This window comes from Poecilia formosa, unplaced genomic scaffold, assembly GCF_000485575.1.
Source record: "Poecilia formosa unplaced genomic scaffold, Poecilia_formosa-5.1.2 Scaffold99, whole genome shotgun sequence".
NCBI classification, from domain to species: Eukaryota; Metazoa; Chordata; class Actinopteri; order Cyprinodontiformes; family Poeciliidae; genus Poecilia; species Poecilia formosa.
Window position 1 is genome coordinate 483417 of NW_006800038.1, and position 117316 is coordinate 600732.

Sequence of the window (117316 nt, forward strand, 5' to 3'; positions counted from 1 at the left end):
CTCTGGTAGAGGACCCGAGCTCAGAGGATGAAAGAGACCACCCACGGAGGGTGAGAGGGGAATTTTTTTTTTTATATATCCAAAAATCACCATCATGATAGTAAGAAATTGTTTGCCAAACAAAATCAAGCCTGTCATCTCAGTTCCTCTAAAAAACCATATTTCCAGTTTTATGGAGAGAGAAAACAATGGCACATTAAAAATTATGTACAGTTTATCCTTCTCAGTAATCAGTGGAAGATTCTTCGTTGACTTTACAGTTAAAGAAGTCCACTTGTAATTGCTGGCAAGTTTTCTGCATGTTTCTGCTGGTATTTTGATGGTTTATCTTTGATGAGTCTTTGAGGCTGTAAGGTCTCCTTGTTGTCACCATAATCATTACTTTACTTAAGTTGGCTTGATGTAGCACTAAAATGTAAATTGGAATAATCAATAATCATGATGTTTTATTTAATAAAGAAATTTTAAAAACGTACTTTTTGCTGCAGTGACACAGCAGGGAAAGCGTGTGGTATCATAGGGGGAGAAAACAATGAAGCAAGAGAACCGAAAATACATTTAAGGATGAAGAGGAGATGATGGATTAATCAGAACCAGCTGAGGAGTCAGGAGATGAGTAACAGCTGTGAAGAAAAATAAAGAGATAAACAAAACCAAACAGAGCTGAGAAACTGAGAAGTTACAGATAAAAGGAGAAAGAATAGCACCGATATGAGAATACAATGCAAAGACCAACTTAAGTGAATAAATAAAAATAACACAAAGGAGTAAACTAAAATGGCAAGATGTAAGTAAATACACAGAAAAGGACTGATCAAAACAGAAGCACAACTGAAATCCAAAACAAAAATCACAACGTCAAATTCTGGACTTAACTCAGCCGCTGCATTTGATGAAAAAAAAACACAATTTCATGATTGTGTTGTTTCCATTAAATAAGAAACACAATTAAAATCCAACACAAATAAGTTTTTTTACACCATAAGCTGTTAAAAAAAACATGCAGCGCCATCATCTTCCAACTACTTCCTGTCGTCGTCGTCTTCACGGTTTCTCCAGTAGCAACAACCAGTTGATCGTGTGACTCGTGTGAAAAAAGTGTTTTTGTTGCAGTTCTGTGAAATAAACCAATTTTTGATATAGTACCTTAAACTTTTTTAATCAAAAGAAAGCATTTCCTCAAAAATGACATTTTTGTATTTAGCAAATTTAGTTTTTAAAATGTCAAATTTCACAGTTTTATTACAAAAGGAAACACGACTGTTGCTAAACCATTACAATAGCTATAATATAAAAAGTGGAGACTTGTACAATGGCTCGAACAGTGAATGCCAGGATGAGCACATCTGCGCCGTCTGCTCTTGTTCCTAAAGAAGATTTAACGTCCTGTTGTCAGCAGAGCAGGTGCAGAGTGTTCAAAAGCTGGACTACAAATGGATATTTTGTCTTCAATAGTTGGATCTATTGCAAACATATTTTTAGACATCCGGATTGCTCTGTGTTCTTTATGTCACATTAAATAGCTCACAGGTGTGATAAAAGCAGGGATTTTAAAAGTATATTTTTGACTGTTGAAGTCATCTTTCCAGGTCACGTTATTCTCAACAAAACCTGCGACTATCCAGTATTATGCATTTGTGTCTTTGCAGCAATCCGTCTGTGCGATTCTTAATATCCAAAGGTGTCATATTGAAGGATCGTGTCAGTAATTTCAAATTCATCTCAGTAATTTCATCACAAGGTCCCCACTTTGGTTGAACTGGGGATGTTATTGCTGAGTCCTATTGTCGAGGCGACCACAGAAGCAACGGAGAGAGCCGACAGGTTGTCATCGCGGAGACGCGGCGGTGGCAGGCACAAACACCCGGCATATGAGATCAACATTTTAGCAGGGTAGTAGAAAATGGGAAAATCTGTGGCTTTTCATGTAGCAGGCAATTTCCTCCCCCACTTTGTGCCACTGCTGTCAGGGTGAGAAGAAAAACTCATGCCAGTCTCAGCCGCACAAATAGAGCGGGTAATTTACCATGGGAAAACACAGAAGCAAATTCATATTGGTAATAATGGGGAATTACAACTGTGCGTATTTATTCTGTGTCATGTATTCTTCCACAGACGGACAGGTATTATAAACTTTCCAACCCTTTTAATATTTGAACAATTCTGTTTTCTCTGCAAAAATGGCCATTAAATATTGTTTAATATGAAGAGTGAGGGGTGAGTTTACCAATTACACAACAGAAAAGAAAAGTGGAAAAAAAGATTTCTCTACATTTGGGGCATTAAACTCATTTTCATTTTGGGCCAAATCAAAAATGTTCCTAAGGGGCCATTTGTTCCAGAATCTATTGATAAAACCCATTAAACTGTTCAAATATCAGTGAATAGCTGTTTGTTTCAGCATTCAGTAAGTGTTTCTTAAATGAAATGATACTCAACACCTTTTCAGTCCATCTAGGATTTTTTGATTGTTTTTGTGGTTCTTTGCAATCAAAATCACAGATTTTGTGGTGCTAATTTAGAAATATTTGCAAGGAATTTTTACGATATTTGCGCTAATCTATGACGATAAATGTGACTTTTTATTAATCGCTGCATCGATCACAGACTAAAACTTGAAATCAAGTAAGGCTGAGGCAGCAGTCACTTAAACCCAAAGCTTTTGGCCAATTTTGAGAAAAATCTGTAGTAAAATCATTAAAAAATTTAATTTTGCAAAAATGTAGCAGATTTGTGGAAAAATGGAGGGACTTATTGATCCTCAGGCCTTGAGTTTGACATATTTGCTCTCTAGGAAAGAAAATATTCACAAATGTTTTCAAATGCTGAGCGGTCGAATAACCAAGCTGTCCTAAAATGAGTTATTTGCTGGCAAAAGTATCAATGTGTTGTTACATTTCACCTACACAAACACGATTTATTTGCTGTTTTGTTTTGTTTTTCTATCACGATTAAACTATTTTTGATATCAGAGAAATAGCTTAAATATATCCAAACTGTCAAATTAAGACAAAAAATACATTATTTCAAAATGAATAAAGGAAGTCAATTTTTTTTTTTACATGAAGACAGTTTTTAACAAAATTCTCACCTATCTTTCTCTTATCGTGATTTTGTAAACTATTTTTCCTTCTTTGAGTCGGTTTTTTAGGCACATTGTTTTGTTTATAGTGATGAATTTCAATGAAAGCTGAGCTTTGTGTCAGCAAGCTGAGGGCCACAAAACCTTTAACAGATACGATGAAAAAAAATGGAAAGACCTTTAGGTGGTGAGCAGGAATCACAGGATTGATCAGAACGACAAATGTCTGTGAGTCAGTACCTGCAAAAAAAAACCAAAGTGTCCTGGAACATCAGCAACACTTTTTTACTAACTTCAGACAGCTTTGAAGTGTAACACATCTATTTGAAAAGAGCAGGGCTGTGCTGGTAATACAGATGGAAACGTTTGCTCACAAAGGCTTGAAAATGAATAATGGCAGCTGAGGTTGACCATAGGATATTTCAGATCACCTGATGACAATTCAAACAGGAAACCAAGTGATGATCAGTACAACGCCATATTACGGCCATTGTAGATAAAAATAAAGGAGTACATTTCAGCAAAAAATGCTAATATTAATCTCAGAACTTCTAGAAAAATAACTTGCAAATTTCTGAGTTTGAAAAGTCAAAAATTTGAAAGAAAAAAAATGAGATTTTGAGATTATGAAATTTTCTAGAAGAAACTTAGGAAATGTATGAGCTTCAAAGTTTTAGACTTTTGAAACTTAGAAATGTTTGTGTTTTTTCTTAAAAAAATTCTGAGATTAATCTCCAAATTTCTGTTTTTTCTATTAAATTTTCAACTTTTCAAGCTCAGAAATTTTCAACTTTTATTGGAAAATTTCTGAAATTAATCTTCTTTTTTTTTCTTTTGGCGGAAATGTACAATTTCCTAACTCAGAAATTTACAAGTTTATTTTGTTTTGTTTTTTTACAAAATTTCTGAAATTAACCTCAGAATTTTACTCCTGCTTTTTTTTAACTACAATTGCCCTAATATGCTGTCATAGATCAGTGACCTCCAGAAAAACTTAAAATCCCATCTGTTGGATGTGACATAAACACAAAAGTTTTACTGCAGACCTTTTCAGTACGGCTGGAGAACAACAACATGGGCATTAATTTATGAATCTGAAGTTATTTCACTGATAACGGTATGGACCTTGTTGAATAGCAACACCGGGGTCTTAAAAACGGCCCAGCAGAAACAAACATCTTTCTCTACCATCACAACATTCTCCAGAGTGTTGATGACCCACATCTCAGCGTGGGACTCCAGCTGCAACATGGCAGACAAGACGGCTTAGCAGAGAAAACCGAGGGATGCTGAGAGGGTTATTGGTGTGTGTCTCTGTCTCAGTGCCTCTGCAGGACCAGGGTCCAAAACAAAACAACACAGCCAAAGACCCCTCACTCCCTCCTTGGTGCCATAACATTGAAAGCAGAAACACCACACTCTTTTTTTTTGCCATATTAACTGCTTTAAAGATTACTCCTGATATCGTTGTACTTATTTTAGTTAGGAGGAGTTGTCGGTTACTGGTTGCTATGGTAACCACCAACCGTCAAAAGGAACACAACAGAACAAGTGTTGTGGTCATTTTTGAAACTGTAAAACAAAATGGGCTCTTTGACAGATTGAGAGACAGGAAGTGAGCGTGAGCTGCATTAAATGGCCGTAAGTCGGACCTCATCATGTCGCCACAAAGCTTTGAGCTTCTTATGGGAGGAGGAATCGTTTTTATTTTATCCTAGAATTGATTTATCTTGCATTTTAAAGTCTCTTCACTGCTTGGTGCTCAGTCTTTCTGCCAATATTAGTGGCAGCCAGATTTAAATACACTGTCAACTAGTGGAACTTTTAAACATTGTTTTAAACTTTGGTTTGACTTAAAGCTGCAGTATGTAACTTTTCTAAGACAAATATTTGTTTTACATATTTATTGAAATTATCACTATGTTGTGACAGTAATATGAGACAGAAACCTGCGAAAAATATTTAACTCCTGATTTCTCTCAGTGCTAACTAGAAACAACCAATCAGAGCCAGGAGACGGTCTTTATGCTATCAATCACCCTCTGTGTGGCCCTTCCTCTCTGCTACGCTACCATAGCCTGTTATGAGTGCTAATGCTAGTTAGCATGGCCATTGATGATAGCGGATAAACAGCTTTCCTAATAAGTTGTTTCCAGATGTGGGGAAAGTACCCAAAAACTGTAATCAAGTAAAAGAAGCACTAATTCAACATATTTTTACTCAAAAATTACGTCGTCAGACGGACAAATATATAAAGTTAGGTGGAAATTTTGGTATTTTAAGGACAAAAATGACAATAATTCTCATAAGTACCAAATAATAAAATCAGGCATTTTTCTTTTCCAAATCAGCTTCTTTCATTAAAACTTCATAATAAAATTACTCAAGTAAAAAGTACAGTGAAGTAAAAATACAAAAAAAGTTACTCAAGTAATTGTAACTAGTTACTACCCAACTCTGATTGTTTCTCCACCATTAGCATATTTAGCAGTGAGTACATGAAGTTGATTGACAACGCTAAGACCCTCCTGCTGGCTCTGATTGGTTGTTTTTGGTCGGGAGCGGTGCGTTTTTTCAGACGACAGCAGCAGCAACACAGGGAGTAGTTGGAGGAGATTGAGCTTTTCACAGATTGTTTCTATAATTTAACAAAAACATTGTTTCTACAAAAGTTACATACTGCAGCTTCAAATTAATCAAGTTTCTTGTGCAGCAATTTTCACTATAAGTCTCTGTGGCTTTCGCCAAGGGACTCTTCCACGCCCGCCTAAAACAGAGCGGTAATCAATGAACTGCTCCAAAGTGAAATTCAGTTGCAAATGAGAGCTGTTTGAAACATGCCAGCCTGTCTGCTGCAGTGAGCAGAGCGGCGCATCACATGTTCCAACAAACAACGCGCCTGCAGGAGTGTTCAAATCCTCTCTTTCTTCCTACTCGCATCTTCTTTGATCATAATGTTCCAGTAAACAATGAACAGTGTGTGTCGTCTTCAAGCAGCACACCGAGGAGACGCCTTCAGTTACGCAGCAGCTGAATGTGGAAGTTGAGTGGCAGGTTGAATCACAAAGGGGACTTTATCGCTGTAACCTAATTTTCACGTCAGTGTTGTTTTAGGCTTCGCGAATGCAAAAGAAGTCAGTGACAACAACAACAAAGCAAAACAATAACATTTATTTATTGATTCATACGTTATACATTTCATGATTTATTAGCGATATATTATTATTGGTAAAGATACTATAATCCAATTGCATTTCTATACATAAATACAAAATATGAGGTAGGGCCTCAATAATTGATGATGAAAATAAATAGATGCATTTTTCACATTTATGATATATATCTTCTATTTTTTTTTACACATAACACACATTTTAAAACATACTTTTATAATATATATATTCTCAATTTTTAAATAAAATGAATGTCATGGGATGTTGGAGGCACATATCTATATCCATAGGCAGCAGTGCCTCACATAGGACACACAGAAATATATGACATTACTCAAGTAATTAGAAATTTAACCTATGCACTCATAGGTCACACAATAAAGTGCCAAAAAGACACAACAGACATAACAATAGGAACACTGGTACCATATGAGACAGACAGCTATGCTGCGGTGTTAATTTTGAAATACATTTAATAATAATAATTCTACTTTTTCGAGAACATCTATAAGGCCAATGGTTACCTGAAGATGTGTTGTAACATATTGGCAAACATCAAAGAACAACTACATGTTAAATGGATGGCAGTATCTGGACTTCCTATACGCACACGACACATTCCTTTTTAAACTTTTTACGTTTCAACTACGACCCCACATAAAGTACTCATTCTTTGGTTACTTACACTGCCCAGTGGTGACTTGTAGGCCAAGAGATTTATTCATATTTATATGTGTGTTTTTTTTCTTATCTCTAAACTGACGCCATCCCTCGATTTTGTATCTTTATGTTCAACTAAAGGTTCCCTAAAGTAAACATGCAGAGGCTTATACTTCGAGAAGGAAACAGATAATTACACATGGACATTGAGTTATAGCAACACAAACTGCAACATGCAAGCTCTTCATTTGATATATTTTACAAATATATGTGGTTCAAACAAAACCCTAAGCTGATTTTTTTTCTTCTCAAACCAAAGGCAAAGAATCCCTACACAAATGGTAACACAGGGACATAAAATAGGTCTCACCTCAGTAAAGTCATAAAGGGTTTCATCTTTAAAGTCTTGCAGGAATAAACTAAATGCCCTCATCATACAACATTTGCTTTTTAATCTCTGATTAGAAGAGAAGCCATCCATTGGAGTATTTTTATTTTTTTGGGAGCAAATCTGTATTTAAAGTTAGCATTACAAAGCTAGCTTAGCATCATACTAGGAACTGCTTGTAAATCCTCCTCGCTTATTTCTACAGTCAGCTCAGACCAGTCATGCAAACATTTGATTGACAGCTACGTGGAGATTGATTAAACATACAGAGACAAACACACACGCGCACACACAAGCCAGAAACAGACATACATTTTTTAAAATCACAGCTAGAGCTAAATGCACGACGTACTAAAAGGAACACAGTGCAGCGAGCAAGCTATTTAACATCTGTATATTTGTGCTCATTAATTGATTATGTTTTGCTTTCAAATAACCTCTTAGTATCTGTGCTATTTTCATATCAAGGTCATGAAAAGACATGGCTTAGAGAAGTAGGAATCAATATCCTTAAACTTTTAGCAATTGCTTTTTCAACCGGCTAAAAAAAGACACTCCACCATTGAAAGCCTGCAGTGATAAAAGCATCTATTACGCCAATCAGGAACTCTGCTTAAGCTCAAAAAACATGAATGCAGTTGGTCCAAAGCAAAAATGACTAATTGCTTATAAGTAGGTGCATGGTGTTTCTTTTAAGTTAATAGGTTGGCAGCCCTCATTAGTGGCCTGCCGTGACATTTCAAGTCCGATCACCTGCAGAGCTGCACTCTTTTAATTTTTTTAAACCCACAGAAATCCACTTATGGCAGCTCAATTATGCGGATGATGTCAGAGCATAATAATTCAAAGGAAACAAGTGCTAAATTTCACTAATGCATCTGATTCTGACGGACCACGGTGGGACTATGATGGGTCCAGAAAAGCTGCTAAAAGCCTTTTGCCGTTTACAAATATATGCACCGCAGCAAACTATTGCACAGGCCCATTTTCTCTGCGGTTCATTACAATCAGTGAAAAAGTTACTTTTAAATATGTTTTACAGCTTTCCGTGAAGCGCATAATGACACCCTGCAACACAGCTGCTCGAAACAGAGTGACTCACTTTGCATTTAAGCAAAGGTGAGTGAAAAAAAAAAAATCAGGCTTCATGGAGGTTCTCCAGTAAAACAATCTTTCCCAGCTGGGTGTTCATTGTGATTAAACACAAAGAAGGCTCTAATTTTCCTTATGCTATTATTCCTGCAGCTACCACAGTAGTCTGACGAGTTTACCTGAGACCCTGTTTCAACGAGGACACACGGAGAGAGAGGCAACATGTTCCGAAATGACAGCGAGGTCTCCAATAATCTACCACGAACAACAAGAGACGACGTGAACTTCCTCGGGGGAGCGAGGCCTTTTTCTACTCTAAATCTTAATTTGTTTGCACATAGCAGTAGCTCCTATAGAGAGGATGTGACAAAACACACTTATTACTTGAGGATAGTTGGGATCATTTTTTTTCCAGGACTGCACTTTGTACAAAACATTACATGTTAGCAAGAGTAACATTAAGGGACATTTACACACACAAACACTCTCACTCTCTGCCTTCCTCCTCTGGAGGTTTATAGATATATTTATATATATAACTCTAATAATGTGTATGCTTATATATTTGATATAGTTACTCTACTTATGTAACGTACATTGCAAAGAAGATTTATATATTTATATATATGGCTTGACAAAGTCACAACACATACATACAGCATTTAATAGACATTTATGCACATAGAGGTCATCTTCGTCAACCTGAAAGGGTTAATTAATTGGCCAAGTAATCGCCAACGAAAATGATGGCCAGACTATTCGGATAGCTTTCTACTTTGCACCGCTTTAAATTCACAGACAAAGCAACTTAACAAAACACAACTTAATAAAATAAGGCATCACATTCTACCTCTCAGGTTCAGAGACAAAGAGAGTCCAAGCTTCTGCTCCAATGCTGAGTTGTTAAAGGCCAAAGTGAAACACGCAGAACTGGTAATCAGGATGCATTCGCCACTCTACTGGGACATAGGAGGCACAAATTACAGATATCATAAACTATTTCTGACAAAGCAAGAGCGACTGAGCTGTAGTTGATGTGACTATTAATACATACTGCAGGAAACGTGATAACAAAGCATACTAGGTCTATTTTTTTCAGATAATATCTATAATTCAGGTGAAATTTTGTACACAGATGGACCCAAAACCAAGATCCCCAACCAAGCTTACTGAACTTAGTTTTTTTCTCTTTTTTCTGGAGTTTCATTTTCTTTTCGTTTTTTTTCTGGCTGCTTGCTTGCACCGACATGATTCGTTATCTTTACACAGAAATGAAATGCCACTCACACACTCACACACACATAGAAACAAACAAACACAACTCCATGGAGAACAGCTATTGTGAGTCTAATATTGCAAGTGCAATCTGAGTTGTGTCATTTTATGACACAATTTTTCTCTTGGAATGAGTTCCCTGGGAGGGGGGCTGTGGAGTAATCAGTGGTCATGTGTGGGAGGCAATGATAGCCCATTAACCGAGTACCAAGTAGCAGCAGGAAGAGCAGACTCCACTTGGACAGCCGTCCCTCCCTAAGACAAGACGGGAAGAGGTGAAGAAGTAAAAGAAGAGGAAAAGCCTGTTTCCACTTCCGTGATAAAGAGGGGAAGCAGACAGAGTGAAGTACAGAGCGGGAGAAAAATCAGAGGAGGAGGAGGAAGAAGAGGTGGAGGACAAAACAGCCTGGAAGCAGGCGTCCACCCCACTCCAAGCGCCCCCTGCAAAACTTGGAAGGTGTTGCTTCCAGAGCAGCTGCTACTGATAGGAACCAAGCTGGAAGTCCTTTGGGGGCAGTTTGAGACCCAGGGAGCTGGTTCCTAATGGGTCGATCATGTTCTTGTAGCGATTTCCACGGTGCTTCATCAGGAAAGGCCCCCAGTCAGGCTGAGGGGAGCAGACCAACTTCAGACGCTGCAAGAGAAAACAGAGCCCGGTTAAAGCTTTCAGCCAATAAATCAGGCCTATGTTAGCATTCTGCTGGCAGATGTTTTGTTAACTGTGTCCAATCTCATGGTATTACTTTAAATATTACAAATTAGGGCTTATATGATATTAGAAAACCATACAGAGTCAGGCTCTGGTAAATCATAATGATAATACGAGTTGCAATAAATTCACATACTCCTATATTTCTCGTGTGTTTTATAAAAACACAGTTTGTGACCTTTAAGTGTCTTGGAAACTGAAGTTTCTGCTGCAGTTAGACTTTATCCAGCAGGCTGAATATCTTATTAATGTGTAAAGTGTGAATTCATGAAACTTGAAATATATTCATCATCAGAATTTTCTTTCCAAGCAAATAAAGTTCCAGATATCAACTTGATACACACTTACATAAAGAAGTTCCATTGCACAAAATTTTGACAATATTTCACTAATGACGAAAAAACACAGCTTCGTAATCGCTGTGTTTTCATTAAATAAGAAACGCAATTAAAATCACACGTAGATAAGTCATTAAAAAACATGCTATACCATCATCCTCCCACCACTTCCTGTCGTCTTCTTCGTCATTTCAGACAGTAGCAACATCTAGTTGACCACATGATTCGTGTAATGCAAAAAAATATGTTCCCATTGCAACTTTGTGATATAAACTAAAAAATGGGACCTTTTGCTCAATTTTCCTTTAAAGCAAATTTATTTTCATAATTTCAATTTGTGTTATTCTATGGTTAATGGAAATGCAGCTAGTGATTTATCTTTTCTGGCTATTTGCCCACTTTTCCTCTCACATTTCAGTTAAAACACGTCACATCTAAATGCTTTTAGCACAGACATGAAGCTGCATTTCTATTACAAACGTGCAAAAACATTGTCAATATTCCACTAATGTCAAAAAAACACAATTTCACAATTGTGGTGTTTCCACTACATAAGAAACACAATTAAAATCATACATGAATATGTTTGCTAATGTAATAAGTCATTCAAAATTAATTATATCAAAACTAATTTTGATACAACTGAAAAACCACCTAGAGCAAAAACTTCTGATCAAAAAACTTTAGTTCTTTTTTTTCCAAAATTGGAAAATTTATTTCCATAATTCCAATTTGCGCAATTCTATGGCAAAAAGAAACACACTCAGAGATAATATACTGTATTGTGAAGTCCTATTACATATGGTGGCTTTCAAAATTATTAATACCACTTGAACATGTTTCATGTATTTTATGGGATTTCATGTGATATACTAAAACAAAGTAGGATATAATTGTCAAGAGGAAGAAAAATGAGAAATTTTCTGATTTTCTTTCTTTTTCTAAGTGTTCATTGGACTTGTCTCAATCCTCTGACTCAATACTTTGTAGAAGCAACACTTTCTGAAATTACTTTTGCAAATCTTGTGGAGAAGGTCTCTCCAAGCTTTGCACATCTAAAAGTTGAAATTTAGAAATTTTTCTTTGCAAAATAGCTCAGGCTCAGTCAGTGGAAACAGTCTTTTAAAATAAACTTCAAGGACACGGACTCTCACATGGACACAGGTCTGATTTGCCCAGACTCCACAGAAACAGGAATATGCTTTTATCAAAGCCACTCCATTGTAGGTCTGACTTTATGTCTGCAACAGAGAAATTTGTTCTCTCTCACAGAGGACTAAAAAAATGCCATAACTCTGTTCTTGCAGCTCTGGTTTGGGATTTCCTGTAGATTATTCTTGACACATTATCTAGGTTTAACCTTTATCCTTTTCTCCTGTGGTACATTTGCAGCTGGTGGGATGTATGTGGACATCAACAGAGTTCTGCTTTTAAGTTATTGTGAAGAATGAAATGTTTGGATAGAAGGAAATTTGTTATGAAAACCTCAAGTAAAATAAAAAAATATATCTGTTCTTTGAGAGTACATATTTGCCGTTAGCCTATTAGACCCTGTGGAAGCTGCATTTCTACTATAGTATCAAGACTTTTTCAGCCTCTAACAGGTTTTACTTCATTATTTCCACATAATTTGCTCAATATTTTATGTAAATTATCCATGCTTTGAACTTCTCCATAACTGCCTCGCTGATCTGTCTGCTGAGTTTGTCTTCATATTGTTTATTATTGTCATCCAACAAACGTCCAGTCTTTATAGAACGTCTGAAAATAAATCACACCCAGGTGGATTGTAGGTCTATCACATAAAGATGGAATAAAGTTCAATAGGGATCAATGAACTGCATATGCAGCAATAAAAAGTGGCATGTAATCACAATAAATTGGTTCAAACCTCAACTGAATGCTTGTGCAGATTCTGCATTCTTCCTACAGTGAGTTTTCTCTGGATGTTTTTTCCAATGTTCAAGTCATTTATTGCACATTTTCAAACAGAATTAGATGTGTCACACTGATGAGTCTAAGCTGGCAAAAATAGGTAGAATGTAGAAAGGTGGAAAACATGACAATCTAATAGTTGGTTTTGGATTAAACAGAAGGATGTTGGAGACACAAACGTGCAGGAATAATTTGAGGCTGATGGCTAATACTAGAATGCCAGCTTTGTTGTAAAACAGCAATTGAAGTCTGAAATCGGTTGGTTGGAGGAATGTATAGAGCATAAGACGACAATCAAGAGAGAAAATATAAGAAGGACTTAATTAATTAACTTTATATCAGATGAGCGCTTGCATTCATGGTTATTTTCCAGATAACAAAAGTAATCTTGATGAAAAATCTGTAATTGATGCTTCTGTCAGCGATACTGAGAAAACAAAGCTGTTTGGACAAAAAGCCGCAATCATCATCATCCATTAATCAAAGTGTTTAAAAGAGACTCGGAAGACTCCCAGAAATATGAACGAATTAATCCTCAGCCTGCAGCTTGCCTCTCCATGCTAATGAGGGAAGGATGAGACTATTGATTTCCCAGTGTGTATATGTTTGTGTGTGCATGTGTGTCAAAAACAATAGACAATATCCTGCCGCAGTTTCATCTTAATTATTACCTCCACTACGGTGCCAGGGGCCAGGTGCATCTTAATGACAAACATGATGGGGATCCAGATTACCGAGCAAATAACCATGAGCCAGCCCAGAACCATGGACCAGGTGGGGTAGGTGTAGTCCTCGTACGTCATCACTTTCCACTGGTACAGACTCAGTCCCAGGATGCCCTGCACAAATAATAAACTTCTGATTACATTTAACAACTTGTTGGTTGTGTAAAAATGTATGGACCTCCTGCATGTTATTGTTTATAACCGGAAATTTCGCGCATGCGCTCAACACCGGAGTGCAAAAAGACGATTCTTTTGCCATTCATAGCCGCGCTGCTGCGGAAGAATAATTAACTAAATGAAACCTGGAGATGTAGGTATGATTAATGTAGTGCAGTGCGCCACAGCAAAGGGAAAAATAACGCAGAGAAACCGTTAAAGAACAACTCAAATACCATTTTTCCCCCTTTCTATGTCGGCTATGCTACGTGTAGACTCGTTGCCATAGCAACTGACAACAACGCCACCAAACGTATCAGGATTCAACACCAAAAACATTCAAACACTTTCCACACAAAGAACAGAACATTCAGCCCGTTAAAATGTAACGTTTTCATGCTTGATGTTTATTTTGTGATTATTAATAAGTGATCGCTGTGGTAAATTTGCTATTAGCTAATCTAAGATTAGCCATCGCTACTATTAGCTAATCTAACACAGCTGTGGTTAATTAAACACCTGATCTACTGATAATCTGTCAGAGTTGTCACATCTACATGCTAAGGTTGTCAAAGTCCAGCTAGCATAACTGAACTACTTCCCAAGCTATTTTTTTTTTCTTAATTAAAACTTTTTTACTGACCTTGTTATCTAGTTGTCATAGTGTAGAAAGGCACTGGGTCCCTTTTTCCTTTATATATCAGGCGTGCATTTAAGATTTAGCGTGTTATATTGACAACTTAACAGCTAAAACCAATGCTAGCCATCGTTAGCCAGCAGCTTGTTGCTGGGAGATGGAGGCGGGGCCTTGTGTGTGTGTGACGTCATGCTGCAAGGGCGCAAAAATATTCAAATACTCAATCATTAAACGGATCTTGTTTGCTCATAAGATTTTATTCAAATGATTGCAGGATTTTTTTTATTTTTTTTTTTTTATTTTGGAGTTGAACATTTTCTGGATGATATTTAACTTTCCTTTGAATAGAAATCCCTTCATGTTCACAAAAAAGTCAGATCATGCTGAGCAATGTCAAAGAATAAAATAATCCAAGCATGGTAGCGAATCTACAAAGAAATAGCTGGGAAAAAAATCAAGCTCAAAAGAACAGACTTCAACTTGATTGAAAGGTAGTGTTGAAACCTTAAAAAAATCAAATGAATATCTTCAAACCTCAGTGAACTGAGCCAACAGTTAAAAAAAAAAAGAGAGAGTTCTTACTTAGCGACCTGAAAGGTCAAAGCAAAGCTCGGTTCAAGTTGCAGCAGCTGAAGTTGGTTTTACAGGGTAATGAATTTTGTAGTGGACTTGTTTTTTTCATTTTAGTTTTAAAAAATGATCATGATTTAAGGAGTTGTTTTTTGCCCACATATTTACCAAATTCATGGTAGGTGTCAAGGCTGTTACAGCAAATAAAGGACAATTTCTCGCCAAATGAGCCAAGATTTTAGCACAAGAAATGGTTTTCAGTTATGTAACCTAACCTTTGAAATCTATATGATCTAAACAACTAGATTCTTGAAAAATAGATCTGGATATATTTAATAGAAAAGTTGGCATGTAGGAATGAGTTCACTTCCATGTTTTAGTGTTGCTGACCAAAAATAAAAGTCTGATCAGTTAACTTTTGCCTTATGCAATGTCATCAGCGCTTTAAATCTTGTTTTTGGGAAGCTAGATTAAAACTGGATTGATTATTGATTTACAACAAAGCAGAAAAAGAAATAGAAAATGGACTAATTGAATGTTCTTCTATATGTCACTAATTATTTCTAAACCTGATTTATTTTACAGTGAAGTTTGGCTACTAGCTGAATTTAATCACTCAACAAAACATGATTAATGGGTTTTCCAAAATTAAGCTCGTTCACATTTTCAATGCATATGTTTTAAATTAAAATTTTTATGTAAACATTGGATGAAAAATGAATGAATAAATCACAAAATGTTCAACACCAATGAGTAATTTCTTGCAAGTTTCTTCTGCTGGGGGTAAAAACTGTTTCCTCAGCTCCATTTGCTTCAAACAAAAAGATGGAAGACAATAAAAAAAGTATTTCACATGTAATTAGTGTGTGAAAGAAAATGCACACCAATCTAGCTTAAAATATAAAAAAAATAGTAGAGATAAAACACAGAAATGGATCAGTTGCAGAAAATGAATCAACCCTCCAATGAGAGCAGCAGGATAAACATGCAGCTCCATTAGTCAGCATCACCTCTGCAGTGTTTTTTATTATGTTTATGTAAATTAAACATATTTATGCAGGCCAGGGTCCTGCTCAGACACACTAGTAAAATCTGTGCAAGGGAATTTACATCTTCAGCTGGACAGCTCAGCGAAACGGAGGCTGATTTCAGAGAAAGTCTGCATATTTTATACAGTTCAAGCAATTTTCCACCTAGTTCACGATGCTTAAGTAGAACTAAATTGTAAACTGTGGTGACAGACTTCAAAATAGGTATGTGTAGGTAGTTACAGAAATAAACATTTGAAGTGTTGGCTCGGCAGGAAAAAGAGCGAGGAAACAATTTTCAGCTCCAGTGTTTGGGGAGTAACTTCTCATCTGTTACAGAATGCAAATTATTGCATTTTTAAGGTGACGGATACAATGGGTGGAACTGAAAATAAAAATGTCCACTAGTGGCTCTGTGCGTGTAGCAAAATGAGATGATCAAAAACAAACATACTGTCAGGATGGTTGGAGTCACAAAGGCCCAGCACACTCTCCAAAATCGGTTTGGCTGGAAACCAATCATCATTTCGATGTCCTCGCAAAACCTCTGCAGACCTGCGGAGGAGAGGAAAAAACGGAAAGAGAGATAAAATCAAAGACGAGAAATGATGGGAAGAGGAAACACAGACAGTGACCTGGGTTTGATAAGGTCCCTTCAAAAGGAGATCAGCAAATTTTGCGTATGTGTGTGTGTGTGTGTGTGTGTGTGTGTGTGTGTGTGTGTGTGTGTTGGTATACGTGGTTTAGCCTGCCTTTTGACCTGAATACGCACTTACGTTACGCGGACCTAAGGGTAATACAAGGACNGAGAAACTGAGGGAGCAGATGGCTTCATTCCTTCGTCTTAACTGTGAGTGACATGAAGAGGCAGAGTCACACAATCATTTCAATATGTCACCTGTGCTGATGCTCCGACAAACTGAGCCAAGCCTCTCGCTTGGTAACAGCCACCTGACACACACCTGAGTCCTGGGCACGTCGGCGGCTCAGACTTGGACATTACAACAGAGACCCCTTGTGGCCGCGTAGGGGATATCAGGAGACCAGCATGAAGGACAATGTGGTAATTCCCAATTTCCTCTGGAAGGCCAGCAGTAATCACAAAAGTCTCCCAGATGTAATTGGTGTCCCTGCTGAGGTGTTGGACTGTGCGTGTGTTCATGATGCCTCAGGCTGGACTAAAAACAAATAATAGGACCAAACACTGTAACACCACATGTGAGTGTGAGGCGTTCACATCTACTGGCACCTCTGGTAAAGATGTGTAAAAAACACCAAAAACAGAGTCATGTTGTTTTCTTGAACACTGAAGACTTTTTGTTTTTTATTCAACCTTGAGAACATTTATTCCGTGGGAAAATAACCGATGTCACAAATGTTTGTATCGCCAGTAATAAAGGTACAGAGAATGTAACTTTTATAAATAAAAGAAAAAGTTTTTTACATAATTTGTTGTTGCTATGAGACAGATAATTTGTGAAAAGATTGAACTCTCCTACCTCATTCCTGAGGTAGGAGAGGCTGTGTATTCAAGAAATACACAGCCTGACCAACAACAACCAATCTGAGCAAGGAGGCGGGTGTTAGTGGCGTTGATCAACCTTCTGATTGGTTGTTTGTAGTTTGCGCTGGAGAATACAAAGGAGTTGAATTTTTTCAGATTATTTGTCTAACATATTGTCACACCATGGTGACAGTTTCAACAAAAATGTAAATAAATATTTTTTATATATAAATTACATACTCCTGCTTTAAATTAAACTTAACTTTAAGTTTGTCTTGCCATCGTCCACGGTGATGACATTAGAGTTCATAACCATCAAATATCTATGTCCTAATAGCTGATTGGAGGTGTTGATAAGAAACAACAACTTTTCTGTTTTACCATCACAAACAAAAACATCTAAACTTTTATTTAATTTTGAAGTATGAGCTTACTAATGTACTTTACTGTAGCAACAAATGCCCATTATATTATAGCAGGAAAATGAGGACAACTAAAAATGCAACTCTACTGCATTGAGTTTTCTCAGTTTGTCTGTTTTGGAAAGAAATTCTTAAACATAATGATCAACTGTAAATATCATAAATGAACCACAAGAAACAGTAGCGGTTGGTGCTGAGTATCCATTACAAATGTGCATAATGTTTTGTCAATATTCTGAAAATATAATTTTGCAAATGCTGTGTTTCCATTAAATGATAAACGCAACTGAAATCACTTGTTTGTTCATGCAATAAGTCATTAAAAACCATGCAGCACAATCATCTACCTACCACTTCCTGTGGTCTTCTTTGTCTTTTCTGCCAGTAGTAACATCTGGTTGTTGATCACATGACTCATGTGATGTGAAAAAAGTGTTTCCTTTGTAATTTTGCAAAATATCAACAAAAAAAAAAGTACTTAAAAGAATCGTGAATTATTTTGGAAGTGGTGTGTTTCCAGTAAGCACATTTATTTTTGTGATTCCAATTTGTGAAAACATTCAAATTCACAATGTTTCATTCTACCAACACTGGAGCTTCCTGCTGACCTCTGACCTTTCAGAGTGGTTCCTTGGAGTGCAAAACCAAGCGGAGTAAGTAAAGGTCATGTTGCAGGTCATTTACTCACCATAGAGGTAGGAAATCCCAACCAGCTCAAAGATGGCAATGATAACCAAAGAATAGGAGGCTGCGAATGTGTCCACCAGCTGCAGCATGTACATCCCACTCTTTAAAAATCCAATAAAACAAAATATATATTAGTAAGACAGTTGGGAAAATGTATTGCTTCAAGTAAAATAATAATTTACTTAAAACAAGTTCCTATTTTTAGCTGAATAGCAGCAGCGGTGGAAGTTCATGTTGTCTTATTTCATTTGAATTCAGATACTTACACTAAAAAGTAAGTCAAAATTACTTGGTAAGTTTTTGTGTTTTTGCAGTGTAACCTATCATCAGTAGGAACTCGTACCTCTGTTATCATGGGAAAGCCCAGGATGAAGAAGGAGAGGCAGCAGACCAGGGTGAAGAGCGGTTTATGTTTCCTCAGGTACTTGGGGTACTCATCCGACACGGACGTCACGATGGTTTCGATGGTGGCAAACTGGAAAAAGTTGGAGGAAGAGGGGAGTAAGAGAATGAGGAAGAAGAGCGGCTCATCACGAATCTTCCCTGATCGTCTCTTTCTTCTGCAGAATCACCGGCCTGCAGCCAGCAAGTTTAACTAATTTAAATTCTAACAGCTGCAGCTGTTAGAATTTCAGCATCTAGTGTTGTGAAGCATTTGTCTTCATTTAGCCAATAAACTCTTTTTAAAGTAATTCAATTTACTTCCAAAACAGTTAAAAAGAACATTTATATAACTCTGAGAAGGAGAAGAAAACAAAAAAAACGAAGACTTTGGATCACAGGGAAGAGACCCAACATCAAGTAGGAGTCAGCCTGGAGAAAAGCAAATATGACATAATGGTGAAAGCGCCTCTGAGCCCAGAGGAGAGCAGCAGCGGATGAATACATAAACAGGGAAATTTAAAGAGGCTGGTGTTGTGAGGACATATGCATGAGAACACAGCGAAAACGCACCGACGCAGAGCTGGATCTGCCACTTCCCCGTTCCTCTCCATCCTCCTGAGCTCCCAAAACTAATTTCCTGTCAACATCCCAAGCCTATTACTGCTGAGCTACTTCCTACAACAAAGCCCGCAGCCCTCTCCTCTGAGCTGCCACTGCCAAGGCAAAATAACATCATCATTTACTGTTTCCTTTGACTCGTGTCCTAATGTGCCACTGTGCCCTCTGCTCCTCTGCTCGGCTCAGGAGCATCACTGAGCACTTAAAGGGGCTGGTGCTGTACGTGTTTGCTCAGGATCACACTTGGAAATGCTCTGAACATTAAAAAAAAAGAAAAACAACATGCCAGAGACTGAAGTGTTTATTTAACAAAGTAAATCCAGTAAATTAGCAAAGTGACTTGAATTTTAGTCAAACAAACAGAATAAAAAACAGTTTCTATCCAAGAGCTGCTGTTGCCATGAACACAGGGAATTATTCCAACACCTATCCATTTATTCATTCATTCATTCATTTACTTATTTTAACTTACTAACTTATTTATTTATGGTTTTCTTATTTATTTACTTATTTATTTTTTCTCAACATCCCAGTTGTTTCTGTGTTTTTCTACTTTATTTTTTACATTTGAGATATACTTATTTGTCATAATTTTATTCAGTTATCAAGAGTCGATATTTTTAAGTTTCGCTGTGCTTTCTTCATCAAGGTTCAATCCTCTGGTTCCTCTTGTTCTGGTTCTGGTCTGCATCCCCAGAACCAGAACCAAACATTCAGCTTCTACGTGCCACATATCTGGAACAGACTTCCAGAAAATTGCAAAACTGCTGGAACATTCAAATCAAGACTAAAAACTATTTGTTTAGAGCTGCCTTAAATTTTTATTAATTCTCATTATTTTACCACAGTAATATAATGATTATTGTCTCATTGTTTCCCCTTTTGTTACGTTTTTGTCTCATAAAGTACCATATTTTCTGCACTATAAGGCGCACCGGATAATAAGGCGCATAGAAAAGACGCTACAGTAGAGGCTGGAGTTACGTTATGCATCCACCAGATCAGTGTTTCCCAACCCTGGTCCTCAAGGCACACTGCCCTGCATGTTTTAGGTGTTTCCTTGTTTCAGCACAGGTTTTTGCTGAACTGCAATCAGCAGAATGACGTGCGTTGAAGCAGGGAAATTTCTAAAATATGCAGGGCAGTGTGCCTCGAGGACCAGGGTTGGGAAACACTGCACTAGATGGAGCTGCACTAAAGTGAATACCAACAAAACAGTCCGACTCCAGTCAGCGAGGAGAGCCTTCCTCTACTGGGCCGGGGCGTGGCCAGACAATGGTCACCCCTCTCCTATCGCGCACAGCATGTTCGTGGAGAACGTGGTGCTAAATGACCTGCAGATGACCTGATTTTAAACCAGGGGTGGGCAACTCCAGGCCTGGAGGGTCTCCTGCAACTTTTAGATGTGTCTCAACTTCAACACACCTGAGTCAAATAATGAGGTCGTTAGCAGGACTCTGGAGAGCCTGACTGCACTGAGGAGGTGATTCAGCTGTTGGATTCAAGTGTGTTGGACCAGGGAGACATCCAAGAGTTGCAGGACACCGGCCCTCCAGGACCAGGATTGCCCACCCCTGGTCTAGACGGTCGGTCGGTAGGTAGATAGGTCAGTCAAACTTTATTAACAAACCAGCGTTCTGACAACTATCCCAGCATGCACCGCGCTCTTCTTCTTCTACGGGCGAAAATGAAGTCGGGGGCTGCTTACCGTAGTTTCTAGACCTGTTGTGGCTCAATATTGGTCCATATACAAGGCGCACCGGATTATAAGGCGCACTGTCAGCTTTTGAGGAAATTGAAGCTTTTTAGGTGCGCCTTATAGTGCAGAAAATACGGTACTTTAAACTGCCTGAAATTAACTGACCAATAAACTAAACTTGACTTGATTTTTGTAACATCATCAAAAAATCAATAACAATCAGCCAAAGTCCAAGTCTGGTTCATCCCTGGGTGAAAGATAAACCTTTCACGTTTATCTTTTCAAATAATTACAATAACAAAGATGATTCCTGCATTTGAGATTAACAATTTTTATTTTTTATTTTTATGACACGTCACGCGAATGATTAAAAAATAAAGGACATAAAGTTGATGTTTGCTAATGAACATAAATGATTTTAATGGTGACATGTACTTTAATGCTTTTTAAAAACTTTTAGATCTAATTAGTTTGACTCGTTCTAATCACAGACAGACAGCCTTTGTTCAGCTTCCTGGAGAGTTTGAACTGTCGAGCAGACAGCCGCAGCGGGACGCGTACATGGGTAATTATGTTAATTGGGTCAATGCCTGCAGTGTTTACACATCACTGGATGTTACCTGCAAAGTTGAAGGTTTATTCTGGAGCAAACAAGTCAGGAGATTCATGTGACTGACAGGAATGTTGGTTACTTCGAAATTAATTCAAATTCAAACAAAAAAAAAGACAATTCATAAACTTTTCTTCTAAATTCTGTTATATTTAATGCATTTTTGCATATTGATAAATTTTCTGGAAATCAAAAGTTGAATGAGTCATTATAATATTACTTTTAATTTTTTTTAATACAGTGTTTTAAACATTGAAAAGAAAAGATGCAAAAGCTTAAAGAAGAAATTGTATTTCAATAGACTTAAAAAGTTTTAAAAATTCTTTCTAACAATTTTCAGTGTATAAACTTCTACATTAAATTATGAGCATTTGTGCCATAAACTTGAATAAAAACTTAAATCTTTCTTTTTTGTTAGAAAAACTAATAATCTGTTTTAATCCATCATCCAATGTTTCACATTTAAAAATCACTAGAACCATAAAGGGAGATATAAATGTCAGAAAATTATATTTAGTGCTAAGAAGAAATGAAGAAATGTTAATAAATGTCTAAACCCGGTTAGGAGCTTTTATTAGGACATCAATTCTTTTTGTATTATTATTTTATTTTAAAGGGAGTTGTAAAGAGTAGTTCATGAAATTCCTATATTTTCTGTATCCTTTAGATGAAAATATTGACATTAGTCTTAACCTTAAAGTTTGTTTGTTGTAGAGCGGGGGAGTCCAAAGTGCGGCGCAGGGGCCATTTGGGGCCTTTAGAGTGAATTTTTGTGGCCACCAACTGCAGTTCAAGAATAATACAAACTTGTCCTTTAATTAAGGTTAAATTATTACCGACATAATTTTCTTACAATAGAAAATGTCAAGTACAACACAAAGTATTTATCTTTTTATGACCAAACTTTTATAATGAGCAGAACCACGTTTATGCCGACTTTTACTGAAAAGTCAACTTTTCTGTTCCTGGATCAGCTTTTGTTTAATTTATCAAACTCGGCTAAATATAACAAGTGTTTTGAAAGAAAATGACTCAAATCTTTTTCTTATAAACAGAATAAATTTGTTCAATCAAGTCCAAAAGAATTAGAAAATTAAATAAAATAAAATTTCTAATACAGAAAATCCGCAAAATCATTTTATCTCCAATGAATAACATTCCTGTTCTACAAAAATCAACAATTAAACAACTTTAATTTGTTGATTTCATCTTGTTATCATAATTTTTTAACTTATTTTGTCCTGATTTGGCCCACGTGACAAAACGTTTGGACATCCCTGCTGTAGAATTATCACTGTAAATTACATAATCTAATCAAAAATACAACTTTTTCACACAAATGTAAAATTTTTCATACATTTATCATAGTAATTTGTCGGTTATATAGGACATATAAACTGTAAGAGTGCACTGTATATAATATCACATAGTATATGTGATAAAGCAGCAGTTACCATGGTATCCAGTCCAAGAGTCAGGAGCATGAGGAAGAAGATAATTGCCCAGAAAGGAGACAGAGGGAGTCTGGTCAGAGCTTCAGGATACACCACAAAGGCTATGCCTGGACCTGAAATTAATGCACAAAATTACATAGATATGCTTGTTTTTTACACATTATGGACACAGATGATTAAAAGATAGATAGATAGATAGATAGCATTTATTGTCATTGAACAGAATTCAACGAAATTTCCATTGCAGAGAATGGCAGAGAAACCTGAGAACACAATCTCAAAGTTCAACAAACTTTAAATTTTAATGAACATTTAACACTGGAACTGGAAGACATTTTAAATATCCAAAACAAATAAACAAAACAACAGAAACAATAAATAAAATTAAGAACCAGACTGAAAATTTTTATCATCCAGTTTTTGGTAGAAAGAGAGAAACTATAAATGATGCAAATTGAAATTATTTATCACGTGATTAATTGATGTATTATTGCTTATTGGGGCAGGCTTAGCTGTCTTACCTTCATCTGCCACTTTCTCTATCGGCACCTTCAGTTCTTGAGCCATGAAACCAATAACAGAGAAGATGACAAATCCAGCAAAAATGCTGGTTGCACTGTTGGTGCACGTCACTATGATGGTGTCCCTGAAAAAACAAAAGCAAAGGAGGGAGGCCAGATGCAGCATAAGCAAAACAAAGCATATGTTGAACTAGTAAAAGTATTTTTATATTCCAAATACATGCTGGTGCATGATATAGGTACAACAGTGACCTCTGGTGACAAGACGAAAAACTGCGTGTGAATCTAAATTATGGTAATACAAAAACTAAGCACTAGATGGCGCACAATTTCAGAAAAAAAAACATTTCTGTTGCTTTTTTTTCTTCTTCTGAGGGCCATCTAGTTGTTTATCATTTACAATCAGTAACATGTAATAAATAGGAATAGATTAAATGACAGAAGCAGTGCGCTGCGGTGGCTAAAAGTGATATTTATTGGGACATTTCTACCACACAGACAGATACAGCATCATGCATCTGAGGTGTCAGGGTTAATAGGTCTGACAGACGCGTAGTTTACCTTTTAAGTGTTTACCTGTAGCAGTTATTGTGAAACTTATTGTAGGAGGAGAGCGTAATGAGGCCTCCCCAGGCAGCCGACAAAGAGAAGAAGATCTGAGTAGCTGCGTCTTTCCACACCTGAGGAGCAGGAGAGGAGTTAAAAGAAAGGAAAATTATTGGTCAAAACTGATTTTATTTTGTTTATATCTGGAAGCTGTAATAAAAAACGGGGCTCTTCGTACCTTTGCATCGTTGAGTTTTTCCCATTTTGGCGTGATAAAGTACAGGATGCCGTCGGCGGCACCGGGGAGCGTCACTCCTCTAATCAGCAGGATGACCAGCACCACATAAGGAAACGTGGCTGTGAAATAAACCACCTGAAACATGTGGGAAAAGTAGTAAAATTAAAGTAATACAGTGAACAGAAGAACTGTCCAAAATCAAACCAAATTTTATTTGTACAGCAGATTTCAGTTCAAAGTGCTTTACATCATAAAATCAACAAGTGAAACGTTTCCAAAGTGCCATTATTACACATTAAAATGTTGGTTAGTGTTTCATTAAATCAAAAACAAATCCAAACAGGTGAAGTTTTAGTCTAGATTTAAAGGAATTCAGTGTTTCAAAGGTTTTATAATTCTACAGAAGTTTGTTCCAGATTTGTGGATTTTAGTTGATATTTAGCAACATTTTTGATGTTTTTAGATATTCTGTCGCATATTTCTGCATGTAAAGGACATTTAACATTGAATAAATAAACACTAGAAGAGAAAAATTAGTGATATTTTTTGGACCAGTTTGAACTTAATTTACATTTGCAGAGGCATTGTTTCAAAAACTTCAAACAATATAAAACAATATAAAAGCACTTATTTCTATTGGAGGTTTGCATAAGTTTTTAAAATTAAATCTTGAAGGTTGGACAAAAATGAAGGTTCAAGTTGCTCAATAATTTTTTTCTAATTACAAAGTACAAGCCGGATTAATTAATTAACTTATTTATTTATTTAGAACATGATAGCAGTATAAAATAACTGACATGAACAAGGAATGCAAAAGACACATATTTTTTTGTACCACAATAATCTTAACATGGTCCAAAAGGAATAAGAAGGATACTTCCAAACAAAAAAAATCTCTTATTTCTATTGTTTGAGTTTCACTGTTGACAATTTTCTATTTGATTTCACCAAATATTAAAGCAGTGGCCATCTGGATAGTTATATTTTCTAGTGAAATTTCACCAGAATCGTTTGTGACCCTATAAGAACAGGGTTAGGGTTAGGGTAGGGTTAACCCTAACCCATCCTGTCAGCCGGGAGATTTGATTCACTGCAGCAGATTTAACGTGTGAGGTTGTTGCTTTTTTCCTTTACAAATCTAATTAAGGATGTTTTTTATTATCAAAGATGAGTTATTAGGATGTCATTTTATTTTTTTAATTGCCTCTTTTACAGTGTAGATTTCACCCGGATCTAGTGTCAATTTTGGCTGTGCTGTACTGAACCGCTTCAACCACTAGGGGGCAACATAACACAATCTATCTATCGTCACATCCTGACTACGGTGTTTGTGTATGTAGTATAAGTCAATAGAGCCTGATTTATAGAGAGTTACATATTTTTAACAGCTAAGATGAGGAATTTACAGCATTTTTGTAAATAAATGCCCTTAAATCACCAAAAGGAAAGAGACCATTTTCCTAGTTGAACTGTCCTCAGCTGTTACAGATTAAATATTTAATAGTATGTTTGCTGTGTGTGTTTTTACTTTGCCTGATGACTTGATCCCTTTGGCTAACGAGGCGTAGACGATGAGCCAGGCCAGGAAGAGGCAGCCTGCCAGAGGCCAGCGGATGTCTCCTGGATATTCAATCCCTTTGGAAATATGCAACACATTGTACCTGCAGGAGGAAGGCGAAGCGTTAAACTCAACTTCAACTCGACTAAGCAATGAAGATACGTTACATTAAAACGTCTATTATATGTTATTTACATGCAGAGTTAAAGGAAGCCACACACTGACTTTCATCAAGTTTCCCATAAATCAGTTCAATCCAGTAATCTGGAAATGATCAGATATCGGTTTTCTTAACTAAAATATGATTGATATGTTTATTGTATTTGAAAATACTGCTGAAGTTCAAACACCTTAAACCTTTTTGCAACTTAAAACCAAAAGTTTAAGTGTACTTTTGGTAGAGTGTCGCTAACCGAACAAAAAAGATACTTTTCCTTTTGTTTGTTTGTTTATTACATTTATAATTCAGAAAAATTATACGTTTCATTCTATACCAGAATAAAAAGTTCAGGCCTTTTTATTGTGATTCAGTGCAACAAATTGTCTTCAATAATGATCAAAGCAAAAGTCCAATAAATTACTCAACTAAGAGTAAAAAAGTATCCGGTAAAATGTCTACTCAAGTACTGAGGAACTGATCAAATGATCAGTCATTTCATATTAAAAAACTGCATGATCAGATGCACCAAAATATAAAGTTAAGTGGAAATTTTGATATAAAATATATGAAGCTTTAACAAAAACTGCAGGTGTGTCTGTGTCTGGTGAATTTTTGGTTAAAACATGTTATGTTTTTCATTTAGTGGGTAAAAAAATTCAGAAACTTTACTTAAGTAAGAATAGGGATACTTTTGATACTTTTTTATTTTACTAAAGTAAAAATACTCCTAAAAGAAAAAAAATCAAAAATAAAATTACCCATGTAAATGTAACTGGGTAAATAGTTCGGCTGAAGATTAATTTGTGGCACAGAAAACAGATTCAAATGACATTTTCTTCTTATTTAGTTTTAAATTTGACAGGATTTATGTCTCAAACTGATTAAAAACAACAATATAAGAGTGAGAATCTTATGATTTAACCCTGGATTTAGTGTTTTCCCTCTCTGATAAGGCCAGGAATGAACCGACAACAGAAACCAGACAAACTTTGCAGAGAAAGTGGAAGCATTTTATTAGAAAACAGACTCACTTGAAGTATTCCTCACTGGGGCTGACGTAGGTCTTGTTGCCATCCGCCGTCATGTTAAGCAGCTTTGTCAGGTTTCCCACGGCGTTGGCGGACAGACAGAAAGTGGAGTTCTTGATGGAAACGGGGTTTCTGTCCCGCAGGATGCAGGAGTCTGTTCCAATCAGAAATCAACACATTTGAACAGGCAGAGATGCACACAAGCCTGGAGTTTGCTTCGTTTTCACACAGCGTAAAATGGGAATGAACAGATAGATGGTGTGATTTGCAGGGAAAAAAGGTTTCTGCAACACGGAGTCGATGTTGTGAAGCACTGAAAGTCAGAAAAAAGTTTGATTTATGTGTTGATCCACTGTAAGAACCTTAATGCTTCCGATTCCCAACTTTTATGCTTAAACTTTAGGTTTTTGCTCTATGAGATCACAGTTCATGACAGCTTTTATATACAAATGGCAACATGTATCCAAGACAAAGTTTCATTTTAGCCTTTACAACTGATGAAAAATATCCCAACCAAAAGAGCGATATCTAAGATTTTAAAGCACTGTGAAAAAGTGTAAGAATAATTTTCATATACATTTTGAAGTTATGTGATGAGCAAATTACACAGCAAAAAAACTTAACAGCAATAATTTGGTTTATTTAGCCTGCCATAAGGAAAAGAAAACTGTCATATTTTCAATGCCAAAGTTCCAAACTAAATATTTAATTCACCAGATAAATACTTTGCTTCCTAACTACATACTTAATTCAGTTTACAAACTAAATATTTAGCTTGTTAGTTAAATATTTAGTTTGGAGCTCTGATATTAATAAACATATGAAGTAAATCTTCAAAATGTGACATTTTTTCACTATTACAGTCCAAATAATCCAGATTATTGCTGCTAACTTTTTACTGTGTAACTTTAAAAAGTCGTGTGCACCGAGCAAACATTGGAGAGACTCTATATATAATTCACTATGAATTATAATTCATAAATACATCGATTTTTGACAAAGAACAGATGCTATATTCTGTTTCGCCAGCAGAGGTCAGTGTCGGGCTCACTGCAGCACTGCAGCACCCAGTCCGTACAGTAAATTTGTCAAGCAAGCAGTTTTAGTGCTGAATTCACAGAATCGCTGAAGGGAAATATTACAGAAAATATAACCAGTTTTCACGATTATTCGACGCAAAACGTTGTTAAACGACTCGATGTTTAATTCTTGGACTTTTCTGTAAAACAAAAACGCAGTTTTACGAATAGTTTCTCTAAGAATCGCGATGTTGCAGTCTGCTACAGCTGTGCACTGCATTTTTAAACCATTCAAGCTTATATTTACTGTAGGATTTAAAGCAAGTTTCGTCGAAATCTTGAACTCCGAATAATTTGATGTGTCACACGGCCTCCTGTACGTGTCCTCATCAGCCGGCATCATTAGAGACGCACCAGACATGAGTGAGCAGCTCTTAATTTGTCACTCACTGCAGAGATCGCAGGTCAGGATTCATTATACTGCAGGACACCTCGGCTGAGGGAGTCATGACGCATTGCGCATTGTGGAGAGAGAACGAGAGGCAGAGGGGGGCTTTTGGTGAACGTGTGTGAGTGTGTGCAGGTGTGTGTCTTACCTAACAGCAGCATGTCTTTGTCCTTACATTCCAGCGTGTTCCACGCATTCCTACAGTTAGCCCATGGCAGTGAGCCCTTCAACGAAGCGAACAGGTAGTACAGTGTCCAGCACATTATAATGTTATAGTATATGGCTATCAAGACAGATATTATCAACATGGCAATCCCGCAACCTAAAATAAATAAATGAGACGAAATATATACATTACTCTTTAGAAAATTTGAGAAATAGTTATTATTGCTTCATTTTTCTGATTTATTATTTTTTATTTTTTTTATTTGCTTTTTATTAGTGGCGCCAGTTTACCTTGGAGAGCGGGAATGCATTTCCAAACTGACACGGGCCCCTGGCTGGCAAACTGGCCCAGAGACACTTCCATCAAAAAGATTGGGATCCCGGCGATGCCCAGCATGGTCAGATAGGGAATCAAAAAAGCACCTGGGGAGAAAATGACACAAATTAGAGAATAAAACCCTCAGCAGGGAGAAAACCCTGCCTCTAAATAGGGTTAGGTTAAAAATGACATTCCTGTCATTAAAACTAAAATCAAGCAAATGTAAATAGAAGTTGGTATTCATTTTTTTTTCAATGTTATTAAAATCATTTCCCAATGTGTCACGCTTTGTGTCGTTTTAAGGCCTTCAAGCATATTTATTAAATTTTATTTTTACAAAGAAATATAAATCTTACCATTTTCCCCGTTTTTTATTTAATGCATAACATAAACCTCAACATAAGCTTTTAAAATCATGATTTTTTTTTCTGTTTCTGAGCTTTTACCTCCACCATTTTGGAAGGCAAGATAAGGGAACCTCCAGACATTTCCCAGTCCCACCGCGTAGCCAACCATGGACAGAATAAAATCCAGTTTATTGGACCAGTTTCCTCTGGCCTTATTCTCATCTCCCCCCTCATCATCATCATCATCATCAACAACGTCCGCCTGAGAGGAGAAATAAACATTAGATCATTCTCTAAATGAAATGAAAAATAAACTAGATTAAACCCAAAGTAACCAGTCGAGTCAATTTATTCATACAATATATTTACAAACAAAAAGAACTGACCAAAGTGTGCAACTTGGAGAAACTGGCAGAAAATACATTGATTTAGATAATATATAAACCAGACAAAAGCAGAAAGAAGACATTTTTTAAAGGGGATTTTAGCTTCTTAAATAATTTTGATAAAATACATGTTCTCGTTTTAAATGGGCACAAAATTATGTTGTGTGTGTTCTGCAAAAACTTAAAATTAGCGTCTTTTCAATCAATTTGATCATGGGAAATTTTAAATATTTTCTATCTTCAGCTGCATTTATTTACAAACATCTTTCTGCCAATAAAGCACAAATTTTCTGTGCAGAGATTTTTAAAAAAATGTCCGACATCACGCAAAAGCAAAAATAATGAAACAGAATCTAAATGTGAATAAAATCTAGTGTGAGCGTGAGAGAGGGATGTCCCCTCGCGACAGGTTGTGATCCGCAGTCTCGTGCTCAGCGCAGCCTGTCTGGCGGGAAACACCTGGGCTGTACCAAGTGCGTCTGCTGGGATCCGGGATCACAGCCAAACACCGCGAGAGTTAGGAGTCAAATCCTGCAGTCCAACCCGCTTCTGGGGCTTTAACCGCGAACAAAATCAATTATAACACCTTAACCGAAACAGAAATTAATTTATAAAGAGGAGACGGTTACTGAAAATGGCGCAGAAGAAGAAGAAGAGACAACAACCTCTGTTTGACGTGTATCCTTTTTGCTGACATAAGCGAGATTTAAAGTTTGGGATGCTTTAATTAGATGCACAAGGAAAGAATAATTAAAAAGAAGCAGTCGGAGCATGCATGATTACAGCATTTACACAAATTGAAGAGTTTGGTTTTGTAATACGAAGTAAATCAAATTTGACTGAAACACGCAAATAAAAACCCCTTTAACTGACTAATCCTTACAAAAACAGCGAATTATAAAATATGAATCTCATAATCAAGTCTTAAAAACCAAAACCTCGACAATCAAGAAGCAGCACGAAGCTCCGCAAACTCTGAATGTTTGTTCTTGCCAGGGGCTTTTGCGCCCTTCACGTCCATTCATCTTTGCGCTTCGTTTTAATCAGAAACATCCGCAGCGCACCTGCCTCCAGCAGCCCAGGAAACGCCTCATTTAGCAGACTTACCCCCGCTAACGTCCCCGGCTGAACAGACGTGTTCCCATCTGTTCCCAGTATGATGGTGGTCTGGCTCATAGTCGTCCAGTTGCCCGGGGTGTTGTTTTGCTGCGCCGTGGCCCGGAGCGGGTCGTCGGCTGAATCCTTCCTGAAGGCCGAGTTGATGGCCACTGATCCGGGGACAGGAGGCGCCGGCGCGCTTTTAAACGTCCCATACTCCTTATTGGAGTCCGGTTCTCCCGGTTTATTCTCCGGGGGACAAAAAGTTTTACTCTCGTTGCACGGAGGCGGCGGCTGAGGCGCCGGGTAGTGGTGAGGGGCGTGTGGTTGGCTTGGCACCGTGTTGTCCGGTTTGTTTGCTGTAAATCCCGCCGCTCCTTCCTGCTGCTGCATTGGGATGTAGCCGGCCGGCTGCTTGGCCATGTCTCTCTGCTCAGACAGATCCTGGAACATAAAAGTGACAAATCAGCGACAGGAACCGCGACGCTACGGTAGAAAGCTTGAAGCCTTGAAGCTGCTGCTGCTGCTGCTGCTGCTCATCTCTGCAGCTACAGAACCTTTTTTTTTTTTTTTTTTTTTTTTTTTTTTTTTTTTTCCACAGTAGCCTTTTGATTTTGGGATATTTCACTTTCAGGAGGTCCGTTTCTGCAGCCTATGAATGCACAGTATTTGTGTGTGCGCGTTGAAGGGGGAGGGGGCGCTTTGCCTTCTCCACTTCTCGCCTTCTGCAAGATTCTTTAATTTTACGCCCCATTTCCCCCTCATGTCATTCAGCCTCACATCCACTGATTTTTATGGCCAATAGACAAGCTGCTGCGGGTCTCTGGGAGGTTCCGCTCTCCCCGCAGGCAGGCGAGATCCCCGGCGTTTCAGGGCTTGAGCTGGACCCGGTGCGGCGGAATTAAAAATGGCTCCCTGGAATTTCAGGGGGCGGGAAAGCAACCGGAAAATCCTCCAAATGGAAAAAGAAATGTTGATTGATTAATGCTTTGTTGCGTTCATGATTAGTAAAGAAGGTAACTAACTTCTTGTAGCAAAGTTTCCCTCCGTATAAAACGAGAAAAAAAGCATAAATAAATAAAAAGAAAAAAAATAACCCGATTTTTTTAGTTATTGTAACCCTAAAAAGCATCTGGATGAATTGAAAAAGCCTAACAGGAGCGATGACTGAAAAATCATGACGAAAAGTTTTCTGCGTTTCAGCACCACGGACAGCGCAACTGCTTCAGCGTCGGAAAACTACTTTCAAAACCCGCAAAATTTACACAGAATACTCTTTAAAAAACTCAATATTGATGCAACTTTACGTGCAAAAGCAAACGGAGGAGTTTCTATCCACTTACCATTTTGTTCAGAGCTCTGCGTTCAGGCTGAAAACAGCTGTAAAAAAAAGAGAGAGAGAGAGAGAAAGAAAGAGATGACTGGGAGCCGAAGTGGTTATTGCCGCGCAAAGCAGCAAGTGCAAAGCTTTTCTACGGCTCCGTGGGAAAGCTTGGAGCAGTTTGCGTCAGTGCAGAGCAAGGTGCCCTTCGCGTGACATTTTCTTGATAATAGGAGTTTGATAAATCATTAGGCTTGGATTCGGGTTTTTTAAAGGGGACTAGCAGAGCCAAAGCGACGGGGGGCGCGTTTGTGCGTGCGTGAATTGTATGTGTTCTGATTACGCACGTTGCATGCGTGAGCGCTGCACGGACATCGCTGAAGCTGATTAATACGCTCGTGACTACGGATGTGCAGCTTCCACGCGTGCATTGACACATCCCACGTGATCACGGGGAACCCGACCGGGTTCATGCTGGAGTTTTAATTCTATGCTGATATACAATCTCGATTATGGCCTTTTATAGTAATAAAGTTTGTTTATTATGCTTTCCGCACCAAATGGGAATTAAAAGAGAAATGATTTAAGGAAGAAAAAGTTAAAACTTTTGCTTTTAAGTATCTAATTCGGGTGAAATCAAAGGTTAAGTTGAGCTAAAAATGACCTGAACTATAAATAGTTTTTCTTTTTTCCACCCAGCTAGTCGGTTTTACGCACAGCGCGACTGAGGCGAGACGCGTCACTGATAGAAGCATTGATCAGGTTTTAAAAAAAAAGTCTATTCAGAGCTACTCATTTGTTTAAAGTCTTGCGCAGGAAGAAGTTTGTTTTATGGACTCACACGCGTCAGGAGGACCCGGAGCCAACCACTGGAGCCTCCACTGGAAGCAGTGACAGCTGATTCCAAAACACTGCATTGCGCATACCATTGTCCTGCTCTTTCTGTTACTGGAGGATGCAAAGAAAAAAATGTCAGGAGGCTGGCTGTAATGTCTTTATGTCTCCTTTGTCTTATCACTTACAAAGAAATCACGAGGCCTAGTCTCTTCTTCCAGTTATGAGGACAGCAGGCCGCCATAAAGTGAAACTGCAGACACTAAAGGAAAATGAGCTCCGTAAAACTAACTCGTTATATTAAGACACAAAGCTAAATTATTTATTTTCAGTTCCGATCACTCATCTCAGGTCAAACTGCTCAGACGTTTCTGTTTAATTTCTTGTAATTGTCTTTGGGTCAGTTCATGTTTCCTCCTTCCCTCCAGATAATCATATTTCACATTTTCGTACAACACTCGATGAACAGATTATGGAAAATTACTTTATGCTCTCAGTCGTCAGAGTTGATGTGACACGTCAATGTTCCAGCTCCAATTTGACGCAGTTGCCGTGACGCAGAGAGCTGTCTGCTATTCCCAGATGGCTCCATTTCGTACTCGAAACGGTTTGGTACGAAATAACTGCACTGGGGAAAAGATAATGCAGCTCCAAATTTAAAAAGAAATTTGATAAATGGTCACAATTAATCAAATCAGGTTTATTCAAGTTAATTTCTTAAGTTGTAAAGGTAAACAAATGTAAATAATTTGATTGCTTGAGACCGATAAACACATTCTCTCTATTTTCAGTGTACAAATAAGAAGGTACGAAAAGGCGAATCCAAGTCGTTAAACCAATCAGCGGAGGCAGTTGCCCAGGGCGGCAATAAAAATGGGGGAGGGGGAATTTCTAGAAAATAAAGATAATCTTATTTTTATTCTTAAGTTTGCGAGTACTCCACTGAAAAAAGAACAGAGCTCCAATAAAAAAAGTCAATTTGCTACAATTGTAACAATTGTAATTGTAACTCATTTCAGTTTGTCAAACCTACTTTGTTTAATATGACAACTTAATACATTTAAAGTATTTATACTTACTTGAATAAATTTAATTTGATAACATAACTTTTAAAGTTGGATCACATCGTTTTCTTTCTTCAGTGATGTATGAATGTGAAGTTCCCCTGGTGAATCCTGGAAACTGGATTATGTGGTTTCTGCAGGAGGGAAAACATCTGATAATTGCTCTCATGTTAATAGTTTGGGGGGCCGTAAAAAGGAGGGGGTTTCCACAACACCGATCCTGCAAGAATCACCTACTAAACCAACAATTTCTGGACAATTTGTCCCAATCTTGCACCAGAATATCACTTTTTTGTCTTTTTCCTACTTCTGTAAACAAACCATTTGCAGCATAAACTATATGTGATTGTTTTTCCAATTTCATATATATTTCAGAAATAATTTCATATTATTTTCTGAAAACATTATCAGTTTTGATTGAAATATGAGGGAATGTGGCCTTTAATCCAACTATAATAAATTAAAGCAACTTCGAAACAGTGAGCTATTATACGACAAAACTGCAAAAGCCTGAAATGAGAAAGGAAAATAGAGCTTCAATTAGATGGCTTTAGTATTATTAAAATCATAATCAGCAATAATTACAACCATTATGTTCCTATTAGACTTTATAATAACTTTATATCTATATTACTATCAGATATTTCAGCAATAATTTGGGCAATTAGGAGTCACTGATTTTATACACAAAAGAATATAAATTTGTGAAATGGTGCCGGAGAACTTTACTCAAGTAAATGTAAAAAGTTACTTTCCAAGAAATGACTCAAGTAAGGGCTAAAAAGTATTCAGTGGGTAGAGAATCCAGAGATTTTACTCAAGTAAGAGTAGTGATACTTTATAATAAAATTACTCACATAAAAGTAAAAAGTACAACGTAGTAAAAATACTCCAAAAAAGTAATTTTTTTTCCACAAAAGTTACTTAATTAAACATAATTGAGTAAGTAGTTGCTTCCAGAGATGGGAAGAGCAGCTAAAAATGATAGTCATGTAAGAAATTACTCAGTTAAGAGTAAAAAAAGTATTTGGGAAAAAAAAAGCCTACTCAAGTACTGAGTAACTGACCAAATTATTAATCATTTAAAAATTACATAACAGATGGATCAAATGTAAAGTGGAAATGTTGATATGTTAAGGACGGAAATGACAATAATTTATTTAAGTAACAATAAATAACATAAAATGTTTCCAAATCAGTTTCTTTCCCTAACAAACTTATAAAACTTTAACAAAACCTGCAGTGCAGGTGTGAGTCTGTCTGGTGATTTTTTAGTAAAACTTTTTCCTTTTTTTTTCTTGAGTGGTTAGAAAATCCAGAAATGTTATTCAATACTTCATCACAAAATTACTCAAGTAAAAGTAAAAAGAACAGAGAAGTAAAAATACTCCTAGAAGTACATTTAAAAAAGTTACTCAAATAATGTAATTGAGTAAATGTAACTAGTTACTACCAGTCTCTGCCTTGCTGAGCTGCGCTGAGCCCATGCGGGGCAGCTGCGGGTTGCGGGGCAGCTGCGGGTTGCGGGCCGACTCGCTCTCCTCCCCGCTGGATTCAGCGCAGAGACTCTGGCTCCTCTTCATTTGCACGCTGCGCTCCTTCCGCTTGTAAATCTCCCTCCGCTCCAGATAAGAAGCAGAAGCGGCTGTATTAGCCGCCGCCAGGAGTTTAATTACATTGTCAACAGAGAATAATTGTAATTGATTTCTGCTTCTCCTGCTCAAGGACTGACGCACACGCAATCAGCGCTTATATGATCCCCAGAAACAGTTCGGATGTTTCATTCATCACGCAAGCAGAGAGTGGTTTGCACATTTCAGCTCCTAAAAATGCGCATAAATGTAATTTAAATGCATTAAGTTGCTGGTTTGTTCAGCTTTTGTGGTCTAATGGGTGATTTGAAGTTATCGTTTGTGAATCTTACATTGACAGAGTACAGAAGTTGATTGAGTAGGCACCATGGAGGAGGAAGAGGAGGAGGAAGAGGAGGAGTGTGGGGTGTTTTCCCGTGTCCCTTTGCGCCTGTTAATTACATGAGGTGGCGCAGTTTAATTGATCAGGCTCGCTGTCGCCTGGGAGATAAGAGGCTGCAATCATTGCCAGCGCGAAGGGAGGTGGTGATTCAGCAGAAGGGGTCAACCAGAGCATCATCATCATCATCATCATCATCATCATCATCATCATCATCATCATCATCATCAACAGAACCTTCCCAGTTTCCGGTTTATATTCCAAGTTGTTCAATTTTGCAGTCGTGAAACTTGATATCAGATGTTTTCTGATGGATGGTTTCCATCTGAATCATGTTAAAACCAAAGATCTTTTAACAAAATAATATATTATTCATTCATTTAAGAAATTAAGAAATTATCAACTTAAATCAAGCTCCCATATCTTGCTGAAAAGTTGCTTGTGAATTATTTCTGTCTTTTTTCAAGAGAACTAAGATATTAGCACTAAAATCTAGACTAAGATTTTGTGTTTTTGCAGTGTATTTGCTTTCAAGCTGCACGCCAGAAAACAGGCTTTTCAGAAGCCAGTGTCACTCATTCTAGCGCCATCATGTGGTCAAAATCAGCAGACTGAAGAATCAACACTTTCAGGAAACAACCTCCATCAAGTGGATAGTTACTGTAAGAGATGGGTAGTAACTAGTTACATTTACTTGAGTAACTTTAAAAAAATTACTCTAGTACTCTGTACTTTTTGCTTTTACTTGAATTATTCTGTGATAACTTGATTGAAAAATGAACAAAAATGTTTATTTTGTTTGATTCTGTTTTGTAATTATGTTTTTTATATGAATATTTTCATCTTGGTCCTTAAAATATCAACATTTCAACATAAGTTTATATTTTAGTCCATTTTATGATGTAGTTTTTACTAGTAATGTAATTTTTTAATATTCAGTTCTTTATAGCTTTTTTATTCTTGAGTAATTTCTTGAACAGCTAATTTTTACTTTTACTTGAGTAAAAAATGTGTTGCAGCATTGCTATTCTTACTACAATCTTTACCCATTTGTGGTTATTTTTTGCAAACTACTTAAATTCCTACAATGTTTATTCTAGTTACTTTCTACCTTTCAAGAGAGATATTAAAACGTCACAATGTAACGTCACAGACAAGCGTCACTCAAATACTAAAAGTAACAAAACTGGGCAAATCAAATCATTAAAAGCAAGATAAAATGACACCAGGTGATGCAAATATGCCAAAAATAGGTATAAATGTTGATTTAAGTCATTCTAATATAACCAGTTTAATAAAAATAACTCAGAAGTAGCAGCAGAAATACATCAGAAAACATGACCACTCTAGACGATTACACGTTTAAGAGCTCAGGATTCATCATCACAGCCAGAAAAAAATATTTAATTGTAAGCAGAGCTGCTCAGTGGAGTATGTAAAGAGGTTTAAGTCAGCCTTTTTAAGCTAAAGTACCTTTTAGTATTGTCCCTGAAACCCGTGGAAGATGGATGATGCTGCCGGCGAAGTCTTGTGCAGCTCAGAGTAAAACAATAAGAGGAAGAAATTCTTGGCAAAAGCACATAATCTTTTCACAAAAGAAGTCAGCTCTGAGGGCTTTTTACATTTTCTACTCATCACTGAATAAAAAAAACAACACATAGCATCTTCTTAGTTTGTAGAGTTTCTGTCTTGTGTGTTTAATTTGAAAAAAATGCTTTAAGAGCTTTTTTCTACAATTGTGTAGGACATTAATCTCAATTTCAGATATCTGGGTTTTTGCACCTTTTGTTTTCTGTTTGTAGGTGAGAAATTGAACAAAGAAGTTTGTTCAAACCAAAAATCCTTCACACAGGAAATGGCAGCGCTCCCAGGAGCGCAGTGGCCCAAATGACTAAAGTTTTAAATCACCGGGGATAAGTTGGCTCCAAGCAAGGGAGAAATTATCAACACTTCCCATCAATCAGCATGAACTCAATGTGGACAGAGGTCACTTTATAAGCCACACACATCTTAACAACAAAGGGAACCATTTTTTGCTTTTCTGCCACCAAAATGAAACTGTAAGTGGGAGTGCAGCAAGGCGAACCCTCTGGAGTTCAGCAGAAGGAAAAACAAATTTGAGAAAAAAAAGTCTGAAACTGGGTCATGTGAGAAGCATGAAAGTTTGCTGAATTATCTCAATTTTTAATATTATGGCAGAAAAAAGCAAAAATAATGTAACTGTCAGAATTTTGAGATTAGGACTTATAAAACTTATAAAAACCCAAACAATAAGTGTTGGATCTTTCTTTTTATGTACTTTTATCAGTAAGTGATAAAATAAAGTTTTCCAACTTTGGGAGGAAAAAATGTATCCAATTATATTTTTAACATAAATGCTTACAATGACGCAAAGAATAAAAAGAGTGTAAATAATTTTAAACAAGTAGACACAATGCGGATGACCAAATTATCAGGACTTTGTCCTTTATTTTGCTCAGTACATGAATTATCAAAAAAGTAAAATGAAATCAGAGCTATAATTGGTTACATAGATACTATGATGGGTGACATCATTGGAGACTGTAAGTCTGCTTCCTGTCTGGAAGGTCAAAGGTGACAAAGAGTGAGCGCGGATCCTTCTTGTTTTTACGAACGGTGATCTTTCCCTTCAGCTCTTCTCCTGAAGCAAACAGGAAGACAAACAACACATTGGTTTAGATTCACATGCAAAATATGGAAGGCCCTGTGGCTCAACAATATGACATTCATAGCTGAAAATGTGCTGATGATGAAGAAGAAAAGAGAAAAAATATTTTTGACTTTAATCTCAGAATCCTACCTCTGTGTCCATCTATGTAAAAATCCAAATATTCTAAGGTGCATGTCGATTATGTAGTTAACATATGAAAAATAATCACATTACTGTTTCGTCCTTGCTATAGGATTTGTAAACCTGCTGTTAATTCACACTGAAAGCTTGATCGAAATTTATTTGGTAGATTTGAGTTTAAGAATGGATTTTCAAACAACTTATCCAATTCTGATTCTGAGATAAAATTCTGAATTCTGCAATTAAAGTCCAACTTTTGAGGAAGAAAGTCTGAATTTTGAAAAAAGTAAGAATCCTGAAAATAGAGTCAGAATTTTGAGTAGAGAGACAGAACTTTGATACTAAAGTCAAGATACTGAGGTAAAAGTCTGAATTCTGAAAGAATAATTAAAAATTCTGAGAAAAAAATCACAATTTTGAGAAAAGCGTCAATTCTGATGGAAAAAAAGCCAAAATTTTGAGAAAAAATAGACTGAATTCTGAGAAAATGTCAGACTTTTGAGAAAAAAAGTTAACATTTCGAGAAAAAATAATCCTGAGAAAAAAGTCAAAATTTTTATAAAAAGTCAGAATTTTGACTCAAACATCTGAGGAAAAATGTCCAAATTTGAGAAAAGATTCCAAATTCTGAGATTAAAGTCCTAATTCTGAGAATAAATCATTCTTTGCCAGTGGTCATGATTCACTGTTAATTTCTTTGTGTGGAAAAATCTGCACGTCTTTCCTGACAAAAGCACAAAAAAAAATCAATTTAAAATATACATGAGAAGTTAATTTAATTTCTGTTGACTCCAAAGTTCACGCCGCTGCAGCTGGTGTTTACTTATGGGACATTCTCTACGTCATTAAGCACAACAGCCTACCAACGCTTCCACACATCAGACATGAAGCGAAATGAAAACGCACCAAAAGACAGAAAACACCAAGTCAGACATCGATCAGAGCGTTCGGAACAAAATGAAAGTCTTCCTGATGCCCTGCAGCAGAACGCTGCTGCTGACTGCGCGAGCTCGGGCCTCTGCAGCATGAGCGCTCTGCTGCTTGCAGAAATGATGATGTGCGTGAAGCCAATATGCTTTAATGTGTCTTAATAAGCAGGACTGTGCATGGCAATGCAGATGCTCTCATATCTCCAGATGGCAGACACGAGGAAACACACCTACAGCGGCGACGCAACGTTATGACGCATAATCGCTCCGATTAACTTCCCGTTTGACTGCTGGAGGTAAATGAATGTTTAGTGAAACGGCAAACCGGCGTCCTGTCGCGCTGCGCTACGCTCGCAGGTTAGAGGACGAGAGCAGGAAAATGCTGACTGCGCCCGTTTCTCCCGCAACACGTCCGTCGTCGCTGCTGCCACGACTCACTCGTTACCGTGGCAACGTCACGGACCCGAGGCGCCACGCTCCAGGTCCGACGCCGCTGCTGCAGGGAGAGCAAACCCCGACAGCGGCGAGCAATGCAAAACACGATTTAGTCCTCAAAATATTTTTAAAAAGCGTCACCATTTTATAAATATTTGTAATTGCAATCTACTAAAAATTCATTTTAAATCAACTACTCTGATTTAGAGGACTTTTTTAGTTGCACCTTCTGCTTTGGAAAATAATTCAAGTTCAGTCAATTTTTAAATTGGATTTACATCTGGACTTTGAATAGGCCATTCTAACATATATACATGTTGGCTGTTCAGGTTGGAAAGTTAACCTGAAAAACACAAAATCTTACCAAGTACTTTTAGTAGCTTCTAGTGCAAATATGTTAGTTCACTTAAAAAAAGAACTAAAGCAACTTAATAAGTAACTGCAGATAGGTGTAAAAAACAAAAAAATAGAAAAAATTTTGATCATCTGGTCAAAGCTTCTTCTTCCACACATTCTGGTAATATTTTGGCTTTCTGCAGCGCCTCCCCCTGGTGCTTCTCTTACAAATTTAAACAAATTTTGACTAAGGATTCACTGATTTACTTTTTTCACTTCTGATTCCGATACAGATATCTGAGGTTTAGTATCGGCCAATACCGATCCCATACAGAAAATCAGTGCAGAATTGACTTAAAACATTTCTATTTTTTAAAAATAGACATAAATGTGCAGAATTATAAATTTATTTAATAACTCTGCACCAGCATGGCACACTTAAATACACAAATGGCTTCACAAAATTGGTCAAATGTGTAAAATCAACTTTAATTTGTTCAATTAGTGCAATTAGAAGTATAACAGAAAATGTGAAATACAGAAACTGAAAAACAAATGGTTGACTACCTGGATCAAACATGTATAAAATAACAGCAACAAACCTTTTAAATGGTTTTGAAATGCAATTAGGAGTTATAAATATATTGTAAAATAAATAATAAAGCTTGACATCTCTCAGAGCACAAAGCATAGAATTAGAACAGATCTGCCATTATGGGTCGGTTTCATTGTCATCGATATCTGATGTAGGATTTAAAAAAAGCTTTACTAGAAAAAGAAAGAAAAAGATGTTTAATGCCACAGAGGCCTGAGCTTTGACAACATTCTGTTACAAGACAGAAAAAAAACGACATTCCCCCTAAAACAACTTTGCAATTAACCGTCCAAGTAATCCTCAGTGTTTCAGATTGAACTGGTGAAGCATACAAACAATCATTGACAGAATTTGTGTTAAGTCAGGGTGCGACTCCAGCGGCCCTGCTGCAATCAGTCAAACTAAACTCCCCATGGAAGAGGGGCCTGGGAGCTCTGGGTAAACTGGCCGCTCAGATCCCAACGAGTTAACCATGTGTGGAAATGAGTCGAGGAACGGAGCCGGGCTTTCGCTGCGGCGTCGTACATCACCATGCCACCGTCATTAAGCACAGGCAGGCCTCTGGAAACAGCTTGTCTCAGCCAAACACTGCTTTCCTCCATGAAATTACAATCAGAATATACAGCTCTGCAGATTGGAGCTATTCATGTTACAACCAGTCTGCACACATGTCTACTGCATCTGCATACACATGCACTGCATGCACTGGATTTTATTTAGGGGGATTAGAAGAAACGAGGTGCACACACACGCATCCACACACACACATCCCCTTAGTAGAGCAGACAAAAATCATATTCAAGTAAGAGCAGCACTACTTCCACATATTTATACTCCAGTTAAAGTAAAAAGTAGAAAATTACTCAAGAGTAAAAACGTATTTGATAAAAAAAAATGCTACTCAAGTACTGAGTAACTGATCAAAATCAATTAATTATCAAATCATTTGATAATTAACAATTACATCATCAGACAAACCAAAATATAAAGTTATGTGGAGATTTTATTACCACAACATCTCCACTAAAGATTAAGAGAATAAAGTCAAAAAAGTAGAATAACGTCAATGTTTTGAGAATAAACTCGTACAAGAATAAGGACAAAATAATACGAGAATAAAGTGAAAATAATAGAATAAAGTCATAATATTTCAAGAATAAAGCTGTATAAGAATAAAGTCGAAATAATATGAGATTAAAATTGCAATAGAATAAATTCATAATATTTAAAAAAAAAAGTTGTACAAGAATGAAGTCAAAATAATACAATAATTAAGTCATAATAATGTGAGGATAAATTCATAATATTTAGAGAATAAAATCATATGAGAATAAAGTTGAAATAATACAATAAAACCATAATAATGTGAGAAAAAAAGTCACATTTTAAGAATAAAATCATTATATTTTAACTTATTTTTTATAATTTCTATTTTCTTAGCATGTCCCTTTGTTCCATCTAAAAATCTAATATTTTTCCACTTCCTACAGCCTCCATCTTTAGTGTAGAGTCAGTAAAAAAAGAAAAGAAGAAGTTGTAGTACTGTACATCACAAACACCAGCTTTCACACAAATCCAGCCCATGTGTTGAATAACAGCCACAATAAACTCTGAGCTCGACTTTGGCAGTTCAAGGACCTTCAGCGTTTAAACAATGGAGGAAGAGGAGGAGGAGGAAGGCCCAAAGCGCATGAACAAAGCGAGGGTGTGTGTGCGTTGGGGGGCGGGTAGATATGGAAGAGGTCCGCCTCCACACAGGACAGAAAAGGTGAGTCATAAAAGCAACAAAGACCACATGACTGACCAATAAAGGGCCGGACAGGAACTCACACGCGTATTTTACAGGATCTGAGCACCGGGAGCACGCCTCATCTTGAGCTTAATGGGACTTTAATTCACAAGAAAAAAAGGAATTAAGCAGGTAAAAATGTAAAAAAAGAAGCCCATCCTTTTCAATAGCGGAGCTACACAAACACACCAGGGCATGACAAATAATTTGCTGTTTAATTTATTACGCTGCCAGCCAGGAGGATTTGCTGGGATGTTTTGTTCCAGGCTGCTGGCTGGCGGTGTTCGCCCCTCTCCCAGCACAAACCTCCCCCAGCAGCACAGTGCAAGAGTTAATTACTGCTCCGCTCGTACCAACGCATCAAATAAGATCCGGCCTCCGTCACAATAAATCATCACAGCCAGAGCAAACATCAAGCAACACCATGCTTTGGCCTGGAAGTCCTGGAGATGTCAACAACCAGGAGAGGAAAGAGTTCAAGCTTCTTCAAGGTCACTCTCCTGCAGGGGAGTTTATGGAAGTTTTGTGACGCAGTTTGTGTGCTGTAAAGAACGCCGTGAGAACCTAGCAGACAGCCGATGGATGCCGTTAAAAACTCTATTTTGGGTTTACGACCACTGAGAGGAGTGGAGGAGCACATCAACACCCAACACTCTTTTTCTCCTTCCATTAAACTGCTCCAGTCAAAAGAAATTAAAACTTCATTTCAGAAAATAAATCCTATTTATAGCTTTAATACACCAGGAATTACATATTTCAAACATTTCTGATGATTTGGACCATTAATACCCAAAATTCTCACTGCAAAAACACAAAATCTTACCACATATTTTTGGCCTAGTTTCTAATGCAAATATATTTGTACACTTGAAATAAGATAAAACTAACAAGAAACTTTTCAGCTTGTTTTAAGTCAATAATTCCTTAATATTGATGAAAAAGTATCAGTTCACCTGGCAAATTATTTCACTTATAACAAGGGAGAAAAGTCCTGTTATAAGAGAAATAATCTGCCAGTGGAACTAAAATACTAAAAGGTTACTTGTAAGTTTGTTTTGTCTTATTTCTAGTATAATAAGACATTTGCACTAGAAACTAGAAAAAAATACTTGGTAATATTTTGTATTTTTGCATTGCTGTTTCTTAGAAACATTTTTAATGTAGAAATGTTGGCCAGCTAAAAGCCTACAGTCATTGAGAAACAGCATTCAGTTTCCAGTTGCCACAAATATGGAACAAACTTCCAGAGAACTGCAAAGATGCTGAAACACTGACTTCCATGAAATGTTTAAAGTTTGATTAGTAGTAAGGCAATATTGCCCAACATATTTGATGATTTTGATATCATTTGACTAGTTAATTGCTTGTTTCATATGTTTTTGTGGTGTAAAGCACTTTAAACTGAAAATGTGCTATAAAAATAAACTTTACTATTTGCCCTTAACACTTGGTTGCAGCTCCTTTTGCTTGAATTATTGCATCAGCATGGCATGGATGCAATAATAAACCTGTGGTTGTGATGTGCAATTGTACATCTTTGAAAAGCAGAAGTGGCACTTCCTGCACAACCAACACAAATGCCTCACTAAGTGGTTTCAAGTTGGCAAGTCAACAACAAAACACTCGTCTTTTCTAGCAGCCATTGTTCAGCACATTCAGTGGTAAAACCAGCTGACCAAACATGCTGGGGTTGCTAGGTAATGAGGCTGGTCTTGGCTGGTGTTGCTAGGCAACAGCATACGAAAAAACAGCTGGATGTTCTTTTAAGAGTTTGTGTTGTTTTAAGAAGCAGCTGAGACTGAAACAGAAGTACAAAAACAGGCAAAATGTGGATTTTCTATAATAGATCCCCTTTAAATTTTTGTGGAAGACACTTCCTTTTGTTTCCAGATGGAAATAGCTCAGGACTGCAAAGAAACTGCTTTGTCAGACGACCTCAGAGGATATCCTGCCGTGTTTGGCACTAGGACGTTGGAAATGGATCCACTGGGTTCTGGAGGTTGCAGGGAAAAACCGCTGAGGTTCAGGCTTACTGAAGCAGAGCCCACTGAGGCTCGAGTGGATTGGGATCTGTGGGGTTTCAAGGGCGGACCAAAGCCAAAGACTCTTTGGTGCATTGTAGCTTTTTTAAACTATCACCTTAAACTCACTAAACCAAGTATTTATACTTTCCTACACAACTTTTTACACAAATTTTATGCTTATCGAGACTCTTGCTTTTCGATTCCGTTAATAGATAAAAAAGGTTCACTATGAATTTATTGCTGATCTTTTTTATAGTGGTCATACAATTAATAAATAAATGGATCAATATCACATTGGATAGAGAATGAAGTGTGAAAAGTTTAATTAATTTTCTTCAAACTACTTTCTTTTTCCCAGTTAATCCTCACCTGGAAAATACAATGCCTCATTATTTCACTTATCCCACCAATGTTCTGACATGAAGTTGTATTATGTTCTCCAAGTCTCTGAGAAGCTTTAGGAAGCATAAACACATCTGTACCAAAGGCACCCTGGCATTTGCGACCAAAGTTGTGTACTGAGTTGATATCAATCTTAAAAACAAACCTGTTTTATCCTTCTCCTTGTAATTCATTGTCCTCTTTTATATCCCCTTAATTGTTTATCTGAGGCAGCAAAGTTTAAAGCGTCCCGCAGCATTTGCGCAGCGTCAGAGTTTTTGACGTTCTTATCAGGTTGGCAGCAGGCGGCGGCGGCTGAGCGCGGCCACAGGCTATCGGACATCAGCCACCTCTGTCGCAGCGCGGGTCATTTATTACCGTAGATTTCATCTGATTCCTGTTCAGGAAGTTGACAGCCAGTCCTGCGTTTCATTCATCGGCACATCAGGGGTAGAGGAGTCGGGAGGCTGTGGGTTTGATTCGCCCCAAGTGGCCTACCAGTTTGTGTATTGGTGTAAAGTGACAGAATCAAATTTTTCATTTATTAATATTATTAATTTCTTTAGCTCAGGGCATGATGCTTTGTTTTTTGAGATACTTAATTCAATTGTTGTGAAGTGATTTATTGATTCAATAAGTCAGCCAGAAGCTCCAAGGGTCACTAGTGAAGGAACATTTTTTTATTTTATTTTATTTTTACATAGGAAACAGATTTCTTTTCCCCTAATTACAGTTGCAGTATATAAATAAAATATTTGTTCAAATTGTCACTGTGTCCTGACAGTATATTATGAGAGATAATCTGTAGTAAAAACAAAAAAAAAATAAAAAATAGAAAATTCAAGTTCCTCCAATCAATCAAACCACCAATCAGAGCCGTAAGGTGGTTCTTAGCGCTGTGAATCATGCCTGTGTGCGTGCCACTTCTCACCCTCTTGTTCTCTACTACGATATAGCTTCTCCTCATTAGCAGAGCCGGTTGTGAATGCTAAAGCTAGTAACATCGCCACCAGTGACAGTGGTTAAAAGTTTTCCTGTAATTGTAAGTTGTTTTTCTGCCATTAGCAGATTTAGCAGCGCGTTCCTGAGGGTGATTGACAGCGGTAAGTCCCCATTTCTGGCTCTGATTGGTTGTTTTTGACCAGGAATGGTTCATTTCTTCAGACAGCTATAGTACCAATCTTTTCTAAGATTATCTGTTTCCTATCACACTATTACAAATTGGTGACAGTACTTTTTTTTTTTTAAATAAAAGTTATATACTGCAGCTATCTTTGATACTGAAATTTATTGGATGATCACTGATTTAAACATTCAGAGTGCGACAAAAAAAAGCAAAGATACTGCATACACAGTTTAAAACTGAATCCTAGAATTTCAAAACGTGATTTATAAAGAGTTATTTGATAGTTTTGTTGATTCTATAGCTGATATTAACATTAAATCCTGCTGGAGCAATCAGTGCTTTTCTTTTCAAACAAAAGATCCTCACACCATATTGATACATTTCCCTCCATTTCAAACTGCGGATAAAGCGATTTTATAAACATTAATCCTGCTATTCTTTTGTGTCATGATTCTGCAGCATCCAAGCTGATATCTGATGAAGTTTTACATGTTTTCTCTGATGTGTGATTTGTTCTGATCCTTCCCTATCACTGTGGGTGACAGATTCAGAGCGTCAACAAGCCTGTCTGAGTCGCTGTCACAGACAGATTACCTGCTGCAACTTGCAAAGATGCAACCTCAATGCCTGAGAGAGCCAGCTAAATAAATCGCAGCTGAAGGATATACAGCAGGCAAGAGAAGTGCTGAAAAGACTGGCAGCTCCATTATTTCTAAAAGTGTAATTGACATGAAATTCTCACCAGACATCCGAGAGAACCATAAATTATGTGTGATAAAATGAAAACAGTACGAGAAAAGAAGGTGTAAAAAGGAGGTGACACCAGTAATTAAGAAAAGAAATCAAGTCATTTAGTGCAAATTAATGTCGGCTGCTTCAGTATCAATTGATTGCCTTTAAATAGCCACAAACAATAAAAATTTTAATTTATATCCTCAAATTGCAGAGCATAACTACGTTTCCCATATTTTTAAGTTCATTGGCGTAAAACGTCATTGGATAAACAGTGGAAAAAAATAGTAAAATTAACAATTCAGACAGTTTTGGAGGGGTGTTTTAAATAATTAATTTTAATTTAACGTGACAGTGATGAATAAAAATGATACTAATAAGTGGTTACTGACCTGCTTTAACAGAAATGGGCTTTTCTAGAAGGAAGACCGTCTGTTTCCAGTGGGTTTTTGTAACTTGAGGGCCTGTGGAGAATGTCACCTAAAGAAGAAACAACAATAAAAATTAATTCAAAACATGAGAAAAATCAATCCCCTGTAAGAATTAGGGATACAAAGTTTACTGAAACATCTAGTAGTAGAATAAAAAATTTTAATCCTGAAGAAGAGATATTATTCTCAAAAACAGTGTATTAAAAATAAGCAATAAAATTCAACTTGCTAGATTTAATATTATAAAATCCTACATAAAATCTGCTTTTAATACTAAAATATAGCAGTAAACCTGCAGTATGTAACTTTTATAAAAAAAAAGTCCCCATTTGTTGAAAAGTATGGTATGAGACAGATAATCTGTGGAAACAAAATGGAGCACCTCTGGTTTCCCACAGTGCTAACTAGAAACAACCAATCAGGGCCAGGAGGCGGGCCTTCGCGCTGTCAATCACCTTCTGTAAACTGCTCGCTCTCTGCTATGTTACAGCTTCTACCTGTCAGCAGAGTGTGTAGCAAATGCTAAAGCTAGTTAGCATGGCCACCGGTAAATAAACGGTTTAGTTTCTTAGCAGTGCCTTTCTGAGGTTGATTGACAGCAGTAAGACCCTCCTCCTGGCTCTGATTGGCTGTCTTTGGTTCAGCAATAGTAGCTCAGGGAGAAGATGGAGGAGACTGAACACTTAGATTATCTGTCTCATACTACACAGTCACGACATAGTGACAGTTTTAACAAACGTATAAAAGCTACGTAAATCATCAATTTCATTCTGTAAAAGTCCATCTGTTTCCACTAGTTGTGCATCGATTGCAGTTTTTTGGCTGATCTCAGATTAACAATCTTTTAAAAGCCAATTCCTTTTATGAGCGATACCACTTTTTTTGTCTGAAATATAGCAAGAAAGTTGCTGACCTGGAAACAGTGGGGTAACTGTTGTTAACTGTAAACATGCAGACGTGACCTGGTAGGCCGGTCTGTCAGTCGAACCTTAACATTTACAGAAGTAGATAAGACCGGTTGATCAGATCGGCTTCACATGCAAAAATTAACCGATCACAATCTAAGGAAATCAACACTGATAAATCGGTGCTCCCCTAGTTTCTACAACTCATTTTAAAATCACTTTGTTCTATTGCTTGGTCCCTGATACCACTATACTCTTGAAGCAAAAAGATATTACTATGTTTTTCACATTGTTCCAGCTTCAGCCCCCAGTGGAAACTGTAATTTACTGGTTCAGCCACTGCATGCGCCTTGGTTCCCAGGTACAATAGGAGGTGCAATCAAAAGGCACGTCCTTGTTGCTCACAGAGCTTGGCATCAGCTGTTCCAACTGGCCAGGCTCTGCTGGGTAAGTGCTTGTATCAGCAGTTGGCTAAGACGCTCGTCGATTGCCAGTGAACGCCTCAGGGAGGAGAAACACGCCAAGGCGTGAACATAATTGAGTTTCTGTTAAATGGTTTGGATGTTGCTGCTGCTGCTGCTCACCTTGTTGCTGCAGCCTTTGTCGAAGAAAATGTCAAAGTAGCCGACAATTGCCTGCAATGAAATATGAGAGTTGTGTTAAATTGTGGCAGTAAAATAAACCCCTGAATTTGTTTGACTACGCGGCGGCTCTGACATGCAGAGCAGAAAAGCCGGGTGTCAATGAGCACAAAAGGACTTAATAGGATGTTTTTGTCCAGGAAAAATATATTAAAAACTGTTTAACATTTTTCTGCCGTGGTTTTCTCCTGGCAGATACCAAACGTTTGCAGTCCAACTACAAACTACAGCATCACACTGCAAAAAAACACAAAATCTTAAATATTTTTGGTCTAGTTTCTAGTGTAAATATCTTAGCACATTTGAAATAAGACAAAACAAGTAGCTTTTCAGCTTGTTTTAAGTAAACAATTCCTTATTATTGATGAAAAGCGAATAGTTTAACTGGTAGATTATTTTACAACATAAGAAAAATGTCCTATAAATGAAATAATCTGCCAGTGGAACAAGTAGTTAAATTATTGACTTAAAACAAACTCCTATATTTTCATGAAGTTATTTGAAATTTATTTCAAGTATACTAAGATATTTACATCAGAAACTAGATGAAAATACATAGTAAGATTGTAGCTAATATTAGAAAAATAACATTAAACACGTTTAATGACAAAGACTGAATACTGTAACTGAATAAAAATGTGTTGCAAACAAATGCAACCAGATTATTGCACCTTTCTTGTTTCATATACACTATTTTTCACATTCTCACCTTTCAGATGCACCAAGCGTATATAATCTGGGGAACTAAAATATCCCAATTATTAAAGATATTCCAAGTATGTCTCCTTAAACCTCGCTTCTAAAATAAAACCGGTTCAGTGTGATGTTTGAGTATTCACGCTGAGTCTGCAACACGCCCCATGTGCTTTCCTTCACCTCATCAGAGACTTGTCACTGGACAACAGAAATAAATTATGAGGCAGCCACCAACAACGCTGAGGACATTTCTGCTGATGACCAAAAAATAAAAAATAAAATAACAACAATGCAGCTTGCGACAGTTCATGAAATTAGCAAAGGTGGCTACTTTGATGGGAGTGTTGCAATAATATAAAAAATCCTCAGGAGAGAAGGGGAAATTGGTTATGAAAAATAACACTTAAATGTGTTTGCTCCAGTGGAGAATAAATGTCTGGATAAGGAAATTACACAAGTGACAGATTTTCATTTTGAAGCGTAGTTATATATATATATAAATCAAGGAAGTTGATGAGTGAATGGCTTTGGTTAAAAAAGTTTCTATAAATTACACACATAATTTTACATAAAGGGGATGTATTTTGCAAAATGTATATTTTTCACCTTATTGTACTTACGTTTGGGTTTCTACTGCTTTTAATCTAAACTCTTAAACAAAAACATCCAGCTGGTCTTTGGCAGTAAGTTAATGTTTTTGGTGTCAGGAAAAATGAGCCGTTTCAAAAACCTTCAGCAGGCACTGACCCTCACCCAGTAACCCCTGTGAAGCCCAGCTCGTAACCTAGCAACCCCAGCTCGTAACCTAGCAACCCCAGACCGTCACCTAGCAACCCGAGCAGAGCTCCAGAATGTTTGACCATCTGGTTTTACTGCTGTATAATTGCCGCTGGTAAAGAAAAGTATATTCATTATCTAAGAATGATTTTGTGCAAAAAATAAATAAATAAATAACTATCCTAGCCTGTTCAAGTTAGCATAATAGGTCTCCTATAACTACACAGTTAAAATTCAGATGAATATAAAGGCTGATTTTATTAGATTTTAATCCTTGCAGAGCTTTAAAAGCATTTGAGCAGTAGCCATTTCTGTTATGGACGAATTGGGCAGACGCCCAGGGCAGCTTCTCCTGTAGGGCGGCATCAGTTGTTACACTCGTAAACAGTTCTGCAGTTAAACCTGTGGCCCATTTTTCTTCCTTGAAATATGTAGCATCCAAGCTTTTTAAAACAGTTGTGTAAATTAATTTTAATTTCTTGAACTGCAAAAGTGTAAACTGTCTTAAGATTTTTTTTAATGTTGACTGAAATTTGTGCATCTATTATAAATGAATCTATTTTATTTTTTGTATTTTAACCTGCATGGTGTACTGTGTGTTTGTGCTTTTCTATGTGTGTTTATATTATTTTTCTTGTTACTCCCACATTTTTTTTCAAATATTGAAATAAATTTTATGTGTGTTTATGATGGCGCATGGTAATCTGAATGATGTAATGGTCCAGGGCACCAAACAGGCTAGGACCACCCCTGCATCGTAGAGTTAATAATTTCATACATCTAAAAAACATTTAGCTTAAGTCCAAGGCCAGAGTAGCTTTAGGCGGCAATAGCCAGATTTGTAGGGGAAAAAAACACCCACAGGCTTGTTTTCTTCCTGTATGTGCCCCTCCTGAAAGAGGAAAGCCACTCTATCAATCTCAAGAGCACACTTGTAGTGGCAATGATGCAGAACTAATAGCTTTTAATCCTGACGCAGCTGACAACTTGGAGGCCAGCTCTCCTAGACAAAGAAGAACTGGATCAATGGAAGGAAGGAAGGGAATATGAGAGAGGAGCAAAGGAGGACAGCAACATGAGCGGAACGACGGATTACTAAAAGAGTGGAGGATTAATTTAAATTAACCAGCAACATGATGTAAAACCAGAGGAAACATTTCTTTAAAAGGTGCTTACAGCACACGAAGAAAGAAACTCATGAAATCCACCAACAGCTCCTACAAAACAAAGTTTTTTTAGGGGGGGGATAATGGATATGTAAAGTTGTGCAACTTCAGTGACCACAGTGTTCAATACCTTCCCCACACCAAAGCTTCAATCAACCTTTATTGACTCAGACAAGCAGAGGCAGCGCCGCTAGCTCACAGCTAAACTGCCAGAAAAGAAGCCAAAGTGGATAAAAGAGCATGTCAACCCAATGCAATTATGCCGTTTAATGAATACTACAGAGAAGCTCGTAGCTGAGGTAATTAGGAAATTAGCTTTAATTACTCATCAGGCAGAGCAGACTCACCTCTCTCAGTCAGAAAGGCAGAGATCACCCTCAACGCGTCGCGCTGATGACAAGGCCTCGTAAGCGAGATTGATTGTCACTTCTTCGTTGTGCAACTTTCACCAGACAGCCGGGATGGGCAATTATAATCTGCGCTGCCGAGTGAAACTTGGAAATATAAAACCGACTAAGCAGTTTGGCAACTCGACACTTCATTAAAATCGCATTTGAGAAAAGGAGGAAGAAATGTAACGGCCTCAGACATTAAACACAGAAGATGTGAAAGTGTTCAGATAAGCAATTAAAGACATTGATGACGCACACGCCTTTCAATCAGGGCCTTTCAGACTTCTTGACCAAAGAGACGGAAACGATCAACTAAAAACTTCTGTGTAAGTTAATTCAAAGTGTGAAAAGATTCTAAAATTTTTATTTTTGTAATAGTTTCTAGTGCAAATATCCTAACAAATTCGAAATACAATAAACAACCTCATAAGTAACTTTTCAGTATGATACAGGAGCTTGTTTTAAGTCAATAAATCCTTAATATTTAGAAAAAATATGGGCATTTTGTCTTTTTATAAGTGAAATAAGATCTACTCAGCCTAATTCTGTGCTTTGTTGTCTGCCTTATTTTTTATTTTATATTATACTTGGAATTTCTAATTGCAATTTCTGAATAATTTTAAAGAAAGTTTGTTGCAGTTTTTACATGTTTGACTGTCAGGGTTGACACCTATTAAACACAGCACATAATACAGGAAAGACAAGAGAAAGTTAGATTCTTAATACTCGCGAGGAGAACAGACAGAGATGTGCTTTCAGTTACAAATCTCCTACTGCTCTGAAGCACATTTGCCTGCCCCTCCATGTAGGAAACCTTTTGTTCTGTTCCACTCCTAATTCCACTGACTGAACAAATAAAAGCTGCTTTTACATGTTTGACCAAGCTTCTGAAGCGATTGGTGTATTTAATTGTGCTTTACTTATTTATACAAATATATTTAAGTACATCTATGTCTGTTTAACAAGACAAAAGTTTTAAATCAATTCAGCACTGCTTTCCTGTATTGGATCGGAATCGGCCAATACCTCATATCTGTATCGGAGGTGAAAAAATTTATATTGCGTTTATCTTGGATATTTAAAATGTCTTCCAATTCATGTGTTAAATATTCATAATAATTTAACGTTTGAGAATGTGTTCTTGGATTACTATGCTATTAGCTTTATTAGCTGAAAATGGTCTCAAAATAACAATATCATCGTTTATCGCAGTAACTTCTGGGACAATTTATCATCAGCAAACAGGCCTAAAAAGGTGCTAGGAAAAGACTGAGAAAAAAAAAGTGAAACCTTAAAGTGTAGAGAGACAAACGCCCCCAAAAAGGACAAATCAGAATGAATGCATTTCATTCTCATCAGTGTTTAGCCTTGGGCCTGGGCTCTGTCTGCGATAAAGGATGACAGCGGGCTTCCTGACGGCCCACAGAGGAGGATCGGAGATGCTGCGGCTCTCCGGCCCCCATTCTACGGGAAGAGCAAGGGGAAAATTAATAATTATCATCATGGATAACACCAACAGGGAGCAATTCATCATTGCTCTCCTTTTGCCTGGCTACATGTCAGTGAGATGCGTGGCCCGGCCAGATACTATTATACGGCGGCAGAGAGGGAGGGTGTAGAAAAAGAGGTGGGGGGGTTAAGTGGAGGGAGGAGGAAGGGCGACGAGGTGGAGGGGAGGAAAAGAGGGCTAATGTGCTTTTGATGGGGTTTATCCAGGCATGGAGGCGTCAAGCATGACCACCTCTAGAGCAAGACGGCATGAATCCCCCCCACAAACTCTCCTCCTGGCCTTTCAGCACTGCTGCCGAGGTCAAACATGAACACGACTCGTTTCCAACGCGCCTACAGGTTGTTTTCCTCACACATGTGTTAAACCAACAAATCCACAGCAGGTTTTAAGCTGCACAACTGGGTTTATGTGGTTATTTTACAAATATTGTGAAAAAAAAAGCAAAAACCTAAACTTATTTAATATAAAATTGACTTTTTTGAGCTTCACATCAAGTTCTAAAGTTATTACCTCGTTGAAAACATACCTGGAATGTTGCTGTGATTATTTCAGGAATGTTTGATAAATCCTTTAATCTCCATGGCAACCATTCAGCTATGTAAAACTCCTCACAGAGCAGCCCTCCCCCGCCACTCCTCCACTGAGCTCCTTCAGACTAGCCAGCAACAATTAGCAAACACCTGGTTGAACTGCGAATCTGCTGAGCTCACTATACAAGCTACTTCTCAGTTCAATGCTGTTAAAATGTTGTTAGGGAGTCAATAGAGGAGCCATGTTGTGATGACTTTCTGAAAATGCGGATTTAGAAAGAGAATGAGTTTTTGAAGAGACAGAGGCCCAATTTCAAAGTGGCAAATTACAAAGTTAAATTTTGTATTTGACATATTTAGCATTTTTAGAACTACTAAAGGTAACACAGTTACTTGACTGTGATATAAAATAGTACTAGTGCCTGAAAAATAATAATGATATTGCCCCTTTAATGTTGAACAAATTAAAGTTCAGATAAGATTTATTTTACTGGAAATAGTTTATTATTTTACCATAACAGCTTATAACTTAAAATCTAACCATGTAATTAATTGGCTTTTAATTGCTAATGCTCAATCTGTTTTCAAAATGTCTGAAACCAAAAAACGAACAAACTGTAAAATAACGTAAAAAAAAAAAAATTGTGAATTTGAAGCAAATGCAGTTTTGGGCAAAATTTGCTGAGTTTTTGAACATGTTTTGGCTCCCATATTTGCAATCTTGGGCAAAAAAGAAAAATAATAGTAACCCATAAAACTAAACCAAAAATACTGGGTAGGTTTTAGTATTTTTGCAATGCAGCAATTGCAGAGCGCATACAGCGATAAAAGTAGCTGACCAAATGCCCTGGAGTTCTGTTTGGGTTGCTAGGTAACAGCCTAGGTTTGCTGGCGTTGCTAGGTAACGGACTGGGTTTTGCTGGCGTTGCTAGGTGAGAGGCACTTCCTGCTATTTTGTGACGCTACATTTCAGTAGTTTCTGAAACAGCTAATTTTCAAGAAACCTTAACTGAGCGGCTGGATGGTTTTTAAGCACTTGGGCTGTTTTCAGACACTTAAGTGGAAGTATAAAACCGAGCTTTTAAATAAATAAAGAAAAAAATAATAAAATACATATTTTTTTATCAGAGTCTAAATCAAATGAACAAGAGAAAATGGTCTGCAATGTATTTTTAATAACTGCAGGCTTTTAAGGCGTAGTTTACACTAGAATGTTATATATTGTGTAAAAAGAGCAACAAAAAGTCATGAAGCAGCTTTTCAGTTTATCTTTACTTTAATGCAATGTTCTGACTTGGTGAGGTACATTAGGGAGTGGATTTTTCCATTAACAATCCCTTTATTAATGCACTAAAGTTTGTCCTTGAAGTTGACGAGAGCCTGACCCGACACTCCAGAAGGCCACGGCTCCAGACACACAATTTAAATTTGATGGAAAGCAGGTTAGAGATGGATTGCACAGATTTCTTTCCCCCTTCTCAGCACAGCTACAGTAACCACGTCAGCAGCAGCGAGACAGCGCTCTTCAAATTAATTATACACAGAAACTTATTCTCTCCTGCCACACCATCAGCATACATCATTGGGCAAATTTCGCTACCTTTTCTGCAGTTCAGGTAAGCGATCATGACAGTAGGAACACCAACGAGCCAAAAATGAGACTGAAAATGAAACTTCCAGCGTATATGTCTGCTCTAATCCAAGTTCTGTGAAAGCAGGCGGTGTAAACATGCCACAAGGGAGGAATATTTAAAAAAAATAAATAAATGAAAAAACAGAAAGCAAGAGCAGAAGGATTTGTCTTATGCTGGATCGGCGCAGACGCAGGGGTAGTGCTGTTCATTTAATGCAAGGTTAGGCAGGCTGAGCTGATGAATGGACTGTCGGCGGGAGAACAAAAGCAGCCGTTCAATCACAGGACAGGAGAGGCAGCAGCTACCCTCTTACCAATCCCAGAGCACTGGTCCAGGACCAGTTTACCCTTCACACATTATACCCCTAACTACCGGTAAGACGCTACGTCTGTTCTGACAACAGATCAGTACTGTAAAGGTGGAAATGTGAGGAAGAGGAGGAAATTAAAGTGAAAAATCTACAGATTTTTTTGTGTGATTAATTAGAACAGAAAAGGAAGAAAAGGAAGTGAACTCAACACGCCTCGCCATGCGATCGAATCATCCGTTTTGCTGCACTGGACTCCAAACACGTCTGGACTTAAAGTCTAGAAATAGAACTGGGATGCTTTCAATTACAGAGCAGAGAAGACAGGAAAAATGAGAGGATGTTTACGAATCCCATTATATCCAGCAGCTTCACCCAGAAAGCACAGGACAGATAATAACTATGTATTGATTGTCCATTAAACCAATACACCCGACAGTGCAGCACAAAAAAAAAACACACACACTACAACACAAAGCCACTTGGACACAATGAGGTCTGTTGCAGACTGATCACTTCACACAGCGTCAGGGTCTACAAAACTGGAGCTACTCTGTAGTTGCTGCTTGCATTGTGGAGAGAAATGTGGCTGAGACACAGTGGGACGACGCTGCTGCCAACAAAATACACATAGAAACTTGTTTTCCAGTAAAGTCCTGCTTTTACTGGACGATACATCCCAACACCAACTTTCACTCAAACTTCTTCTAAGACATACTGTTATTTTAGTTTCATTACATTATCAATAAAAAATATGAGGAGAATAACAAAAGTATTCATAACCCTTTTGCCATTGCTCAATATACTATAATAGGAATTTTGTGCAACACACTGCAAAATCTTACCAAGTATTTTTATCCAGTTTCTGATGCAACTACACAAAACTAACTTATACGTAACTTTTCAGCAAGATATGTGAGCTTGTTTTATGTCAATAATTCCTTAATATTTATTAAAAAAGTACTAGTGCCAATGGCAGATTATTTCACTTTCAAAAGGCATTTTTCCAATATTATATGTGAAATAATCTGTCAGTGGAAATAGTACTTTTTATCAATATTAAGTAATTATTGACTTAAAACAAGCTCCTATTTCGTCCTAAAAGTTACTCATGAATTAGTTATTATTTCATATCTTGTAATATATTTGTTCTAGAAACCAGACCAAAAATGCTTGGTATGATTTTGTGTTTTTGCAGTGCATACTGCTGCAGTGAATCACTGTTGTATGCACTCATCGAATAATATGAAATTAACATCTTAAAAGTATACAAGTGCTTTATTGATCTGATTTTTGCCTGATATTAATGCCATCTTCACAGACAATTAAAGTAGATTTGAAAAAAATCATGTATCATTGCAATTGCTTAAACTCCAGTTTAAAATAATACCCTTATGCTTCCAGTTAATACATGTTTATAAGCTTTGCCCTATAAACTATGGGCATAATTTGTAAGACCTTTTTAAAGTCACATTTGCTAATATCTCTGATTCCAGCTGACAGCATCTCCAAACCAAACATTCAGTCATCAGGGTCTGAATGATGGCTTGTCCAAGGTATTTGCTCACATAACATTTCTGCAGCATATAATTATGTAAAAAGCAAGTTAAATAGTTGCTTTCTTCCCAAGTTGCCTTGGTGATCAAAAGTGGTGATAATAAGGCCAGTATCTATTGGTAATTCTTACCGTGCAGTCTGTGGTTTTTGTTATCTTTAGCAGGAAATCTTTAGTGAACTCCAGTTCTGACAGGCACACTGTGTTACAGTCCAATGTCTGTTGAAACAAAACAAATTAAACAAAACGGTAAACAGCAGCAGATTAAACAACACAAGACAAAGCAAAACAATAAAATTGATTTATAAAAACACTATCAAAGGAAACTCAATGTAGAAGCAGGGCAGTCAGAGGAAACCTGCGTCTTTATAAAAACTGCTGCTTCATGCAAGACTAGGTGCCAAAAGTGGCCATAATAAGTTGATTCTGATTTATATGTTGGTTTTTCTTACCATAAAAAGATTGACACTACAGTTGTGTGCAAACAAGGTTAATATTGTCACAAGTAATGTACACCGATCCATCGTTTCTCTGTAATATCCTGAAATCATAATTAGTAAAAGAAGGTTCCAGTTTGAAGCTTTGAAAACATTTTGTTCCTGATTTTATTGAATGTGTTTTGTGGAAGCCAATTTTTTCCAAATCAGAGTTCCAGATTGGAGGAAGACACAGTAATTATGAGTGTATATTTTAATTTAAACATAAATGAGAAAAGGTGCTGGATGAGAACCTATTTATAGAGCCTATTTTGAGCATTTTCAGGAAAGTTCAGAGACTTGAACTGACAATACAAATGCACCAATCCGATAACATCTGAATCGGTATCGATACTGAAACCAATTCTAGGTTGGGTATCGGTGACAATATGTCCAGATCTATTCGATCTAATTCTATGCTTTCTGCACTGAGCTTTATTATGCATTTTACATTGTATGTAAAATTCCTAACTGCACTTTTTCACAGGCGTGTGGCAGATTACTTTCACATTGTTGACCAATTGTTTTTGTAAATTTCAGTTTCTTTGTCATTTATTTTTACTTTGGGTGCGTTACTTCTAATTGACTGAACAAATTAAAGTTGTTTTTTTCACATGCTTGACCAAACTTGTGAAGCCATTTGTGTATTTAAGTTATCAAATATATTTGTGATTAAATATATTTGTGTTTGCTTAAAAGAAAAGAAAAACATTTTAAGTCAATTAAACCATTTTTTCTCTATCTGATCGGTATTAATCAATACTAAACCTCAGATATCGGTATCGGAAGATCCTTACATTTAAATGACAGCAAGTTAACATTCTGAAGTTAAACAGTTCAATCTATTTTCACAGAAAATTAAAAAAAAAAACCTCATCTGTTCAATGGGAATTTATAATTCCACAAAACCGCTTGCTCTCAATTTTCCGGAATTGCAGCCAGCTCTAATGGAATGCTACTGGATCGTATCAACGGGAGGCAATAGATGAGAGTCCTTGTAATTTGGGCAGAGGGGGTGACTATTTGTCACTTGAGGGGAGAAGCTATCGATTAGAGGATTCAAATTCCATTACATCAATGTTCTCCCCTCATTCATCACCCGCCTTGATGGCTGGAGGACGCAACACTTATCAGAGGCGCTAACTGGCAAAGGAACACGGCTCCGGCGCCGTAAGAAGGGCTCTTCTGGGAATTCTTTGTTCTTACATGCAACGCGGTTTCACTGGGTTTTATCTCAGAGAAAAGCCTGCAATCAGTTTGTATTTGAAGCCTGCTGAGAGTAATGAAGGAACTTAAACAAGGATTAGGCAGATCCATCACCACAAACACTTCCTGAAACTCCATGAGCCTCTCTCCTGGTCCAAGAGCTAACTCTGGTTCTCATTTTACGTATCTAACAGCTTCAATGTTTCTGTCTCAGCAAAGCACACCAGGCACTTACATAAATGTGACTTCCTTTTAAATAATTAGTATTTAAGTTAACTGAGGGTGCTGTTTAGACACTTTAGCCCAACTCTTGTTCATTTACGTAGAAAGTCTGGTTTGGTTGTAGAGTGCACTTCGAATATATATGTGACAACCAGAGCAGGAAGTGGACTACAGCGCACGGCATTCTGGGTAAATACAAAAATAACAAATGCGACAGTCCAACGACAGCGGGAGAAATGACTCACGATCTTTTCTTACTTCTGTGCAGAGGCTCTGATTTTTGGGTTTTCAGGATGTTTACCTGAACAACAGCAGGTTCAGAGATGAGCGTCTCCGCCTGCACCACTTCCACCACCGCCTCAGGCACCACCGCCGCCTTCATGCATGCCATATTGAAGCCATATACGTCCTCCCAGAATGCAATGCGGTCTTGGTGCTTCTGAGCGTCTCCCACAGCTGCCAGGCTGATGTTACAAAGATCTGGATACACTGGAATAAGAAATAAAAATGACACACTTTTAAAGACAGGTCAAAACTTTATTCCTTTATTTCACTAAAAAATCTATTAGTTGAGAGAAATACAATTAAATCTCAAGTTTAAAAGCATATTCTTCAACCCAGAGATGTCAAAACTGTTTGCAAAACTCAACAACTATATTTATTTGTTTATTATTCCAGATAGGATCCCTATTGGTAGAGACCAATAGGGATCCCTATTGGTCCCTACCAATAGGGATCCCTATTGGTAGGGACCAATAGGGATCCTATTCTTCCGTAAATACTGTACATCTAAAATTGGAATCATTTTAGATGTATTCTAGTCTGCCAACTCTTTTATTTAAAATAAAAATAAAAACCTCTTATGTAGCCTAGTTTATTAAATGGGTGTTCCACCAAAGTTACTGGATGTTTTCTGGTGCTATGTAGTGTTAAATTCAAATGAAAGAAAATGGAGTTTATTAAAAGGTGAACAGTTTGTGTTGTTGCTCAAGTTTTTGAATTTAAGATTATTTTAATTTGTTCACATCATTTATTTTTTATCTTTAATGAGTGAAAATTTCACTTTGATTTTGTTTTAAGTATATCAACATCAACTGGTGAAATGTATCTGTGCTATTCTTGAATTCTGGCCACAATGAATCATTTCAAGGGCCGCAGATGGTCCCCGAGCCACAATTTGGACACCCCTGTTGTAATCCAAGTCAGGAAAAAAAAAACAAAAAAAAAACACATTTATATGAAATAATTTAAAGATTTAATTTGTCAGAAAGTCCAGACAACAATGAGTTAATCCATTAAGATATTTATTTTACGCTAAACAACAGATCATTAATCATAACTAGAGGAATGGGAGGAAAGTTTTAGTCTGAAAAAGTCAATTCAGTGATGAGCTTTTTTTTAATATCAACAAATATAATGACTAACAAACCATTTTACAAATTCAATCACAGAACGGTCGGCCATGCAGTGGGTGTGGACATTTACATCAATTTTATGAATGCGCCGTAATGACTGAATCCATCACATGTGAACAAAATCTGGCCTGATGACCGTTTTGTCCTACTTTAATTCTTCATACTTTAAGTTGCACAGCTCATCCCAGAAACAACGACGCACAGTTTGCCTCAGACTGCAGCATACACCGAACTAAAGTAACACAGAAACATGGTTTTTATTTAAATTAAAGAAAAATATGTTGTTATATTTACATTATTCACCTGGCTGATAGACGATATCTAAAAGTTACAAACTGTCCCAGATTAATGCACTCTTTTAATTTGACTGGATAAATTCATAACTTAAGGAATATGTTGCCAAGCACAACAAAAAAACTACAACCACTCAATTTTTATCATTTATGTTAATTCATAAACTTAAAAATAAAAAAACTTTGAGCCACATTTCTAGAAAGATTGTGTTTACATTTATGATACCCTATAAAGTTGTTCTCTCTACATATAGATACACTTTTGATCTAAATGTCTAAGATTTACATCATATTTCAGGATATAAAGCAACAAATTAAAAAGTAATTTTAAGTTGTTCAATGCAAAAATATCAAATCTTTAATCAGTTAATGACAAACCAAAAAATATGTTTAACAATCAAACTTTGAGTGCAGTAGTGCCAGGTAATAAATCCATCCTATACAGGAACAGAAAATGACAACATTAATAAAGGTAGACTTTAAAATAATGAATTAGTTCTGCATTTTGCTAGAACAAACAAAAGAGAGACAGAAAGAAACTGCACCCAGTTGAATTAATTTGTATCGTTTTATGTTTGTGTTGAAAAATATCTGCACATCCTAACATAAAAATAAACTTTGGAAATGTGTTTCCGTCATTTCTGTAGGACAACAAAGTACAAAGCCGTTTAAAATATTAGATTTTTTTTAGCCTTTATTTTATGCTTGTGGTAATAGAGAAGATGTATTTTTAAATCAAACAGAAAAATGCAACCCACTTTCTTTTCTTTATTGTCCTCTTAAGGCTTCAGGGTAAGTGTGATAATAAACCTTTGCAAAATCAATAATAGCATTACTTTGCTTTAAGATTTAATTCAGCAGCAAAACTAAATTATTCCTAAAGAAGAAAAAAGATACAAAAGGTATGATTAATGGCTGCACCGCTACCCAAAACATCAGCGGAATTATTCCGAAATAAAACAGAAATGCAAGAAAACAATAGATAAACAAATAAACTAGTGGCAGATTATGTAAGAGTTTTACTATTTCAGATGCAAGAGTTTTTTGAGATTTGAAACTTCTCTCTGATCACTTCGGTTTTAGATTTTTATATATTTGTTTCCTAAATAAGAAAAAAACATAAAATAAGTTGGGTTGGACAATGCCATAATATTACTTTTATGTGTTTTTTGTTATTGTTTTGCTTTGTAGTCTCATTGTGTAAATTACCAAATGAATAATTTATGACCTAAAATGAACATTAAGTGTAAATTTTAATGTTTGGTCATTGGAGTTTCACATCAGATACTCAGATCAGTTGTGAAAAGGCCTGAATGGCTAATATCCTTGGCGATTAGACACAAGATGCTTGAAGCCAAATTTATTCCTGCTGCGAAGCCACATTAGCCAACTCCGAGGCCTACGGCCTACACCGACGGTCTGGCTACCTTCATAAGTCAAAACTAAACCAATTTAAATGTAGGAAGAAAGCAAAACAAAGTCAAATGATTTCAACAAGAACTGGAACAGGAAGCAACATCGTTATTTTTATGTACTATGATGATTATAGTGAAACATGCAGGAAAACGGAAAACATAAGGGGCTTTTGGACAGAGAAACGTTTTTCTTGGATTCTCAAAAATAAAGAAATAAAGAAATAAATAAATGAAGTATTTTTTTATGGCTGCACCAAATAAAAACTGTATGATGAAAACATTGGAACAAAAACAATAAACTTGGTTTAGGACATTTTCTAAAAAAAAAATAATAATTTTGAATTCATTGTTTGACTTTTGAAACTCAGAGAATTTTTTAAAGTAGAATGTTTCTGACTTTAGAAACTCAAAAATGTCCGAGTTTTTTTCTTGAGCATTTTTTAGATTAATCTCAAAATTAACCTTCAACTGATTTTTCTAGCAAATTTTTGATTTTTCCAACTCTGAAATTTCCATAATTGTTCTCATAAATCTAAGGTTCAGCTAAAAATATTTTTTCTAGCTAATTTTCAACTGAAAAAAATACAAAATAGCGAAATATTCTACATCTTTTTATGAGCAAACTAAATGATACTACAGTTAACACATAGATCGCAACATCTTTTCAAACTTTTTAACTTTGTTAAAAGTTGATTAGACTGTATTAAAACAAAGAATCATTTGGAGAGACGATGGACACCTTAAATCTGACAGCTTGAACAGTTTTCTTCAAACTTTGTAAATATTCTCAGCCCATGCTGATTGCACCTTTAATCATGAATGTCACTGACTAGAAATGCACCAATCCAATTCGTTTCACTCCCAATACTGAGGATTAGCATCAGCCAATACCGATCCGATAAGAAAAAAAATCACTGAATCGACTTAAAATCTCTCTCTTATTAAACATAGACAAATATGAACTGAATTACAAATTTGTAGAATTTGGTTTAGAATTTGAAAGCTGCACTACATCATACTGAAATCATACATAGCCAGAAACTTGGCTAAACATGTAAAAACAACTTTAATTTGTTCAGGCAGTGCAGTTAGAAGTATAAAAGAAAATGTAGAATAAATGATAAAGAAACTCAAACTGACAAAAACATGTAAAATATAAACGGGAACAATCCTCTTTTCAAATGGTTCAGAAATGCAATTAGGAATTATACATATGATGTCAAATAATAAAGCATGATGTCACTCAGAGCACAAAGCATAGAATTAGATTGAATAGATCCGCCCTTATGGGTCGAGAACATTGTAACGATGCCTGATCTAGAATATCGAGACCGATACGGATATTAATATCAAATCACCGGATCTCTACGTGTGGCTCTGAAGTACTTTGTTCGAATCCTTTTGAATCCCCAACTTTTTGACACATTTTGAAGGTTTAATAATATAAGCGACGCATGTGGGATATTTTATTTTTCATCCCAGGTTATGCGTGAACATGATGAGTGAAAGGATGATGACAGACAACTTACAACTGACCCTGAGTATCACCACTCAGGGTCAGTTAATGATGATGCACTCAATTATTTACACACGCAAACAGAAGCTTTGTCAGTTCATGTTTTTCTGACTACAGATCCGAGTGAGTAATTGTGCGACTCGGGTGAAGGTATAGGTGCTGAGTAGGCAGAATCGGGACAGGCCCGTCTGTAAGAAAGCGAGAGCGACAAAGCGCCAAACCCGGGCGTAATGTGCAGAAATACGGAAAAACGAGGAAGGGTAGCGTCAATAGATTCATGGCTTTGACATCTGCGTCCTTCTCGATTCGCTGCTCACAGCCCGTTTGTCAAGCGGTCCGCTCCCTTCACCCCCAGCCTGTACTTTAGCTGTCTTTGCCCCCTTTCCACCCCCCATCCCACTGGTCGCCTGTAAAAGAGGAAAAAGAAAGTGCAGGAGGGGGGTGTGGTACAAAACAGATCTCTTTTCCCTGGACACTGTACTGTGCCAGGCATGTGGGGACACATTTCAGGATGAAGGGGAAGTTAATGTTGTGGGGAAAATGGGGGAGCTGCTGTAACTCTGCTCTAATGTAGCTTAAACACACATATAGCAGCAACGCTGCAGGGCTGGACTAATAACTCAGCACAGGCATCAAATCTAAAAATACGCTTTGGAATAAAACTGGAGAAATCCAACGCAGCACAGTGACTTAATGGATTTGCAATTCTTGCACTCAGCTTTATGTGGCCTGTAGACGATGAACTGATCCAACATGGAGGATCTCCTCCCATAGCAAACAGTGTTTCCTGCATACAAACATTTTATTATTTTGAAGATAATGTGGTAAATATTGGTGATTTAACAAAGTTTCCATCATTTATTGGATTTATTTTGAATCTGAAATGTCTCCAGTTTGTGTTTCTTTAATAAACTCTCTTTGTTTAGTTGCATGTATTTGACATGATTTTCTTTTATTTGGTTACACTGCAAAAAAACACAAAGTCTGACCCAAATATTTTACCTACTTTCTAGTGAAAATATTTTGGTACTCTTGAAATTAGACAAAATTAGATTACAAGTAAATTTCCAGTAAGATATAGGAGCTTGTCTTAAGTCAACAATTCCTTAATATTGATGAAAAGGTTCTACTTCCACTGGCAAACTTTACTTTTAACAACACATTTTTTCCATAAGTAAGAAAATCTGCCAGTGGAACCAATCCATCAATAAAATGAATTAGCTTGTATTTCTTGCTGAAAAATCACATACAAGTTATTTGCACTAAAAACTACTATTCTACTATAAAGAAAGTTGCTCTGATTATTGATCAGACTAACTTTTATTTGTTTTTGCAAAATTGCCAGTTAATGTACTTTCTTTTGTAAACGTACATAAAAAAGAACCTTTTTTTAAGTTTCATGTTCCGATGTACATCCTCAGGACGATTAATTAAACTTAGATGAAAAAATATGAAACTGTCTGGTTTCTGCACTGAGAAAACGATAATCCATAAAATTCTGGGTAAAATCGTCATGAAAGCTTTCTGACCGTCGTGCTCATCCATTGGTAGCTGTGCGCTGCTTTACCTGCTGTCTGATCGCTCTGGATGTCGTTTTTTCCTGCTGTGAGCCTCGATGTAGCCAAACTCCGTCAAATGTTTGTTTTTAAACGTCATATTATATTCATTGTGTCGATGCATTTTGACGTGCTTCACCCCGGAGGTAATTTTCCGCCAAAACGCGCAAACTTCCCCATTCGCTCTCAGAGCGTTATCGTTCCACACAGCATCGCTTAGGATTTGTTGCTGCGCGCTTGTGCAGTGTGAAGGGAAGAGGAGATGAGCTGCACGTACAGGCTGCAAAGTGAGATACAGGTGATCGGTTTTGGTGATCGGCGATCACCGATCATACACTTTTTCATGGAAGTCAGTCGATTATTATCAGCAGCCGATCGATCGGCACACCTCTAATATTAATATCTACCTTACCTTTAACCATTTGGAGCTTTGGGCATTACACCCAGGAAGTGACAGTGAGCTGAGGCCATCAACGTGTAAGTCATGAAGAACCATACGCTGACCTCTGACCTGCACACTTTTGTCCCACTCAGGTCAAGTCTCACCTATCCAATCTTCTTTTCATGCACATTTGTCTCTATAGGTGCTCGTCATTCTGGCTGCCCCTGTGTGTGTGTGTGTGTGTGTTGTTGTTGTGTGTGTGAACCTTCTCATGTCCCCAGGAGCCAGTAAAGGCGGTGAGGTGGAACCGTTTCCCAGCATGGTCACATTTGGCACAAACCATTAAATTTGTGCCAGTGACGTGATGACAAAGGAAAAAATGAATTTCAAAGTGTGTCAAGCTAATATCTTTGAGTTTCTTTATGTCACCTCATGTTCACCATTAAAAATACCCATTTTTTATTCAGTAGACAGATTTAATACTAGCTGCTACTGCGGCAAAACCTACAGCGATCTAGCTAAACGACTGAATATAAATTATATTTATAATTTAATTTCGTTCACTTTCTCTAGTCTTAGCCATCAAAATATATTACTGGCTTGGACATTGCCCATTAACCGCTACAGCTAGTGTTGCTCACCTTCAGGCGCCATTATTACGTCCACAAAACTAAACTGTTAAAACGCAGAATGAGCCAGAATTGGTCAAAAATGGTTCTGGAGTCCTTATTTCTTGTCAGATTTGTATAAAATACAACTTAAATTAAAGCTGAGAAAATTGGAAATGTTTTAGTAAAAATATGTTTTCTCTCTGGATGTAATTCTATATACAATTTGGTTTCTGTCAGTTGAGTCAAGGTGCAAGAGAGGACTAAGCAAAACTCTCTTACATTGGGTCAATAATTGCTGATCTAGGCGTTGTAGTTTATTGTTATGAATAATGACACGTTCTACGAACAACCGAGGGAATTAGCCCAGCATTTGTCATTTCTTAAACGGCAAAAAGTGTGTGTACAGACCAATAAACTGGGGTGGATAATGTATTATTATTTAATTTCCCTTTGGGATCAATCAAGTATTTTTGAATTGAAATTGATGTAGCTTACCACCATTACTGTATGATTTATAAATGCAGTGTAACGTGCTTTGGAGTCCTCTGACTTGATAAAGCGTTAAACAAGTGCAGGTTATTTACCATTTTCACCATGAACACATCTAGAAATGTTCCAACCACAAGACAAATATTTTATTACCTCAAAATATTTGTCTTTTTTCTATAGCAAATGGAAACTGAAAAATGTAACATTAGTTGCAGTCAAACAAATTAAATATTTATTTATATTTTACAAAACACAAACATTAAATATTTATACCACTTACCTGAACCACCGTCAGCCAAGTAACAGTCTCTGGCGTACAGGACAGAGTCCAACATGGATTCAAAGAGCAAGAAGTAACCCTGGTGTTAAAAAAAACAAAATCCATGATTACTACATGAAACTTAATTTTAGAGCTTCAAAAATGAACAGAAGGAAAACGCAACTCAAACTTCAAGATCGGATTAATCAATCGGAACTTTTACAGTTTTTATTAAAACGGTCTGATGTACAAATCTATCATTAATGTAACATTTCTATTGGTTCAAAATGAATAATCTAAGCACAATCCCAGATAATCCAATCTATCTGAGGTTATGTAGAGTAATGGTGAAGCCATCGTACTTTCGTCTAGGATTGTTACTAATGCGGGTTTGTTTTGATCAAAAATCCTCCGAAAGTCATTAAAAATCTTTAGTTTCCACATTATTATTGGCTGTAAAGTCAGACTGGCACTTAATCATGAGATAAACAAGATTATAATTAATTAACAAGCTTATCTTTAACTTTATTTAAAACATGACTTAGCTTTGGTTCTTCAAGGCAGATGATTAATGAACGACTTAATATTTAGTTTTAAATTCAGCATTACCACAGACACTTAAATTAGCAGTAGCTGTGAATTGGGTGCTGCATCCACGTGATCAGATCTCTAAAAATGTGATCCTGAGCTGACCTTGTGTTCTGCTCCAGTAGACGGCACATTAACCGTGGTATTATTCCATTAATGCTGAAATTGAGTTCTGTCCACCTCTCGTAGGCTCCTGCCTGAGTGGCGGATGGTGCTGACAAATGGCTTTTTCTACCTGGTGCCCCCCAGCAAACGCATAAACCAATCAGATCAGCCTTTCCTGCAGAGGTTCAGCCTAAAATATGCTCTTTTTCAGTCCAAAATAAATATTTGCTATAACTTATGGGAGGACATGTCTCCATCTGGGATGAGATGGAGTGATGACAAATTGTCCCAGAATTAATCTTGATAAACGACAATATTGTACCTTAAAAACATGTCCAACTATTATAATAACAATATAATATGAATGCAAGTACACCGTCTCAAAAATAAACTTTAATTTCCAAAGAACACATAACACTGGAACTGGAAGACATTGTAAACGTCCAAACTAAATAAAATAATAAATAAAATGGGCTGTGAAGTCTCAATAAAACAAAACTGGCATTAAAAACAATCATTATCCTCAGGCAGGGAAAAAACTCAAAACTGCCAGGACTTTTGTAAAATAAAAAAAAACGTACAAAGGTAAGGTAATTTTATTTATATAGCACATTTTCAGCAACAAGGCAATTCAAAGTGCTTTATATGACTTAAAAGGAAATACAAACAAAATAACAAATGAAAGAAAGGAGAGAATCTATTGTTGATCTAAAGTATGTAAACTAGGAGCTCCTGTTCAGGGTTGCCAAGTTTCCTCTGGTCTAATTCCATTTCTGGGTTGTGAGAACAGGAGTCTGAAAAATAGTCCAACAATGTTGATCCAGAAGTTTCCTCTGGACTTCTGGTCTCTACATCTAAATAGTGAGTTTCTGATAAAATAAGCTAAAGAGTGACTGATCTAAATCCTTTTCTGGGTTAAAGTGAGTACTCCACAATTCCAAATTATTTTCTGGGTTAAAAGTAATATAAACCAAGCTGACTCCATTTCTGGGCTGTATAATGTTGACCTAATTAGTGTGTACTCCACAATTTCTAATATTACTAATAAACTAAAATAATCATTTTCTGGGTTAAATAGGGAGTACTCCACCGTTTCTAACAAACTACAACAAAAAAGAGAAAAGGACCATTAGGGCAGATGGCAACATTCAGAAAAAACAAAGAGCAAAACAAAGACATGAGTGAAGGCGGAGACGTCAAAGGGCCATGAAACCACGTTACTGACCCCTGGCAGAGTCCGATAGATGTGTTGTTATCGAGAAATGATGTCCATAGGAGCGCTCAGCTCCACAGCTCCATGGAAACAGGAGGGGGTGAGGTGGGAAGACAGTTATGTTTACATATCTTCAAGGAGATAAGAAATATGCAGCCCTTCCAAGGCCACACAGGGAAAGCCAATTCATAAACAGAATGTCTTAGGTCGGGAAGATTATAAATTTCAATCTCCCTAAAGTCTCTCCGATACATCTTAGTTCCCAATCATCCAAATTAGTTTGGTCGTTCCACTGAACCGAAACTAGCAACTTCTCCAAGATCGATTCCAACTCGTTAGTGAGTTTAAGAGTCCTCATCTCTGTCCACACCAACAGTGTTTGCTAGTTTGGCCAAGTCCCACACAAATTTGTCGATAATCCAGGAATCCACAAGCTCCAAACAGCAGAAATCCTGTTATCATGAATAAATCCAGGGTGAATCCCGCCAGGTGTGTCCCCGCAAGACAAGAGGGCTCTCCTGTGCCCAGACTTCTAGTCAAAAATTTGATCAACTGCATTGAGAGATCGGTTGACCAGATCCATAATTTGTAGATTTGGATGATGTGCAAAGAAAGGCTCCAAAAATATGGAAAAAGACAGGACAAAAACAGAGCAAGCAGGGCAGGCATGGGCAGGGAGGGAGCAGAGAAAAAAGTGTCCGCCTTCATCAAGAGCAACAGAGAGAAAAAAAAAGTAACCACTTTGTACTGTGTGTTAAATGCTAGCAGCATTTTTCAAAATGGCGGCTTTAAGCGAAGTAACCAACAGAAATAAAACTGAAGTTATCATCTTTGGACCTAAAGAGGCATGATCTAGGGTCAGTACTCAACTTCAGCTGTTACTGCTAGAAATTAGAGATCAGGCTTAAAATCTGGGTGACTCTGAGCTTTCAGAGTCACAGAAAGACGGTTACAAAGTCGGTCTTCTATCGCCTGAAAACTATAGTATACACCACAAAACTGGAACAAACTTTCAGAAAACTGGATAACAGTCTTTAAATCAAGGCTAAAACTCCAAATGTTTAAAGTTGCCTTTGATTCGCAATAAATGCAACATTGATCAACATATTTGATTGATGGTTTTGGTGACAAAATCTAATGTCTATTGCTGGTTTTGTAGGCAATAAGATATTTTGTTTATGAAAAAGCACTTTGAACTGCCTTGTTCCTGAAATTTACAACACAAACTTGACTTGACTTTGAAATGAACAACAATATGTTTAAATTCAGGGATTCAAACTAGTACACAAGCAGAAAGCTTGATCAAGTGATACTTGGCACAACAAAGTTCCTGTTTTATTACAAGAATGCCATGAATGGTTATTGAAAGTCATTAAAGTCTGTTGAAATTTAGGGATCTGATTAAATCTAGCTGGTTGTGGAGCTGAGGAAATAGTCCACAACCTCAATACGAGAGAGCAGATCAATCTAAGCTGGATGTTTACAGCTTTATAGTGAGACAGCTGATTAAATTTAGCCTCAACTCAACAGTCTGATGGAAAAGAAAAGGATGGCTTGAGCTGCGTTTGGGAATCCAATAGCTCTACTTTCTCTAGAGTGGAGGGAAAGAGGGACAAGGAGAGGTGAGGGCCAGGGTAGGAGATAAAAACTAAATGAGGAGCGCGAGTGTGTGTGTGTGTGTGTGTGTGTGTGTGTGTGTGTGAAAGGATATATGATTAAAGACAAAGAGGAGAGTGGGAAGAGCAAAACATGGCGATAGTGAGAGAATGTGGTGGGCAGCAGAACAGTAACTCAGTGAGATAAGAGCCTTATTATTCAAATAAAGACAACATTTTACTGGAAGGAGGAGCGCACACCAAGTCAAACAGCTCTGATTTATAACCCCAACACCAAAATCTTCACCATCTCTGTCATGGGCTGGAGCTGATAGTGATGACAGTGATGAAGCTGATAAAGCTATCTCATCCTCTGTGAGGTGATAAAGAGAAACATTCTGTCTTTTTATCAACGCTGGACCAGACCCAAGCCAAAGTCGGGCCCACGGACTGTCTACTGCTGACTGCTGTGGTCCAGTCAACGTCCTTACCAACTGAGTGGATCGTTTTTAAAACCTTCACACGGTCTCGTAATTTAGAGCCCAATTTCACGGGACACTGGTTCATGAAGGAAAGAGGATATAAGAGGTATGCCTGAAAGCAGAGTCGCACCTTGTTTTCATCATCAACAATCTTCCTTGGACATCCTGAAAGTGACACGTCCTACACAGAACCCTAATCTATGCATCTGCTTTGTAAACAAAAAACATGAGGAAATGTAGGGGCATCAGTGTTCTGACACTAAATATCAAGAATAATTAGCCAGTAATGAACATGTGATGCTATTGAAGCGGATTGGGGTCACTGAAGAGAAAAAGAAAAACAATTCAAACCTTCTGTTCTTAGAGTTTTGATTTTTTTCTGAGAATTTTGACTTTCATCTCATGATTCTACTTGAAAAAAAAAAACAAAAAAAAACAGTTCATTCATTTTCAGGAACATTTCTCATTTTACATTTAGTCTACTTCTGATTGGTTAACCTAGTTGTTAAAAATATTTACCATAAAACAATTTGACATTTCAAAAATAAATCTTCTTACTGGATACACGCCAATGTAAAAAAAAAAACAAAAAAAAACCCTCTCATTTTTTTATGAAAAATTCTGGTTTATTTTGCAAAGCTGCAATGGAAACACTTTTTTTTTGCTAACAATCAACAACCGGATGTTAACACTGGCGCAAAATATGAAGAATTCGACGACAGGAAGTGGTTGGAGGATGATGATGTGGCATGTTTTTTTAAAGATTTATCCCATAAACAAACTTATTCACAAGTAATCTTAGTCTTGTTTCTTATTTAATGGAAACACAGCAATTGCCAAATTGTGTTTTTTCAACATTTATAATGGAAACATAACCAACTCCTTGGGAGAAAAGACTCATTCCACTATTATAATCAATTTAAATGTAATATTACTTAAATCCATCAGTAAACTGACTGTTTTTGTAAAAATACTTCCTGAAATCAATAAACCATCTGAATGGCTAAACAACACAGACTGTGGGCCAATGGCTCCCTTGGCAGAAGGCAGTGTAGCCACTGTGCATTTCCATAAAAGCGCCTAATGAAAACCTAATGACAATGGGCCGAAACAGCTTATACACATTAGCATTAGCATATAAAACACATTCCCACAGGGGAGCTGGCATTTACATACACATTTTAAGTATACAAAAATAAACACAAAATTGCAAACACTTTTATTTTTGTGCTTTTCTTTTGCAATGATGTGTTTTTTATTGCTTATTTAAGAACGGGTATCTGCACCGTGAAGAAGAACTTTAAAACTGAGTTATTCAAAGAAAAATGAACAAAAATGTCATCAATCTTTAGGAGAAAGTGTCTGAAAAAAATCAACGTCAGCACTTTTCACTTTCACTGCCTCCCCGCTCTCCTTTTGCATTCAGCTCTCATCTTCCTCAATTACAGCAGATCATCATCACGTCCGGTCCCAGGAGGGGCCGATCAAAACAAAAGCAGCTGAATAAAACGCATGAGTGTGTTTGTGTGTGAGTGGACGTGTCTGTGTGGGAGCAGCACACGACTGGATGGGGGAGACGGGATTGTTTCACGCTTCACTGAATACTGATGGAAGCAGCCCCGTCTCTGTGCTCCTCTTCCATTCCAACATATATGATCAGATTCTTAATTAGCACAAAAATCTAAGCAAAAGCAGGAAAACGATGGCATAAAGTTAAATCTTGAATTATAAGTTTGTAGACAAAAATGTCCAAAAAAGACTATGAAAGAGAATGTTATTAAATGCTAATTTAGGAAAAAACAAACTTGCTTTGCTCTCGTTTTGCCAACATTCCTAAGATTAGATCAAATTATGAGTTCACAAAGTTGTTGGAAGTGTCTGATATGGATTATGGACCAGCAGAGAAGATTGCCTTGAATGATCATTCCCACTTGTGTTTTACCACCAACTGGAAGCGGATAACGTCTAAAACAATCCTTGTTGCCTCTAATCTCAGTTGTGTCTCATCCATCATATCACTGATAAAAGTCCAACTTTACCAATGATATGTTGGGTCGACTATCAAACATCTTCCTCTATACAGTCTCTTCTGAAGTGTGACTTGACTGACAGCAGAGCTATAAGAGACCCGAGCAAAAATTAACGATTAAAGTTTTGTACTGCAAAAAATATCAATAATAGTTTAGTCTTGAGGTTGGAAGTGTGCCAATAAATCCTAATTAGGCAGACTTGTGACTCAGTAACAGTGTGTGTGTGTGTGTGTGTGTGTGTGTGTGTGTGTGTGCGTGCGTGCGTGTGTGTGTGTGTGTGTGCGTGCATGTGTTTGTGTGTGAGCGTCTGAGTGACAGTCCACCAGTCTGAAGGACAGGATGACTGATGAATGTCTCGCTTTTCTTTGACAGTTTAAGGCTCCTGTTGCATAACGTGACTAAAGGTGAAGAGTTTCCATTAATTAGACTTCACAGAATTACCAAACAGATATTCAGATCAGGAATACTTTGTTTTGAATCATAACTAACAAAACCTGAAGGATAATCTAAACTAGTGACAGAAAGTTTCTTCCTCCTGATTGTTTTCATAGTTTAATGAAACTGGAAAAAAAACATTACTAAAGCTAAATACTATTTTAGCTCATGGTGAGTAAATAAAGTCCAAAATAACCTTACAGTGAACAATATGTTCACAAACTTGTTAACTTTTGTTTTTTTTTTTTTAAGATGTGAACTCTGAACTGCCTTATTACTGATACAAATAAACTTGATTGATTGATTGAATTACCAGACCTTTAAAAAAATAGTAAAACCTGGGCGTAATATTATGTTGTTAACCTACTAAAACTTTGATAAGTGGGTAAATACTCAACAAAAAGTAATTATGTCCAGTATGCAGTTGACTCCCACCTATTTGCAGCTCAGGATTTATAACTACTATTATATATTGCTTAATTAAACTGAAAAATTACAAAAAGTCTATAAAAATAGATTTCAATTAAACTGCAATAATGTTGCATTCAACAACAACAAACAAGATTGCAACATCTCATGTACTCTACATGACTGAATGTGGGAAAAATGAAAAAAATAAATAAATAAAAACATTACAATATATTTGAGAAAATCAAACATATTTAATTTATGGTTTTCATTAGACTACATATTTCCCTTTCATCAGAAATAGTTTAGTAACCTGGCCGGTCACAATAACGATAAATTGTCCCAGAAGTTATTGGGATGAACGACATTTTTGTTTTTAGACCATTTTCAAGTGATGTAATAGTAATAATGGGATAATAATGCAAGTTTATTGAGCTCAAAGATCACTATACAATAAACTTTAAATTTTAATGAATTTTTAACACTGCAACTGGAAAACATCTTAAATATCCAAAGTAAATAAAACAGAAACAACAAGTAAGGTGAATTATTAAGTTTCTAAATAAAACTGAGGCTAGTTAAGACCAATGCACCAGTCTGAAGACGTATTATACAATTATTGGTAGAGAAAAAAGCATCCAAGTAGAAATTATTAAGTTTGTTTCAATTTATCATGCAATTAATTGATTTATTGCTTATTGTGACAAGCCTATTAGTGACTCCAATGTTACACAAGAAAAGTTTGGAAAGTAGTTTCCTACTTCATAAATCTATGTCATTTATCAGCCATCATCTGTGATTGATCTTGGAGCGACAGTCTTAATTTGGCCTTTGGGTAACTCCGCTTCCCTCTTTCCTGACAGCGCTATCCCGCGCTCTCTTATCTTCTCTGAACTGTTTGCTTTTTTGGCGTGGAGAGACAGAGAGTAGATCAATGTTGTGAGTTATGAAATGACAGAGACGCTGCTGAAGGCACTCTCTCCACGAGACAGACCCTCATTTTCCCCCTTTCTCCTCCACCACCTCCACAAACACATCACATTCGTCAAATATCTGGTCTAATAGCCCTGTAACAATCGTCTGTCTGCTTAGACACACAGCGGGATTCAACCCTCTTGTTTCTTCTGCATCTTTAATTATTAATTACAAGTAAATTTCAAAATAAAGCCTGATAACGATACCTGAGGTTTAGTATCGACCGATGTAGAAAAATCAGTGTTAAATTGACTTAAAACATTTCTTTCTTTAAAATAAAGACATAAATATACTGAATTACATATTTGTTTGATAACTCTGCCCCAGTGCAGCACACTTAAATACACCAATAGCTTCACAAGCTTCGTCAAACATGTAAAAACAACTTTAATTTGCTCAGACAGGGCAATTTAAATAAAATAACGAGTCTTAAAATGACCAAAACAAAAATTGATAACCTTGGTCAAACATGTAAAAATAAACTACAACAAACCTTTTAAATGGTTCAGAAAGTGCTATTAGGAATTTTAAATATAATGTACAGTAAAGCATGATGTCGCTCAGAGCACAAGCATAGAGTTAGAGTGAATAAATTTGCCCTTATGAACCTCACATATTACCACCGACACACTAAAAAAATGTTCAATATTGGGACCAATATAGATCGGATCATTGCTTCTCTAGTGTAAAGTGTTAAAACACTTGTAAAATTTAATTTTTATTCAACTAGTAGTTTTTCTTTGGTTATGGTGAAATTCTTTATTTAACTAAACAACTGATTGCCAATCAGGAAAAATATAAATATTGTGATTTTACAGTTATTTATACCTAACCAAAACTGCAATGTGGCTAAAAAGCAGAACCTTTGGAAAAAACTGATCATTTTAAAATCTCATTAAGGGAAATGATGTGACATTTTGAGAAATGTGGTCATATCTTAGAGTTAAATGAGAAGATCAGTCACTTCTCAGAAAACACTGAATCGTTTTATATTAATTCTGCAACAGGGATTTATGTTGAACACACTAACATGAGAGCCATTTAGTTTTTTTTCTTATTATGTACCAAATATAAAACAGATTATACAAGCATTTATCCCCCTGAATATTAAATTTATTTACAAAGTGAAAGAAATCCGATGCTATTTATACAGTCAGCAAAACATGTTTAAAAATGAAAGCGCCAGAAGAATTTGGTTGGATGGATTATAGCATTAGGATTAAATTAAGTACACCTTTAGTAGTTCTTTTCCCCATTAGAATCACTAATCCATTAATTTGCAAGTTCTCCAAAAAGTCCATCTTTCAAAGCTCTGCTGATTTTATTATTATACGTCTTCCATTTTCAAGCCGAAGAACGTGATTGACTTATTTGTTGTTCTGCTCATATTTTCAAGTAAATGATGGCGTCTGCTGTGAGAATAAATCAATGACTCCCTAGATAGAGCAAGCATGAATGTGCAGATCTATTAATTGAACAAAGTTCTAATTTATTACAGTTTGGTGACAAAATAAATCTAACAGTCTTCTCTAAAAGTTTCTTCTATATTTGGCTATGCTAACAAATTTAGATTACAGACAATGCATGACCATATAAAGTAAGTATGAAACATAAGGAAATCATATTTTTGGGCCCTTCCACAAAGCAAATATGATATCTTAAAACATAATTCTTAACATAAAGAGCATTTTAAGAGCAGCCCTTAAAACGGGAAGCACTTCCATATATGGACACTGGTAATGAATCCTTAACGGGTCCATTTTAAAGGCTACCGAGTGTCTATGGATGTTGGAATATAGTAAATTTTGTGAAGCTTTATTCTTCCATTTGGGTCTCTACTGCTTCTAAAAACAGCCCAAGAGCTTAAAAAAAACACTCAGTCTGGTTTTGTCAATAAGTTATGCTTTTTGGTGTCTGGAAAATGATCAGTTTCAAAAACCTCCAGAACATCACAAATCAGCAGGAACTGCCCATCACCTAGCAACCCCAGCCCGTCACCTAGCAACCCAAGCTGAGCTCTACTAAAACCTCATTATCTAAGAACGAATTTTGTCAAAAAATGTAATGAACATATTTTGTACAGCCCACAGACTTATCCTAGCCTGTTCAAGGAAGCATAATTGGTCACATTCAAAGACACTCAAAGTTAATAGAAGTCAAAGAAACTCAAAATGTATTTATTTTTTTCATCATCTAAACTACACTTGCTATTCCTACATTTTGCAAACTGAGGATTTTGGAAAGTTTTGGAAAGTGCAATTTTGATAAACTTCTACAAACACGGTTCCTTTGATTGATCTAATGCTTCGACAACTGATAAAAACAATTACAAGACAAACAGTAGAGAAATCCCATCCACAGTGACTCTCCGTTAATAAGACATGACCTGAAGTCATCAAAGTTATATACACTCTAAAGAAACTGGTCAGAACGACTTCTCCTAAGACGACTGTCATTTTTCCTGTTCATGCCGACAGATCAGAGAGCAGCTTTTTAAGTCTTAGCCATTCTGAGAAATGTCTGCCATTGCCGCCTTGATGAGAAGTGACTGGGGAATTCTTAGATTTATTAGCACTCAGTGAGCCAGTGTCATCAGAGATTACGCCCCCTATCCTTCACTGCTCCACTGGCATGTCAGCCTCCGAATTTCAATTTCCTCCCCGAGAGGATGGGAAGGCTCTGGCTGGCGACCTGTGCTTGTGACCCTGGGGTATCACAATGAATAGGCAGGGAGGGGAAGGAGGGACAGATACGGGACGCTCATGAATTAGGGATGAATTCAGTGGTGCATTCAACTTTGGCTTTGGCTGTATCGCCACGGAGCATCTCGCAGATAAATGGCAATCAAAAGGATGGAAGACTGGCCTTCCTGATTATTTATTCAGAGGAGGAGCTAATGGACAAACTTAGCTCCTGTTCTTATGACGCCACGTTCAAGGCGTGTCACTTTCGCAGGCTTGTGGGGTGACGTGCCTTGGCCTATCAGAATTAGTGCTTAGCATTGACTTTTAAAGATAACGAATGTTTAAACATAGCTAAATATACACTTTGATTTAAAGTTTTTACCCGTTTACATCTTTATACTTTAGTTTGGACAAAAAACAATAATCTATATTGTGATAGACGCATGATAAATATTGACAGATAATGGATCTGATTGAATATTCACTGAACTCATTCTGGGGGATGTAAGCAGAGGAAAGGCTTTAGCTGCTCAACCTCTGACCAGCTTAGCAAGGTTGGTGGCATTGACTAACTCACTCACTCTTTGGTTACCTAGCAACAACCTGCTGTGCAACTTCTGGTTACCTAGCAACAAATTGCTAAGCAACTTGAAAAGCAGCAGTTTCAGTTTTTTTTCTACTGTGCCTCACCGTGCCTAAAAATTTAAAACAAGCGTGGAATGAAAACTGTGGATAAAACAGGAAAAGAATAGACATAAGAGTCATTTTCCAGAATATTGAAGGTGATACAGACATTAGAGATAAGAATCTTTCAATTTCTATTGATTCAATTCAGATTTTTAAGGTAGCTATTTGATCCAGAAACAATTTTTGATTCAAACAATTTTCTATTCGGAAACGATTTCCAATCCGAACCCAATTTTTCTATCCTAGAAATTCAGTTTAAATTCTATGACAGAAAAGAGGAAAAGACAGTAAACAAATAGAAAATGTATTTGAAACAATTGTATAAGGTTTTGGCATAAAATTCTGTAACTTAAATTACCAATATTAGGTTAGCTTAGGTCTTTTCTTACATAAAAAAATATATATATATATAAATTATTCAAAATGCACACGGTGGGGGAGTGTACGCATAATGCGATATGCAGTAGACCTGCAAATAAAAGCTGCAAAGATGTACAAATTTCACAAATTCTTTGAGCATTTTGGATCAATTCAGAATTCTAATTCAGAGGACTAGGAATTGCAATTATCAATTTTAAATGTAGCAGACTTAAACAGAGTGTAAAAGCGGAAGTTATGTTGTGCAAATGAAACTGTACTGACCATCCATTCTGAGATGATGATGTCAACCTTCTCCACAGGAAGCTTGATGTCCTCTATGCGACCTTTAATCAGAGTGATGATGTTCTCCAGCTGATTGGACCTGCAAGGAGACGCACTGAAAAGTAAGAAACTGCACAAACACTAAAAATGTTTAGGCATTATACCAAATCGTTATCTGAACTTTTATTCCAAGTTGCTTCTATCTCAATGTGTTAAACAACTAAAAACATCACAGGAAGTAAAACTGTCCTAAACTAAAGTAACTGGTGAAACTTGATAAAACCAGAGTTTTGTCATTCTTGAACATTTTTTTTTTCCTTTAGGCTTTTACTGCAGCCTCTTTGATATGTTTAGTTTTGGTAAATTTCATCTCAAACATCTTAACATAAAACTTATCCCATGACTAAGAGAAACACTTTTTTCACATCGCACAAGTCATGTGAACAGCCGGATGTTACTACTGGCGGAAACGACAAAGAAGACAACAGGAAGTGGTAGGAAGATGATTTTTTAAATGACTTATCGCTTTAACAAACTTATTCAGGAGTAATTTAAATTGCATTTCTTATTTAATGGAAACACAACTGTGGTGAAATTGTGTTTTTGTTGTTTTTTTCTACATTAGTGGAATATCAAAAGTTTTGCGCACATTTGTAATGGAAATGCAGCTGGAGTGACAGCAAATTAAATACAATGGTAGCAGTCTAAACAATGAGTAAATATGATGAAAGTATTCTGTTTATTTTTTCTTTTTTTCTTTTTTTTGAATTTTCAAAACTTTTCATTGATCAGCAGTCAGCATCTTTACTCTTCTGCACCCAAGTCTCTTCAGACTGAAACAGAGACATGAAAAGGACAAAACTGTAAGTATGAGCCAGCAATATGTCTGGTTCGGGTACGAACCGTAAGATCACCGCTGCCGTTGAAATGATCCCTCCTTTCTGAGCGGCCCGTTTGGGTATCAATCTCTGTGAATATTCCATTATCGTGACAGCTAATGTTACAGAGGACAGAACAATTACTCACAGAGGCCCAGGGAGCATTTCTGCAGCAACGATCCTTATCTTAAACTGTCTCTCCCATCTTGGCTGCTCCTCTAGTGCTGCTATCACCTCCTCCCAGAATCCAACACTCGCCCCTGCACCCATAACCCCCCCGCGCGTCCTGTCCCACCTCCTCCACCTTTCACAAGAAGGAATCACTGTAATCTCATTATTGGGGTAATTTAGAGGACAATGTCAGGACTCTGGGGACAGAGTCAGTATCTCGGTGTATTTGTGGGGGTGTGAGAGCAATGTTCACAAATAATTGCTTTCTAGTGTAAAATGTTCACCATGTCATACAATTTGTTTTCATTACGGCTTACATGACGAAGCAAAGGGATTAATACTTCAACACAAAGTTTTAACTTAATCTTTCATCAGATTGTGTTACTGCCTGATGAAATACAGGACAGGATCTTCAGATTAAAGCTGCTAATTTGCAGAAATGCATTTTAAAGACTGTCTTCAGTCTACATTAACCAAAATAAATAGAATTTAATGTATCAAAAAACTATATCCTGTTGTATTTATCACCTCCGTTGAAACACTGTTCCTTTCAAAATTCTTGGAGAATTATTTTTATCCTTTACAAGTGATTTATTACGATTCTTTGAACAGGTTGAGATAGATCTGTGGGCGATAGAAAACCTTTTCATGAAACTATCATAGAAAACAGTCTTTACTCAGAGGCTTCTTCAAATTTGTTGTAGCACAGACCTCTACAGGAAATCTTTCCTGTCCACAGACATCACCATCTACAAAAACTCTGAAAGAATTTTTAACTAATATAAGTTAGAACAACATTTCATTTCCATCTGAGATCAATAAAGTAAATTTAATGTTGATTTTATTGAAATAAAAACCTACTTAGACAGTTTATCTGGGTTTATTAACACTTTACAGCAGCTTCAGACACTTTTCAGAATAAAGATGAACTTTCAGACATTTCCATTTTAAATTTGTCTTTAAATCAGGAATTTCCCTTTTCAAGGGAGACCTGAACTGTTTTAGTTCTGCCTATTTTAAACTTTTACTAATATAAAGGTGCTTTTTATAAATAAATTGGATTAAAATTTGAATTCCCGTCTTTTTATTTTTTTTTACAGGATTTAAGTATTACCCATTAGAAGAGTGACTGAGAAAAAGGGAACACATCAAGCTTTTCATTTAAACTCTGCTGACAGAGCAGAGACAGGAGATGGATGCTCCTGCCCAGCCAATAGGCACAACTTTAATTAGAATCCTCATATTAACATTGAGAGGAAGTACACACACTCACACACACACACACACACACACACGCACACACACACACACACACACACACACACACACACGCACACACACACACTCACACACACACACACACACACGCACACGCACACACACACACAAAATACCAGCTTTAAAGTTATGCACCAAGTCATCACTTGATATTAAATGGTGTCTCTTTGTCACTATGTCTATATGTGAACAAAAGTGTGAAAAAGGATCCGAGCGAGCGAGAATTAAGGGCATCTTTCTTCACTGCTGGGGAACCTGCTACATAACCCGCACACTGACACACACTTCAACAGCAAGTCACTGGTCTGTAAAATTAAAACATCCTTTCCCTTCAGCAAACCCTGTTGTTTTGCTTATACGTCGCTTTCTTACATAACGGTAATAACAGCAGTCATAATGGCCTCTAATTCAAAAATGCATTTCAGTAGCAGGGGAGTGATGGCGACTGCAGGTAGTCATAGTAAAAGCAGAAGCTCCAGTGGAGGTAAATGGACTCCAATGGTGAGAACCAGCAGCTGGAAAACTGGAAACACACTGAACCAGAAATCAGACAGAGAACTACTTCACAAATGGCAATAAGACGCGGCTTTGGTGTGTTCTGTATGTTTGTGTGAATGTGGCTGCTGCGTTCGGACTGCAGCAGAAAAGCCGAGGGACAAACAAGATGAACTGCAGGTGTAAATTATGTACATTATGGCGATGCCATTGACAGCAGCTCTATTGAAGTCAGCCAGCTGCAACAAATAAAAGGCAGATGGAGGTCACACTAAGCTCTACTTACTCCTGCTGTTTGTGGCTGTATGCTGAAGAAAACGTCTATCTTTAATTCAATAATATAAGCATGAAACGAGTAGTTTCATTGACATTAGAGATGCAGTAACTTTTACAAAAATATGTTTTTTACATATTTATTCAAACTGTCATCATGTGACAGCAATAAAAAAAAGAAAATCAGCCACCTCCATATCTAATGCTACTACTGTAGCCTGCAAATATGCACTGCTCCTGGTCAAAAACATCCAATCAGAGCCAGGGGAGGGTCTTAGCGCCGTCAATCAACCTCCTGTATGCTGCTAAATGCAGTAATGGTGGAAAAGAGCTAGATGTTACAGGAAAACTGCTAGCTATGCTAACTAGATCTAGCTTAGCACAAGAGTGATTGGCAGCGCTAAAACCCTCCTCCTGTCTCTGATTGGTTGATTCTAACCAAGTGGTGTATTTCTACAGTTATGTCTTATATTATACTGCCATCACAAAATGATAATTTTAACAAATATGTAAAAAACATTTTTTTTTTTTTTTTTTTTTTTTAGAAAAGGTACATACTGCAACTTTAAACTAAAAGTTTCATTAACTTTTAGTCTAGTTACATTCCATGCTGTTCGTCTCACCTGACTATGTCCATTGCCTGATAGATGATCTCTGATTGGTCCACTGCAATCACCTTTTTGGCCCCAGCTCTGGCGGCAAACATGGACAGTATGCCGGTCCCACAACCCACATCAAGCACCACCTGCAGAACAACAACAGCAGGCGGTGATTACAGGTGGAGGCTTCATGCTGAGCCGCAATATTTATTTCTATCAGTATCTGCAGGAAATGATGAGATCTAGTCATCCGGTGCATTTCGTAATAACCTTCATACTTAATGGCATCTATAACCCAAGAAATACTTCTGGGCTTTTTGATGATCTGATCACTAAACTAACTAAAAACAATATTGCTAAAGAAAAAAAGTCAACTTCTGTTAAAATGTAAGATTCTTTCATTATAAAACACCACAGTGAAATGCATCCTTCTTTCTTTGCTAAACTAAAATAAATGATTTAATGATCATTGATCAAGTTAGTCAGAGGAAAATTTGCCAAAACAAATATCTGGCTGATTAATTGGTCCATCTCCACTTATGTTCTAGAGTACAAAACAATTCAGACACAATATTATTGTTTTATTTTTTTTTTATTGTAGCTATGTCCTTTTTATGTTGGCACTAACTAAAATTAATAAAATAATAATTGAAACTGAGAAAACAATTTCATTAACTGAAATAAATAAAAACGGGGAAATATTATAGCTAACCAGAACTGCAACCATAAAACTAAAACATACTGAAATTATAGCAATAATATCCTCCACTTTTATGTTTATGAATCTATGTATTAGCCTTTTGAAATGATTTCTTTTTCAGCTGTTGGCAAATTAAGGTAGTCAGTACTCCTCCTAACAACAATTACACTAGCCAGCAAAATGGTGACGGCAAAATTTGGGAGAAAATACGATATTATTGAACAACAATAACATTTTCTGAAAAAAGCATCTTCTCTTAAGTTAATGTTTACATAATCACAATACAATATTCCAACCTTTCTGAATTCTGCACCAAAAAATTTATTAATATATGAAAAAAACTAAAACTACAACTTTTAAAAATATAAGTAAAACTAAATATTAAACTAATGGTAAATAGAGCTGCACAATAAATCAATAACGATACATATTGCAATAATGAGTATCAATAGATAATACACCTGATAGATTATTCAATATTCAATATATAGAAAATTAATTAAACCGAACAGCATTCTGGGGGATGTAGGCAGAGAAAAAACTTCTCACAGCTCCGTCACTCAGTCTTTGGTTACCTAGCAACTCACCCATTCTATGGTTACATAGCAACAACTTTTGAGTAACTTGTGCAGCAGCAGTTTAAAGTTTCATAACTGCTTAAAAAAAAGAAAAAAAACGTCGTGTGTAAACTGTGGACAAAACATGAAAGCTCACATCATTAGTTTGGCAGCATTTCAGATATTTAAAACAAAAAAACTAATCAATTATCAATAGAATGATATGAAACATTTATATTTGTATCAGCATTGACACTACCTAGTAAAAACTAAGACACACAAAAGTAATTAAAACTAACTGAATTAGACAAACAAAAGGTCACAAAGACATAAAGCTAAACTATAATGACAAGCCCAATCTATAATAAGCTTGGTTAGCACAACAATTAATTGTTTAAAGTGCAATTCTAACCAGCGCTGGGGAAGCAGCTACAGTGCATCCATCTGTGTTTGGTTGCATCTCTATTCAGGGTAACTCAGTGAGTATCCTGCTGTCTTTGTGAGTTCACAGAGTGTCGCAGGAACAATGCTGACACGACACAACTCCTCCTTTCTTTCTCCAATCCTGATGATACCATTGTGCTCTCCTCACCGTCTGCTACTGTTAAAAAAGACACTTCCTTCTCTGCTGACTGAGTCAAGCTGACAGGGATAATGCAAGTTCCCATCAACACAAACAACCTCTGTCCTCTACAGCCTCGTCTGAACAAGCAACTTCCCATATAATGAAACGCTACGTCTTCCTGGAGCAAAAAGCTACAAAAAAGAGACGCACGGAGGGGGCCTGGCATTCAGGGGGGCGTTATGGGTTTGGTAGTGGATTACAAGTCTGTTATCAGGACCATGCAGTCGACATTTGAGGCGTTAATAGAGAGCTGCACGGCCTCCTAAATCAGACACTGTCTCTTTATTAATGTCCTGTCTGGAAAACGCAAACGTCCGTTTCGGTTTAATGGGATTTGCTGTACATTATAGCAGTTAAAGCACGAATGTAAACAAATGAAATCAGACATGCTGCGTTGCATTGGCTCACCTTGTCTCTGAACACTTCTGGGTTTTTGTACATGAAGTCGCGGTAGCTCTCTGTCCGCACTTTATCCTGGAAAAAGGAAAAAAATAAAAGCAGCAATATCAGTTAATATGCTGAGTTAAAGTTGGTCCATAAATGTGAAGAAATGTGAGAATCAATCTGAAGAATAAATGCAAACGTTTGCAATAGATGCACGACTGATGCAAAAACAAAATCTTACCAAATATTTGCCAAACTAACTTACATGTAACTTATCAGCAAGATAAAGAACCTTGTTTGAAGTCAATAACTCACTAAAACTGATGAAATTTCCACTGGCAGATGATTTCACTTATAAAATGGGAAAACCATCTGTCAGTGGAATAGGTACTTTTTCATCCGTAAGGGAATTATTGACTTAAAACAAGTTCCTATGTTTTTCTGAGAAGTTACTTCTAAGTTAGTTTTTCAGGATGTCAAGGGTCCAAATATTTCTGAACAATAAATTAGACTTAATACTTGGCAACAATTTTATACAAGATATACATTTTAAAAAAAAACTAATATTTTCTACAACCTGTTTTCTTCTGCTATACTTATCCAATAAAATATTTAAATCAAAATCCATACTTTTTCTGACTGTATCAACCTGATATCGACTTCTTTGAAGAAATGTTTTTAAAAAACTGAGGTACAGTGACAAAGATTTTTATATTCAATACATTTTATTGTTAGCTTCATGCTTGATTCTCTGAAATCCTTGGTAATTAATTTACATCTTTTTTCTCAATAAGTTTCTTGCGTCCCTGTTGACTATTTGCAACAAAACGATTGATGGTTCAGTCATCAGGCCTCAATAACTTTTCATCACGATATAGAAGCTTAGATTTTCCAAGATCGATTCATCCTTTGGAGAAACTTTTGGTCACTTCTGACTTGTCGGAGTCGGTTAAATCTCTTTTTGGCTCATTTTGCATAAATAAAAGAAGCTGCAAAGCAATAATGAACAAAAAGATTTAGGATGTTGACCTTGGTAGGCCACACCCTTCCTTTTTACACAGATTCACATCACCTGCTATCCTTAAAGGCCAAAAAGCCCTTTTAAAAGAACAACAAGTAAACAAGGTAACCTCAACTGAATTAAAAAGGCCGGAAAAAAAAAAAAAGAAGTAAAAAAAAAATTAACTCAAAAATTAAAGCCCTGAAAACACGCCCGGGGCCCCAAAAAACCCCCGCCCCTTCCGAAACCCCCCCCTCAAGAAAGCAACAAAAAAAGGCCCCCCCTATTAACCCTTTAACGACATTTTTAACCAGAGTTTCTCTGAGAAGTAGCTCCTATAATGAATTCAGCAGATGCTCAGTTCCACCAGGTGTTTGCTAATTTCTGCTGGCTAGTCGGAAAGAGCCGAATGTGGGAAGTGCTGCTCTGTGAGCCGGAAGCTTGGTCGAAGGCGGAGCTAGGTCCACCTGGGCGTTTTGGAGCTGAATGGTTGCCATGGAGATTAAAGAACATCTCAAACAGGCATGAACAAATCAAGAAAACCCTCCAGGTATATTTTTGATGAGGGAATAACATCACAACATGATGTAAAGCTCAAAATACTACCCCTTTAAATCTACTAAGCATTAAGTTTATCCAAATATGTCTAATAACGATGATATGGTCAAAACAATTAGTTGGCTAATTATGGAAATCAACTAACTTTACCAGGAGAAACTTACTTTTAATCTGAAGAGAACCTCTCTAACACACGGACTGCATGGTGACGCTGTTTGACCAGGATGACCCGGTGAAGCCAACGTCATCGTGTTCCTGGCCCCTCCTCGGGTCTGATGAAGTTTTCAGACTGACGCACACGCAACGCAAAAACTTTACAGCGGTTAGCACCAATCAGGAGGAGGAGGATGTCCAAGAACTGCAGCCAGTCGGAAAACACACACACACTGAGCGTGTGCTGACACTTTCAGGTTTCAGCGCTTTAAGGCGTGTGAAAATTAATTTCCATGTTCTGTACGGACTGCAGCGTCTCACATGAGCGCCCCCCACTTATTGCTGCTTTGTCACTTTTCAGAAGATGTCGTGTCCTCATTATGAATTTCTGATGGTTTTCATTTACATGCTACATTGAGATCTTTCAACCAAGTTACGAGCCAACGAGCCCAGCCTCACAACAACTTATGTGTGGAACTCAGACCTTCAGCATTTCCTCATGGATGCCATAATGGCCGTAAGAGCTGAAGTAGGCCTCGTCCTCATCCTCCCTCAGCTCGGCGACGGCGCCCAGGTTGCCACCCCGGCCAGGTTCTGAGTTCAGCACCAAACCCTGAGCCAGGAGCCTAAAACAAAGGGAGACAAACCTGCAATTAACTTCTAGTACTGGGACAAAAGCAGTGACCAGAAAGGAGGACGTGCAGACAGGACAAAGCACCAAATGAAGGAGATGGGAGGCATTTATCTTTCTAACTCTCTTCCACTCCCTCTGTAATTTTCCCTTTCCTCTTCCTCCCTTCAGCTTCCCTGCTGCAGTGGAATTTTCCCCTTCTTTTTTTCTCATCTTTCCTCTTCCCTTCAAACTTCTTCTACAGGGAAGTCAGATTAAAGTTTGTGCAGAGACCACTGTGTCCCCCTGGTGGCCTGAAAAGGGAAATGCAGGCGGGATGGCTTTCTTAAAGGTGATCCGTTACAATTCCTTAGGTCTGTATCTCTATGCAAAACATGTTCATTACATTCATTACAAGATCATTCTTAGATAATGAAACTTTAGTTTGTTTTTAGTTCCTTTCAGAATGAGTTGCAATACAAAAACACAATCTTATAAAGTATTTTTAGTCCAGTTTCTAGTGCAAATATTAATTATAAACATTTTAAAAAGGACAAACTTATAATTAATTTTTCAGCAACACATAGGAATTTGTTTAAGGTCAATAATTTCTCAATATTGATGAAAAAGTACTACTTCCACTCTCAAATTATTCCCCTTATAACAAGCCATTTTTTCCATAAGTGAACTAATCTACCGGTGAAGACTAGTGCTTTTGTCATCAATATTAAGGAATTATTTACTTTAAACAAGCTCCTATATCTTACTGAAAAGTTACTTCTAAGTTAGTTTAGTCTTGTTTCAAGTAAACTAATACATTTGTTTACTTTGTAAGATTTTGTTTTTGCATTGTGTCACTTTAAATCCGGCTGGCCACTCAATGTTTACACTCACATGTTAAAACAGCTGCAAAAAGATTAGCATTTATGCAACTGTACACCTTTGAAAAGCAGAAGTGGAGCCTCCTGCAAAACCAACAAAAATGCAGTAAGTGGTTTCTTGATGGTAAGTCAGCAACAAAACACTTGTCTTTTCCAGCAGCCATTGTACAGCAGTAAGGCCAGATGACCAAACATGGCAGAGCTCAGTTTGGGTTGTTAGGTGACAAGCTGGGCTTTGATGAGGTTGCTAGGTAACGGGCTGCACCTGAAACGGTTCATTTTCCGACACTAAAAAACATTACTCTACTGCCAAAAATCAGAAGTGTGTTTTAAGTGGTTGTACTGTTTTTAGAAGCAGTAGAAACCCAAATGGAAGCACAAAATACGTTCCCTTTAAAAAAAAAAAAAAAACATTTTAAAAACATCAGAAAAAGGGAAAGAGAACTAAATCACAAACCTTAGTTTGTGCACATCCTCCATGAGTCTGGCCACTGCCTCTTCTGAACGCTGAACTCGTTCTTCGGCTGTCAGGGCTCTGCGGAGCATCTCACCATGGGAATCGCCTCTGGATGATGAGGACGTGTCCTCAGTGCCACACAGCTCCTCCGGGTCTGACAAAAACACAGGCATGAGCGCAACACAGTTAAAACCAGATGGTGATGTTTGTTTTGTTTGTATTTTAATCACGTCAGCTCCACTTCAAAATCTAAAGCACCAGAAGAAATCTGCACCATCTTATTAGGAAAGCACAACGTAATGCATAGCGGACTCATGCCTTCCAGACAACAAAAAGAAAATATGTGGCAGTGATTTAGAAGGTGGGTTTAGATGCAGTACCTGTCTGCAACAGTGGGTCGTCCTGAAGGACCGGTTTTAGGAAGTCCTCACTGTCCCAGGGCAAGAGGCCCTCTGACAGCTCCATCAGGTAGGATGCAGAACATTTCTAAGCATGCAGATAAATGAATACTTCTGTGTTTTATATGAACATACAACTCAAAACCTGTTATTAAAATAAATATGTAAATGCTGCCACAAAAATGACAGACAGAACTTACTGTTGCACGAATGAAATTGATCATTTTTATGTAACCGTAGTCATCTAAACCTAAAGAGAAACAGAGCATGCATGACCGCAGCAGAACAAAACAACAACTGGTCCTGGACACGGTTTAATTTTGTTTACTTACTGTGTTTTCTTATGACGTCTACAACGTTGAGCTGGTGTTCAGCTGTGCAGTGCTGAAGCGTTGCAGAAACAGAGTCCAACAACCTAAACACAAGTGAAACGCAATAAAGTTTGTTTTATTTAGGAAGACTCAAACAAGCTGTGAAAGTTAAAATTAAAAACAGCTTCTCTTATGTAAAATATACAACATTTTAATCTACAAAGTGTGTTAGTTTTCCTCCTTCGCATATGGTTATATTGTCATTATCACTGTTTTACACTTTCAGGTAACCCAGAACTTTTGAGGATTTTTAGGAGTAAGGAATTTTGAAAAGTATATAAATTACAATAGAATATGATAGAATATAATAGAATAGTCCTTTATTAATCCCACAGTGGAGAAATTCACTTAATACAAAAAACAGTAACAAAATACACCAATATGAACATAATTTTTGCATTTGAACAAGATAAAACTCAGACATTTTCAGATAAATCTAAGAAATCTTCAAGAAAAAACTTTGACTTTTGGCCATTTTTGGAGCTCAGAAATTTACTTGATTTTTCTTGAAAATTACTCAGATTAGTCTAGAAAAATTCTTGTAAATTTTCAACTTCTCAAACTCAGAAATTTCAAACATTTTCTTTTTTTTAGAACTCTTCTATGATTAATCTAAAGGTTTCTGAGTTTTTCTTGCAAATTGTCACCCTTGAGCACAGAAATTGCCAAGCTTATTTCTACAAAATTTCTGAGATTAATCTAAAAATTCTTTAAGTTGTTGGAGGAAATGTCCTTTTTTTCCTATCTGCAATGGTCCTAACGGGTCGTCGTAGGTTTATCTTTCTCGATTTTTTTTTAAGTGAACAGAAATATTCTCTACAATAAACTGTAGCAAAAAAATCAGTACGGTTGAAAACTGTAGAAATCGAGGAGAAACATAAAAAAAATTAAATAAAAAAATAGCCTCACTTTTCACAGAACAAACAGATAACGGTCTGACCCTCCTCCTCCATCCACTGCCATTGCTCTTCATCACCGTCCACATCACCGTCATCTTCGTCAGAAAGTTCGGGCATCTCTTCAGCATCTATCAGAGTGAAACTTCATCACAACTTCAAAGAAACAACAGAGTCCCACAGCTAACAGCGGCAACGGTCATACAAATATGCAGCAACGCCGTTAGCTGCTAGCTCGGTTTAACGCCACTTAGTGCACGTCTGGTTGCTCAAATACTCTGCAGCGGGCGTGTATAAACCAGTAATAAACGTTTATATTTTAAAATAAATGAGATGCTTTGTTTTGCTTTAGAGTAAACTCACGTGGGTCTGTGTTGTCTGCCATGTTGTCGCCTTTGGAATCGGAGGACTTCCTGATGACGTATCGTGACGTTCCGACCGGTTGGCTGTAACGCAACATCCAAACCACCAGGTGTCACTAAAAAGACGGATTTTTTCTTTTTTGCGTCATGTTGTTTTAATACTTACGTTATCAAATATATTTTAATCTGTCAATATGTTATTTTATTAACATTATGAGGTAATTACTGTTATTAGTTCTTCTTTATCTTGTTTCGTTCTAACTCAGACAAACATAATGGATGGCTTTGCCGAAACTTGCCACCTGTTTTGTACACAGCTTTGTTTCTACAAGGAACACCTGAAGGGGTTATTGTAATGTCAAGTTGCATGAACATGTTTCACGTTACAAATTACACGCCAAAATGCAGACTAGAGCAACATTGTAGCCCAATGTCCTGTCCGGTTGCTGGGAGAGTCAAATCAACACAGTTGAACCTCATTGTGGCTAATTGCTACACGATCAGTTGCCACGGGGGGGGGAACGAAATAGGTAACTTATTTAATCTTAGTTAAAAAGCTTTTATATGTAATTTGCTATCTGTATTCTTGCATAAGATTGTGTGGCTTAATTGAAATACAAGCAAAGATAAAATGAGCAACATTTCTAAGCTGTGTTGTGTCACCTCATACCTTAGTTGAATACCTTATTATTCAACTAATAATGTTCTGTAAAAAGTAATGTATGCACTGAATAACTAATGTAATAAGTAATTTGCTTAACTCGTGTACTTTTTGCGGTTTTAATGGAACAACTTATACAACTGATACAGCAAATGCTTTTAGAGCTACAAAATGTGTTACCATTTTCAGTCACAAGAGGGCGATGTTGCATCATCGACAAATATGCAAACTATGTAAAGTACTTCAAAAAAAAACATCAGTCAAAGAAGTGGAATAATTAGATCGTTCAGTATAAAGACAGGCACATATTTTCAATATTTTTATAAAAAGTAGTTTGCATTATATTATGAATATTTATCATTTGATGCAGAGAATGTGAAACTAAGTTGTCATTCATCACCTGAAAATTGATTTCAGGATCACTTTTTGCAAGAGGTGCATCGGTAAAAGAAAATATTGCAATAATCACAAATGTCTAAAATGGCACAGGCAAAAAACGCTTATGAATGTGAAAATATTTTATTGATTTTTAAACACACACTTAAATATGTAGCATCATTTACTGAATATGTTTGCAGCACATGTATGGACATTCCTTGTATAAAATGTCAACACAATCAGCTTAAGGCGGTGGTTTAGTGTGTCAGAGCACAAATGAAAAGGCCAAACAGTTTGGCATATTTCCCTGATTTAAACATCACAATATAACACAAAGCTATACACTTTACTTTATGCACATTCTTTCATTGGAATTAGGAATAAATATAAGAATATCTGTTTTCAAGTACTTCAAAAATATCTTGATGAGGCTCTTGCAGAATGTGATCATCTATGTAGAGCAGCCACAATGACCTGAAAATACAAAAAATAGTTTTAGCAAGTTAGTTTTAAATTAAGTGCCTGGCATAATGTACTGGTATCACGATTAACATTTACCAATATTCATTGATCAATTAAGATAATCCAAAATAAAGCTTTGAAGAAAAGCTTTGCAAGAAAATTGAACAAGTGATAGTAGATCCAGTTTGACCCAAAAATTATTCATTTTCCCTGACAGAAAATGAACCATACTGATTTTCAAAGTAATTTTAGAGTCAGAGTTCCGACTTAAATCAGAATAATTAAATATTCAATCAGTGGAAAAATGTAAAATGCTGGTCAGTAATTCTAAGAAGGATTTGATTACTGTAATAAAGCTATAATTTAATGTAAAATTTGTAAATTTGAAAACAGATTTTTCCCTTTTTAGTGATTCATTTAATCTAGTTGTGGATGTTTGTCATTTACTATCAAAAATCAACTAGTTGGTTGAATTAAAATCTTTTTAAATCTGCCAAGGATGTGAATAGTTTGTGTTTTTATTCCTATAAATGTTATAAGGGTTCCTATAAATTTGTGTGATTTGTGTATTAAACAGTACAATGTCTGTTAACGTGTCTGACTTCCAGAAATATTGATAATTCAGTTTAAACAAATAAAATAACAGTTTTTCAACATTTTGTACCTTCCATTTATTTCCCTTTCACTTTTCCCAGACTGGCAAGGTCCTTGTTCTCCAGGATCTCCGCCTTCTGCTCCGGCTGCAGCAGAGTGTTGGACACCATCGCTTTCGCCACCGCTTGGATTGAGATGGACATGGAGTTGGAGCAAACGGCAGAGAAGGCACCGAAGAACTTCCTGGCGAGCCACTCTCCGGGTCGACTCTCCTGTCTGTCGACGAGCAGAACCCTGTTGGAGGAAAACGGTACAGCCCAGAGACAGTTTAATTCTCAGTGAAGTCATAACTGTAGGACAAAAGTTGAATCAGTGGCCATTTTATTGCAATTTTTCACATAATACAGCCTTTAATTTAGATACAGTTTTCTTCCTTTGAATCAGGGATGTCCAAAGTGCGGCCCAGGGGCCATTTGTGCCCTTGGAGTAGCTTTGTGTGGCCTCTTGACACAACTTAAAAATAGTTTAAGCAGTTCTCCAGCAAATGGAGTTGGTGCAGATGGATATTTTTTTGATTTCCAATAACAAGTTTACATCTTAAATAATACATTTTAGGTCTTGCTTCATTTTAATGTCAGTAAGTAGGGCCACAAATCGCATCCAATAATTAAAATGGGCTAAATACAGCTAGCGGCCTACAGTTAGACAGTTATCAAACTAAAACTGGAACTTTGACCAACAAGTAAGGAAACTGTACAAGGTGGAGACTCTTTTCCAGACTTTTCAAATTAAAACGCATGGTAATCGGTTGCAAGATGAAAAGAACTTCCCACATCTGTTCTCTTTTATAAAATGGGACCACTTACCCTGGTCTGTAAATGGCTAATCTGTCAAAACCCAATTCCTCAATTTCAGCTTCAACTTGGCCCTGAAAAAAAAAACATCCATTCCATCAGGTCTCTTATTGGCTGTTTTACCTGAGAGAAACATGTTCAGAAAAAGGGATTTCAATATGTCACCACTGAGAAAATATACATTTTGTGTTTCTATTGGAGTTTAAGTTAATAATTCCTTAATACTGATTGAAAAGTACTAGTTCTTTTGTCAGATAATTTCACTTAAAACAAGACATTTGTAAGTGAATGTCTTATAACATTAATTTTTAACACTAGCGGAAATATCTTTGCAAATATCTTTTCCATATAAACTAGACCAAAAATACTTGGTAACATTTTGTGTTTTGCAGTGTAGATTATTTCACTTTTAACACGGGTACACTTGAAATAAGACAAACTAAATTACAAGTAACTTTTCAGCAAAATATATCAGCTTATCTTAAATAAGTAAACTAACTTAAGTAACTTAAACACCTACATCTTGCTGAAAAGTTAGTTATGTTACTTTTGCCTTTAGTTCAGGTGTACTAAGGTATTTGCACTAGAAACTAGACCAAAACACTCTTTAGATTTTGTTTTTTTGCAGTGAAGTAGTACAAGAAAGCTAATAACTGACCTTGACTTTGAGGTAGAGGAAGCTACTTTTTTTATCGGCTCCTCTGGAGGACTCCAGGTGAAACTGTGAGCACCCTCCAGCCTTGGCGAGCTCTGCAGACTTCAGAACGTAGTCATGATCAACTCTGACGAATCCGTCCTAAAACCCAGAAATAATAACATGAGATAAGGATTCCCTTTGCCTTTTATACCTTGATCATTTGGAAATTACTGACACCATTTGCCTGGTGTCACAAATTAGCACCATTCCTAAATTTATGCTAATCGTAGGTACAATGTTCAAACTAAACATCTTCAACATCTGACTGGCAACAAAAAATAATAATTTTTCATACAATAGGGTTGAACTTTACGATTTCTAGCTCAATATTTACCTAGGCTAGCTAACTCAGCTACGCTTGAGAGGCAACGTCAACCAACCCTAAAATAGATGTTGATGCTTAGTCATTGCCAGTGTTGGGTAGTAACTAGCTATATTTACTCAATTATATTTACTTTAGTAACTTTTTGGAAAAAATGCACTTCTAGTATTTTTACTGTGCTATACTTTGAGTAATTTTAATATATTTTGCCAAATACTATATTTACTCTTGAGTAATTTTTTGCTACTTTTTACTTTTACTTGAGTAAAAGCAAGTTGAAGTGATGCTACTCTTGAGTATAATTTTTGGGTACTCTGGTCATTGCTACTGCTTCAACAACGTTGAAATTTGAATTAAATTGCAGCTTATCCCCCACTTTATATTTCATTTACTTACAGCCCCTGCTTTTGCCCTGGTTGTTCCCAGGCAGCAGTAGCCCACATCGTGGCCATTGAAAGCAGCAGCATAGTCATCGAGTTTTTCAAAGTCAACCACTTCCTGTATCTGCAGGCATAAATAATAAAAAGGCATAAATAAGTATTCTCAAGCAGAACATAAAGAGTTATGTTATAATGTAAAAACTGCATCCAGACACTAACCAGATTTTCATACGCTTTATCTTCAAAGCTCAGCTGTCTTCGTCCAATGAGGGTTATTTTGGAGAAAATGTTTCTCTCCAGCAGCTCTTGAAGCAACACTTTCCCAGTTTCCCCAGAAGCTCCCAGGATAAAACAGCTCTTGTTCTGACCCCTGAACTTTTCCTCCAGGGTCTTCATGTCCTCAGCCATGCTGGGAGATAGACGAACATGAGACAGGAGGGTTATCACTTATCTAGAACAGGACATGAAGTAGCAAACGCCAATTAATTTTAATGTGTTTCAAATAGAGCTGGACAATTTGGCTAAAAAAAAAAAATTGTTTCTTATCAGTCAATATTGATAATTTTTGTTTTAAATATCTGAAATAATGCCAGATTGGTAGGATAACATTTCCTGTTTTTCCATATTTTAACTCCACACTTTTTTTAAACAATTATGAGGTGGAAAAACTACTACTTTACAAGTTACTGTCTGCTTTTATAAATAGACTAATAATGGTTTAAACGTGCCTGAATTATGATGTCAGTACAAACACAAGCAACAGAAATGACTGACGAATGGTGAATTAGTGACAGTAAAATATCACTGTTAACACAACTACTATAAAAGTAGTTGTGAATAAATATTCTTCTCTATATCAGCAGAGCTAATACTTTTAATTTCTGTGTTATTCTAAATGATAAATCTGTACAATTTTATATGCATTTCTCATAAACCTTTAAGCAAATTCAGAAGTAGGTTTAAGTTTTTGAAATGCACCAAATAACCACATTTTAACACAGAATCTTGGTATCATACATTAAAATATAAATATATTTTAATGCTATGTTAAATAAAAGCATTTGTTTTATTTACTACCACACCAAAAAGCTTTGATCTCTCTATCCTGCTGTTCAGGAGGCCTAAGCAGCAGCAGTACTGGTACGCATATACCTTCGGCCGGCTCTGCCTTTTGCTAACGAAGCATGACCAAGATAAACGAGTACAAAGATCGGATAGTTTTATTTACCCCGATCTGTATGCCAGATGTCTTTAACTCATATAAACCGGTAAACCAAGAGGCAAATATGTCGGTTCTTGTGTTCTTAAAGCAAAACGAATATAAAAGAAATCGCGTCTTTTTTCCTTTCCTTCCTTTTTTTTTACCTGCTATATTTGCTTGGAGAAGTGTCGGCGAAATAATGAAGTACCGCTGCAACGATGGCAACAGTGACGGTTAAAATCCAGGTTGCTTTCCCCAGGGTGGAGCAGAGGAGTTTCATAACAGAAACCAGAGATGATCAGCCACTTCCTGGTTGCTTCGTATCTACAAGGAGCGCCGTCTTCCTGCTCCGGGAAGAGCAGTGGGGAAAATAAAAATCCTCTAAAGCTCTTACATCGGACTACACGGGTTAAAAAATGTAATTCTGAAACCGTAAATAAAACAAAGATAAATTACTGGATCTGGGGCTGGTGCAATCACCTACCAAAGATAACGCGCTGTAGATGACGCATGCGCACTGGAATCCGGACGGTTTGACGCTCGAAGTGAGATTTTTATCACGTTTTTGACCAAAGTTTATTATCCCAGTTTAAAACAGAGATATTTATCTTAATACATGGAAAAACATCAGTGAAGTAAGCGATATACTAAGATGTTTACGTCATAATTCACTGAATGCAGTCATTTATTGACCCAAATCACAGAACTGTTTTACTGGAAAATAAAATTATCTTATCGGAAAGGACTTAAGATATGTTCAGAATGTCTTGCTTTTATTTTTTTCATCAAAAACGAGTTTACTGTTGCAGTATAGGTTACTGTACTATAAGAAGTGACTAATGGTTGCACAAATTAGTTATTTTAAGCTTCCTATGGCAGATTTGTACTGGAAACTGAAAAGAAAACGGGTGGATCTTACGTTTGAGAGCATTAAGAAAGCATCCAGTCTATAAAATATTCAGTTTTAATCAGCTCTCCAACATGGCATATCATAAACTTAAGAGTACTGAAGTACCGATGACGTATGAAAATACATGGAGTAACAGCAATAAAAGACCTTTGTGTCACTTCAAGTTAATTAATTATTAATGAGAGCAATAATCAAACAAGTAGTGGAGACCCATGATAATGAGCTGCAGAAATCTACAACTCAGGTGGGTGAAGCTACAATTTTCATTTGCTTCTTAAATTTGATCTTAATGGAAAATTGGCAAGAAAAAAGAAATGCATTAGATGTCCAACTTAAAAGTTCCCTCAATAGGACACAGAAAATAAAGTTAAATATGCATGCAACGTGCCTAACACTATTACTATTAGTGTCATTTAGAATTGGCTTACATCATATTGGTGTTATTATGGCAATTGATTTAACAAGCAAAAACACTCAAATTTATTTGCATTTTGAACTGCAGAGTGGTCTTTAGGTGTGGCATATTATTATTTAACTATTTGAAAGTAACATCTGCAGATAAACATTGAAATTACAGTAAAAAAAGTTAGTGAGTTTAATATTTTTTGTTCTTAAAATTTGGAAGAGATGTGTAAAATGTGCAAAATGTTCAATCTATCACTATAAAATCAAATAAAAAGTTGCTCTTGGTGGCCCCTTGGTGGAGTTGGGGCACTAAGCTTCAGCTTACGTGCACAAAACATTGTTGATATTCCGCTAATGTTGACAAAATACATTTTCAGAATGCTGATGCTTCCACTAAATAAGAAATACAAAAAGTTTGTTCACTGAAAAGAAAACATGGTCTTTTCAGGCGACAAGTCATTAAAAACATGCAGCGCCATCATCCTCCTTCTACTTCCTGTCGTCTTCGTATTTTCCACCAGTAGTAACATCTGGTTGTTGATCACATGACTGGTGTGATGCAAAATATGTGTTTGTATTGCAGTTTGGTGAAATACAGAAATTTTAATACGGCGGGAAAAACTGTCTCATATTTTTGTAGAAAAAATTAGATTTTTATATTTATTTTCATGAAATCAATTTGTGCAATTTTATGGTCAATAAAGACCCAAATCTGGTTGAGAATCTCTGGCAAGATTTTAACATTGCTGTTGACATTCTCCATCCAATTAAATTAGAATTTATTATGAACAGAAACAATAAATTGGAATTATACAAAGAAATTTATCACGAGAAACGATACGACAAATGCCCACTGCTAGTCTATATGTTGGTCTAGCATATAAAATTCTGAAAAATACATTGGAGTTTGTGTTTAGCATTACAAAATTAAAGACCAGTGTTAATATTTTCTCACTGGCAAAATATCTCTAAACTACAGATAGCACAAACGACGCCTTTTATGATCAAGTTTGTGCAGAAATGAGAATGATAATTTAATATCCAACAAGCTAAAAAGTTAGTTTTGTTATTCTTTGAGGGAAATCTAGAGTGGAGTGAAGGTTGAATCTTTGAAAATGTTTTTGCCTTTTGTCAGACCTTTCATTTGCCAAAAGCTGCACACAAAGAAAGCAAGTGCAGTCACATGCAATGAATTCATCAACACCCCATGTTTTTAACACCCCTGCCACTTTGAACACAAGGCATCGACCCAATCTAATAGAAAATGATGCAGCCAGGGATGATCCTTTAAAGATGTCAGCAGCAAAAGACAGAAAGAAAATGGGCCGAGGTTGGAGAGAAGAGGCCTTAAACTGGCTCTCTGCTGAAATGAAATGTCGCCTCTTTGTTCCTGAGCCGCGGGGGCTAATTGGGTCCAGCGGCAGGGAAGAGAGCTGCTGCTGGGGTCTTGTCTGTCGCACCTGTTGAGTCATTGTCTCTCACATTGATTAGATAGGAAGTTGGAGTAAGAAGGCTTATGCCTCTGGGTGCGTGGCAGAAACGTGGTTCAATTTCTTTTTAGAACGCCACTGCTGGAGGTGGAAATACCATTGGTGGTAAGTGATCAATTGCGCTTAACCATTGATTAGCAGACACTAAAAGACATATGGATTAAGATTATTTTTTTCTTTTTTTTTTCACACCGTCCTCGTTCTTTTAACCAAAGGCGCAATCCTTTCAATGTGCTCTGTAATATTGCGTAATATGATTGATTCACTTCTTGCCATCAGGACTGAGTTTCTGGCAGCAGATTCTGCATAAAACTACAAAATAAGCTTACAAAATATACCTTCACAGTGTAATTTATTGCTTTTCACATAAACAAAATAAGTAACCTGGGTTTCTTGAAGTGAAGTCAGCTTTAGGCAACGTGTTCGATTTTACTCAATGTGCATAACCAAACATTCTGGACAAAAACAAATCATGACATGAAGCTTCAGCTGGCCACTTTGGCTTTGTAAAATATACCGAAGAAAATGCATTGGTACATGGGAAAATTTGTTGTTATAAGTAAAATATTCTGCCAATGGAACCAGAACTATTTTATCAATATTAAGGAATTATTGACTAAAACAAGATCCTATATGTTGCGGAAAAGTGAGTTAGTTTTATTTCAAGTGTACTTTTCAAGATTTTGTGTTTTTGCAGTGTGGACATGTTTAGAATAATCGTATCGATAATTAAATCGATTAAAAACCTAAATGACTGAATGGCTACAGATCAACATCTGACCTACATTAAACAAGCAAACCGAAAAATAAGCATTTTGCATTTATGACTCTGGTATAACCTGATAGGTAGATGAAGAATCCCTTAGAAGTCATTTTGATTCCCTAAAACTTGAATTTACAGAATTTTATAAAAATCCTTCATGTTTACATTGTTATTAAAGACATATTTATTAGCGAATCATGCATGCCTGCATACATATGTGCCACATGCTGTACCCATACACAGCTTAAGGCTTAGCAGTCCAGCTCAGACTCTGAAGTGTGATGCTAATGATGCTAATTAATGGGCCCTGACAGCACAATCTGTTGCTCATTGTCTCCCAATAAACAGCTTTACAGTCCACATGAGCCGCGGAGGGGATGAAGGTTTAATCTGAGGCCTGAGACAGTGAGAGTGAGACACGTCCACAGTGGAGGGTCAGTCCTCCCGGGACGCCGCTGATCTTGAAGTGGGGATTAGTTCAATTAGAGAGGCTCTGTCTGATCGAGATGCAGGCTTCGATGTGTGTGTGGTCATACTTGTGTGTTTGTTACAAAGGAGATCTTAAACCTGATTTGCTGCCGTCTACATTGATGCAGCTGGTGTGAACAATAGTCAAGATGATGCCTTTTTGCTTCCCAGTGACCTTACCCATAGATATCCATTTATTATCATAAATCTGTGAGGTAATTATTCTCATTTGTGCTTTATTATCCAAATAAATACCCGATCCATGAATATTTCAGTAAGCTTAAAGTCAACATGTTACTGAAGTAGGCATTGTTTCTACATCAGCATTAGACTTGATTTTTATTCCCCACCCAAACCAGTTTTTAGTCTTTTGATTAAAGCATCTGCTTTGTGCAGCAATTCGAGTTGATCAGTAATTCATGCTTAAATGTATTTCCTTTTTTATTTTTCCCTGCAAAGTTACTTGGTTGTATTTAAAATTGGTTCAGTTTTGCTTCTTAATAAAAGCAGTGGCAGTTTTAGTGAACATTTATTACTGTCCACACTTTCAGGTGTTTACCATTTGAATTGCCATTAAAATGATTATGAATCGTTTCTATCAAAAAACATGGACTACCATGAGAAAAAGCTCAACAAAAAAGATTTAACACATTATTTTCTGGTTTTATTACATTTTGAGGACTCTGGAGACAATAAAAATCAAAAAATTATATTGTTTGGGATATTTTTATTGACAAAATTAAGTCAGTAATTCAGACCCCTGATGCTTAAAACACATGAACATAAAACAAAATATCCTTTTTTAAAACTCATTTTAAATTTTAAAATATTTTCAAGAAAATATACATTTCATGTTGTTGAATCTTTCCTTTATTGGTAGTTATGAGAAAAAACTGGATTTTTCTCACCTGTATGTTTGTTTATTTGTATTTTATTTTACCAAATAATCTCTCAGTAACACCCGACTGAAAATGATCATGTGGTTCACATATTATGAACTCTGAGGCTGAATATGTGAATTTTAAGTTGTATGTGTAGCAAAGAAAATCATAACTAATGAAAACTTCTGAACAATATATAGTTCAGAAGTTTTATATACTTCCAGAGTATAGCAAAAAAAAAAAAAAACACCAAATTTGGTCTCTTTCAAACATCTGCCTAGTAAAATATAACTAAGATATTTATAAGCATCTGAAAAGTTATTTCCAGGGTCTAAGTGGCCACAAAACCAAGCAGTGGCGGGAAAGAAAACAAAACATTTCACCAAAGAAACATTGCAGATGGACAGAAACCTCTGTCTTTGTTGCAGGCTCAGACTTGAGGCTCAGACCTTTGCAATATGTTTGAGATGAAACAGAATGTCTTCAGGAGCCGCAGCTAAGCAGCAACAAATGAAACCTCCTTTCCCTTCTCTCTGAGGAACAAAGAGTTCATTAAAAGAGCAAATAGATTATCAGTTTCTTTCAGCAGAGCGTCTTAAAGAGTCTGAAGGACCGGGCAGCGCCCAGCAGACCAAAGACACATCTGGCTAAACTGCTGCTTTTGTCTCATGAAATTGATGCTTTTTGCTTAAACTTTTCCTAAAATACGCTTGAGAAAATCCGGTTCCATCTTTTAAAAGTTAGATGTGAAACCTTTGCATGCTGTTAAGAAATGGTTTCATTATGATGTGTCTAATACTCAAATAATCTGTCTCTATATTCACTTCAACACAAAGCTCTGTTGTACTCTAAAATGTTTTTTCTATGAAAATTAACTGAAAAACTGTTAAATTTGTTTTTTCATGAGCTCCATCCTGCATGTTTGCATTGGACCGACACTGGAAACAGACAGGGTAATAAAATAAACAAGTTCTGGATATTAAATCTGTTAAAGTTGTTAAAACATTTAATTCAAAGTGGCTGTTTTCTATATGCTTACATTGCAAATTGTTATCCAGCGAACATTACACTTGGATCTGTGATTCAGCATAAAACCACATTTACTTGCGAATTGTATCATAAATGCAAAAATTTCATGCCTTTCAGAGTATTAGTTCTATTTAAAGGTGTCCTACTTTACTTCATGAACAGGTTAGAATAGGTCAATGGTCTAATCAAAACATGGTCATTACATTTTCTCCACTGAGCGTCTTATCACTTTAAATCCAGATAAGCTACTGCTGGCCACGCACCCCTAACTCAATGTTTACTCTCGCACATGAAAATGGCTGCAAACAGATGTGCAACTATAAAAGTGTACATCTTTAAAAAGCATCAGCAGGGCCTCCTGCACAACCAACAAGAATGCAGAAAGTTGCTTCTGGATGGCAACAACCACAAAGCACTTGTCTTTTCCAGCAGCCATTATGCAGAGCATACAGTGGTAAGACCAGCTGACCAAACGTGCTGGAGCTCTGCTTGAGTTGGTAGGCATTGGGCAGAACTCTGGTGGGGTTGCTAGGTAACGGGCTGGGTTGCTAGGTGAGGAGAATTCTGGAGGTTTTTGAAATGGGTCATTTTACTGCTAAAAAACTGCAGGGTTTTTTTTAAAGCGCTTTGTCTGTTTTAAGAGGCAGTAGAAACGCAATTGGAAGTATAAAAAAACCTCCAAAATGTGACTTTTAAATAATATGTCCACCTTAAAGGGGAAAAAAATCACCAGAACATTTAATCGAATTGCAAGATTTTTTTTCCATAATCAGAAAAAAGCAAAAGTAAGAAAAAGGAAAAAAGAAATGTAAAATTATGATTCCATATGTTATGTTTAAATTGTAAATAACTCATAATTCCACTCTTATTTAAACACAAATTAAGTGTAGCACCAGCAGCATATACTGCTGTGGCATTGCCAATGCAGCGGAGTTACAAATTTCTCTTGTGTTGGCCTCAGATCTTTTCATGATATGATGTGAAATTGGTTAGCTGACTTTGACACTTCCATCCTCCTAACACTGAAAACGCCAGCATTTATCAGGAGTTACTAAAACTACTTGTTTTCACAGCTTAGTGTGATGATGATCCTAATTATATTTTAGCATTTTTTTCTAGCAGCTTGATTTTAGAGGGATTTTCCCAGGAGAAAATTAAAACTTGAAACAGTTAAATGTGCTGGGTTCCTTTTATAGGATAATAATGGCATAATGCACAAAAGCGTCTTAGTGGATATTTGTGTTTGGATTTGAGTTTTTACCATCAGATCTATTTGCTGTCTTAAATCTCTCCTTTGTGGTGGGGCGGGTAAAGCTTAATGACTCCTTTGAACTGCCGCCATCTTCAGCAGAAAGGCTTTGGGAATGTCGGCCAGCTAACCTTTAGTCTGTTCCCACATCCAGCAACAGCGAAGGCCATGTAATACCCAGCTTTCCATTCCTGTCCAGCTCCTGTATTCTTCGTGGCTTAAACATTTTTTTTCCTTCTACACATGCAAATAGGAGAAAATTATGATAATGTAAGCAGCCATATGAATGAATTTTCAGAACTTAAAAAACACATTTTTTTTAAAACAAACATTAAGTTTATAAAAAAACCCAATGTTTTTAAGGGGTTTTCTTTCATTTCAAGCACAATTTAAATTAGTTTTATCTAAAACACATTTAGAGACTGCAATCTATCATGTAAATATCTGCTTTTTGTATAGCGACACATTTTTTGTGATATTTCTGTTTAACATGTCTGTCATTCACATGATGAAAACTTTAAATTAAACAAAACATTTTCACAATCATACGCAAGAGGATTAGGTCCACTGAAAAGAATTTTGACTTTAATCTCAATTTCTAGCTTTAATCTCAGCATGTTTGACTTTAATTTTCAGAGATGAAAGTCAAAATGTTTTCAGTGGCCCCAATCCTCTTCTGTAGAATTTCCTTAAAATGTGTGCACAGCCTTTTTTTTTAGACTGGATTTTCCTTATTTCCTGTATGATAAAGGAAGCTGAGCTGTCATTACTTTTATAGTTTTAAAGTTGCTGAACATGAATATTATTCACTGTAAATACATTCCAGCAGCCATTGTACAGCACATACAGTGGTAAAACCAGCTGACCAAAGCTGACTGGAACTCCACGGGGGTTGCTAGGTAACAGGCGGAACTCCACTGGGGTTGCTGGGTAACGTTGCAGTGCCCAACAAATGTGATTTAAGAAACTTTAACTTATTGCCAAAAAATTGGTTTGTTGTGTTTTTTTAGCATTTGGGCTGTTTTTAGAAGCAGTGAAAACCAGATAGAAGTAAAAAACAAACAAAACAAAAAAAAAAAACATGGAAAAAGATAATTTTGCAAGGTAAACTCTTATGAAACCATTGAGCAAACTAAAATAACTTTCAGCCAGGAGGCAGATGGTCACATTTCCTTAAGAAAGACCATTAGTAGATTATGGAAAGATTTTGAAAGTGGTATAAAAGGTCTATCAGAGCTGGTATTGATATATGGTTAATATGAAACATTACATGGTCTGAAGGCTCTGAAACTGCAAAAATACAAGATACTGCAGGATGTTCAAGTCAGATGTTTTCCCATTTGAGAACACCTAAATTTAAAACCCTTAAAGTAATAAAATCTCACAAAGTCTTAAGTGATTTAAGGTAGCATATGCTAAATACTATCCACTAAGTACCAAAAAAATGACTTCTCATGTAATTTGTCCTGCAAAAATGCTACCAGTCTTATCAGTAACTGTTTCAAACTCTTACATATTCATCTTCGCTTTCTACCACTGGACGTTCTCTGCAGTCCTGTGATGCATCAGGGAGGAAGGGAGATCATGTCGGATCATGACGGACCCACCACAGTACAGAGACCTCCCTGCCGATGAGTAAACACAACTACAAATACCGCAGCTAGCTGGACAATCATCGAGTGAATGGAAGCTAATTAGCTGGAGCCTAATGCCAGTTTACCAACACCTGTATTAGCGTGCTGGCTCAGCGGGGAGTCAGGGTTGGCCAACAAGCTCTAATCCCTCATAAGCCAGAAGTGCTCCTCCTAGGAGCATTAGCATTAGCATATTCTGGTTTAGCCAGCTGTTGGTCACCAGAGTTCAGAAGAGAGGAGGAGACTTCCTCTGGGAAATAAGGGACAAAATTAATTTAAAGTGTACCTGTCTGTTCAGGTATATCAAAACTATATCTGTATTTTTCCAGATAAATGGCTGTGATAGAAAATTAAAAAGTTAAAATCAATATTAGCTTAAAACGGAGGAACCAGAAGCAGTAGTTACTGTTTTAAAACCACTTATTCCACTAAATCATCTGTTTGAATTGATTGAAACTACAAGTAACAGGAGTTTTCACCACATGTATAAAATATTTAACACATTTCTCCCCTCCCCCACCTGTTGCTGTGCACTTCAAGTCATCTACCTGAAAAATGGTAATTGACAATGTCTTACAGCCGGTGTTGGTCAAGTTACTTGGAAATTGTAATTTATTAATAATTGTGATTACTTCCCCAAGAAAATAATCCATTTATTTCAATAATTACTTATTTTTAAAAGTAAGTATTTACTTAATTACTCAGATACTTAAAAATATGCATGCAATATGCATGTTTCCCAATAAATAAGTACTACTTTTCTGGTCAAGTGTGTCTGAACTAATTAAAAATGCCAATGTTGTAGATACAACTGTAACAATATGACAGAATATTAGGGACATTGTAGACAGAAGAAAGGAATACATTTCCACCAAAAAAAAACTCGGAAATGTTGAGAATAATCTAATAAATTTTCAAGAAAAACTTGTTCATTTCAAAAATTGTAAACTGAAAATTTCCAAAAATTGAAAGCTTCATACTTTTGAATCTGGGATTTTTTTTTTTCCTAGAAAATTTCAGAGAAAAAAGATTTCTAAGATTTCTTTCTAGAAAAATTTTGACTTTTTAAACTCAGAAACTTTTGAGTTTTTCTATAAAATTTCTGAGAAAATATTTTTATTTTTTGGCAGGAATGTACTCCTTTTTTCCTATTTTTCTATCTACAGTGGCCATAATACACCACTGTAGTTATAATCACTGTGGTAGCAGTAGAAATATTTTTTAGTTATCCAGCAAATAGATAATTGTTTATCATTTTGTTTTTAATTTTCTGTGTAAATACCAATACTGTGGTGTTTTGGTCGAGGTTGTGATACCGTGAGAACATCCTACCAGGCTGTGGCGAACCTAAAGCCTACCACATTTAAACATCCACAAAACAATTATCTTCCTTTTGCCTTAATCCTCATATCATGATCACTTCGCCTTCGAGGAGCCGTGTGCGTTTTTCTGTTTCATGTCTTTGCTCCTGCGTTTCTCCTGTCCTGTCCAGCTGCCTGGGTGGTGGAGTGATTACCATTTGTGCATCAAAACAAGTGAGAGGCCAGGGTGTGTGTGTGATGGATTAGTGAGCTCTGGCATTAATATCACGACTGGACTGGCTACATTCCCTCGGTCTGCTGATAATTTGAGGGGAGGAGGAAAGCGGTTGGTCCATTAGCCCGATCTGTTTGCTTAGTAGCAGTCCGAGTCTGATCCTCTATTTTCCGTCACCTTTTTCCAAGAGGATCTCTGCTTTTGTGCCAGAGGGATGGGGAGATAAAGGATGGGCCTGAGTGGTACATTGATTCAGAGATCAGCATTCTTGAGGCTTTCTGTACTCCTACCAAACTAATCAGCGTGTGTAAACACAACGAGACACGTTGAGGGCTGCCGGCTAAAAGGCCGGGGTCTCCAGGGTTGATTAGGAAGAGCTTTTTGATGGACCACACTCAGTGTCTGTATGCTCTGCCTTGGACGCAGCTTGACTCTTGCATCACTCTGTTGTGCCTGAGTGTGGGTGGCTGGACAGACACTGATGCACACGGTTTTAAAAAGACCAGTCGGGTGGGTTTTGATGTCCAAAACGTTTGCAGAAGAGCAATCAAGGAGAAGAGAAAGTGTAACAAAATCTGTTGGAATTCAGATAACTTAATTTGAGTGCCAAATCTTTGTTCAGTTTCCTGTAGAACAAGTTTTTGACTACTACATGGATAAAACAAAAATAGATTTGTTTGAAAAGGAATGAGTCGTTTGCCATCATAAACAGCAGCTGTTATGAGTGCTATAGTTTTTCCACAGGTCTTAAAGTAGTAAAACCAGCTGACCAAATGTGCTAGAACTCAGCTGGGGTTGCTAGGTAACGGGCTGGGCTTTGCTGGGGTTGCTAGGTAACGGGCAATGCCTGCTGGTTTGTGACATTACATTCCGGAAGTTTTTGAAATGGCTCAAATTCCAGACACCAAAAAACATTAATTTATTGCCAAATTACTACTATTTATAAGATGTGAAATCCAGTTTTCCCATGTTATAAATGAAATAGTCTGCCAATGGAAATGGTATTTTTAAAATCAATATTAAGGAATTATTCACTAAACTATTCCCTATATCTTATTGAAAGCGTATAAGTTAGTTCTGTCCTATTTCAGGTGTAGTAATTTTATTATGAAGTATCTTTACTCTGACTTGAGTAAAATTTCTGGATTCTCTACCACTGAATGGAAAACAAACATCTTTTAACCCAAAATTCACCAGGAACAGACTCACACTTGCAGTTTTTGTTAAAGTTTCAGAGGTTTTTGTTTTTATTGAAAAAAACTGATTTGGAAACATTTTCTTTTGCCTGATTTTGTTATTTTTTGTTATTTATATGAATCATTATCATTTTGGTCCTTAAAATACCAAAATTTTCACATATTTATATTTTGGTTCATTTAATGATGTAATTTTTAAATATTAAATTATTGATAATTTGATCAGTTGCTCAGTATTTTTTACCAAATACTTTTTTTCCTCCCTTGAGTAACTTCTTGGATGGCTATTTTTACTTTTACTTGATTAAAATATGTTGAAGTTGTGCTACTTTTACTTGAGAACAATTTTTAGGTAAGCTGTCCACCTCTGCTTATATTCTCAAGTCATGGTGACAGTTTTAACAAATATGTAAACATTTTTCTATATATAAAAGTTACATACTGCAGCTTTAAAACAACAAATTAAGATCGTCTTTGACACGAGGGGCTTGTGTTATAACAACCTATCAATCATCAGATCAAACACCTCGTCCCAGAGGAACACCATTCTCTCTACAAACGATGACTCAACATCGTCTTTACTTAAAGCGGACATCAGCTCAGATGTCTCTATCAATTCCCCAGAGTTATGACCCCTCTTAAAGCCCCTCACAGCCAATTAGAGGAAGCAATGGCAGCACACCTTCAATGACTATCACCAGTAGCTGGTTAGCGCTCCACATGCTGCCCCACTAGTGGCTATCAGGACGGATAAAGGCTAATGGGCAATCACAGGGGGGCTTAAGTTGCAAATCAGTGCCGATCCGAGGGCTCTGCTGGGGATTCCTGTCCAGTGTGGGCTGATACTGGAGCTTATGATCCAGTAATGGGAGTTCTGGTTGAGATCTGAGGCGGTCCAGAGGGAATGTGGTGTCAAACTGGCCCCAGCTTCCTCAGGCTAAAAGGTCCTTTGATAGGCGAACTGGTGCAGCTGAGCAGACATGAAGAAACAGGTCCCAGCTGATACGACGTGTCACTACCAACTTGTACAGGAGCTGTTGACTCTTTTCTTTTAAAAGGGCAGACAGATTAGAAGACGTAGATTTGAATCTAGATTTAAAGACATCTCGTAGATTTAAATTTGTTAAAAATATAATTCAGACCAGAGTTCACTCTGCAAAAACACAAAATCTTACAAAGTATTTTGGTCTAATTTTTACAGAAAATATCTTAGTACACTTGAAATAAGACAAACTAACTTACAAGTATCTTTTTCTCAAGATATAGAAGATTATTTTAAGTAAATAATTTCTCAATATTGGTGAAAAAGTTCATGTTTCATTGGCAGATTATTTCACCTATAACAAGATATTGAGACAAGTTAATTCACCTGCCAATGAAAAATGAACTTTTTCATCAATTTCTATTTCCATTAAGTAAGAAACGTAATTAAACTCACCCTTAAATAAATTTAATGAGATAAGTCATTAAAAATATGCTGCGTCATCATCCTTCTACCACTTTCTGTTGTCTTGTTTGTCATTTCTGCCAGTAGTAACATCCAGTTGTTCATCATGTGACTCGTGTGATGCAAAAACAAAAGTTTCTGTTGCAGTTTTGTAGTCAAAAAACCACTGCATCCTCACACTATAACTTTTTATACAAAAACAGTTTTTAGAAATTGTCATGATTCTATTTAGCAAATTTCTTTTCGTAATTCCAAAATGCGTAATTTTGTGGTCAGTGGAACCGTAGCGGGCATCATAAGTTGTGTTCACATTACAAATATAAGCAAAACTTTTTCTATATTCCACTGATGTCGGAAAAACAGAATTTCGAATTTGCAGTATTTCCATTAAATACGAAACACAATAAAAATCACGTGAAAAAGTTTGTTCAATTTCAATTTGCGCAATTATATTTTCAATGAAAATGCAGCTACTGTTGGGGTAAAAACTGGTTTCCGTTCATCTTTGTTGGTCACTGTCCCAACACTTGAGATGTCAGTGTTGCCTTTTCATGTCGTAAGTGTGTTTTATACATATATGAGAAGGAAGTTTTGGCAGATTTGTGTTTGGGGGGGGTGTATTCTGTCTGTTTGTCATGTCAGACGATGGGAGGGTGGACGCGCTGTGAAGAATGGTGAAGGCAGGTGGTGTGACTAAAGCGAGGACTGGACCGATTTGGAGGAGATGGGACCGGGTGTCACCAGTCGACAGGGCCTGTCCAAAGCCGGGCGGCGCACCACACCCACCCAACTGTTCCTCTTTCACCTCCCTTCTGCCCATTTCTTCCCATCACCCTCTCTCACTCTATCTCGCTTTATCTCTCTTTCTCCTTTCTTTTGGGGATGCATTGTTAACAAAACGGTTTACAAACCCTGGCTGGTACATTATCCACGACCGCCTCCTGTGAGATTGATTTAGGCAAATGGATTCAGGGAGGGAGGGAGGGGTGTGTTCCTCCATGCAGCAGCTTTAGAAAACCACCACATGGGCCACATTGAATATTCCTTTTTCTTTTGCATTTTTAAAATGCCATACATTAAACGCTCATTATGCAGCCTTTATGTGCCAGAAGTCTCTCTGTACGGCTGAAGACGGGCTATGATCTCCCTGCGCATGCATGTATGGCCCATCTTTAGAGGCCTTCTGACATGTATGATACCGTCATGACCGAGAGATTTGACTTTCATGCCTGGCTCAGGAAACGGAGGGAGTGTCAGAGGCTTCAGAAATGTTTGATGTTACGAATCAAGTTGAAAAAAATTTGTTGTTTATTTGTTTATTTTTTGCTTATCTGTTGATGCAGGTATGTTTGCATTCATAAGAGTGATAAACTTGTAAAAAAAATGTGTATTAACTGACACAAAGTAATTTGAAATATGATTTTTTTTTTATTCAGAATTCTAACCTTAATTTCAGAATTTTGACTTTCACAAAGTTTTGGCTTTTTCCTCACAATTCTAAACTTTTCCTCCAAAGAATTTTGTTTTCTCAGAAGTTTTAACTTTTTCTTAAAATTCTGACTTTAATGTATGATTTCTGGCTTTATATTCAGAATTCTGATTTTTCTCAGAATTCCAAATTCTGAGACATCAGTCTCAGAATTCTATTTTTCTTTCTCAAAATTCTAAAAAAATTTCTCATAATTCTGACTTTTGATCTCAGATGATTGGCCAGAATTCTGAGGAAATAAAAGGCGGTGTTTTCAGTGGCCCAAATCATCTTCCATATAATTCAAACAGATGTAACTTTGAAAGTATACAATACAAACATAGATAGGAGGAGACTGATTACTTTTTGTTTTTACATCTTTTGTCAATAATTTAAATATCTGTCAACTCGTCATTATTTCCATCCATATTTAATTTTCTGTCACATCTTTTAAAGTTACAAATCAAATCAGAGGAGCAACATGAAAGCAAAAATCAATTAAACTGATTTTTTTTTCACAAACAGCAATGTACATCCACAAAAAAATCGATATGATGCATGTTCTGATTTAAGGATAGTAGTTGCACAGAAGTCTTTAAAAGAGCTCCCATGTCTCCAAGAGAGACAAAATTGGACTGTAGAGTTTTATCCAATGATTCTCTCATAATCAAGATGCAAAATGAAAGACCATCATTCCACCAAGTTTTAAAAAATTCATGGAAATCTAAATGGAAGAACCACAAATCATAACAGGAGTAATATGAAAATAGCACTAATATATTTTAACTAGACAAAGATGCCTGGTAAGATTTAGTGTTTTGGAGTGTAGAGTGATCCCGCCCATCTGCTGAAAAGCAGTTTGAAGCACACTGAATAAATATGGTGTCATCTGCATAGAGGTGTATTTGCATTCGTTCCACTGTTATTAACTAAAATGGGAGCTAAAAACGAAGCATTAATGGCCGCTTCCTCAGTTCTTCTTTTGTAAAACCAAAGAAAGTTTCCATCTTTTCACTCATGATTGATCTTTAATCTTGAATTTGCAGATTCTTCTTCTCATTTTGGCTCTTTAAACGTACCGTTTCACTTTGGACTCCACTTTCTCGGTCTGCTTTCTGCCTTTCTCCAACAATAGCATCCTGTTTCTACGGGTTCTAGAGGTGTGTGTGTGTGTGTGTGCGTGTGTGTGTGCGCGTGTGCGTGTGCATGTGTGTGTACGCACTGAGGGGGCCAAAGGTTGAACTGGGCATCCCATCATGATAAATCACTGGTTAATGAGGAGTCCATTGTGTCCTCACACATTGTCTCCCTCCTCTCCGTCCCCTCCTCCCCCTCGTGTCCCTTAGACCGCTACCTTCAGGTTGTTAAGCTGACACAGATAATGAACTGGCCGCTTTGAACTGTCCTCACAATATTGACTGGTTGCACACAGCAGATGTCTCCCTGGCAGAAAGCAACTGGTAAAAGCACATTAGGTTAACAAAAGGCTTTGCTTTTGGTGGGTGGGGACTGTGGGGACGGTGGCAGAGGGCTCCGTGTGGGTGTGTCGTGTGGTGGGAGGACGAAGGGACGGGTGGGGCAGAGGGCAAGCTTTAGAGTTGACAGATCTGGAGGATTATATCAAAACAACACAGTTGTCGATTATATGGCAAAGAGAAGAAGCAACAGAAACATGACGGTATGTTTTTAAAGAGAAAATCCTCACAAGAGGCTAATAAACTCTAAGTGCCCCACAAAAACACAAAATATTAAATATTTTTGGTCTTAATAGAGTTGAATTAGGACAAAGCTAACTCATAAGTAACTATTGAGCAAAATATAAGAGTTTGTTTAAGTCATTAATGCCTTAAAATTGATGAAAATGTACTAGTTATAAGTAAAATTATCTTCTACTTAGTGTTTTTTTGTATTTAAAGTGTAGAACTTTATTACTGATTCCAAATAAGCTCCTATATCTTCCTGAAAAGTTATTGATAAGTTTGTTTCATCTTATATCAAGTGTATTAAAATTTTATGTTTTTGCAGTGCATCTGCTTTCACACTGCAAAAAATACAAGATTTTACCAAGTGTTTTTGGCCTAGTTTCTAGTGCAAATATCTTAGCACACTTGAAATAAGAAGAAAAAACTAAAACTTCATTTATAACTAGTACTTCTGCATCAATATTAAAAAATATTGACTTAAAACAAGCCCACATTGTAATGAAAATTTACTTGTATGTTAGTTTTGTCTTATTTCAAATGTACTAAGATATTTTCACTAGAAACTAGAACAAAAATACTTAATATTTACTGTTTTGCAGTGCAGTTAAAGTTTAGTGTAACTCCTTTAACTCACTGAAAAGTTACTCATAAGTTAGTTTTGTTTTAGTTCGAGTGTTAGTTGAGATATTTGCATTAGAAACCAGACAAAAAATACTTAAGATTTTGTGTTTTTGCAGTGAATAAAAAGAAACTGATTTCAAACAACAAATCTCAAACTTGCAGAGCGGTGGTGTGAGTAGGGCTCATAGCTGTTTAAGTTGCGTCATATTCTGAACTACAAATGGTCTAATTCATGCATAAACTTAACAATCATCATAATTTGTCACTGATGGGTTCATTAATTCATAGCTCAGATAACAAAATGATCAGTGAAAGCGGCGCGGCCTGCGAGCCGGCTGGTTTCTTTCTGGCAGTGGGACGGGTGGCTAATGGGTCAATAATAAGCCATGACTAACCGTCTCCCAGAGGAGCGGCCCGGCCAGACACACACTCTCAGAAAGCAGCAGGAAGGTATGAGCTACCAACACTGATTACCATATAATTGGAGCCATTGTATTTGACATGGAGAATTAGCAGCCCGCAAGGTGGCTAACTGGCCTTTTATTCAGCTGTGGAGTGGACAGGATGCACAGCCAACCAGAGACCGCTGCATGCAGCTCACATCAGTAGCACAGCTGTTACGGTTTTACCTTTATAAATGTCGCTGGTCAGCATTTAAATGTGCTTTAAATTCTTAAAAATGGATTGCTTTTCAGTTTGCCCTTCTTTTTGCAAAAATGAGAGCATTAATAAGATAATAGAGCTATAACTGATTTTATTTTGAGTGTATCATCAAGATCAAATGGGGAAACACCAACATTTGTTTTTTGGGTAAGGACAACAAGTCTTTATCTTAAGTCTAAATGTTGTAAAGTTACTCGATCTCCGCTGACTTACAAGTCAACTTCAGAATGTTTTCTTGAAGAAATATACAGATAAAGGCGAATTCTTTGGATTGAAATGTCTACAACGTTCTAAAACAACAGAAAAATGTTGCAATTTAAATCTGAAAACATGAGAAAGATGGCAGAGAATTTATTTGAACAGTATTTCAGAACCACAGTTGAAGAAAATATGGAAACCTTCCTTCTCTGAGTTGCATAATAATTTGAGGTGGTTTCGAGTTGAGAAGGGTTAACTCTCTGTGGCGTCTCTTTAGCCCACGTGTGGCTAAACGATCACTTCCCTGTAAATCTCTTTTCATGATCACGTTTCTCTCTTTCTCTTTCCTGCCTCACTGCTTCTTTTTAAACCAAGGAAAGAGAGTCAGGGATGGATTTTTTTTGTCCCCTGTTAAAGGTTTTTGTGTGAGTATGGCTGAGTGAGCGTCTGTTACAGAAAAGGCCCCAGACCACCACTGGATGACCCCGCTAGGAGCAACAAAACCCAATTGGTCACGGCCGCCATCGGCTAATGGGCCAGAGAGGAATAGTCTTGGGTGGGTAATGACTGTATTCTGCAACTCTTCTTCTTGTACCACTTCACCTTCCCTCACCGCCTTCATGTTCCCTTGCTCTCCTTTTATTAAGTCAAGTTTATTTTATCGCACATTTCAGCAGCAAGGCCGTTCAGAGATTTACATCCAGAGGTGAGCAAAGTACCCAAAAGTTGTAATCAAGTAAAAGTAGCGCCACTTCAACGTATTTTCACTGAAGTAACAGTAAAAACATTAGCCGTCCAATAAAAGTAAGAGTGAAAAAGTATTTGGCAAAGAGTTACTGATCAAATTATCAATCATTTAATATTTTAAAATTGCATCATCATACGGACAAAAATGTAAAGTTAGGTGGAAATTTTAACAATTTAAGGACAAAAATGACAATAATTCATATAAGTAACAAAAAATAACAAAATCAGGCTAAACCTATTAACCTTTAACAAAAACTGTTTGTTCTTCACTCAGTGGGTAGAAAATCTGTGTCTTATTTTGGCGTTTGCACGACAAACACCTTATAGTTGTGGGCGGCTACTTATGTGACATTTTGGAAAAATTGTCCTCAGCCATTTTGCAGAAGAGCGATGGATGAACACGTTCAAAAAACACAAAATGGTTTATGAACTGTGACTGCGGGAGCTCTGGTGGAGCCACTGCACATTGTCTGAAAAAATACAAACAAACCATCATCCTACTTCCACTTCCTGTTGTGCTCTTCGTTGTTTCTGCCAGTGGTGACATTGGCTGTTGATCCAAGACTTGTGTGATTTGAAAAAAGTGTTTCCACTGAATTTGGCAAAATATTTCTACTTCAATAAAGTTGGGGAAAAAACACTTCCCAACACAATCACTTCACAACACAATCCCAACACAAAAACGTTTTTTAAAAAAACTAGAATTGACATATTTCCATTATTCTTGTCATTTCAATTTGCGCAATTTTATAGTTAATAGAAATGCAGCTGCTGTTGCAGTGATCAATAAAAGATAAACGCATGGATGAGTTTCTCTAATGCTTGGATGTTAGTCCTCTAACACTGGATATGTACGTCAGGCGATAGAAGGCCGACTTTGTAACTGTCTTTATGTGGCTTTGAAGGTTCAGGTCAGAGTCCATCACCCAGATTTCAGCCTAATCTAATCTTAATCTCTGGTTTCTATCTGACTCTAGATTGTTCCTCTTTGGATCCAAAGATAATAACTTTGATTTGTTTCTGTTCAGCTGGAGAAAGTTTTGGCACGTCGATTTTTATCCAGCAACGTTAACAAAGTTTTGAAAGACAAGCTTCCAAAACCTTTTTTATGTTATAGATCTATGGTTTACTTATCCTCTTAACGTTTAACTGTTCAGTAAAATGTTGTTCATGTTGGAAAATAAAAGTCCTTGAGCTCTTTCAACCTGATATTTTGGTCACAAAATGTTGGGACATTAGTTGAAACTTGGAGTAGGCGTGACTCACACAAAAACTGGATTAGTGGTGAAAACATAAAATCTTTTCAAGTATTTTTGGTCTATTTTCTAGAGTAAATATTTAATAGACTTGAAATAAGACAAAACTAACTTACAAGTAACTTTTCAGCAAGATATAGCAGCTTGGTTTAAGTAAATCCTTAATATTGATGAAAATGTACTAGTTACACTGGAAGATCATTTCACTTATAAGACATTTTTCACACTTTCTAAGTTAATTTATGTATCAATGAAACAAGTACTTTTTTTATCAGTAATAAGGAATAATTTACTTAAACCAAGCCTGAATAGTTTACCTTAAAGTTACATTTAAGTTAGTTTGTCTTATTTCAAGTGTATTAAGACATTTGCACCAGAAACTAGACCAAAAATACTCAAAAAGATTTTGTGTTTTTGTATTGTAGTTCTGAAATTTGTTTAACCAGGTGTCAATATTTTAAAAACAGTTTCAAAATGAGATTATTATAAAGTGCATGATAAATACACGTCTTAAATCTAAGCAGGTAGCCGTAAAAGAAAACTCAAAAGTCATATTTTACTGTGTAAAAATCGGCCGAAAACCATTTTTTGTGAGGATGGTTGCAGATGGTGGCGATGTGGTGGCTGGTAGAAAGCGGAGACACACGAAGCAGACAGGCGGAGGAGTGGTTGTGGTTGTGGTGGTGACGGTGGTGGGCCGTGGCGTCTTTCAGGCACTAAGACAACACCACACAGAATGATAGACTCCTCCGAATTGTTTATCGCTCTCAGGCCGTCCCCCAAGCCCCCCGGTCTCCCTCAATGGCACCCTTAGCTGCACATGACAGACTCTCACAGGTAGCGTGTGTGTGTGTGTGTGTGTGTGTGTGTGTGTGTGTGTGTGTGTGTGTGTGTGTGTGTG

At 36.8% G+C, this 117316-nt stretch overlaps 3 protein-coding genes across 5 annotated transcripts; all 3 read right to left on the minus strand.

The window, feature by feature from the left end:
- Positions 1-6993: 6993 nt before the first annotated feature.
- Positions 6994-32614, minus strand: slc6a5 (solute carrier family 6 member 5). 2 transcript variants are annotated; one of them, XM_016674714.1, is made up of 16 exons: positions 32323-32614; positions 30989-31423; positions 29595-29757; positions 29121-29252; positions 28813-28986; positions 27201-27351; positions 25980-26112; positions 24452-24586; positions 24244-24347; positions 23668-23792; positions 23147-23259; positions 18725-18856; positions 18383-18482; positions 16223-16323; positions 13324-13491; positions 6994-10304 (listed from the first exon to the last, which is right to left on the minus strand). In XM_016674714.1, exons 1-16 carry the CDS (start codon positions 32323-32325, stop codon positions 10149-10151), a joined length of 2325 nt encoding a protein of 774 aa, XP_016530200.1. In that variant the 5' UTR covers positions 32326-32614; the 3' UTR covers positions 6994-10148. The 2 variants fall into 2 exon arrangements, with proteins under 2 accessions (XP_016530200.1, XP_016530199.1); XM_016674713.1 differs by lacking the exon at positions 32323-32614 and having other exon boundaries at positions 30989-31536.
- A 5990-nt stretch (positions 32615-38604) lies between these two features.
- On the minus strand, positions 38605-91315 carry prmt3 (protein arginine methyltransferase 3). Its single transcript, XM_016674717.1, has 16 exons — positions 91204-91315; positions 90854-90971; positions 89906-89988; positions 89774-89823; positions 89556-89661; positions 89176-89329; positions 87712-87853; positions 85541-85606; positions 83275-83396; positions 79557-79656; positions 67734-67812; positions 60078-60265; positions 58005-58091; positions 49249-49299; positions 47721-47808; positions 38605-38831 (listed from the first exon to the last, which is right to left on the minus strand). The coding sequence occupies exons 1-16, from the start codon at positions 91298-91300 to the stop codon at positions 38722-38724; spliced, it is 1641 nt and encodes a 546-aa protein (XP_016530203.1). The 5' UTR covers positions 91301-91315; the 3' UTR covers positions 38605-38721.
- Positions 91316-92363: 1048 nt separating this feature from the next.
- Positions 92364-97279, minus strand: htatip2 (HIV-1 Tat interactive protein 2). Of its 2 annotated transcripts, XM_007558773.2 has the most exons (8): positions 97236-97279; positions 96916-97095; positions 95770-95959; positions 95567-95674; positions 94810-94947; positions 94164-94225; positions 93368-93591; positions 92364-92715 (listed from the first exon to the last, which is right to left on the minus strand). In XM_007558773.2, the coding sequence occupies exons 2-7, from the start codon at positions 97029-97031 to the stop codon at positions 93375-93377; spliced, it is 831 nt and encodes a 276-aa protein (XP_007558835.1). In that variant the 5' UTR covers positions 97032-97095; positions 97236-97279; the 3' UTR covers positions 92364-92715; positions 93368-93374. The 2 variants fall into 2 exon arrangements, with proteins under 2 accessions (XP_007558835.1, XP_016530204.1); XM_016674718.1 differs by lacking the exon at positions 97236-97279 and having other exon boundaries at positions 95770-96001; positions 96916-97001.
- Positions 97280-117316: the final 20037 nt, after the last annotated feature.

Coding starts and splice junctions, on each gene's coding strand:
- prmt3 (XM_016674717.1), bottom strand. CDS start 91,300: ATGTTGCGTTACAGCCAACCGGTCGGAACGTCACGATACGTCATCAGG. Junction 60,266..67,733: donor CTTGGCTGACGGTGGTTCAG/GTAAGTGGTATA, acceptor TTCTTATTCCAG/TGTATCCAGATCTTTGTAAC. Junction 47,809..49,248: donor ACAAAGGCTGCAGCAACAAG/GTGAGCAGCAGC, acceptor TTTCTTCTTTAG/GTGACATTCTCCACAGGCCC.
- slc6a5 (XM_016674713.1), bottom strand. CDS start 31,432: ATGTTCCAGGATCTGTCTGAGCAGAGAGACATGGCCAAGCAGCCGGCC. Junction 29,253..29,594: donor TGCCTTCCAAAATGGTGGAG/GTAAAAGCTCAG, acceptor TTTTCTCCCCAG/GTGCTTTTTTGATTCCCTAT. Junction 23,793..24,243: donor TTTCACAATAACTGCTACAG/GTAAACACTTAA, acceptor TTGTTTTTTCAG/GGACACCATCATAGTGACGT.
- htatip2 (XM_007558773.2), bottom strand. CDS start 97,031: ATGAAACTCCTCTGCTCCACCCTGGGGAAAGCAACCTGGATTTTAACC. Junction 95,960..96,915: donor TCTCCAAGCAAATATAGCAG/GTAAAAAAAAAG, acceptor TCTATCTCCCAG/CATGGCTGAGGACATGAAGA. Junction 94,948..95,566: donor CCAGGGCAAAAGCAGGGGCT/GTAAGTAAATGA, acceptor TCTGGGTTTTAG/GACGGATTCGTCAGAGTTGA.